This window comes from Protopterus annectens, chromosome 13.part0 (genome assembly GCF_019279795.1).
Source record: "Protopterus annectens isolate FY-2018-M chromosome 13.part0, PAN1.0, whole genome shotgun sequence".
Taxonomy (NCBI): Eukaryota; Metazoa; Chordata; order Ceratodontiformes; family Protopteridae; genus Protopterus; species Protopterus annectens.
In genome coordinates this window covers 278309250-278453428 of record NC_056747.1, presented here as the reverse complement: position 1 = coordinate 278453428, position 144179 = coordinate 278309250, and the positions used below count along the sequence as shown (strand labels likewise).

Below are 144179 nucleotides of genomic sequence, written 5' to 3'. Positions count from 1 at the left end.
CTAACAAGAGGTAAAACAATGCTCCTACTTAAGAGTGAGCCTGCAAACTACCCTAAAAATTATAGACCAATAACTTGCCTTCCAACTACATATAAACTATACACTGGAATTGATGCAGACAGAGTTTATAGTCATTTAGAAGAAAACACAATCATGGCAATAGAACAAAAGGGCAATAAAAGAAAGTCATATGGAACAAAGGATGATCCGTTGCTAAATAAAGTCTTAATGGAGAAGTGTAAAAAGGGGAAGAATCTAAGCATGTCATAGATTGACTGCAAAAAAGCATTTGATAGTATCCTACATTCATGGATAAAAGAGTGCTTAAAAATATATAAGATACATCCTACACTGATCAACTACATGACAGTGACCATGAAACAGTGGCAGACTGCTTTGCAGTTAAGCCATGCTATTCAGAAATAAAAATCCTAAGGGGGGGTATTCCAAGCTGACTCCCTATCACCTTTGCTATTCTGTCTTCTCCCTAAACCCATTAATCTGTCTACTTAACAGCTTACGCCATGGCTATAATTTGGCTCCTAGAAAACAACAAAGTGTAAAGCCTTCTCATCTTCTCTTGTCGATGATTTAAAACTGTATAGCTCATCAGATGAGGAACTGAAAGCACAACTGCAAGTTGTCAAAACGTTTTCACATGATATAAAAATGTCATTTGGTCTTGATAAGTGTGCAAAAGCAACCCTTAAAGCAGGAAAACTGCACCACTAAGAAAACATCAGTTTGGGACAAGAATGTGGCATAAAATAACTTGAGCAAGAGGGAGTGTATAAATACTTAGAAACTGATGAAGGATCAACAATAAAACATGAACAAATGTAAATAAAACTTAGTGAGGAATATTTTAGAAGACTTAAATTAATCCTGAAAACAACATTGACATCTAAGAACAAAATTCAACTATAAACCAATTTGCTCTTCCTGTCCTAACTTATAGTTTTGGAGTGATTGACTGGCCCCAATACATGTTGGATAGATTAGATAGGAAAATAAAAAGGATTCTTCATGCTCACCAAATGATTTATAAAAATCACTGCATACCAAGATTATATATTCCCCATTACGAAGGAGGTATGGCCCTCCTTGAAATTGATTACATTTAGATCTGCAATCGTGGGACTGCACACATATCTGCTGACCTCATAGGACCCAAATATAGTAAACATTTTGAAATATGAGGAGAATAAATCTAAGATGACTTCCCTGCTTAGTCTAGCAAAAGCATATTGATGAAAAGCAGGAATAGAAATCAAAATAGAAGTAGACAAAAAATCAGGTAGCAACTAAATGTGCCAAAAAACAAAAGAAAGAATATAAGGTGAAGGATAAGATGAGAAGGCAAGAAATGGCAAAAAGGAAAAATATACTTGCAGGTATACAAAACTTCTGGAAGAACCTCATGTTGATCAGGATTGAATGCGGGAATGGTTAAGGAGAGGCAAATTCAAGCCAGAAGATGAAAGGTTAAAATTGGTGGCCCAAGACAGTGGGCTACGCAGATGTCCATTGAACATGTGGGAGAAACAGACAAGTGTAGATTTTGTAAAACAGAACTAGAAACAGTTGTACACCTCATTGCTAGATGTGACATACTAAAGGCAGAAGGACTGTGTACTGAAAGGCATAATTATGTGGCAAGACTGTTGCACTGGGGATTGTGTAAACATTATGGTACCGAAGTAGCTGAAAAACACTGGAAACATGAGCCACAAAGCATTGCAGAAAATGGTGGTGTACATCAAATAACATCTTCCATTACCAACAGCTCAAAAGTCAAGGTGAGAAAACCAGATATAAATGGTGAAGTGTACATCAAATGACATCATCCATTACCAAAAGTTCAAAAGTCAAGGTGAGAAAACCAGATATAAATGGTGAAGTGTACATCACATGACATCATCCATTACCAACAGTTCAAAAGTCAAGGTGAGAAAACCAGATATAAATGGTGAAGTGTACATTACATGGGATCACCCATTACCAACAGTACAAAAGTCAAGGTGAGAAAACCAGATATAAATGGTGAAGTCTACATTACATGGAATCACCCATTACCAACAGTTCAAAAGACTGAGGTGAGAAAACCAGATATAAATGGTGAAGTGTACATTACATGGGATCACCCATTACCAACAGTTCAAAAGACTGAAGTGAGAAAAACAGATATAAATGGTGAAGTGTACATTACATGGAATCACCCATTACCAACAGTTCAAAAGACTGAGGTGAGAAAACCAGATATAAATGGTGAAGTGTACATTACATGGAATCACCCATTACCAACAGTTCAAAAGACTGAGGTGAGAAAAACAGATATAAATGGTGAAGTGTACATTACATGGGATCACCCATTACCAACAGTTCAAAAGACTGAGGTGAGAAAACCAGATATAAATGGTGAAGTGTACATTACATGGAATCACCCATTACCAACAGTTCAAAAGACTGAGGTGAGAAAACCAGATATAAATGGTGAAGTGTACATTACATGGAATCACCCATTGCCAACAGTTCAAAAGACTGAGGTGAGAAAACCAGATATAAATAGTGAAGTGTACATTACATGGAATCACCCATTACCAACAGTTCAAAAGACTGAGGTAAGAAAACCAGATATAAATGGTGAAGTGTATATTACACGGAATCACCCATTACCAACAGTTCAAAAGTCAAGGTGAGAAAACCAGATATAAATGGTGAAGTGTACATTACATGGGATCACCCATTTCCAACAGTTCAAAAGCCTGAGGTGAGAAAACCAGATATAAATGGTGAAGTGTACATTACATGGGATCACCCATTACCAACAGTTCAAACGCCTGAGGTGAGAAAACCAGATCTAAATGGTGAAGTGTACATTACATGGAATCACCCATTGCCAACAGTTCAAAAGACTGAGGTGAGAAAACCAGATATAAATGGTGAAGTCTACATTACATGGAATCACCCATTACCAACAGTTCAAAAGACTGAGGTGAGAAAACCAGATATAAATGGTGAAGTGTACATTACATGGAATCACCCATTACCAACAGTTCAAAAGACTGAGGTGAGAAAACCAGATATAAATGGTGAAGTGTACATTACATGGAATCACCCATTACCAACAGTTCAAAAGACTGAGGTGAGAAAACCAGATATAAATAGTGAAGTGTACATTACATGACATCACCCATTACCAACAGTTCAAAAGACTGAGGTGAGAAAACCAGATATAAATGGTGAAGTGTACATTACATGGAATCACCCATTACCAACAGTTCAAAAAACTGAGGTGAGAAAACCTGATATAAATGGTGAAGTGTACATTACATGGAATCACCCATTACCAACAGTTCAAAAGACTGAGGTGAGAAAACCAGATATAAATGGTGAAGTGTACATTACATGGAATCACCCATTACCAACAGTTCAAAAGACTGAGGTGAGAAAACCAGATATAAATAGTGAAGTGTACATTACATGGAATCACCCATTACCAACAGTTCAAAAGACTGAGGTAAGAAAACCAGATATAAATGGTGAAGTGTACATTACACGGAATGACCCATTACCAACATTTCAAAAGACTGAGGTGAGAAAACCAGATATAAATGGTGAAGTGTACATTACATGGGATCACCCATTACCAACAGTTCAAAAGTCAAGGTGAGAAAACCAGATATAAATGGTGAAGTGTACATCACATGGGATCACCCATTACCAACAGTTCAAAAGCCTGAGGTGAGAAAACTAGATATAAATGGTGAAGTGTACATTACATGGATTCACCCATTACCAACAGTTCAAAAGCCTGAGGTGAGAAAACCAGATATAAATGGTGAAGTGTACATTACATGGGATCACCCATTACCAACAGTTCAAACGCCTGAGGTGAGAAAACCAGATATAAATGGTGAAGTGTACATTAAATGGGATCACCCATTACCAACAGTTCAAAAGCCTGAGGTGAGAAAACCAGATATAAATGGTGAAGTGTACATTACATCCGATCACCCATTACCAACAGTTCAAAAGACTGAGGTGAGAAAACCAGATATAAATGGTGAAGTATACATTACATGGAATCACCCATTGCCAACAGTTCAAAAGACTGAGGTGAGAAAACCAGATATAAATGGTGAAGTCTACATTACATGGAATCACCCATTACCAACAGTTCAAAAGACTGAGGTGAGAAAACCAGATATAAATGGTGAGGTGTACATTACATGGAATAACCCGTTACCAACAGTTCAAAAGACTGATGTGAGAAAACCAGATATAAATGGTGAAGTGTACATTACATGGAATCACCCATTACCAACAGTTGAAAAGACTGAGGTGAGAAAACCAGATATAAATGGTGAAGTGTACATTACATGGAATCACCCATTACCAACAGTTCAAAAGACTGAGGTGAGAAAAACAGATATAAATGGTGAAGTGTACATTACATGGGATCACCCATTACCAACAGTTCAAAAGACTGAGGTGAGAAAACCAGATATAAATGGTGAAGTGTACATTACATGGAATCACCCATTGCCAACAGTTCAAAAGACTGAGGTGAGAAAACCAGATATAAATAGTGAAGTGTACATTACATGGAATCACCCATTACCAACAGTTCAAAAGACTGAGGTAAGAAAACCAGATATAAATGGTGAAATGTATATTACACGGAATCACCCATTACCAACAGTTCAAAAGTCAAGGTGAGAAAACCAGATATAAATGGTGAAGTGTACATTACATGGGATCACCCATTTCCAACAGTTCAAAAGCCTGAGGTGAGAAAACCAGATATAAATGGTGAAGTGTACATTACATGGGATCACCCATTACCAACAGTTCAAACGCCTGAGGTGAGAAAACCAGATCTAAATGGTGAAGTGTACATTACATGGAATCACCCATTGCCAACAGTTCAAAAGACTGAGGTGAGAAAACCAGATATAAATGGTGAAGTGTACATTACATGGAATCACCCATTACCAACAGTTCAAAAAACTGAGGTGAGAAAACCTGATATAAATGGTGAAGTGTACATTACATGGAATCACCCATTACCAACAGTTCAAAAGACTGAGGTGAGAAAACCAGATATAAATGGTGAAGTGTACATTACATGGAATCACCCATTACCAACAGTTCAAAAGACTGAGGTGAGAAAACCAGATATAAATAGTGAAGTGTACATTACATGGAATCACCCATTACCAACAGTTCAAAAGACTGAGGTAAGAAAACCAGATATAAATGGTGAAGTGTACATTACACGGAATCACCCATTACCAACATTTCAAAAGACTGAGGTGAGAAAACCAGATATAAATGGTGAAGTGTACATTACATGGGATCACCCATTACCAACAGTTCAAAAGTCAAGGTGAGAAAACCAGATATAAATGGTGAAGTGTACATCACATGGGATCACCCATTACCAACAGTTCAAAAGCCTGAGGTGAGAAAACTAGATATAAATGGTGAAGTGTACATTACATGGATTCACCCATTACCAACAGTTCAAAAGACTGAGGTGAGAAAACCAGATATAAATGGTGAAGTGTACATTACATGGGATCACCCATTACCAACAGTTCAAACGCCTGAGGTGAGAAAACCAGATATAAATGGTGAAGTGTACATTAAATGGGATCACCCATTACCAACAGTTCAAAAGCCTGAGGTGAGAAAACCAGATATAAATGGTGAAGTGTACATTACATCCGATCACCCATTACCAACAGTTCAAAAGACTGAGGTGAGAAAACCAGATATAAATGGTGAAGTGTACATTACATGGAATCACCCATTGCCAACAGTTCAAAAGACTGAGGTGAGAAAACCAGATATAAATGGTGAAGTGTACATTACATGGAATCACCCATTACCAACAGTTCAAAAGACTGAGGTGAGAAAACCAGATATAAATGGTGAAGTGTACATTACATGGAATCACCCATTACCAACAGTTCAAAAGACTGAGGTGAGAAAACCAGATATAAATGGTGAAGTGTACATTACATGGAATCACCCATTACCAACAGTTCAAAAGACTGAGGTGAGAAAACCAGATATAAATGGTGAAGTGTACATTACATGGGATCACCCATTACCAACAGTTCAAAAGACTGAGGTGAGAAAACCAGATATAAATGGTGAAGTGTACATTACATGGAATCACCCATTGCCAACAGTTCAAAAGACTGAGGTGAGAAAACCAGATATAAATGGTGAAGTGTACATTACATGGAATCACCCATTACCAACAGTTCAAAAGACTGAGGTGAGAAAACCAGATATAAATGGTGAAGTGTACATTACATGGAATCACCCATTACCAACAGTTCAAAAGACTGAGGTGAGAAAACCAGATATAAATGGTGAAGTGTACATTACATGGAATCACCCATTACCAACAGTTCAAAAGACTGAGGTGAGAAAACCAGATATAAATGGTGAAGTGTACATTACATGGAATCACCCATTACCAACAGTTCAAAAGACTGAGGTGAGAAAACCAGATATAAATGGTGAAGTGTACATTACATGGAATCACCCATTACCAACAGTTCAAAAGACTGAGGTGAGAAAACCAGATATAAATGGTGAAGTGTACATTACATGGAATCACCCATTACCAACAGTTCAAAAGACTGAGGTGAGAAAACCAGATATAAATGGTGAAGTGTACATTACATGGAATCACCCATTACCAACAGTTCAAAAGACTGAGGTGAGAAAACCAGATATAAATGGTGAAGTGTACATTACATGGAATCACCCATTACCAACAGTTCAAAAGACTGAGGTAAGAAAACCAGATATAAATGGTGAAGTGTACATTACATGGAATCACCCATTACCAACATTTCAAAAGACTGAGGTGAGAAAACCAGATATAAATGGTGAAGTGTACATTACATGGGATCACCCATTACCAACAGTTCAAAAGTCAAGGTGAGAAAACCAGATATAAATGGTGAAGTGTACATCACATGGGATCACCCATTACCAACAGTTCAAAAGCCTGAGGTGAGAAAACTAGATATAAATGGTGAAGTGTACATTACATGGATTCACCCATTACCAACAGTTCAAAAGCCTGAGGTGAGAAAACCAGATATAAATGGTGAAGTGTACATTACATGGGATCACCCATTACCAACAGTTCAAACGCCTGAGGTGAGAAAACCAGATATAAATGGTGAAGTGTACATTAAATGGGATCACCCATTACCAACAGTTCAAAAGACTGAGGTGAGAAAACCAGATATAAATGGTGAAGTGTACATTACATGGAATCACCCATTACCAACAGTTCAAAAGACTGAGGTGAGAAAACCAGATATAAATGGTGAAGTGTACATTACATGGAATCACCCATTACCAACAGTTCAAAAGACTGAGGTGAGAAAACCAGATATAAATGGTGAAGTGTACATCACATGGGATCACCCATTACCAACAGTTCAAAAGCCTGAGGTGAGAAAACTAGATATAAATGGTGAAGTGTACATTACATGGATTCACCCATTACCAACAGTTCAAAAGCCTGAGGTGAGAAAACCAGATATAAATGGTGAAGTGTACATTACATGGGATCACCCATTACCAACAGTTCAAACGCCTGAGGTGAGAAAACCAGATATAAATGGTGAAGTGTACATTAAATGGGATCACCCATTACCAACAGTTCAAAAGCCTGAGGTGAGAAAACCAGATATAAATGGTGAAGTGTACATTACATCCGATCACCCATTACCAACAGTTCAAAAGACTGAGGTGAGAAAACCAGATATAAATGGTGAAGTATACATTACATGGAATCACCCATTGCCAACAGTTCAAAAGACTGAGGTGAGAAAACCAGATATAAATGGTGAAGTGTACATTACATGGAATCACCCATTACCAACAGTTCAAAAGACTGAGGTGAGAAAACCAGATATAAATGGTGAAGTGTACATTACATGGAATCACCCATTACCAACAGTTCAAAAGACTGAGGTGAGAAAACCAGATATAAATGGTGAAGTGTACATTACATGGGATCACCCATTACCAACAGTTCAAAAGACTGAGGTGAGAAAACCAGATATAAATGGTGAAGTGTACATTACATGGAATCACCCATTACCAACAGTTCAAAAGACTGAGGTGAGAAAACCAGATATAAATGGTGAAGTGTACATTACATGGAATCACCCATTACCAACAGTTCAAAAGACTGAGGTGAGAAAACCAGATATAAATGGTGAAGTGTACATTACATGGAATCACCCATTACCAACAGTTCAAAAGCCTGAGGTGAGAAAACCAGATATAAATGGTGAAGTGTACATTACATGGGATCACCCATTACCAACAGTTCAAAAGCCTGAGGTGAGAAAACCAGATATAAATGGTGAAGTGTACATTACATGGGATCACCCATTACCAACAGTTCAAAAGACTGAGGTGAGAAAACCAGATATAAATGGTGAAGTGTACATTACATGGAATCACCCATTACCAACAGTTCAAAAGACTGAGGTGAGAAAACCAGATATAAATGGTGAAGTGTACATTACATGGAATCACCCATTACCAACAGTTCAAAAGACTGAGGTGAGAAAACCAGATATAAATGGTGAAGTGTACATTACATGGAATCACCCATTACCAACAGTTCAAAAGACTGAGGTGAGAAAACCAGATATAAATGGTGAAGTGTACATTACATGGAATCACCCATTACCAACAGTTCAAAAGACTGAGGTGAGAAAACCAGATATAAATGGTGAAGTGTACATTACATGGAATCACCCATTACCAACAGTTCAAAAGACTGAGGTGAGAAAACCAGATATAAATGGTAAAGTGTACATTACATGGACTCACCCATTACCAACAGTTCAAAAGACTGAGGTGAGAAAACCAGATATAAATGGTGAAGTGTACATTACATGGAATCACCCATTACCAACAGTTCAAAAGACTGAGGTGAGAAAACCAGATATAAATGGTGAAGTGTACATTACATGGAATCACCCATTACCAACAGTTCAAAAGACTGAGGTGAGAAAACCAGATATAAATGGTGAAGTGTACATTACATGGAATCACCCATTACCAACAGTTCAAAAGACCGAGGTGAGAAAACCAGATATAAATGGTGAAGTGTACATCACATGGAATCACCCATTACCAACAGTTCAAAAGACTGAGGTGAGAAAAACAGATATAAATGGTGAAGTGTACATTACATGGAATCACCAATTACCAACAGTTCAAAAGACAGATGCAAGAAAACCAGATATAGTGGTCAATGAAAAAAAGACAAAAGTAGCCTTCATCACTGAAATCTCTATACCCAGTGATGACTGTGTCTTGCATACAGAGACAGAGAGAGACAAAGTCATAAAATATCAGGATTTGCAGGCAGAAAAGAGAGCAATATGGAGGAAAGATACACAGACAGTTCCAATAGTAGTAGGAGCAACAACTCTTATAAAAAAGAATCTACAATCATATTTAGATATGTTACCAATCCATGTAACTCCATACGAATTGCAGACGGAGTCATTACTGGGCACATCACAGGTGCTGCAAAGAGCACTTCTGGCTGACATCAAAGATTGAAACAATACTAATTTCATTAAGTTTATCGTACTTTGATTTAGGAATGGGGTCCATTCCCATCATGGCTATGGAAACCCAAAATACTTGGAGAAATCAGAAAAGACTGAAGCATTATACTCATAAAGTAGCAGAAAGTACACTAAGAACTAAGCCAACATGGGGATGGAGAAAGGAGATTCTGTCAATAGGGATGACTGCAATTAGGGGTAGAGAGGATTGCAGATTTACTGCTGGAAGCTGGCAAAGGAACCAAAGTATTGAGAACAGATAATTAGAGAGGGAAAGGTAATGGGGGACAAGACCAAGAAGACCTTTGGATTGCAGGCTAGTGACTGCCTTATCTATCAGGGGTTGATATCAGAGTATAGACAAAGGGAAAAGAACAGGACAATCATAAATGAAAGATCTGCACTGCTTGAGTTTTTAGTTGAACCTACAAAAGAAGCTGCTATTAAAAAGGGATAATTAGTAGGGCATATAAAATATTGCACAATAACTATAGGAATCAATCAGAAGAGGTCAGAAACGATTGGGAAGAGAGATTAGATATGCATTTCATAAAGAAACACTGGGAGGACATATGTATAGCTCCCAAATATACAACAAAATCTATAATATTTAGGATTTTTTGCCTGGAAGTGTTTGATATACACCTTTATACTCCAAGCAGACTCCAAAGAATTTTTCATCAGGTAGATGGCAAATGTTGGTGGTGTGATAGAAAGAAAGATGCACCTTGGTGCATTTGTTCTCAGACTGTAATGAGTTGGCAGACTTTAAAAATTCCCTACAGTGTACTCTGTCAGGAATTGTGGGGGAGCAAATAAGTGCACCTGAGGAATTGATTTTTTGAGCTGGGATACAGGATCTGAATGGTCTAAACATAGTAAGGCCTTGTTAAGTTTAATTCTGGTGGCTGCTAAAAAAGCTATTACTAGAATATGGAAATCAAAATCTAAACCAACTATACTTGAAGTAATGAATACTGTAACAGAGATAAAAGAACAGGAAGTAGGATCCTTAGAAAAGGGTAGGAGTAAATTGCATAGAAAAGAATGAAAACTGATGAAACAATATATGCAGACAATGTTTTGGAAGAGGAACACGGTTTAGAAGAAGGTTGGACTTGAACAGTTTATGTAACATGATGTAACACTGCTTTTATTATATGATATATAGCAATTTATGTTATTTATAATGTTGGTAAATGTGAACTTGTTGATATGGTTTGATTACTTTTATATAAATGTAAGTTTGCGTGTGTCACAAGTGATAATTCAATAAATATGTTAAAAAAGATAGGCTGAACAACAAAATATATGCCAAACAGATAGTTTAGTAATATAGAAGAAAAGGTCTAGTAGCACATTAGGAATAAAGCAAGGGTCACATGTAATCAGTACTGACCTCACAGTGCAGACTATGACAGCTCAGGAAGAAACAATCCCTTATCATGTTGCAGTTTACAATGCTAAAGCAAGGGTCACATGTAATCAGTACTGATCTCACAGTGCAGGCTATGACAGCTCAGGAAGAAACAATCCCTTATCATGTTGCAGTTTACAATGCTAAAGCAAGGGTCACATGTAATCAGTACTGACCTCACAGTGCAGACTATGACAGCTCAGGAAGAAACAATCCCTTATCATGTTGCAGTTTTGCAAGGGTCACATGTAATCAGTACTGACCTCACAGTGCAGACCATGACAGCTCAGGAAGAAACAATCCCTTATCATGTTGTAGTTTACAATGCTCAGTAATGGTCCCATTATCCTTGAGCACCTACACATCATGTGTCATGACATGGACATGTATACCTCTCCTGGATACCTAGTTCCACTAAAAGTAAAGTGGTCATAATCCTGGTTAGTGGGCCATTCCAGAGGCCTGCTAGAAGGAACACAGGATACTGCAGCACTTCCTGGATTGTATAATCCATCCGTATTATAACCTTTAGGACAAGGAATACATGCACATGCCACATAATGTTTTTTGAGAGGACCTCTGTGATGATAGGATCCCACAATATGACAGGCACCCCTAACATTATGGATGGCATGCAATGTCTTGTTGCAGCCCAAGCCTGCAACATATGAAATGCTGCTGCATCCTGTTACAACTGGCTTGGGTTTTACTCTGTTGTTTTTTTTTTTTATTATTGCAGTTGGTATGAAGGCATCACAGCTGAGTCACAAATGCACATGCCAATCTCCTGGCAGTATTCACAATATGCACATGCAGCTTGTGAGTGGTCTCCAGTAAGCATTTCAGACTGGCAGTATACCATATGTCTAGCTGTTGGGTGACATAAATACCTGCTTCAGCAATGCCTGCTCCAGAAGATCTCACCCAGGTGGAGGATGCATATCAAAAGACATACTAGCAGACATAGTATATTACTCTGCCACAACAGCTTGGATGCCTCTGTTGTGAAGCTGCATTACAGGTCAGCTAAAGTGCAGTGTATTGTTGTGCTATGCTTTATGCTGAATACCTTGATAATGGATGTGATTAATGAATGTTGAACTGTCAGCTGTACTTGGAACATCTTACACATAGGGACATTCTTTGAAGCTATAATGTCCCCACAACACCAACAAAAAGGAAACAGTCAGCATACCTATGTCAAACTTTGGCAAAACCCTTGACAAGCAATATTGGTTAATCAGATGATTGCATACAGCAGTACGTGTAGCATCTAGTTTTGTGTTGTGTGGTACTGTGCATCTGTTTGTGACTACTGTATGTCATTACAGTCAGTATTTTGTTCTGAGATGTAGCAGAAAGTAACAATACAGTAGTATGCATATGGTATGTACTATGATTCTGATGACATATGTTATTATCTCAATTTTAGCACTGAATGTAGGCTGGGGTACTGAGCATCACTTAGTGGAAAAGGTCCAGAGTCTCTGCAACATTTAATGGCATCTCCAATGGCTGCATGGATGGCATGCCCTTAGTGTCTGTATGCCATGAAATAATCATGTGTCTGCAACCACATGGTGGCTATGCACCTATGTGAGGCCACTCCTCTTACAGAGATGTTGTGTTACAGGATGGCCATTGACGTGGACATGGTTCGTCATTCATGGCAGTAATGAAAAAAGGGCTGGGGGAAGCATTCTTGCATATACCCTGCTAAGAGTCATGTGAATTAAGCCAGTTTTATACAGCTGGATATAGTGGAGAGTGCATTGTTGCTCTCAGAATTGTCTGGAGCACCCATAAAGTGGTACATCATCATGACCACAGTCATGAACAGCCCACAGAACCTGATGTAAGTGCTGTGTTATAGCTGTGTGTCTTCATAACAGGATTATCAGTATCTCATGCCTGCAGTCCTTGATGGCATTGTCTTTGAAAGTCATGCTTAGTGCCTACCAATGTGTAGTTAGTTGATTGTTGTGCCAGCACACTGCCCTAAGTATATACTATATACTGACCCAGTGCATTATGTGCCACCATATGATCCACAGCCTGTATATGCCTCACAGCAGAGGATGATTGCCAGGTATTTTCAGTGGCACAGGAGGAACTAATGTAGCCTGTATCAGGTCCCCCCTCCATACAATATGGAGCAGCCACAGAGATAGAAATGCTTTATATCAGAGACAACTGTCTATGACAGCCATCACACCCTGTTAATATGAGTTTCTCTCAGCTTCTGCAGTGTCCACCAATGATGACTTAGCAATGGTAGAGGCCACCATCTATAGGGCATTGTGTGCCTCTGCCATGAGTGCTCCCCATCTGTCCAAGGCTGAATCTCAGTTTCAGGGGCATCATCACATCCACTTAACATTGTGACAGTATCCACTGCTGTATGTCTGCCATGAATATCTGCAATGGAGCATGCTAAGATATGGTGCATTGTGGAGAGGCCTCCATGGTACACAGGAATAAAGCCCTTGCTGTGACCCAGCTGACTTGTAATTGACAAGTGATATGGGTGCAGGAGGGGTCCACATAAGGGGAGGTTTGGACTGATCAGCTAACATCAGCTCCCCCATCCTGGAGAGAGAGAAAGACAGCCTAGTCTCACTTTAGTGAACCAGCATTATGAGCCTGGTGGGCTTGATGTGGCAAGCAGTTGTGCTGCTTAGCTGGAGGTTGTGCATGAGTGGAAATGTGCACCTGGAGGCAGGTTATGACATACTGTCTGACAACAGTATGATGCTGCGCAGTTGATCTTGTTCTCCTTACTAGCCCCAGATGTGGGTGAGGTTGAGCCCAGGGGAGATTAATAAACGTCCTGTAGACCCAATGAATGAGGAGAAGAGTTGGTGGCAGTTGATGGTGTGATGCAGGGAGGGGGAGAAAATAAAGACACTGTGTCACCATCCATTCTAAATTCTGAGAACTCAAACCCATGCAATTACTCCTGCATGTGCTGTGTGCCACTATGTGTGGCCAAGAGCTGAGATCTGTGGAGCAGCAGTCACTATTGCAAAACTTCCCCAAAGTTATTCATAAATCATGAATTGCATATGGCAAAATAATTAATTTATTGTTATCTTCTGCATTTCTTTGTTTTGCGACACAAGTCATGCCTGAATGGACCAGAATGCTTACCGTGTTAACAAATGTATGAATAACTAAATAAATGGCTATATATGTGTTAGTTGAAGAAGGTATACTCAACTCTGTAGGTACTGTGGTGGTATATGATGTGTCCTGCATTCTGTAACAGATCCAAATTGATGTTTAAGGTACTGATGTAACTTGACCAGACAAAGAGAAAAATAAAGTACTACAGCATGCCCTTCCTTCAAGCCTCAAATGAACTGTCATGCTGGTAGTCAATGCCTAGGGTCCCAACACTAGATTTGCCGAGTCCTCCCTGGAACCATGCTCTAGCTGCCATGGATCTCCAGTATCTGGGCCACTGTTAATACCACTAATGGACACTTCAGGCATCAGTGTCCCCAGTATGGCCTCAGTGGTAGTCATGGTTACGGTGTTCCTGCTGCATGATATCCCATACTTTCGTGTTTGCATGGACTTCCAACAGTAATGTGTCAGGAGCATTCACATGTCAATCACTTATACTCAGTGACTGCATTAACATCAGCTGCTACCTTTGTATAATGATGCTTCTTATCCTCTCTTACGACCTTACTGCAGAAGGGGTATGTTGCCATTCTATACTGCTTTGAGGTGCACTCCATTCTCCTCTTCTATGAACTCTACTTTCTGCTTTCAGCTACCTGGCACTGAGTTTCATGAGCAGAACAGAGCCTTAAGTCTCTAAATCTATTCACCAGTAACACATCCCATCCACAGCTACGATCAGTGCTTCCACACATACATGATGCCACAAATGTTTTCCCACTGATAAAGTATTATTTTACGTTCAGTGTCTCCAACTTACTCTGTTGATCCGTCTCATCTACACAGAGCATAAATATGGCATAACAGACTGAGAATGATATTTAAATAGGTGGTGGTACACAGGCAAATGTCATGTGTTTCAGAATTATGTGCCTTATGACCATGACTGCTATCTGTAAGGGAATGCACAGCACAAAACAGTTAGGTGTACCTTAACATATGTGCTTGTTCACATACATACACAGTGCATTGTCAGAATGTCATTTATGTTGCAGTGATCACAGTATGTTACCACACAAGTGCGCATGGAGTTTGAATAAGCATCAAAATGTTACTATTTTCTCTTATATCGCAGTGTCCCAAAATAGTCAAAAACATCACTACTTCAATTTACTGTAGAAGTGCCAAACAGGGCTGACTATATGTGTCATAGAGATATACACATCATCCACATTTTATCCCCAGTGGGAACCTGAGATATGTGTTTTATATATGCAGACTGGTCAGACACAGTCAGAAATATGTCCTGCAACTATGCAGATGCATTGGCCTCCGCAGATAGTATGACTGTGAGTTTCTAAAATAATGAATTACCTCTTCCATGCATAGTTGAACATGCATGTGCCAAGACAATATGGTGCATATCATTGTTAACAGTATAAACCAAAATGTGCTTCAATGGTATTTGCACAGAATCTACATGTTGGGTCCATGCAAACTGTGCAATGTCAAGTTATTTTGTAACTTCTGTATTGCTGTGCTTTGCTGTGTCCTGGTCACTTCATGCTCCACAAAACCACATTGCACATGAACTGACCTGTATGTTTGTTTGATATCTGTTGATGTATGTGTTGCACCCAGGTGTGCATTGAGTGACTGGCATTTCACACAACCAGTGGTATTAATGCAGCAAACACATGTACTTGTTGATTTCCCATTTTGAAAAAAACAAATTACAGCATGACATACTACAAATATTTACCTTACATAACTTTTAAGTTTATGTGTGATACCCAAGAAAGTTGATGTTCTTTGTGATTTAGATTGGAGTTATAGAAATAAAAGACTGTGTAGGCCTCTGCTTCCCTACTTTGATGAATTCTTTGCAGGAAACAGCTTTAGTTCTTACCTAAAACAGATGTGTGGGCATTTATAGACGTCTACCTACTTCAGCCACTGATAGTTCCCATAATGAGGAACAATGCTGCCACAAGTGGTCTGACCTGTAAAGCCAAGACCCGGAGAGGCTTAAGACATTGTGGTGTGTATATATGTGTGTGTCTGTGTGTGTGTGTGTGTGTGTGTGTGTGTGTGTGTGTGTGTGTGTGTGTGTGTGTGTGTGTGTGTGTGTGTGTGTGTGTGTGTGTGTGTGTGTGTGTGTGTGTGTGTATATAATATATATATATATATGTATGCGTGTGTGTCTGCACTGTATGCATGTGTATGTGTATCTTTGTAGTGTATGATATATGTGTGTTTGTGCACACATGCATATATGCACACAACATAGATATATCTATATCTATATATATAGATATATCATATACTCAGATAATCAATATGAACAAGATCTTTTTTGCAGGGGTCAGTTTTCCCAAATAGGTTCATAGGTGTGCAAGTCAGGTTTGAAACTTGTGCCTCCTGCATGGAAGGCAAAGACCTTAAGCATTACGCCAACTGGTATTTCTAGATAGAATCCCCTGTTAATTATATATATCAATCCTGAGATCAATCCACAGTGGGGAAAAGGCAAAGTCTCCTATCCCCACTGCTTGTGATCTTGCAGCAAAACAAAGCTGGCAATGTTTGATCAGCTGATTTCCTACCAGCTGGGATGGCTTTTATTTGGTGCAATGATAGTACCATTCGATTAGCTCAATGACACTCATATATGTGTATATGTATATATATATATATATATATATATATACACATATATACAAACACACACATACACATTTATATATATACATACATATACATATATACGTATTTCTTTGTAAATAAAACCTAACCAGAGAATAAGGCCTAGCATGGTTTTCCAGGGTGGTCATGATATAAACCCTACCCCAAAAATAAGCCCCAGTTAAGATTGTCAACAACACATGATGGACGTGTTGAATTATAAAATATTATTGACACCCATTGACTGAGGTTATTATACTCTGCTCACGATTTTCAGATCATTCGGACACCCAACTTCTTCTCTTTGCAGAAAGTCATAAGATTGTTTCCCTGGGAGTCCTACACGATTCTTACTGTAATCCTAACCATCATTCACACTTGATGGTTGAGATCCTTGGCCCATAAACATTGACAGGCATATTTTGATCAAAGTACAGACAATGTGCGTAAAGCACATGCATGTGATAGTGCACTGTTGTGGTTGTGCCTTCTCTTTGTAAACAGCGCCATTTTGTGTTGCCACTCCAGTCTCGTAAGTCTTCAAATTAACCCCCCCCCAGACAAGATGAGTGCAAAAAGAAAGAGCTATTCCATCGAGTACAAGAAGGGAACCATGGCAGACTCCCAGGGAAAGAATCTGATGGCTTTTTGCAAAGAGAAGATGTTAAATCTCCGAATGGTCTGAAATGGCATTTAGCGTACGATAACCTCAGCCAACAGGCTGACGAGGGAAATGCTAAGAAGTGCAAGTGTGGATCAGGTTGGCAACCATTATTTCCTGAGCTGGAAAACATCATCTGTGAATGGATTGCTAACAGGAGAGCAAATTCTTTGGTTGTGCACAGGGCTGATATCCAAGTATTTGCCCTTGCAATGGCACCACAGTTAGAAATATCCCCAGAAGAATTCAGAGCATCACAACATTGGCTGGATGGCTTCCTTCAGTGATATGAACTGTCTCTAAGAAGATTGACAACACTGTTCAAGCTGGAAGATACTGAACTTATTAAACGTGCACTTGCGTTCAAGTCCTTTGTTGATGGCATTGACTTTTCTAAATACCAACTCTCCAACATGATTGCTATGAATGAAACTGCAGTGTTTATGGGTCAAGGACCTCAAACAACAATTGATCAGAGGGGTGTCTCATCAATCTACATTCCCTCCACTGGTTACGAGAGTGCACGTGTTACCTATATTTTGGCAATTCGTCTAGATGGAAAGAAAATCCCACCTCTAATCATTAGTAAGGGTAAGAAAGATAAGACTGAACATGTTTCAGGCATTTACATTCTTGAAACTGAAAAAGCCTGGTGCAGACAAGCAGCTATAAGGAAGTGGGTCGATGTAATGCTGCCACTTGTTTTGCGAGGTGGCAAAAGAGGTCTGCTAGTCTGGGATTCAGCCAGCACTCACCACGCTAAAGAAATGAAGAAATTCCTTGCACAGAAAAGAATAGATCAAATAATGATTCCTGCAGGAATGACTGCCTTTCTCCAGACTCTTCATATTGCAACAAACAAGCCATTCAAGGACCATTTGCGCATGGAACTCAATGACTACATTGAAAATAGAATGGAGATAAATCAGCATGGAAACTTTGTGAAGCCTAGCCTGCAAGAGGTCGTGACTTGGGTGAAAAATTCATGGGATAAAATCACTGACAGCTGTGTTGCCAATGCACTACGAGCAGGCTATTTGGACAAGCAGTGCTCATTTAAGGAGAGCTCTATTGCTAGGCATGACAGATTGGGGCCAATGGTTCTACAGGAAATGGAGTCACAAGAAATTCAGGTCGAAATTCGGGGGTTGGACACTTATGACAATGTTCCAGAAGAAGATGCCATGACTGTATTTGTATAACTGTGAAAGCCAAGGTGCAGATATTCTGAAGTTGAAATGTTTGTTGCACTGTTTATGTTGAATTCGCATACAACTGTTTACGCGTTACTTAGAACTGTTGTCCAATAACAGAAAAGTACTAAATAAATGTCAATTTGTGTACATGAATAAATGTCGATTTGTGTTCATTAATAAATGATTTTTGCACTTGAATAAATGAATAAAGGTTGATTGTTGGACAGTGTGGGTAAATAAGGCATCCCCTGATAATAAGCCCTAATGCGTATTTCGGCAGGGGAAAGAGTATAAGACCCAGTCTTATTTTCGGGGAAATACGGAATATATATATATATATATATATATATATATATATATATATATATATATATATATATATATATATATATATATAGATAAATATATATATATATATATATATATATATATATATATAGATATAGATATATGTATATATGTAAGTAGTGGGAAACATCAAATACACTAAATGTTGACTGCAAAACATTGTCGCCGGAATGTTGAAAATGCTTATGTTGACATTCCAATCCACATGTGCAGTGAAACAGCCATGGCAGATGCAGAACATCAAAAAAAATAAAATAAAGTTTTTTACAAAGGGGCAAGCCCCTCTGCACCCCCCCCTCCACCTCACCTGCTAATTATATATGTATATAAACATCGAAATGGCCGCAGTTCGAAACTTTTATTGTGGGGGCTGTGCCTCCCACACCCCCGCTAAATATATTCAACTCCGAGATCGCACTACAGTGAGGAAAGGGCAAATGTCCCAATCTTCACTGTACTGCGATCCGACAATTCAAACTTTGAAATGCGGCCGTTTCGATGTTTTGGCCATTCGATTACATTATCTTTCAATAATGTAATAGGAACCCTATATATATATATATATATATATATATATATATATATATATATATATATATATATATACTAAAAATGAGACTGTACAAACACAGAGTAAGGGCATATTTTCTGACATCTGTCAACCAGCTGCTTAGTTGATCATAAGTAGTTGATTTAGCAGCTGTTGACCAAACACAGAATTGACATTCTGCAGGGGACAAATATGCACACATACACACACACACACACACACACACACACACACACACACACACACACACACACACACACACACACACACACACACACACACACACACACACACACATATATGTGTGTGTGTGTGTGTGTGTGTGTGTGTGTGTGTGTGTATGTGTGTGTGTATATATATGTGTGTGTGTGTGTGTGTGTGTGTGTGTGTGTGTGTGTGTGTGTGTGAAGGGGGAGTGTCTGTAGTATGTATGTGCATATGTGTCTGCACAGACGTGTGCACATATGCACCCAGTTTAGATGGCTTCCTGTGCTTTCTCAATATTGTGTGGGCATGTGTGCATCTGGTTCAGCCATGCATGGCATACTTAGCATATTCTCTTCAAGTCTGTGCTGCCAGTACTTTGTGGTGCTGATGCACATGAATGGATCAGTCCTGAGTAATGTCCATAGGGTATTTCCTTTAGGATATGTTGGTAGAACACCATGTTCCTGTTGTATTCTATGGGCAAATCCCTGCATGATTTGTCTTGGCCATTCCCTGAATGTGTGCAGGTAGTCTGATGTTATTCTGCCAACCTGCTTGGACTTAGCCGTATACAATATACCCAGACTACTCTCTCTAGGTGGATGCTAGCAGAATAGTTACGTTGAGGTAACTTACTGGACTCAGCCTTGCAATGGTGTGTCTACAGTAATGTGGTATGGACCTGCAATGCCCACTATATTCAGCTTTAAATGGTGTACTGACTGTGAGTTTGTGATGGTAGTGTGCTATAGTAAAAGTATACCAACTGGTTGGACACCAACACTGACTATTTAGACTAGTAGCCCTATTTTCCTGGGCATGCATTACAGAGTCCTAGTCTGACATGCAGTACAAATGGTACATTACAGTGATCTGAGCATTGTACAACAGTTACATGGATCATGCCTACTCTACTGTGTACACATTAATGCAGGACTACATGTACTAGCCAGAAGGTACTGAAATATCATTGCTGCTTTCCCAAAGAAACATACAGCTATGCATGCCTGCATACATGGGACACTTCCATGTTTCTCAGGTAAAGTGTGTTCCTCTTGGAAGTCTTGTGTATTGCACACTGTGTAACAACTTAATATTTTGTCCCACAACAGTTATATGTGCCATTATGGCAATGACTGTATTTTGCCCTGTAATATGGCATACAATACTGTTGCTTCCAAGTATCAGTGACATACATGTTTCCAAGGTACAGCATCCTGCCCTCAGCCATGCACTAGTTGTGTGTCTATATGCAAATGCCATGGTTACACAGATTTAAGGCTTCTGTAAGATGCATTTCTACAGTACATGTATGTGAGTGGTTTATACACATGCAATAGATACAGACGAATGAGGCTTTTGTAATATGCATTTGTACAGTACACGTGTGTGGTTTATACATATCTAGGGGATACAAAGGACTGAGGCTTCTGTATGGTGCATTTGTGCAACACGTGTATGCATTTTATACATATGCAATGGTTTTATAGTGAACTGAGACTTCTGTAAGATGTATTTGTAGAACATGTATGTGTGGTTTATACACATGTAGTGGATACGGAGGACTGAGACTTCTCTAAGATGCATTTCTGTAGTACGTGTGTGTATTTGTCTCTGTGAAGAGTATGCCATTCAAATTCTTTCCACAACAGTTCAGCTTCAAAGTATCAGCATCTGCAGTGCAGTGTGATTATGGTATGTTTCACACAACAAAGAGCTGAAGCAGCAGAAGAACACAGATGAGCTGTAGTTCAGCAGTAGGTGATTTGAGCACTACCTTAGAAAGAAGATGAGGTGGTGAGGAGTTAGCAATAAGGTCGGAGCGGCCTATGGTCAACTGGTGCCCTAGGCAAAAGGGCTTCACTGTGCTCCCCACCACACTACCTGGTGCCCCCATCCTGGTCTACCTACACCAAATAAATACTGGAAAACCGCCCCTACCAGAGCGGCGCCCTAGGCTGCTGCCTAGTTGGCCTATGCCTAAGGCCGGCTATCCCTGTACTAGATCACTGAGGATCTGAGACAGAATGGTTAGCTTGTGAGAGACCTGGCTAGCCAGACTCACAAGGAAATGCTGAAGATCTACCAAGCTGCCCATCAGTATGAGCAGATTAAAATTTTACAAATATTCAGTAATATGACTGGCTTCCCCTCAGCCATGATGGACAGACAAAATGCCAAGGTGTGAGCAACAATGTACACATACATACAGGTTAGTACTAGGCTAACTGCTCTTGCGAGTCATTTTAAGCCTAGCCAGTTATCCCTTGTGAGACTCAAACCCTGCACCTTGTGTTTGTAAGGAAAACACCTTAACTATTAGGCCACCATCCCAGGTTGTCACCAGTGGCCTGATCAAAAGTGCACACTTGTGGAAAGATGTTGCAGAAGTCACTCCTTGGCTGGTCAGGGTCCAGCCTGGCCAGTCAGCAATCTTGTTGGCTGTTGCCCTACCAGTGGCAGGAAATCTAGTCCATATCTCTGAAGTGTGAAAGTCACCATGTCACTACTGTATAGTGCACAGCATACATTGGATAGTGTTTAGCAGTCTGGAACAACCCCTTCTGCTTTCATCTGACCCTATCCCTCCCACGTAGCCCTGGCCTGAACAGTATTCTGCTGAACCAATAATCCACAGACCATAGTGCTCACTCTCACACACACACACACACACACACACACACACACACACACACACACACGCACACACGCACACACGCACATATGCACACATGCACACACGCACACACGCACCATACATGTGCACACACACACACACGCACACACACACACACACACACACACACACACACACACACACACACACACACACACACACACACACACACACGCACACACACATACACACATGCACATACTAGACATGGCTATTCAAAAGTGCTTATATTACAAAAATCAGTAGAGAAGGAAGATATAGCTAACTGAGAGAGCATTCTGTGCAAGCCATCAAGCATTTTATTTGGTGAAGTTGTTAGTTTTATCTGTGTTTAATTGTTTTCAGAATGTTCACATTTGCATTTTGTATTTAAGATCTTTTTTTAAAACATACCTTGGTTCCATTTTTTCTTTCTATGATGTGCATTTGGCAGACACAAGGTACAAGGACATATACAGTAGTCTTAATCCTTGTGTGGCCTGATTGTGTCCTTGCCATTGCATTCCCTGGAATTTGCTCAACGATTGCATACTCTGCTTTCCACATAGGAAGCAAGTATGACATATCCACAGAATCAGCACACAGCTAATGCAGCTATCTGCCTTACTATGTTTCATTGCTTAGTTCATTCCATTATCCATTTTCTATGTCCCACAAATGTCTGTGATACTGTGCTGCATTCATGATGACTTTGATATGTGTCATAATGCTTGCCTGTACACATATTGATGGTCTGTATCTTATTTATTACTGCTAAATCTGCCATATCACATTTGCTTCCAGTAAACAAGGACAGAATGATTACATTTGTGATGATGCAATGTGTAGCACATGATAAATGGTACACTACTGGACAACACTGGTACAGTATTGTACAATGCCACAGCTGCACTGCATTCATATATCACATCTCATCACTTCTGTACATTTTACTGCATCTTACCATGCTTCTGGATTCATGCATGTTTTGCACTTGGTATCATTTGGGATTGTCTTAAAACATGCACATATTTTGGATTCCACTGCTGCATACATGAGGACTGTGGCCTCCCCTGATAAGTACCTTTGTGCCATGCAGCATTCTTCTACAACAATGAGGAACGTGGATTTGTGTATTGTGTCCAGTGTTTTGTGATACACCTAAGATGAAGCTGCAGTTTCATGCACACAGGCCTGTGCATTAAGAAGCCATAACTTATGTTTGAGAGTCTATGTACATGAACCTCTTCAAACAAGTAGTAAATATAAGAAAAAATACAAGTGAATGTTTGTATGCACTGAAGTAAAATGCCAAATTCCATGAAAATTAGTGTTTTGTCTAATAACTAAATAAAACAAATCTGGGATTTCCCAGTATTTTTCTTGGAAAAGAGGAGAATTGGTAACTCTGTTTTAACAGCTTTGTCTTAACAGTTGTCATGTGATCCTTGTTTTGCACTGTACTAGTGTATAACTATGCATATGCACTGCCATACTACTGTACTACCTTATAAGTGTGCATATAGGTTCATAGGTTCATAGGTAGGTACTAGGCTATTGGCCCAAGGGCCTATGTCAGCCTAGCCAACAAGGTTTCCTGGCTTTTGCCACCTAAGGAAGTTATTTTCCTGTGCCCTGTTGAGCAGAGCCACAGAAGTGATACCCTGGGGTGAATTTACTATTTCCCATCTAGATTTTTCTTGAATAATGCTAATGAGGAACTCTGCTTGACATACGTAGCTTGTTCCAGAGTATGGAAAGTCTCTGGGACAGGAACCTATCCCTCCAGCATGTTCTGTTTATTGTGGTGACAAGGTTTAGGTCCCTAGAGCATGTATCTTGGAGGGATTGGGATTTCTTTAGGTGTAGCATGTCCAACAGGTCTGGGTTTGACATAGCTTTGTATGTTAGGCAGAGATCACCTCGGAGTAGGCAATATGCTACAAAGTAAAGCTGGAATTTTTTGAGATGATCAGCATAGGGCATCTGTTTGAGTCCTGTAATCCTCTTTGTGAGGTACTTCTGTGGCCTTTCCAGCTGTTTCAGATGTCTTGTGAGGTACATTCCAAAAGGGGCATTGTACTCTATAATGGGTCTAATGAGATCTGAGTAGAAGGGAACAATGACCTCTTTTTTCCTGGATGAGAACCCTTTCGTGATGAGGTGTGCCATGTAGAAGAATTTCCTGATTACTGTGGCAATGTGATTATCAAGGGAGAGACTACTGTCCACCTGAGTCCCAAGGTCTCTTATCACACCTTCAGCATTACGTGGGCTGCCACCTATGTGGTAGTTCATGGGTACATAGTTTTTACCAAAGGGGATGAGAATGCACTTTTCTGGCATTGAGCTTGAGGCCATGGCTCTGACACCAGGCATCTGTCTCAATGAGGCCCTTCTGTAGGATGTCCACATCATTTGAGGACTCGACTATGGCACCTAATTTGCAGTCATCTACAAACTTCATCAGGCAGAGGCTCTATGTCTTAGCCTGTACTTCAGAGAAGTAGATACCAAACAGGAGAGGACCCAGGACATAACTCTGTTGTACTCCATTTGTCACTGGTTTGAAGTCAGATTTGGAGTTTGCAACTTTTACAGTGTGGGTTCTGTCAGTGAGCCAGTTGGCAACCCATCTTGTGATATATGGATTTATACCCAGTTTAGTGAGTTTATCTATAATTCCAGAATGGGGGATGGTGTTAAAAGCCTTGGTGAGGTCAAGATAGGCTGTGTAAACTGCCTTACCTTCATCTACGGCTTTGGCGACTGTTTCAAAGAAGTTGATCAGGTTCAGGAGGCATGATCTGGCTTTCACAAACCTGAACTGGGTGGGGGCCAGAGTTTGGAGGTTACCAGTGTCTTTGTTTATGAGTTCCATGATGATACATACCATGGCCTTGCAGACCAGGCTCATCAGGCTAATAGGGCAATAGTTCCCATTGTCCGTGGTGGCTCCCCCTTTGTGGAGTGGTATGACTGTTGCTGTGCACCATTCAGTGGGTACAAAGCCTGATGTGAGGCTATGATTGAACATGGTGCTTAAGTGGGGGGCCAGTTCATTCTGAAGTTCATGTAGAATGCAGCCTGGGATGTTGTCAGGTCCCATGGATGCTGTGTTCTTCACTTTGGGGAGTGCAGTTTTTACCTGCGCAGTTGTGATTGCAGGGGCTCTGCATTCTTCTGATATGCATATAGGCCCTTTAGGGGGTGAGAGGGAGGTAAGTTAGCACTGAACCTATCAGTCAGGATGTTGGCGATATCAGTTGGTTCTGTGATTTTCTTGCCATTGTGCTGTAACTCAGCAGATCTGCGTGTTGCCATTGAGATTCTTGACATAACTATCGGATGCTTTGTGGTTGCCCTTAGAATGTTAGTAATGACTAGGTCTAGGATATATTTGCCCTTGGTGGGGGTGTGGATAAGTTGATCCAGGGCATTGGAGTTTATGAATTCTAGAAAGCGTTGAGTGAAGGAGTTGGTACATGAGTAGTTTTCCCAGTTAATGGTGGGGTAGTTGAAATCGCTCATTATTAGGGTGTTTGGTTGAACCCTAATATTTTCCAGCATATCAAGAAAAGAGGAGTGGGAATCTTGGGGCATAGTGGGGGATCTGTAGCAAGCTACAATTTGGATTGCAGTTTTGCCCAGAGTTAGTTGCACCTGGATAATTTTGGATGCATTATGTTGGGCAACTAGCCTGGAGGTGTGGATATCCTTAATGAATATGGACACACCTCTGCCTTTGGTGTTCCAGTCCAGGTTAGATGACCAAAAGGTATGGTATGAGTTATAGCCTGGTAATGCAGGGGTGCTTTCTGGAGCCTTGAACCAGGTTTCAGTCACTGTATAGATATTGATGTTCTCCATTTTAAGGAGTGCCTCGAATGAGTGCATTTTGAGGTTTAGATTTCTAGCATTGAGTAGCATTACCCTCAGTTTTTGCTTTCCTGTACCTGTTACGGTGGTGGGTTTGTCATTTGACCTTGCCTAAAAAAGGCACTATAGGGGTGGCAAGAACCTTAGCCAGTGTCCAGAATCACAGGAGCGACAGGTGTAAGTCATCTCTGGCAAAGCATCGTGGCCTGTCGACTATGTTGTCCCAGGCAGACAGATACTGGATCCCCTTAGAATGACACCAGAACCTTAGCCAATTGTTGAAGTAAATATGTACTGCCATAGCATCTTATAACTGTGCACATGCTCTACCATACCAGTGTACTACTTTATAACTGTGCATATGCTCTGCAATAGCATTGTACTACCTTATAACTGTGCATATGTTCTGCCATAGCACTGTACTAAATTTAACCACACATATGCTCTGCCATAGCACTGTACTACCTTATAACCATGTATATGCGCTGCCATCACACTGTACTACCTTATAACTGTGCATATGCTCTGTCATAGCACTGTACTACCTTATAACAGTGCATATGCTCTGCCATAGCACTGTACTGCATTTAACCATGCATATACTCTGCCATAGCACTGTACTACCATATAACTTTGCAAACATTCTGCCACAGCACTGTACTACCATATAACTTTGTAAACATTCTGCCACAGCACTGTACTAACTTATAACTGTGCATATGCTCTACCATAGCACTGCGTTATCTTATAACTGTGCATATGCTCTACCATAGCACTGCGTTATCTTATAACTGTGCATATGCTCTGCAATAGCACTGTACTACCTTATAACTGTGCATATGTTCTGCTATAGCACTGTACTACCTTATAACTGTGCATATGTTCTGCTATAGCACTATACTACCTAATTACTGTGCATATGCACTGCCATAGCACTGTACTACCTTATAACTGTGCATATGTTCTGCTATAGCACTGTACTACCTTATAACTGTGCATATGTTCTGCTATAGCACTGTACTACCTAATTACTGTGCATATGCACTGCCATAGCACTGTACTACCTTATAACTGTGCATATGCTCTGGCATAGCACTGTACTACCTTATAACTGTGCATATGCTCTGCAATAACACTGTACTACCTTATAACTGTGCATATGTTCTGCCATAGCACTGTACTACATTTAACCATGCATATGCTCTGCCATAACACTGTCTTCTTCTTCTTTTGGCTTTTCCCGGTTAGGGGTCACCACAGCAGATCACCTTGTCTGCTCATGATTGGCAGTGGAGTTTTACAGTTTTGAGTTGCCATCCTGGTGCCCAACCTTCTACAGAAGGGATACACATACACGCACTCACACCTAGGGCCAATTTAGAGTGTCCTTTCCACCTACAGCATGTCTTTGGGATGTGGGAGGAAACCAGAGCACCAGGAGGAAACCCATGCAACCACAGGGAGGACATGCAGACTCTGCACAGAAGAAATGCCACCCAAGGATCAAACCGGAGAAGCTCTTGGTGTGAGGCGGCAATGCTAACCGCTGCACCACCACGGCCACCCTGCTCTGCCATAGCACTGTAGTACCTTATAACTATGCATATATTCTGCCATAGCACTGTACTACATTTAACCATGCATATGCTCTGCCATAGCACTGTCTTCTGCTTCTTCTTTTGACTTTTCCCGGTTAGGGGTCTCCACAGCAGATCACCTTGTCTGCTCATGATTGTCAGTGAAGTTTTACGGTTTTGAGTTGCCAGCCTGGTGCCCAACTTTCTACAGAAGGGATACACATACGCACACACACCTAGGGCCAATTTAGAGTGTCCAATCCACCTACAGCATGTCTTTGAGATGTGGGAGGAAACCGGAGCACCCGGAGGAAACCCATGCAACCACAGGGAGGACATGCAGACTCTGCACAGAAGGCATGCCAGCCAAGGATCAAACTGGAGAACCTCTTGCTGTGAGGCAGCAATGCTAACCACTGTACCACCGTGGCCGCCCTGCTCTGCCATAGCACTGTACTACCTTATAACTGTGCATATCCTCTGCCATAGCACTGTACTACCTTATAACTGTGCATATGCTCTGCCATAGCCATGTACTGCACTTAATCATGCATATGCTCTGCCAAAATATTGCACTACCTTATAACTGTGCATGTGCTCTGCCATAGCACTGCACTACCATATGCAGAGTTATAAGGTAGCACTGTACTACCTTATAACTGTGCATATGTTTTGCCATAGCACTGTACTACCATATAACTGTACATATGCTCTGACATAACATTGTACTACCTTATAACTGTGCATATGCTCTGCCATAGCACTGTACTACCTTATAACTGTGCATATACTCTGCCATAGCACTGTACTACCTTATAACTGTGCATATAATCTGCCATAGCACTGTACTGCATTTAACCATGCATATGCTCTGCCAGAGCACTGTACTACCTTATAACTGTGCATATGTTCTGCCATGGCACTGTACTACCTTATAACTGTGCATATGCTCTGCCATAGTACTGTACTACTTTATAACTGTGCATATGCTCTGCCATAGCACTGTACTATTGTTTAACAGTGCATATGCTCTGCCATAGCACTGTACAACCTTATAAATGTGCATATGTTCTTCCATAGCACTATACTACCTTACAACCATGCATATGCTCAACCATAGCACTGTACAACCTTATAAATGTGCATATGCTCTTCCATAGCACTATACTGCCTTACAACCATGCATATGCTCTGCCATAGCACTGTACTACCTTATAACTGTGCATATACTCTGCCATAGCACTGTACTACCTTATAATCGTGCATATGTTCTTCCATAGCACTATACTACCTTACACCCATGCATATGCTCAGCCATAGCACTGTACAACCTTATAACTGTGCATATGGTCTGCCATAGCAATGTACTACCTTATAACTATGCATATGCTCTGCCATAGTACTGTGCTACCTTATAACTATACATATGCTCTGCCATAGCTCTGTACTGCGTTTAACCATAGATATGTTCTGCCATAGCACTGTACTACCTGTGTCATAGTACTGTACAACCTTATAACTGTGCATATGTTCTGCCATAATACTGTACTACCTTATAACTGTGCACATACTCTGCCATAGCACTGTACTACCTTATAACTGTGCATATGCTCTGCCATAGCCCTGCACTACCTTATAACCATGCATATGCTCAGCCATAGCACTGTAGTACATTATAACCATGCATATGCTTTGCCATAGCACTGTACTGGCTTATAGCATTGTATATGCTCTGCCATGGCACTGTACTACCTTATAACTGTGCATATGCTCTGTGATAGCACTGTACTACCTTATAAGGTTGTACAGTGCTATGGCAGAGCATATGCATTGTTATAAGGTAGTACAGTACTGTGCATATGCTAAACCATAGCACTGTACTACCTTATAACCATGCATATACTCAGCCATAGCACTGTACTACCTTATAACTGTGCATATGCTCTGCCATAGCACTGTACTACCTTATAAGGTTGTACAGTGCTATGGCAGAGCATATGCATTGTTATAAGGTAGTACAGTACTGTGCATATGCTAAACCATAGCACTGTACTACCTTATAACCATGCATATACTCAGCCATAGCACTGTACTACCTTATAACTGTGCATATGCTCTGCCACAGCACTGTACTACCTTATAACCATGCATATACTCAGCCATAGCACTGTACTACCTTATAACTGTGCATATGCTAAACCATAGCACTGTACTACCTTATAACCATGCATATGCTCTGCCATAGCACTGCACTACTTTTTAACTGTGCATATGCTCTGCCATAACATTGTACTACTTGATAACTGTGCATATGCTCTGCCATACAATGAAATTTTGCTGATTTCTACAAGTACACACTGACAGCCATTATTTGTGAACCCCACTGAGAATTGTGGAGTCCTTTTTTATTTGAACCTGCAAAATAAAGAAATTATGAAAGCACAAAGAGAGAGAGCCTCTTACCCAACATGGAATAATTCAGCTTCACGGTGCAAAGTTATTTTCTTCTTGAGGCCAAAAGACTTGGGAATGAATTGCTGGAAGTCATCAGGAGCATAATGCCTGTACATGAGCAATAAAAGTAATGTTTTTCTGCTTCTCCCTTTAGAGTTCACCACAGTAGATCACCAGTCCCAGATTGATTGGCATTGGTGCTTTTACAAAGACAATCATTCATTAAATAAGCATGGAGCCAGGCAGTATTATGCCCTAATATTATTGTATCACCTTCCTAACCTCTGCGAATTCTCCTGATACTTTTGAGATAAGGGGACTTGTCACACATGATAACAGTTGGGTGGTATATTTAGCAGTATGTATATGTAGAAATGTCTATGTGCGTCAGGCCAATCATGGTCTAAATGAATGTAAAATCAGTACATTTACGTGATATAATATGTAAAAAGACATGCAGTGCTTTGTTTAGAAATGCATTGACCTATACCATAGCAAGTTTCACTTTTATTGGAATTGATTTTGTGATTCAATGACCCATGGCTTTTGAGCACTTTATGCAGGAATAGTTAAATGCAAAAGAGAAAAGATGGATTATACTAACAGGTGCTCTCTTTGCACCTAGTCTGAAGAGCAATATTGACATATGTAAGATTTCTCACTCTTTTTATTTCTCCACCCCCTCCTGTTAAGCACCCAAATAAATAATATTTTTGGAGAGAATTTATATATATATATATATATATATATATATATATATATATATATATATATATATACATACACACACACACACACACACACACACACACACACACACACACACACACACACACACACAGTGGATATAAAAAGTTTACACACCCCTGTTAAAATGCCAGGTTTTTGTGATATAAAAAAATTAGACCACAATAAATAATTTCAAAACTTTTCCCACCTTTAATGTAACCTATAACTTGTACAATTCAATTGAAAAACAAACAAATCTGTTAGGGGATAAAATATAAAAAATAAAAAATGTACAATAAGCTGGTTGCATAAGTGCACATACCCTTAGACTAACACTTTGTTAAAACACCTTTTGATTTAATTACAGCATTCAGTCTTCTTGGGTACATCAATTAAAGAGACTCTGTTTAACCCCAAATAAAGTTCAGCTGTCCTAGTAGGATTTTTCTGACATTTACTCAGTTGCCTTCTACAGCAAAAGCCATGATTCGCAGAAAGTGTACAAAGCATCAAAGTGATCTCATTGTTGAAAGGTATCAGTCAGGAGAAGGGTACAAAAAATGTCTACAGCATTGGATATACTGTGGAACACAGTGAAGACAGTCAGTAAAAAGTGGAAAAAATATGGGACAACAGTGATGTTGCAAAGAACCAGACGTCCCTCCAAAACTGATGAAAAGACAAGATGAAAACTGGTCAGGGAGGCTGCCAAGAGACCTACAGCAAGACTGAAGGAGCTGCAGGAATTTCTGGCAAGTGCTGGTTGTGCGCTACATGTGACAACAATCTCCCATATTCTAAATATGTCTGGGGTATGGGGTAGGGTTGCAAGATAGAAACCTTTTCTTACACAGAAAAACATCCAGGCCGAGATAAAATTTGCAAAACAATACATGAAGTCTCCAAAAAGCATGTGGGAAAATGTGTTATGGTCTGATGAGGCCAAGGTTGAACTTTTTGGCCACAATTCCAAAAGGTATGTTTGGTGCAAAAACAACACTTTGCATCACCAAAACAATACCATCCCCAAGGTGAAGCATGGTGGTGGCAGTATAACGCTTTGGGGTTGCTTTTCTTCAGCTGGAACTGGGGCTTTAGTCAAGGTGGAGGGAATTATGAACAGTTCCAAATACCAGTCACTTTTGGCCAAAAACCATCAGGTGTCTGTTAGAAAGCTGAAGACGAATTTCACCTTTCAACATGACAATGGCCCCAAACATACATCCAAATCAACAAAAGAATAGCTTCACCAGAAGAAAATTAAAGTTTTGGAATGGCCCAGCCAGAGCCCAGACCTAAATCCAATAGAAAATGTGTGGGGTGACCTGAAGAGGGCTGTGCACAACAGATGTCCTTGCAATCTGACAGATATGGAGGGCTTTTGCAAGGAAGAGTGGGCAAATATTGCCAAGTCAAGATGTACCATGCTAATAGACTCCTACCTAAGAAGAGTGAATGCTGTAATTAAATCAAAAGGTGTTTCAACCAAGTATTAGTTTAAGGGTGTGCACACTTATGCAACCAGCTTATTGTATGTTTTTTATATTTTATATTTTTCCCCTAACAGATTTGTTTGTTTTTCAATTGAATTGTACAGGTTACAGGTCACATTAAAGGTGGGAAAAGTTTTGAAATGATTTACTGTGATCTCCTTTTTTATATCACAAAAAATGGCATTTTAACAGGGGGATGTAAACTTTTTATACCCACTGTGTATATATTCAAGACTGTGTGTGTTTGCACATAGATTATATGTATACATACACACACACACACACACACACACACACACACACACACACACACACACACACACACACACACATACACACAGGATTTTCTTTGAGATTATACACACTTGGTTACTGATTATATTTGCAACAATATTTCTTTAAAAGGACTGCTTTGTGACATTATGATCATGTGATTGGGAGAAAGGTTATATAATCCTTTGTAAATGGCTGTTTCAGATATGTGTTAATGAAGCTGTGGTATACACAGTGAAACTGGTTTACACTTGTTTTTTTTGAATAAAATCTACTTTTTGGAATTCTATAGTGTGTTGGAATCTTTTGTGGATATTTTTATATATATTTATTTTACATGTGTGCACTTGATTTAAATGAAATCACCCAAAGCTGACTGCAAAAACATCAACCACATATGGTGAAAAATAGGGAAGTCAACACAGAAACAGCCTTGGTGCGGGCAAAACTTTAATTTAAAGATGACACACCAAAACATCATTTTTTGCAGGGGAACAAGCTCCCACACCACCTGCTAATTAGATATAATAACTCTGAGATAGCACAAACATGGGGTAAGGACAAATTTCCCAACCAATGGATTTGTCTGATCTCACACATCTGTCGATCAGCTATTTATTCAACCATATGTAATTGACAAGGCAGCTGTTGACCTTGTATTTAACCGTTTCACTAGCACATATTATATATATATATATATATATATATATATATATATATATATATATATATATATATATATATATATATATATATATATATATATATATATATATATATATATATATATATAAATATACACACACACACACACACACACACACACACACACACACACACACACACACAGACACACACACACGTACATATGGATTCCTGTTGTGATGATAGGAGATACTGCCTGCCATGCCTGGGAGAAGTAGGGCAGTGGATATAAGACTTGTGCCAGCACAGCTAGCTGGAGATTTGTAAATAATTGTATGTCATTAGTATATCAAACTGATCTGTACAGATGCTTGTCCTGAAAATGTATTTCTGAGCTTTGCTTGTGTTATTTGTGCTAAAATGTAACAACAGTGCACCCTGCTGAAATAAACAGAAATGTGCACGTATTATGGTATCTAAATTAAATGCATGTGTTTTAATAGAGGACACTGGCACAGCGACAGTTAACCAGCTGGCCTATTTTAAAGAAAAATAATGGAAATGGAAATGAGCTGTTAAAGCATTAAATGTTACCCCACACTGCTGAGTAGGACCAGAGATGCTAAGTCTGGGAGCAGCCATTATTTGTTAGCTTTTGTAAAAAAGGGGGGATGTGTTGTAAATGTCTCTTGTTCCTAGGCATTGCCATAAAAGCTATGTGTGTGTACTGTAGCAGTCTGCTAAAGTCCTGTCTCAAACTTCAAAAGGAGATATTTTGGGAAACTAGATTCAGGTGACCAGATGAGGTCATTCTGCATGTCATCTTGGATATTATATTTTACAGGGAGTAATCTCAAAATATAGAGTATTCTGTTTGGGAGCTTGACTAGAAAGACTGCTCACCTATTTCATCTCACCTTGCCCAAGTAAGTTATTAGAGAACAGCAAATGTTCTTAGATTTAGTCAGGAATATAATGAAGCTTAGTTTAGAGTATGTTTTCATTTGTATGAGTCCATCCTTCAATGTTAATTTCAATATTTTCTGTGATTTGAACTCTGTGGTTTACTGTGAATATATATTCAATATTTTCATGTTCTTTTTTTAATTATTGTTAAATATATTTAATTTTTTCATTGTGGCTGGTCCCTTTTAGAAAGCATTAACCTTTGAGAGTGCTTATATTTATTTGGTGACACTGTGTGGGCCACTCCAGAAGGCCTAGCCATCTTGGGGAACTACTACCATTTGTATCGGTATTAATACTGCACAGTATAATTTGAGACCCTTTGTTAAGGACCTTAGAGTAGCTGACTGTGAAGTGTCTAGTGGCAATGATAACTACCTTATACTCTGGGCAGAGGTGGCCATAGCAGGTAAACCTGTGCCAGCCTTTCCCAAGTGTGTGTGTGGTGTGTGTGTGTGTGTGTGTGTGTGTGTGTGTGTGTGTGTGTGTGTGTGTGTGTGTGTGTGTGTGCAAATCAAATCTGTCAAAGTCTATGTGTGTCAGCTACTTGCGGCAAGGACACAAAGCACTAGGTTTACAGAGAGGGTGCTGGAGGTCTTGGCTTGGACACTCGGCTGAGGACCTAATCCTACAGCTGTACCAGTGGAGAATCTTATTGAAGACATGCAGAACCCAGGCTGAGTGTGTTCCCTGTGTGCTCCTAGGGGAAATCGTACTTGATGCCAAGAGGTTTGCATCTGGAACTGCATCTGGAAATACTTAGTGTATCTATTTGTATTCAAAGTGCATGTCCCTCTCCAGTGTCAGTGATGAGGAGTCAGGCTCCTTGATTACTGTCCCTGCATGGGGACGACACATACTGGTGTCCATCACACATTGGCAGCAGTGGTGGGCATCACACCTGTCACTAAATTGAACATAATGTAGCAAAAGTTAAGTTCCACGTACACAGTCTTGCAAATCAGAATTTTGAGTATTAAGATCAGGGTTAGAGATAAGGATAGTTTAAGGTGTATGTGCCTTGTTTAGTGTTAGGATTAGGGAAAAGATAAGGGATAGCATTATGGTTAGGGTTGGAGCTATAGAAAGTGTTAAGCTAGGGTTAGGGTTAGCACATAAGTAAAGTGATGATAGAGAGGGATATCAGGTTCTATCCAAAGCTTTAAAATGTGCTTTAAATTGATCATCTGTATATTTTCCTGTTTATTCACATTAAAATTCCAGTTATGAAATGTATTGCTTGTAATTCAGGAGTTATACCATCTATGACCAAAGTTTCTTTTTTAAAGTTTATCATAGGCAATTTAATGAGTTTCTTTCATGTTTTCAATGCCTCCCCTTACAGCTGGGATGGTCACATTCACCTCCAGTTCTTTGTAGTAACATAGTCTTCAAATTGCACCAGATGAGACTCTAATTTATCCCTCTGGTTTAGTTTCTTTATAAGTAGTACGGTCCTGGGATTGGCAGTTACACTGGCCAGCCCAGTTATCTGTTGCTATAGTTGCTCCAGCCCTCTGGTCGATACCCACCTGTGATTCAACATATTTATTTTCAGTAATTCATCCATGTGTGTGGTCATCAGTTAACCATGCCAGGAGCAGGCAGTCACAGTGCAAAGCATGGTTTGTACCTGGCAGCAGAAGTAGTGTGAGAAGCAAACAACTGGCAAGTGTCTGACCAAATGCCCATGCACACAACCCCCTCCAAGTCCAACTAGACAGCAGAGGCATGACTATACAGAAGAATACATTTGTTTTCACAAATTAAAACATAACCCACTTGGCTTTGCAGAGCCAAACAAAACTGCACAGCAGTTTAGAATATATTCACTCAAATTTCATAGGCCACTAAGTCCTTACATGATATAGACCATAAAAAAGAAAGTACAAGTCGGCTGCAGGCTTCTCTCAGGCCCAGGTTCCCAAGTTCCACTTCTGTAAATGCGTCCTGTCACTGGTGCAGTCCTTAGGTTTAGGTGATTATCTGAGTGAGAATGAATTAACAACTCATTTAGTGCTTTTGGACATTGACCTTATACATAACCCCGATTATGAATTAAGGTCTCGTTCTCTAGGTAACTACTGTGAGAATATTCCTATATTCCATACTACAGCACAAATTCTGAGTATAAATTTAAAAGCACATATACAAACTGTTGAATCCTCATTCTGAAAATGTCAAACCAATAAAAATTCAAGCAGCCAAATTTACATATAACTTGATGTGTTTCTAAGATTTTAGCTAAATTCCATTTTACTATTCTTTAGCTGAAACTGTAAAAGGTTACTACTTGTCACTTTTAATTCACCCATATCTAGTTTAGCAGTCAATGTTTATACAGAAAATCATTACTGTTGCAGTTTCTATATGTGCTCCTGCAGTAAGTTAGCTTCTCTGTTTTTGTTTTGTCTCCCTGCAGTTGTGCAGTCATTGAGTTTGGAAGACTAAAGAGCATGAGAGACTTCTGAGTTCTTGCCCCTGCTAGAAATGCTTTTTAAAGTTTTTTTTCAGCTAGTTCAAGTTTTGACTTTTTTGTCCAGATGAAATGTTAGCCAATTATAACTGAAGAAAATGGATGAGGTGTGTATGAGTGTGTGTGTGCATTGTGTGTGTTTTTATATATATTACAATAATGGTAATATAGTGCATGCAGAGCAAGCAAGCTATGCATACAAGGGTTAATGTATTGATTTATGCTAGAAAGTGTATTGTACATGAAAAATACAAACCTTTCAGATAGCCAGGCCAGAGATAGGCAAGTATCCACAGTGAAGAATAATAACCAAGAAGTCTGGTGAAGGAATTGCCCAAGAAAGTTATGAGGGAAGACAGAAGGCAGCCTGTATTGTCTTGAAAAGAAACAAAGCTGTGCTTGGCAAACTGCCTGCCTGTATTCGAAAGTCAGTTGAATAGACTCAGACTTGTATACCTTAAAGTGCTAAGGAAACCAGTATGACAGCTGATGAATAAGAATCTGACATTGTTATATGAAATGACTGGTTTGCAATGAAACTGCAGCTTTGGGAGTGTTCATAGAATATGTGACTGAGTTTTTTCTTCTGCACCCCAAGCTGAACAAAAAACTTTGCTTTAGTTATTCTTGTAAATAAACCTGCATTTATTTAACAACTGCAGCCCTGTTTCTTATGCACACCCTTAAACCAATACTTTGTTGAAGCACCTTTTGATTTAATTACAGCATTTAGTCTTCTTAGGTAGGAGTCTATCAGCATGGCTCATCTTGACTTAACAATATTTGCCCACTCTGCCTTGCAAAAGTGCTCCAAATCTGTCATATTGCGAGTGCATCTCTTCTGCACAACCCACTTCAGGTCACCCCACAGATTTTCTATTGGATTTAGGTCTGGGCTGTGGCTGGGCCATTCCAAAACTTTAATTTTCATCTGGTGAAGCCATTCTTTTGTTGACTTAGATGTATGCTTAGGGTCATTGTCATGTTGAAAGGTGAAATTCAGCTTCAGCTTCAGCTTTCTAGCAGACGCCTGAAGGTTTTTTGTCAAAAGTGACTGGTATTTGAAACTGTTCATAATTCCCTCCACCTTGACTTAAGCCCCAGTTCCAGCTGAAGAAAAGCAACCCCAAAGCATGATACTGCCACCACCATGCTTCACCCTGGGGATGATGTTCTTTTGTTGATACAAAGTGCTGTTTTTGTGCCAAATCTACCTTTTGGAATTCTGGCCAAAAAGTTCAGCCTTAATCTCATCAGACCATAATACATTTTCCCATATGCTTTTAGTAGACTTGGTGTATTGTTTTGCAAATTTTAGCTGGGCCTGGATGTTTTTCTGTGTAAGAAAAGGCTTCCATCTTGCAACCATACCCCATAGTACAGACATATGGAGACTACGTGAGATTGTTGTCACATGTAGTACACAACCAGTACTTGACAGAAATTCCTGCAGCTCCTTCAGTGTTGCTGTAGGTCTCTTGGCAGCCTCCCTGACCAGTTTTCATCTTGTCTTTTCATCAATTTGGGAGGGACATCCAGATCTTTGCAACGTCACTGTTGTCCCATATTTTCTCCACTTTTTGATGACTGTCTTCACTGTGGTCCATGGTACATGCAATGCTGTGGAAATTTTTTTGTACCCTTCTCCTAACTGATACCTTTCAACAATGAGATCCTTTTGATGCTCTGTAAGCTCTCGTGAACCATGGCTTTTGCTGTAGCAGGCAACTGAGTAAATATCAGGAAAATCTTACTAGGACAGCTGAACTTTATTTGGGGTTAATCAGAGTCTCTTTAATTAATGGCAGGTATGTACCCAAGAAGACTGAATGCTGTAATTAAATCAAAAGGAGCTTCAACAAAGTATTAGTTTAAAGGTGTGCTCACACAACAAAGTGTTAGTTTAAGAGTGTGCACACTTATGCAACCAATGTATTGTACATTTTTTATTTTTTTATATTTTTCCCCTAACAGATTTGTTTGTTTTTCATTTGAATTGTACAGGTTGTAGGTCATGTTAACGGTGGGAAAACTTTTGAAATGATTTATTGTGGTCTCATTTTTTTATATAAAAAAATGGCATTTTAACAGGGGTGTGTAAATGTTTTATATCCACTATGTGTGTATGTATATATATATATATATATACACACACACACATATATATATATATATATATATATATATATATATATATGTATATATACACAGAGAGAGAGAGAGAGAGAGAGTACACAGATATACTGTCAGGCTTCTGGTAAACTTTAGCTGGATATGACAAGGTAGATTATGATGAATTGTATTCTTGATGCACAAAGTATTTAATACTTATTTTTAGATTTATTTTATTTATTTTACATTTGTTAACCAGGAAAGTCTGACTTGGAACAAGCCAATTTTCAGCAGAGGTCCAGGGAGAAATGCTCCAGATGCATGTCTTTGTAACATGGGAGGAAACCAGTGCACCCAGAGGAAACCCACACAAACACAGGGAGAACATGCAGACTCTACACACAGCCGAGAATCAAACTGGAGAACCTCTTGCTGTGAGGCGACAGCGCTACCGCTGCAGAGAGAGAGAGAGAGAGAGAGAGAGAGTATATCATAAAATTAAACCACTTTGTTAAGCTAGATTACTATGGGCCTGATTCCAAAAGACTTGCTTTCAGTGTAAGTGACTTATTCTGTTGGAGGTCTGCCCTGATTCCAAAAAACTTGTTCTCGGTTGTCGGTGGTGTAAGGCCTGTCTATTAACAGGCTTACAATGGCGGGGGGGGGTCCAGGATTCTAAAAGACTTGCTCTCTGAATAAGTCAACAAGTCTTTTGGAATCTAGCCCTATATACAGACTAGGGTTACTTTCCAACAAAATACTAGTCTTTATGCATCACAATAAGATGCATTCCTCTGAGTTGTAAAATTCTAATTATATTTAATCATATTTTAAAACTTTTATTTTGGATGTTCTTGTGTTGATTTTGGAAACAATGAAAAGTTGTTGAGTAATATATATTTTTTTTAAGTCATCCTAACCTTACGACTTTCTAAGTCACTTTTCTGATTAAAGTGTCCCTGCTTTGGACCTTTGTCCCTGGATACCTGATTGTAGATAAAACAGGAAGACCAATACTCTCTCACCTAGTTGCTACAACCTTGCCTAGTTACCCAAAATAAACAAACGTGTTTCTGTGAACCCATTCATATAGATAAAGTGCTAACAGATGGACTTATAGTATCCAAGGGCTTGTCAGTGGAATTACCATTACCACCCAAGCCCCCCCCCCACAGATGATAAGAAGGGTCTGGATACAAATCAAAGATGCAAAGATGTGATCAGGTGACTGATTCAGGGTTTAAAAACAAGTCTTGGTTTTCCAGCTCATGACTGCCATCTACTACAGATTATAATGTGCTATATGCTTGAAAGAATATATTTCTAAAAACCTAGAAACTGTGTTAGGGAGTACAGACAGTAGAAAAAATGGCTTTTAGACTGTTGAATAGCTTACACGTTTGGAGTATCATTATAGTCAGTAAATTCTTCAAACATTTAATTGGCAGAACAAGAATAAAATGCCCCCTCTAAAACCACCTGTAGTGACATGAGTGTCATTGAGGTGGGTGACATCAATGGTGATGTTTGTAATAATACCCGTATCGAGGGAGTGGTGGTATAACTGACAAAATAGTGGCAAACTGTAACAGCAAATCATTCTATGATTTCAGAAAACATTGTGTTAGTGTAAATCACTTCAAATTTATTAAGAAAATAGCATTTGTGAGTGACGTTGGCATGGCTTTGGATGACTGTTTCACACATGACATTCTGTGATACATTTTATCGACTTCATTTTCAGCTTTATTTAACACTTCCTTGGTTTCAAAATCCTGTGTGTATTCTGCAGAGAATAAGAAAAAAGAGAAGTGCTCTGTATAGGGGAACAGCATCATTTCCTTTTTTCATAACCCAGCACATCTGTCCTGAGATCTTGGTTCACTTTTAGAAGCTTCATTAGCCTAACTGTATGGTTGAATTTAACAAGCTACTGTGAAAAATGGACAGGTAAGCGCAATAAAGAAAAACTTATGATTTATTGATGTTCAGTGTAACTGACTCTATTTCTAACAGATGTTTTTGATATATATATATATATATATATATATATATATATATATATATATATATATATATATATATATATATATATATATATATATATATATATATATATAATATATATATATATATATATATATATATGTCTGTGTGTGTGTGTGTGTGTGTGTGTGTGTGTGTGTGTGTGCGTGTTTGTTTTTTTAATTTGGCTCATAGATTTGAAGAGTGAGAGAATCTTCACTAATATTCTTACATGAAAATAATTGTTTAAAGAAATTATTTGTAGAGTTCCTGTGCACCAAGGGAGTCTCTGTAAGGCTGTGATAATACTTACGTACTATTTAATGCATGTGTACTAAGACAATGTACAGTGTCAAGAACAATAAATGAAAAATGTTTGACAGGAAACAAGATACAAATATATAAGGTTTTTGCATGATATATGCAGAAAGGATCCTGATCCTTTCACACTGAAGATGTAAATGTAGTGAAAAGCATAGCATAGAACATCCTCTGGCTGTTTTATCACATTTGCAGTTTGCTGTAAATGTAATTATTTGTTATGTGGGGATAGATTCTGAGTTTCAATACTGCTGCAACTCAGAAAAGATGCCAGGCTTCTTAAAATATCATTTTTATCTAGTGTTACTGTTTTGACTCCAAACGTTTGTAGAAATATGGAGTCTGGCAAGTCAAACTTCAGTAAATTTGTCTGTTTCTGATCATCCAAGTAACCATCTTCTTGTCCTGCATACGAACTCAGATGAAATAAAAATGAATAATTTAATTTTCAACAATGAAGGGGATTGCAGGAAAAGTAATGAGGGGGGTATTCAGTTATGTAGCTCCTACGTTTGTGTGGTTCTATAGCATGTTTGCTTAATGTTATCATTGCATTTTCTAACTCATCCCATTTTCAAGTGTGAGTTGGACAACTGTTTACAGAGAATAGATTAACAGAAGGTTCTCTTTCAGAAGATCACACTGTGCAGCAAGTTCTGGCCAAAGGAACCCTCCCTGCATCTTTATACCTGAAGTCATGAGTCTCTTTTACCCTAAGGTGTAGTAACCTCTGAAATTAATATATCAGGAGAGGGTGAGAGCACGGATCCATGTGAACCCACCAGCACTTTCTTTAAATCTATACTTTTTCAAAAGCGATATTTTCAGTTTCACTTTTTTAAAATAAGTAGTTGTTCTTCAGCATTTTGCTGCGAAAACTGTTACAACACAATATCTTCTTTATATTATTTAGAAATGTATGACTTTATTATATTTTCCTTGCCTTCTCCTGTCTCTCCAGACTGTATGTGCTTTATACTACGCAGCACATATTCCAAATACTATATATTGCTCATTAAATATTATATATTACATCCCCCTGGCATCTCAAGTCAGAACTTAGTGTTTTATTCCTTTTCGAACTGCACAAAACCAAAAAAACAAGCAAACATATAAACAATAAAAAATAAAAAAAAAAACGGTACCACTCTAGAAGCCACTTTATTTCATGCATTAAGCGCTTGCATCAGTAACATGCTGACTTCATCAGAACAAACAATATGCATACAACCCACCCTTTTTATACAGTTCCATAGTCGCACGATAAATCCAGTTCTTCAATCAACAACTGCTTAGAACCACAAGGTTAAAAATCTGATAAACAACCAACATAGAAGCCATGAGCCAGTAAAAAGCACTTCACCTTGGCATAATGTATAAAATACATCAAACACTTTTCTCATTTAAACATAATAAAGTTCTTGAAAAACACCTTTTTAGTATAAATATATATAAATATAAACATATAATAATATGTATTTTTTTTTAAAGTTTGTTGAGAAAAATTTTATATGGCTAACTCAGCTTTAAATTTTAGTAGAAAACTGATAGTTAAAGTTTTATTCAGGCCTGAGGGGCAGTAGCATGGAATACTAACTGTCATTTTAACTCCTTATACTCCAGATATACGTCCAAAGGTCCACCCTCTGTCCTAACTCTACCTTATCAACAGCTATGTATTTAAATCTGTGTGTAGTAAATTATCTGATGTGTTTTTCCAATGCATTATTTTCCTCACTTTTTGAAATATCATATTGATGTTGGTAGATTCTTTTCCTAAATTTTGCTTTTGTCTTGCCAATGTAGAACCTCTCACATTCCTGACACTTGGCAAGATACACTACTCCCTTACTTTGACAATTAAAGTTATGCCTAAGAACTATATTTTTCCTTTTACTATCACCTATGGTCCCTCTAAAATGAACTCACATTTCCTACATTGGCCACATTTTTTCATCCGTCCTTCCTGACTAAATCTAAATGGCCTTTCGATAATAGTTTTTAAACACCTGTCCTTCTCGTAAACTATGACAGGTTCTTGTCCAACATTTATGAAACAGTCCTCCTCTACTCTAAACACATTCCAATATTGTTTAATAATATTTCTGAGTCCCTGAAATGTATGTTATAAGGCAAAATGAAGTGCTTGTTGCTGTTTCTTTCCTTCATTATTAATATGCACATTTTCCTCCTGCGCACGGTTCGCAGCATTTTAGACACTTGCTTCAGTGCTTTGCCAGTCTGCATAAATCCCAGGACATAGTTATTATAGACCATTTTCCTTATTTATTTTTGTTAAACAATTGGCTCAGTTCCTGTCACCACGCATATTTAGCTACATTATTACTTCAGTCAATGACTCATACAGATATGTTTGCATGCCAGGATGATACATTAAGTCATATGATGAAGGCATTAGATGGAAGTTCCATGTGCAAAATGAATGGCTTGAGCTTGGCACAGGTTATGTTGCAGCATTGCTGCAAATCTCAGCTTATGACAGACTCCTGGATCACTCCTTCTGTCCATAAACACAGAACCTGAGTTTGTCAAATGTAAAGAACTAACATAGATGAAGTATTGTATGTTTGATTTTATTCTGTTGAGATAATGATTGGCATATTCTTTCTCTTACCACCATGGTAGCTTCTAACTTAATGTCCGAGCATGTTTTTGTGTGTGTTTGTGTGTGTGTGTGTGTGTGTGTGTGTGTGTGTGTGTGTGTGTGTGTGTGTGTGTGTGTGTGTGTGTGTGTGTGTGTGTGTGTGTGTTTTAGGCAGTAGAGGGCCATCGGTGAGGACTAGTTTAGCTACATGTGGGAATATGGATTTTTTTGGGTAGGTATACTACCACAGTGGCAGTTAAAATGTAGTTGGTAAGAAGTAACCACCAACTTCAGATGAGTGGAATGTTCCAAAAAGGATTTGGCAGTATCACTTAGATGGACTGACACATATCTTGTGTATCAGTAACTAAATGATAGAGAACTGACTAAATAAAAAGTGGTAGTCAAGTGCCTTGAACTTTTATGGGCTGTTTGCCGAAGACATCTTATTTGCTTTGCTTGTTTGTGCTTTGGACATGGAGACCAGTGCAGCCCCTGAGTTTGTGCTTTGGAAATGGGGACCACTACAGCCCCTGAGTTTGTGCTTTGGAGATGGAAACCAGTACACCCCCTGAGTTTGCGCTTTGATAATGGGGATCAGTACAGCCCCTGAGTTTGTGTTTCAGAGATGTAGACCAGTATAGCCCCTGAGTTTGTGCTTTGGAGCTGGAGACCAGTACAACCCCTGAGTTTGTGCTTTGTAAATGGGGACCAGTACATCCCCTGAGTTTGTGCTTTTGAGATGGAAACCAGTACAGCCCCTTTTGTCTGCCATTGCCTACCTCTGAGTGAGTTAGTGTGAATGAGCCTATGATTGAGTCATTGTGAACGATTATGTGTTAGAAATCAGAAGAAAACACATTCATGTCTGCTAATAACTATCTTGTTAATAGGAAATATCTTGGAACTATAGAATTTCTTTGGAACACACTACAGATAGTAGGAATATGTCCCAGAAAGGAGAGTGCAGTTTATTTTGACCTCTGTTGGCATATGTAACATTAATGAACATTTGGTTAATAAGTGTTATGTCAGCCAGATGTTTCTCAACCTTCATATAGAACAAGAAGATATGTGGATTGGAGCAAAATATGTGCATGCTGGATTATTATAGGGCAACAATTATATGTTTATTATTTACAGAAATACATAAACATGTCTCTTCCAACTCAGAATTTAACATAAACAGTATAATACATGTTCTGATGTATATATTAATAATTACTGTACTGAAGCTTTTTATTATAAAATGCATTTTATGTATGCACTTGTTGGATTAGTTTATTTTATTTTGGGATAGACACTCTAAATTGGCCATAGGTGTGAGTGTGAGTGTCATTGTATGGTGTGGAAGAACTACCAAGGCAGGGCTGGCCACCCAGTGATGTGAACTTTGGCTCTATATGATTGTCATTGATGAAGTGACACCCCGACCCCATGTGCAAAAATGGGAAAGAGGTGTTGTAGATGGATGGATGGATGGATGGATAGATGGATGGATGGATAGCCACTTGAAAATCAGTCTGTCAACCAAGCAGTTTTTGACATTTATTTTCTTCTGTTTTCTAAATGTTGATGATGAGATGTCACTAAACTTGAAGTTATGGTTTCTTTAAATAATGATTACTAGCTAATGAAGTGCAAGTTGTCAGTACTATCATTTCACCAAATTAGAAGTTGTATAATTTGCCTCATTTTAAGCTGTTGGGGTTGCAAAGACAGTCACACAGTAAAACTCAAAAAAAGTTAATAAATCCTTATCTCTGTGCTTTCAGTTGCCACCATAGAGGGGATGGCAAATTTCACAGGGTTTGATTACACTCACTACATGCAATTTAATATAGCTAGCTTCTGGATCTCAATGCAACACATACTTAGAAAGGTAAATGGTTCTATCTGGGCTAATGATTATTTTTGGGTTACCATTGATGCCAATTCATCATGAAACAGAATTAAAAATAACACTGAATTAGAGGCTTTATTTAGTTATTTATGTATTTAATTATTTATTTTTGAAAGGGGTGACCATACTGCTTCTTTTCTTTGTGAGCTAGTCTTAACTGTTTTATATGTGTGTGTGTGTGTGTGTGTGTGTGTGTGTGCGTGCGTGCGTGCGTGCATGCGTGTGTGTGTGTGTGTGTGTGTGTGTGTGTGTGTGTGTGTGAGATGATCAGCTATATCACCAGAAATCTAGAACAGCAGTTTAAAAAGCATTTATCACAAAATGTAATGTCCACTGGAAGCAGACCAAAAAAATGACATCTGAAATTATTAGCACATTGCAATAGCTGGAAGGTTGTGTGCACCTAATTAAATTCAACATAATGATTTTAATAGTTTCTAGGAGGTTTACTCTTAAACTTTAGTACAGAATTGCTGCAAAGCGTCTTCATGTAGTCAGTTCTGTTTTTTTACATTTTTGTATTCAATAACTTATTTCAATAATTTAAATTATTTATTATTTTACCATGTTTATACTGTTTAAATCTACTTTAGTCATATTATTTGATTTAATATCCATACATATGTACACACACACACACATATATGTACATAACTAAACAAATAAATATATAACAATGGAAAATTATTTTAAAAAAGTGAGACAAAAGCCTCACTTTGGGTTGCCAAAACACATTTTGACTTGTGTTTGATAAGAAGCAGGTGTGATATTTATGAAGAGATGTGAAAATGTTTATATGGCGTGTTATGTACTGCATTAAACATCCGGTAAATAAAATAATCTGGTGGCATGATTGATTATATGATTATGCAGTTGCAGTTGTGCTTCCCTTATCCACTCCAAACTGTTTACCACATTATATCTTGCTGAGCAGATACAAAGCAATTGAACTGAAAATGCATTCATTTAATTTATTCAATCCAGTCTCATGCAGACATGATAGTGCAAGCCTGATCTAGTGAATGAGGTTCAAAAGTTAACTAAGGGTGATCAATAAAATGATGGAAATCTCATTTCTGTTGAGTTGCAGAAACTGTAGAGTTGATTATAATAAGAACATTGCAGGGAGCATAGCACCCCACGCGGTGAGAAGTATGGGAATTTTTGCTGACCATAAAAAAATCTTTGAATATCATTTAGAGAGCTTTTTTGTCATTACAAATGACATTCAACTGAATTTGTATTTAAATGATTTACAGCCTTTCTGCTTTGTTATTAAACCAAAATAATTTAGGGAAAATGTTGAAAATCACCCAAGTTCTCCAAATGTTCATTCCAGAATTAGCATAATGTCACATCTCTAATGTTAGCAAAAAATGGGGGTCATAAGTGGTGAAAAAGTGAAATTTACAAAGTGAAACAAAAACATTGGTTATGATATCCTGTGCATTGCACTCTAAAAATATGGCTCACAGGATATAGATAATCAAAACTGGGGGGTGGGGGGTTACATCCACATAGAGACCAGTCACTGGTGGAGTCCCCCCCAGGATTCTGTGCTGGGACCTGTCCTGTTTGGCATCTAATTTTCAGAAGAAAAAGCCAATGCCAACATGCTCAGGCTGACTAAGTTTGCTAATGACTGCAAGATAAGAGCAGTCATTGAATCTCCAAATGACTTCATGCCATCTGTGAAGGCTGCCAGCCTAGCCAGATAGAATTTTATACATAATTCTGTCCTTTGTAAATATGAATGTTGAAATACAGGCTTGTTTTCTTAAATGAAAGAATATGCTGTGAAAGGTTGAACTTAAAACAATGTAGCAACATTGCCTTCTGCTGTAAAGAAAGCTAAGTCAAACATTTCTTGTCTGTCCTTTGAAATTAAAATGATTTCATGACTTTCTTTGATGTTTACAATTCGGCTCCGGCCGAGCTAGAAGAAGGCTTCCTGCCTATTGTTTTAAGGCTAAAGTTAATGACCAGAATTTACATGTGGAATGTCCTTTATTGCTCTGGTATCTGCATAGGTGTAAAAGAATGTAAATGCAGTTTCTGTCAGCCTGGGAACATCAGGAAAGTGTAAAAAATGATGTAATGGGAATCAGGACTGCAATAGCAATTTAAACAGAGAGAATCAGAAGGCATTAAGCATTTTTGTCTTGATCATCCAACTCACATCACTGTCTTGCTCATATGTAAGTTATCTTAGACTTGTGTTTTCTTTTAGAAATAGCAAGGAGCTTCAAAGATTAGACTAAGTGTTTTTCTGTGATGTCAGGACTGTACTACTGAATTATTTTAAGTATTTCTGTGTGATCTCTGAACTCTTGACTAGCACTGTGTAGTAAGAAGTATTATCTTGTGTTTTTATTATTTATTATTAAATATTTTAAAACCTTTAAACTGTGGCTGCTTTGTGTAGAGATAATTTAAACTCTTAAGAGTACTTGCATGCCTTTGGTAAAATTGTACAAAGCCACTCTAATAGCTTTAGCCCTCGGCTATACTACCAATTGGATAATAATATTGCACAGTAATAATTGAACACCCTTTTAAGGGCTTTTGCATAGCTGATAAATATTAGTGGGTGGTGGCAAGTGGAACTACCATATAGTCTGGGAGAAAGGGGCACAGCGGAAGAAACTGTGCCAGCCTTCCCCAGGAGTGTCTGTGTGGTTGTATAAACTCTTATCTCAAAGTGCATGTGTGTGTGTGTGTGTGTGTGTGTGTGTGTGTGTGTGTGTGTGTGTGTGGGTGTGTGTGTGCGTGAGTGTCAGCTACTTGGGCAGAGACACGAAGCACTGGTTGGACAGAGAGGGTGCTAGAAGATTTAGCTTGCCCACTAGACTGAGATCTGGACCCTATAGCTGTACCAGTGGGGAGTCTTATTGGGGGACCTGGAGAGCAAGGGAGAAACCAGCCCCAGACTGACTGTGATCTCTGTGTGCTCTTAAGGGAAATTGCACTTTACTGTGTGTATTTGTTATCCTTTCCTCATATATGAGACACCCTCTCTGGTGTTAGTGATGAGGACTGAAGCTCCTTAATTGCTGGGCCAGAACACAGGCATCACATATTAATTGTTTGGCAGCGGTGGGATATCCACATCACATATTAATTAGTTGGCAAATACTAATTGGCTTGTAGTGATGTGGGTAGAGTGAATCCTGTAGCTTGTGTGCAGTGAGCTTTGAATGTGTTTTGTACTCTAAAACAGCCATGCAGTGAATACTCAGAGTTCAGATCACAATTGTTTTATTTATTTTGTTAGCTTAGTTAGACAGGCTGAGCAGGCAGCATGTCAGCAGACGAGTATGGAAAGCTGACAAGGAGCCAGCTGGCGGAGATGGGCCAGGCTAGGGGACTGGTGCATGGAAACCTGACTAAGGCAGACCTGATTGCAGCCTTGGTTACAGCTGCTTCAGAAAACAGCAACCAGGAGGACAATCAGACTGGCAGGGGAGATAGAATACCCTTGGAGAATAGACAGCTCAACCTTTCTGCAATGGACTTAAACATACAACTGGAGTTAAAGAGACTTGAGTTGGAGGCGAGGCATGTGGAATTAGAAGCAGCTGAGAGTCTGAGGTGTCTAGAGAGTGAGGAGAATGAGAAACTGCTATGCCTAGAAGCTGAGGAAAAAGAGAAGCAGAGGCAGCATGAGAAGGAGAGGCTGACTCTTCACCAGAGTCATGGAGGTAATGGTGAAGGGAGTAACTGGGCCCCAGAAGCACAAAAGGTCAGTATATTTCTTCCACAGTTTAAAGAGGGGGATAATTCTGATAGTTTCATTCATATGTTTGAGAGGGTATGTAAACAGTATGAAGTTGACCAAGGGCTCTGGGTATGGTTCCTGGACCCCTTACTCCATGGTAAAGCCTTAACTGTATTATCTAAAATGTCTGACGTTGCATGTTTTGATTATACTGCTGTAAAAAAATTGTCTATTACAATTTTTTAAGCTAACACCTGAAACATATAGGAAAAAGTTTCATAAGCAGAGATGCAAGGCAGATGAAAGTGTGTGTGAATATGTTGCTGGATTTTGCACTTATTTCCATAGGTGGGTGAGTGGATGTCAGGTCACCCCTTTTGGTGACGGACCAAGCCCTTAGCACTTTGCCTGATGACACAAGGACCTGGTTAGCTGATAGACAATGTGCTACTTCAGATGAGTTGGGGAAGAAAGGAGACCTATACCTGGCAAGCAGGGCAGCCCTGCACAGGAAGGTGATCACCAGTACTGCTCATGGGTCTAAAGGAACCCATGGTGGGCAGTACAGACTGCCCCAACAGAATCTGCCAGTATCAGGGGAAGCCACTACTCCAGGTACATGTCCAAGAGCTAGGGTTAAATGTTTTGAATGCAACCAGTGGGGCCATGTGGCATACAGGTGTCCACAGAGGTAAGGTGGGGAACAAAAGGTGAGGGAGCCAGTAAGTGGGAAAGACAAAATGCCAGTAGTAGGTTGTCTTGAGACAACAGGGGTACCAAACTACCATCCTGCAGATGTCCTGATAAGGAAGGATTTGGATGAGGTAGTACCATGTGGTTATGCAGTTACACGCAGTCAGGCTAGGAGACAAGCATGTAGGTCTGGTAGCATGGGGGAGACCCAGACAGACTGCATACTTGCAGCCAGGACTGCTGAGGTGGTTACTTCAGGGAGGGAGCTACTTGGTAGCAGTGAGACTGAATGTGAGTAACAGCCGTTTGTGGGTACAGATGGTCCCTTGGACAGAGTGACTGCAAAGGTAGAGGTGAGTAGCAGTACCCAGGCTGACAGTGAGACACCACTGTGGAAGGGGAGCTGGGAAGGGTTACAAGGAGAGAGTTGAGACAGGCTCAGCTCTCAGACCCTACATTGCAAGGCCTGAGGCAGGTAGCTAGGGAGGCACCTGATTCTCAAGGAAAAGGGGGAATCTGTATACTGGGACAAAGGGTTACTATAGAGAGAGTGGACCCCTGAGGGAGGGCTATAAGGTGAGAGAGTACAGCAGTTGGTCGTGCCTAGAGCCTACCATCTGATGCTTCTAGCCATAGCCCATGATATTCCCTTTGCAGGTCATATGGGCATAAAACATGCAAAGAGCATATTATGCAGAACTTCTATTATCCTTGAATTTCTAGAGATGTAACAGGGTACTGCAGGACCTGTGAGCAGTGCCAAAAGGTAGGCAAGGCCTTTGCCTGTGATTGAGGAGCCATTTCAGAGGGTAACTATGAATATTGTGGGTCCTCTGAGTACCCCAAGTTCCACAGGGAAAAAGTATATCCTAGGAGTAGTAGATTATGCTACACGATACCCTGAGGCAGTGGCTTTGTCCTCCATTGAGGCAGAGAAGGTGGCAAATGCTTTGTTAGAGATTTTCAGCAGGGTAGGTTTCCCCCAAAAGAAATACTGACTGACATAGGTGCCGATTTCATGTCAGACCTGCTGGCTTGTCTGTGGAGGTCCTGTGGGGTGAAGCACATGAAGACAACCCCCTACCATCCCCAGACTAATGGTCTTGTTGAGAGGTTAAACTCTACAATCAAGTACATGATACTGGCATTTGCAGATCAATTTAAGATGGAGTGAGACAAATATTTGCCCCATCTGTTGTTTGCTTACAGAGTCCCCAGGAATCCACAGGTTTTTCACCCTTTGAGTTGCTGTATGGGCATAGGATGAGGGGACCTCAAGATTTAATACGAGATGAGTGGGTAGGTGAGTGCGAGTCTCACAAAGAGTCTGTTGTGGCATACATCCTAAACCTCAGGACAAGGCTCAGGGAACTCATGGGCTTGGCTCAGGAGAACCTGGCAGAAGTCCAACAACAGAAAAAGGTGTGGTATGACAGGAATGCTCGAGCTAGAGAGTATGCTGTGGGGCAGCAGGTAATGGTTCTCATTCCTGTCAGACACAACAAGCTGCAAGCAGCTTGGGAGGGTCCCTACAAGGTGGTAAGAAAGGTAAGTGATGTTAACTACATGGTGGAACTGCTAGGCAGAAGGTAGGGGCACAAATTGTACCATGTTTACATGATGAAACCTTACCATGATAGGGAGGCCCTTGTGCTGAGCATTTGCAGTGGATTTCAAGAGGAGTCTGATGGAGATCTGGTGACTGATCTCCTCAGTGTGGCTCAGGCTGACACCTCAGTGGAAGGGGTAGGAATGTCCCAGCACCTATCTCCTACCCAAGTTCAAAAAATCCGAGCAGTGTTGCAGGAATTTGAGGACATGTTCACTGGGAAACCAGGGTGCATCCACCTGGTGCAGCACCAGGTGGATACAGGACCCCAAAGGCTTATTAGGCAGGCCCCTTATAGAGTGCATGAGAGAGTCAAACAGACTCTGAGGGAGGAGGTACAGGAGATGTTGGAACTAGGGTTGATTCAAGAATCCAACTGTCCCTGGGCCTCCCCAGTGGTGCTAGTGCCAAAGAAGGATGGCAACACCAGGTTCTGTGTGGACTACAGGAAATTAAATAGTCACACAGAGTCAGATTCTTACCCCATGCCTAGGACAGATGAGGCCCTAGAGCAGTTGGGTGGGGCTAAGTATATTACAACCATTTATCTTACCAAGGGTAACTGGCAGGTGCCCTTGACTCCCAGTGCTAGAGAGGTCAGCCTTTGTGACTCCTTTTGGCTTGTATGCATTCACAAAGACGCCCTTTGGGATGAAGAATGCCCCAGCAAATTTCCAGAGGCTGGTAGATTATATCCCAGCAGGAGCAGGAGGGTTTGCCCTTGCTTAACTAGATCATATTGCCATCTACAGCCACTCCTGGCCAGAACACCTTCAGCGTGTCAGGGAGGTGCTGGGCAGACTACAGAGGGAAGGGTTGACCATTAAGCCAAGAAAATGTCAGGTGGGTATGGCAGAGGTCTCCTACCTAGGACATAGAGAGAGGAGTAGTAAGATAAGGCCAGAACCTGCCAAGCGGAAGCCATTCAGGCATGGCCTGCACCTGTTACTAAAAAGTAGGTGAGGGCATTTTTAGGGACAGCAGGGTACTATAGAAAGTTCATCCCCAGTTATAGTACCATAGCTGCTCCCTCACAGACCTGGCAAGGAAGAACAGGCCAGATAAGGTAACGTGGACCCCAGCATGTGTGAGCATGTGTTAGCCAGTCCAGCTTACAGCAAAGAATTTGTTGGGCAGGTGTATGCTTCGAACCATGGGGTGGGCTGAACTTAGCCAGATTTCTTTAGAGGGAGGAGAGCACCCAGTGGTTTATCTCAGTCATAGGCTCCAACCCAGGGAGGAATGCTATGCAGCTGTAGAAAAGGAATGTCTAGCCATAGTGTAGGCACTGCAGAAACTTCAGCCTTATCTGTATGGAAGGAAAATCACTGTTATGACAGATCACAACCCCATAACATGGTTAAACAGAGCTACCCAGCAAAATGCCAAGTTGCTAAGATGGAGCCTAGTGTTGCAAGCATATGATATGTCAGCGCAGCACCACAGTGGGAGTAGCAATGCCAATGCAGATTGGCTCTCAAGACAGGGAATGGGGTAGGTATACTAAGATAGACCTAAGCCTCTCAAACAGCGTTTCTCAAGGGTCACTTGAAAAACTAACTTGAGTTCTCCGGGGGGGGGGGGGTGAAGGCTGCCAGCCTAGCCAGATAGAATTTTATACATAATTCTGTCTTTTGTAAATATGAATGTTGAAATACAGGATTGTTTTCTTAAATTAAAGAATATGCCGTGAAAGGTTGAACTTAAAACAATGTAGCAACATTGCCCTCTGCTGTAAAGAAAGCTAAGTCAAGCATTTCTTGTCTGTCCTTTGAAATTAAAATTATTTCATGACTGTCTTTGATGTTTACAATTCGGCTCTGGTCGGGCTAGATGAAGGCTTCCTCCCTGGCTAGATGAAGGCTTCCTGCCTATTGTTTTAAGGCTAAAGTTAATGACCAGAATTTGCATGTGGAATGTCCTTTATTGCTCTGGTTTCTGTCTAGGTGTAAAAGAATGTAAATACAGTTTCTGTCAACCTGGGAACACCAGGAAAGTGTTAAAAATGATGTAATGGGAATCAGGACTGCAATAGCAATTTAAACAGAGAGAATCAGAAGGCATTAAGCATTTTTGTCTTGATCATCCAACTTACAGCACTGTCTTGCTCATATGTAAATTATCTTAGACTTGTGTTTTCTTTTAGAGATAGCTAGGAACTAGAAAGATTAGACTAAGTGTTTTTCTGTGATGTCAGAACTGTACTACTGAATTATTTTAAGTATTTCTGTGTGATCTCTGAACTCTTGACTAGCACTGTATAGTAAGTAGTATTATCTTGTGTTTTTATTATTTATTATTAAATATTTTAAAATATTTCAACTGTGGCTGTTTTGTGTAGAGATAATTTAAGCTCTTAAGAGTACTTGCATGCCTTTGGTAAAAATTGTACAAAGCCACTCTAATAGCTTTAGCCCTGGGCTATACTACCAATGGGATAATAATATTGCACAGTAATAATTGAACACCCTTTTAAGGGCCTTTGAGTAGCTGATAAGTATTAGTGGGTGGTGGCAAGTGGAACTACCATATAGTCTGGGTGAAAGGGGCACAGCGGGAGAAACTGTGCCAGCCTTCCCCAGGAATGTCTGTGTGGTTGTATAAACTCTTATCTATCTCAAAGTGCATATGTGTGTGTGTGTGTGTGTGTGTGTGTGTGTGTGTGTGTGTGTGTGTGTGTGTGTGTGTGTGTGTGTGTGTGTGTGTGTGCATGTGTGTGCGTGTGTGCGTGTGTGCGTGTGTGCGTGTGTGTGTGTGTGTGTGTGTGTATGTGTGAGCTACTTGGGCAGGGACATGAAGCACTGGTTGGACAGAGAGGGTGCTAGAGGTTTTAGCTTTCCCACTAGGCTGAGATCTGGAACCTATTGCTGTGCCAGTGGGGAGTCTTATTGGGGTATCTAGAGAGCAAGGGAGTGACCAGCTCCAGACTGACTGTGATCTCTGTGTGCTCTTAAGGAAAATTGCACTTTACTGTGTGTATTTGTTATCCTTTCATCATATATGAGACACGCTCTCTGGTGTTACTGGTGAGGATTGAGGCTCCTTAATTGCTGGGCCAGGGCTCGGGTGTCACACCATCCTGCCAGAGGATTTGTCCCAAATAAATAACTGGTGTAAAAACTTTGGACTGAAAACTAAATGCCAAAAAATACATAATTGTATCCTTTGGGAAGTTATCTACCTCATGCAACTCCAGATTGACATTATGCTCCTAAGAGTTGACCCAGTTTGGGATTTAGAAATTATGTGAAAAGTGACCTAACTTTTGACCAACATGTGCCCATTGTTCTAAGAAAGTCCCTCAATATCGCGCAGTTTATAAACAAAGGGATTGTGTCCAGATCTAGGGATGTCATTGTCTCCCTTTGCTCAGCCCTCATTAGGCCAGTCATTGAATATAATTCCCTCTCTGGCATGTATCTGTTCAGACATATGAAGCGACTGGAGCTTCCACACAGATGCCTTACTAAAATGATAGTTTCTGGGAGTGCAGTGAGTTGGCAGATTTTAAGGATTCCCTGCGGGATACACTGTCGGAGATGCTGGGTAGACAGATTGGTCTGACGAAGGAGATGATTTTTTTGAGCTATGAAACAGAATCAGAATTGCCTAGACATGGTAAGTCCTTGCTGTGTCTAATAATGGTGGCTGCCAAAAAAGCAATTACTAGAAAATGGAAATCAAAATCTAAATATAAAATAACTGGGACTGAGGTCTTTAGAAAAGGGTAAGAGCAAACTACATGGGAAAAAAATGGGAATTATGGGAACAATACATACAAAGGAGGAATGAGGTCTAAAAGACAGCAGGACTTAGAAGAGCTGTGTAATGTCTGAGTGAGAAAGATTGGGCAGATTATAAATGACATATACAGTTTGCAACTGGGAGTGTGTCAGTATGGTTTGTGATTTAAAATGCTTGCAACTAGGATCATGTCAGTGTGGTTTGTTTTCATTTATATAAATGTATGATTGCCTATGTAGTAAGTTATGGTTTAATAACATTTTTACTTGTTAAAAAAAGACAGGAATTGAATAATGTATGTAATATTGCTTAGGTTATATGATGTATAGCAATATATGTGAAGTATAATGTTTATGTTAATAAAGTTTGATTACTTTTATATGAATGTAAATTTGCCTATGTCACAAGTGATAATTCAATAAAGGTGTAAGAAAAAAAAAGGCCTAAGCAACATGTCCTGAATGGACCACACAAAACTCTGTCACTCTCCTCTATATCCTAGAGACTGCTAAGAGGTTATCCATGTCTGACATACAAGGCATTTCCCACCCATGAATCAGAAATACTCAGTCTAGAGATCTAAACTTCTGCAACATCAAAAGAACAGTTTGGAGGGACAGGTATGTCTCTGCTGTTTTCAAGCTCAACTTAGCTATATGGATGGAAAACAGAAAATTAACCCCAGGACTGCCCCTTGTACTGTTAATGGACAGAAGCAGATCCTAAATGCTTTATCCCATGCATGGGTCCCCTCAAATTATCTATCTTATGATTCCAGTTATTCTTATTAAGGATAATATATAATTATTGACCACAGGAAGGTAAGACCAGTCTATAACCAAATGGGATAGGTTATTTTAAGCACAAAAAGGGGGAACTTGTCTAGCCTTAAAATGTCCCGCAACGCCATCTAGCCTAGTACTTATCTATAAATGTATAAAAAGTAGCTGATACAAAGTAACTCTTCCAAAGTAGTACTATGTAGGTTGCCTATACAGGCCATAGTCTCTTCTAACTGTAACAAGGATTCTTATTTTTGAAACTATCCTTACTGAGTTGACTATAATGCAAGATGGATTCTAGGAGTCTCCAGTGAATTAGTCAAGTTTCTGGACTAGTGGTAGGTTTCTTAACCTTTAACATTTTTGTCTCCACCTTTAGTTGTAACTGGATTATAATAATTGTTCAGTCCACTAAGTTTATCACTCTCAAATGGATTCATGTTATTAGGAATGCAATCCTTACTAGAGGTGCTGAGGAATTATTTTCCACTATGTTGTATTTATTGAAGGTAAAATATTATTGCCAGTCCCTTTCAAAATCAGGTTTGTCTTTAAATCCATGCTAGTGACATTTAATTTATAATCACTGGTTCTGGAATTTTCCTTACATGTGGAAGACTGTGTATTTTGGAGAAAAAACACACTAAGTCAAGGAAATAAAGTAAGCACTTTTGTTTACTTATGATCAGCAAACTTCTTCAAACAAATAGTAAAACATAAAACAAAGCTTATATAGATAAATTCAATGACATCACCGTCCATTTACAAAAAGGCAAACCTCCATTTAAAGAGCTATAACAGCATACAGGAAAATAACATCAAACACATACCAATAAATAAACCATTTACATTAAATTTTTCAAAAAAAGCTATGTATGAAAAGATAAAATGGATCTATATATACATATATATATATATATATATATATATAGACCCAAGTAGACCCAAGTAACAATGAAAATGGACAAGTATGTGCATTTAAAATAACACACACATTATGGTGCTGCGGTAATGTTGTCACCTCACAGTTAGACTTGCCCATTCGATTCTCAGTTAGAGCGTCTTCTGTGTGGCGACATGCGTGAATGGGTGTTCCTTCGTTGAAGGATGTGCATTAGGCCCCGGCACACCAGCACGTAAAAATCTACTGCCAATCATTAGCGGATCAGAGTTCCGCTGTGGTGACCCCTAACCGGGAAAAGCCGAAAGACACAACAACATTATTTACCTATTAAGAGCCCTCATTTTCAGAATACTTCTAATGGAAACAGAGTCATTCAAACCCACGGGGACCAAGGCATTCAGTTTCAATTGCCATATTAATTATTTCTCATCAGATTTCAAAGTTATTGGTCCACCCCTAACATTGTCATAATTTTTATCAATGACATGAAACAGAAGCCCATGTGTAGGAAAATCCTTTATATGCCTAGCTAAGGCATTATTCTGGTTCATTTTCTCAATGGTGTACACATGTTCATAAATTCTGTTTTTAAGGGGTCTTTCTGTTCTTCCCATGTAAAATGCAGAACAATCTGGACAGGAACTTAAATACACAACCCCTCTTGTATTACAATTAAATCTACCCTTTATGTAGTATTTAATGTCATGTATGACAAAAGAGTTCCTAACATTAATATATTTACACCAATGGCAAGCTCCGCATTTTACCATGCCGCAGTGTGGTAAATATTGTTTAGGGGTCTCACTTTTCAAAATTCCTTTCAAATGTCTTCCCTTCCTAAAAACTACACAAAGTAACATGTTTTAACAACATTGTCCTCCAAAAGGAAACACCAGTTCTTAAGAAGGATAGATTTTAATAAGGGGGCATCAAGTGAGAAAGTGGTAATAAAACTCAGTTTATCCAACCCTCGATTAGATGAGGCACTAGGGTACTCAGAATCAAAAATTATATTGACATAACCAGCCATGGATTCACCTCCCTCATTCGTCAAGGGACTAGTATCGACAATACCACCATCATCCCCTAAATTCGTCACATCCATAGCTTCATCTTTATTTAACAAAGGTTTAAAGATGCCACTCAACCTTTTCAAGTGAACTTCACCAATCAAATCGATAAAGGAGTTAGCCGAAATTTTATCCCTCTTCCAAAGAATAAAAACATCGTCCAAGTAACAGGTGTACCATGCTACCCTTTCCTGGAAAACACTATCCTTAAATAAGAAATGTTTTTCCCAATAGGCCATCACAGTGTTAGCAAAAGTAGCCCCACAAGGAGAGCCCATGGCAACACCCATTTTCTGTAAATAAAATTCTTTATCAAAAATGAAAACTTATTATTAAGTACCAACTCCAATAAATAAATAACCAGATCAATACATGAACCATCCACATGTTTTTCCAAAAGAAACTCCCTTATCCATTCACAGCCGATGTCCTGAGGTATAACTGTATATAAATCACGGACACTGATCGTGAGAAAATTAAAGTCCTTGGAAAAAGGAAGATTATTAATAGCTTCCGAGGCCTTACAGATCTGGGTTTCATTTAATAAAGCCCCTTTCAATTCAATGTCAATGAACTTTACACACCCATATGTAATGGAATGCCTACCGTCCACAATAGGATGGAAAGGAGGATTTACCTAGTCCTTATGGATTTTTGGCAACCTAAACATAATGGGTGTGAGAGGATGGGTGATAGAAAGATAATTAAATAAATCAACATCAGTACGCCCAACAATGAAGAGATCATTAACGAACCCCCTAATTCGTTGATAGGCGCCATTGATTTCATTCAGAGAAACCTTAGTATAAGCTTTTTTCACTAAAAGATTTTGCATTCTAATGTTGTAATCATCCTTGTTCATAAAAATCAATCCACCTCCCTTATCAGGTTTTATGACACGTATGTTAGCAAAGTTCAATTCCTTAAGGGCATCCCTCTCCAAGGTGGACAAATTAAACATCTGAGGTTTATGCAAGGCCCTATTGTTCAAACATGTCCTGATGTCATTTTCACAAATTCTCTCAAAAAGTAAAATGGAAGTATGCAAAACAGGATTAAAAACACTAGCTACTCTAAACTCATTAACTAAACTTGAGTTAGTACCAAAAAGGACATTTAAATTTAATTTCCTAGTATAAGTCCTGAGGTGAATAAGAGTTTTTGCTAACACTGTGATGGCCTATTGGGATAAACATTTCTTATTTAAGGATAGTGTTTTCCAGGAAAGGGTAGCATGGTACACCCGTTACTTGGACGATATTTTTATTCTTTGGAAGGGGGTTAAAATTTTGGCTAACTCCTTTATCGAACATATCACTGATTATACTGATTTTTTGAAATTTACCTGGGGTTTCCAGGTGGATGTAATTTCTTTTTTAGATGTTGAACTAATTAAGGATCTCCCTAATGGAAGGTATATTTCAAAAATGTTTAGAAAGTCAACTTATTCAAATGCCTTCCTTCATTATTCTAGTTGCCATCCATATTTCCAGAAGAGAGCGGTCGTAAAAGGTCAACTTGTTCAGGCCACAAGGATGGTGTCCTTGGAGGGTGACTTTATGGATGAATGTACCCTGCTGAGAGAGATGTTTGTTAAGCATGGGTACCCTAGTCGTTTACTGGAGGATTTGATTGGTGAAGTTCACTTGAAAAGTTTGAGTGGCATCTTTAAACCTTTGTTAGTTAAAGATGAAGCTATGGATGTGACGAATTTAGGGGATGATGGTGGTATTGTTGATACTAGTCCCCTGACAAATGAGGGAGGCAAATCCATGGCTGGTTATGTCAATATAATTTTTGATTCAGAGTACCCTAGTGCCTCTTCTAATTGAGGGTTGGATAAATTGAGTTTTATTACCACTTTCTCACTTGATGCTCTCCTTCTTAAGAACTGGTGTTTACTTTTTGGAGGACAATGTTGTTAAAAACAGTGTGGGCGAGTTACCTTGTGTAGTTTTTAGGAAGGGAAGAAATTTGAAAGGTATTTTGGAAAGTGGGACCCCTAAACAATATTTACCACACTGTGGCATGGTAAAATGCAGAGCTTGCCGTTAGTGTAAATATATTAATGTTAGGAACTCTTTTGTCATACATGACATTAAATACTGCATAAAGGGTAGATTTAATTGTAATACAAGAGGGGTTGTGTATTTAAGTTCCTGTACAGATTGTTCTGTGTTTTACGTGGGCAGAACAGAAAGACTCCTTAAAAATAGAATTTATGAACATGCGTACGCCATTGAGAAAATGAACCTGAATAATGCCTTAGCTAGGCATATGAAGGATGTTCCTAAACATGGGTTTGTTTTTCATGTCATTGATAAAATTGATGACAGTGTTAGGGGTGGACCAATAGCTTTGAAATTAGATGAGAAAGATTTAATATGGCAATTGAAACTGAATGCCTTGGTCCCCCCCGGTTTTGAATGACTCTGTTTCCATTAGAAGTATTCTGAAAATGAGGGCCCTTAATAGGTAATTAATAACGTGTGTATTATTTTAAATGCACATACTTGTTCATTTTCATTGTTACTTGGGTCTATATATATATATATATATATATATATATATATATATATATATATATATATATAGATCCATTTTATCTTTTCATACATAGCTTTTTTGAAAAATTTAATGTAAATGGTTTATTTATTGGTATGTATTTGATGTTATTTTCCTATATGCTGTTATAGCTCTTTAAATGAAGGTTTGCCTTTTTGTAAATGGACGATGATGTCAGTGAATTTATCTATATAAGCTTTGTTTTATGTTTTACTATTTGTCTGAAGAAGTTTGCTGATTATAAGTAAACAAAAGTGCTTACTTTATTATTTCCTTGACTCAGTGTGGTTTTTCTCCTTTTTCAAGTTATCCAGTTTGTTTTTATTTGGTTTTCAGTTGAAGACTGAGTATTGCCGCAGGTTATCTCACTTTTATTGTTTCTTCTGTGCAAAAAATACAATCTCCATTGTACAATGAGATACTCTATTCTAACTGTCTGCAGTACAGCTAAATTAAACCTGGAAAAAATGTGATATTGTATTAGTAACAGCTTTGGATGATAAGAATTTGCTGAAAATACTGTCATATGAAGAACAAAACAGAGGAGCCTTGCAAAATTGGTACAAGAAGCTAACCAAGAGAAGTTGGGGACGATCTGGTGCTGCAGAAATGAACAATAGTGAAGGAGTATCCCTTTCCAGCAAACAATAAATAAAAGTTCAGATAAGACTCCTATATTTAATAAAAAGGACAGCTGTTATCTTGTAAAGGATGTAACACCCTTATAAGAATGCAGGGTCAGGCAACTTATAATGGTGGCTGATAGGCAATGACCCAAGAGTAACAGGCTAGTGGACATGTCACTTTTTTATTTTAAAATAATGACAGGTTTATAAACCGAGTACCAAGAACATATCTGTCAAGTTAATTTGATATTTACAGTAGTTTCTTACTAGAGACAAATAATGTTAGGAAAGGTATATTTAGGTGTTTAAAACAAGAAGCCACAGAGGAAAGAACTCCCATTGGACACTGACTGTACTATCAAGTTCTAAGGGACAAACAGACTACTGGAGTATATAATACAAAACATAATGGTAAACATGCAGACTCAAATGAAATAATCCCATCTAGTTCTATTTTTAAAGAAAGCTACAAATAGTACATAAGAGTCTTTCCATGCAAATGGAGAAGAACCATTGAATGAGCTGGGAATCGTGGAACTGTGATTAAAACTGATCCGTACTTAATTATTTAGTGGAATTTTAGAAGTATTTTCCACAAAGGCTTGTTTTTCTGATGCAACTCCAATAAAATGTTCAGGACAGTGTGCAAAGTGATTAGCAGAGGTTGCAGGTTTGAAGAATAACTTTGTTTAACAGAAGGTAGAGTAAAACTACAGGCTAAATACCCACTGAAATCAATCCGTAGTACGACAATACCCATTTAAAAATGTTTCTCTTTGGTATCTGTCTCACAAAGGCCACATCTGTTCTTGACATTTTTACAGGGCTCAATTACACGTCTTGATAGTAAACATATATTTTCCCCAAATGTTCCTCAAGAGAAAACTGAAAGTATCACTTCTGCAATTTGCTTTCCTGTACCTCTGTTTGTAACATTTTTGCTTATGAAAATGATACAGTATTGTTGTGAGTAATTTCTATCTACCATTGTTTGATGGGTTTACATGGACTTGTTTTGTTGCTGGTAAAAGTCCACTATATTATACATGAGTTCTCTTAATCCTTAGCATTGGTTGCCAGACAACATTTTATTTCAGCAGTGGCAGGTACTGCTTTTACCTCATAATGTAGGGTAACATCTTTAAAACACCCCTGTCCCCCTACATACACATATACAAACACATACTCTTATTCTTTTTCTTTTGGCTGCTGCCATTAGGGGTCGCCACAACAGATCATCTGTTTCCATTTCTTCCTATCCTCTGCATCTTGCTCTGTCACACCAACCACCTGCATAACCTCTATCACAACATCCATAAACCTTATCTAAGGCCTTCCTTTTTTCCTATTACCTGGCAGCTCCATCCTTAACATCCTTCTCTCAATATACTCAGCATCCCTCCTCAGCACATTTCCAAACCAATGCAATCTTGCCTCCCTGGCTTTTTTTCCAAACCGTCCAACCTGAGCTGACCCTCTAATATATGCTCATTTCTAATACAGACCATTCTCATCACACCCAATGCGAATCTTAACATCTTTAACTCTGCCACCTCCAGCTCTGATGCCTCTCTTTTCATCAGTGCCACTGTCTCCACCCCGTATAGCATAGCTGGTCTCACTACCATCTTGTAGACCTTCCCTTTAACTCTTACTGGTACCCATCTGTCACAAATCACTACTGACACTGCTCTCCACCCACTCCACCCTGCCTGCAGTCTCTTCTTCACCTCTCTTTCACACTCACCATTACTCTGAGCTGTTGATTCCAAGCATTTAAACTCATCCACCTTTGCCAACTCTATGGCCTGCATCTTCACCATTCCTCTGTCCTCCCTCTTATTCACACACATATATTCTGTCTTAGTCCTGCTGACCTTCATTCCTTTCCTCTCTTGAGCATATCTCCACCTCTCCAAGGTCTCATCCACCTGTTCCCTACTCTCACTACAATTAACAATGTCATCTGCAAACATCATAGTCCACAGGGACTCCTGTCTCATCTTGTCTGTCAACCTGTCCATCACCATTGCAAATAATAAAGGGCTCAGAGCTGATCCTTGATATAATCCCACCTCCGTCTCTCCTAACGCAGACCTCACCACTGTCACACCATTCTCATACATATCCTGTACCACTCTTACATACTTCTCTGCCACTCCCAACTTCGTCATACAGTACAACTTCTGTCTAGGCACCCTGACATATGCTTTCTCTAAGTCCACAATGGCACTATACAACTCCTTCTGACCTTCTCTATAATTCTTTATCAACACCCTCAGAGCAAATATCACATCTGTAGTGCTCTTTCCTGGCATGAAACCATACTTGCTGATCACTAATCAGCACCTCCCTTCTTAACCTAGTTTCTACTACTCTTTCTCATAACTTCATGCTGTGGCTGATCAGTTTTATCCCTCTGTAGTTACTACAGCTCTGCACATTACCCTTATTCTTAAAAATTGGAACCAATACACTTTTTCTCCACTCCTCAGGCATCCTCTCACTTTCCAAGATTGCTTTAAGCAATCTGCTTAAAAACCCCACTGTCATCTCGCCTAAACACCTCCATGCTTCCATAGGTATGTCATATTGTCCAACAGCCTTTCCATTCTTTATCTTCTTCATAGCTTTCCTTACTTCCTCCTTGCTAATCCATTGCACTTCCTGATTTACTATCCCCACATCATCCAACCTTCTCTCTCTCTCTCTCTCATTCTCTTCATTTATCAGCCCCTCAAAGTACTCTTTCCATCTGCTCAACACACTCTCTTCACTTGTGAGTACGTTTCCATCACTGTCCTTTATCACCCTAACCTGCTACACATCTTTCCAAGCTTGGTCCCTCTGTCTCACCAATTGGTAAAGGTCCTTTTCTCCCTCCTTCGTGTCCAACCTTTCATACAACTCACCATGTGCCTTATCCTTAGCCTTCACCACCTCTCTCGTCATCGTATGCCTCATCTCCTTGTGCTCCTGTCTACTTTCTTCATCTCTCTGACAATCCCTCTTTTTCTTCACCAACCTCTTCCTCTATATACTCTCCTGTACTTCCTCATTCCACCACCAGGTCTTCTTGTCCTCCTTCCTCTGTCCACGTCACACCAAGCACCTTTCTAGCTATCTCCCTTACCACCTCTGCTCTGGCTGCCCAGCTATCTGGTAACTCTTCACTGCAACTAAGTGCTTGTCTTAACTCTTCCCTGAACTCTACCATACAGTTATCCTTTTTCAGCTTCCACCATTTGATCCTAAATTAATTAAGCCAGCCACTGGGGGATGCACAAGCCATAGTATTTCTTTGTGATGGTCCCAAACCCTGATAAATGGGGAGGGTTACAACAGGAAGGGCATCTGGTGTAAAATTTTTTCCAGATCAAATATGCAGACAACAATGCACAAACACATACTGCTCAGGTGAAATAGGAGATACTAAGACGTGACTGGTACACTGCAAAGTGTATGAAGCAAGGAGTTTCACAGGTGCTGTGTAAGAGACTGTGTGCTGTAAGGACATTGTTCAGTTTAAGGAACTTTTCCGGCTATTCAGAAATATGCTTGGAACTTTTGAAGAGGATGTGAGTTGGGTTGGTATTGACTGAGTCATTGTGGCCAGCAGGCAATGGACATCTGCAGTGCTAAGTTGGAGTGCACAGACTCCTCTTCCTTACCAGAAAACATGCAATTAGGACCGAGAGAAAAGGAGAGAGAGAGATCAATACTTCTGAAAGGATTATGAAAGATGAAAAGATAGGGCATGTTAGGGAACGACTCTTTTGTTACAGATGATATTATTTAAAACAAATAAATAAATAATACACTGTTCTCACACCCAGGAATTAGACTGTCAGAGAGTATAAGATAAAATCACTTTATTAGCAGATTAAGTGCTTTTGTTCTAAAGAGAACTTCATCAGAATCTGGTTACATAAAGATAGAGAAAGATTTAAATAGTAAATTAAAAGTGGCATCACCAGTCATCGACCATTCCCCTCCAAATATGAATTAATAACCATAGGGACAATTTATATTAAACAATTATTCTAAAAAATGTAGACTCATTCAAACAGATATAATCGCATATAAAACAATATATTCAACCTTACATGTCCAACACATAAACCTTGTTAAAACAGTCCTAAATGAATGGTACCAGGACTCATAGCTGGCTTCCTTTTAAAACTAAGATACCATTAATTGGAAGTTTATCAGTAAGTTCTGGCCTAACTATAGCATTCAAGTTGATTTGCCAAAATTGTTCCCTTGTCTCTAACCTAGCTTCCCATAGGCCCTCTCTCATCTTTTTGTACCTTTTCCGGGATAAAAAATATTTTTTTTAAATTCTGGCAAGAAAAAATGTGTTTAAACAAGGCATTCCTTTCATTTTCTTCTTAACAGCACAACTATGTTCACAGATCTTAAATTTCAGTTGCCTTTCAGTCTTTCCTGTGTAGAATGCAGAACAGTTGAGGCATTTGGCTAAATATAGTACTTTGGCTATATTACAACTAAATCTGCCATTGTTAGTTAAAACTGACAGGTAAGAATCAATTGTAATATTAGGTCCATCATGTATATATCTGCACTGATCACATGAGCTACATTTGGTCAGGCAATATCTATTGCTTTGGGCCTTAGTTCTCTCAAAGATTTCTTTCAAATTCCTCCCCCTCTTATAAATAATGGCTGGAATTTCTCCTTATTTGACCTTAAGATTAAACAGATCCATCACTAACTTTCAATTATTATAAACCATATCCTTCAGTTTTCCACTTTCTGCCCCATATTATAAAATCAAGACGTTTTGTAAATCATGATGCTGTTTATTACCAGGGCTGGGATTTTAAGCATCTACTAGGTAAAACAGGTTTAAATGTTATCCACCTATAAGAATTCACCTCATCCAGCACTTCATGAATACATACATGCACATGATTGTCTCATCACCCAGAAAACTGTTAAATGAGTGAATACAAAAAGAGGGACCATTTTACATCAAATATAAAAAGATTGAAAAGGAAAGAAAAAAAGGTAAAAAAACAATATTTTTTGCAGGGAGCAATGCTAAGCAACCCCCTACTCCACCCACTACACCATATAAATACAAACTCCAAGATCTACAACAGAGGGGCAAGGGCAAATTTCTAGACCCTGCTGTACCCCTTTTTTATATGCAAAGCAGATGAAAGACAGAAAAACAAGCCCGAAATAGCATTCACTCTCATGAGCATTTCCTCTTGCAGACTGTACCCATATATGGTTCCACTTCACAATGTCGAATTACTGAAAACTCAAACTTCATATGGTTGAGACCATATGATCGAGTTTTCAGTAACTCAAAATTACGAAGTATAATAAAAAAAAAAAAAAAAAAAAAACACATCATTTCTGCAGAAGGGGGCAAGCCCCCCTGCACCCCCACACCCCCTTACTTAAATATACCAACTCTGAGATCGCACTACAGTGGGGAAAAGGGAAATCTCCTGTTCCATGCTGTATGCAGAAGCACAGAATGGGAGATCTCCCATTTTCTTGCTATAGTGCGATCACGGAAATGGTGTATTTAAGTAGGGAGGGTGACCCCCTGTAGAAACGATGTGTTTGTTTTTTTTTTTTGTTTTTTTTATTTCACTTCCTAATTTCGTGTTACTGAAAACTCGATCATATGGTCTTGACCATATGAAGTTTGAGTTTTCAGTAATTCGATATTGTGAAGTGGAACCCCATATATACATATAAGGTACATTTGTTTGTTTGTAGTTCATATGGTCAATTTTCACTTGATTCTGCATTACATCAACTTTATTTGGTTGATGTATATAGAACCAAATGAAAATGGATCAGCTGCGTGTGCTTGTATGTGAAAATATATGTGTGTGTGTGTGTGTGTGTGTGTGTGTGTGTGTGTGTGTGTGTGTGTGTGTAGGATTTGGGTTCTGGGTGTGTTGCTGTCTATCTGTGCAAGATTCCTAATGGGGGGGGGCTTTTCCTTATTCTCCACTGTTGTGCAATCTCAATAGTCAGTATATTTAATTAGCTAGTGGGGGCCTGGCCCCCTGCACAATCATTTTTTTTTTGTTTTTCAGTGTGATTTTGACATTTCTGTCAGTGATTAAAAGTGTTTGATATACTGAAATGTCAAATTTTGTTTTTCAATGTGAATTCAACATTTCTGTGGAATTGATGTACTGTGTTTGATATACTGAAATGTCAAATTAGTGCTATTCGATGTTTAAGTATAGGCCCTACACTTGTACATATAAATTACTTCTTCTGTATCATTTGGCTCTGTCTCTCATGTCTATTATTCTTTTACCTTTTCTTTAACTTCTGTTTTATTTTATTTTACCCTAATCCATTTTGTCATTTTTTTTTAAATTTCTCATACATTTTCTTAATTAAATTCTTTTATCCATGTATTTATAATTACATTCACTTTGCAAACATCCACAGTTTTTGATGACATCACATGTCCTTTTCTTAATACCTTGCTATTTATTTTGCCATCTTATATCTCAATCTTATCTCTCATGAATAAGCAAGGAGATACAATCAGTCAGAGAATCCATATTTTTCTATTGTTCCCTGCAGATAGCTGCCCAGCTATAATGATGAACCTTATGTCATATCTGTTGTATCGTATGGCATTTTATGATTACGTTATATGATTAAAGTTGTATATGATGTACCTTATGTCATACATGATGAAACTTACATCATACATGATGTACCATATGTCACTTTATGAGGTACCTTATGCCGTACATAATGAACCTTCTGTCGTGTTATAATGTACCTTATTCCATTCGTGATGAACATAATTGATGTACGTTATGTCATTTAATGGTGTACCTTAAATAGTGTACCCTATGCTATACATGATGTCCCTTATGCCATACATGATGAACATTATGTCATACATGACATAACTTTTGCCATACATGACGTACCTTAGGAGAAATGGGGTGGCATCCTCAGTCTAAATGAGACCGCACTACTGTCCTCTCATTGATATGTCATGTGCTACTCATAGCTTTATCTTCATGTATAAAGCCTGGCGAGACATAATGATGAGAAAGATGACAACTGGAGGAAATAGTGCAAACCTCAGTCTCACTTTCGCTGAGAGGATGCGTACATGGAGAGTTTTATTCAGAAACAAAGGTTTGGACGGCTATTTCCTACTCTGCCAGAATGAGTGAGTGAATAATGATATGAAACTGAATTTAATAGGAATTTGAGGAGCCCTGCCATTTGCACCCAAATGTGGATTGCTGTTCCTTACATCAATACCTTTGATATATTCTCTCTTCAAAGTCATTACCCAGGTGATCATTCTGCATGACGAGAGATAGGCTAGTTCAGCAATTATGTCAGACACAGGGTAGATTTTCTTTCTCACTTAATGGCTTATATCAGTTAATCTGCTTTCCAAGCTATCTTTTCATCCCGCCACTGATAATTTGTAAAGTTATATACAGCTGCATGCAAAATACTTCAAAGATTAAGTAAGGTCCTGACCACAGCAAAAGTGATCCATGTTTTCACAGTGACTTGAACAGTTAATAGAGCTGGGAAGAGGAGATTGGCATGTTCATTCTGGAAGGAAGGAAGACTGTAGGAGGCCAACTGCCTGGGATAGGTGTTTGGGTCACTAGGCTACTGTTTAATGGTAGCCCACATGTGCAGAAGCATACAATTGCATGATGAAGGTGTTGTGGGCTGCCAGAGTGACATACATCACATGTCCCCACCGGCTGGTGGAGTTAAAGGAAATACCATCATGCCAGCATGACAGTGAGGACACACACAGCTATCAGAGCTGCTTGAATGGTGGACCCTCTAAGTGCTTGTCACCACCATGAGTCTGAGAAACTCATCTCCATGACGAAATGAGTGAGCTCAGTTCCAAGGAGGGAAGGTTCAATGGTCTGCAGGCAACCTAATGAAAAATAAAAAAATGCAATTCTCAGAGAGCATCTCCGCATCCTTTACTTCATACAGCATTGTTTTATAGGAAAAACTTTGTTATTTACTTAGTAACCAGATAGGTATGTTGATCAGATGGACACATTACAGATTTATCCAAGATCATGTTAATGGCACAGAGGTAAGGTCAGTAGTCACATGGCAGTTCCTATAGTACTACTGATGGAACTAGATGCTAGATAATATATTAACTCTAGCAAAGAAGACTTTTACTACAGTATGATACTTTGTAACATAATCCTGCATATAATAATAAAATGTATCACATAGTAACAAAAGCAGCCACTGATGCTCACTTCAAACCTTTTCATGGATTGAACTTTGAAGTAATGAAAATACATTTAAAGTTCAGCCTTCATAACACTTCTGTCAATGGGCCAAGAAATGGAAGAGCAATCAGCCTTACGTATGCACTTCTCTAAGAAGAACCATCTTTAAGTGGGTCAGTTGCTCCATCAAAAAAGTTATGCTGTCATTCAAAACAGAGGTATGGATAGGGGGGATCATGCTGTGTATATAACACCAACCAATAATCTATGTTTTGCAGAAAGCATGCTTGGGGAGGTATGAAAACTAAACTATTGCCAGAAAGTGGACTGATTGTTGACATAGTCTCCATCTTGGATGCATTGCAGGCTGTGCCACTCAGAACCACAAGTAAGGACAAGGTTATGGTCAAATAGAACAAATTGACATTCTTGCTGGGTGCAGAACTTGTTGGTCACTATCTCAGATTATACCTGTAAAAAGTGAAAAACTCAGTGAGTGGGATGCAGACTAACACTAATTCATTATTTATATCTTTATTTTATTTCAGGCTGCTAAGAATGAAGCTACTGTTGATTCCAGTGTTTCTTTGTCATGCCATGCTAAGCAGTTCTCAGCTGTGTTATAACTTGACTCATGAACATAATGTAAATGAACTGAATTTGTCTAGCAAGACCATAAGCTGCTTCACCAATCAAAATCTTAGTGTACCCACAAACTACATAAAATTGGACCTTTCCAATAACATGCTGGATTTACTGCCAGAATACATAATTTCACCAAGTCTTACAGAGGTTTATTTACAGAAAAACAACTTCAAAAATCTGTCAGATAAGTTTTGGAACCATAAATGTCTTCAAGAACTGCATCTTGAAGGAAATGAGTTATCTTCTGTCCAAGGGTCTGTAATCTGTAATACGACTATACTTAGCATAGACTGCCAGTGCGACATAATCAAAAGTGTCATCAAACATCACTGTCAAAATTCAAAATGTCCAGGGAACTTCACGTGCAGTTTGGAAAGCAAACCGAATGAAGCTATAATGTATTTCTATGAACAAACTTGCAAGGACTTGAACCTCCTGCCACTGTACATTGTTCTTTCACTTCTAGTAGTAGTGGCTCTTCTTGTCTTAGCCGTACGTGGTATAAAAGGAAATTCTGAAACCACCAGCACTAAGCAAGATGCAGAATCAACATCCCCCCATCAGCAGCCACGGTACATTTCATCAGCGAGACCAGCATGTGCAGCTACAAACCCTTCCAGAGAATCTCCCTATGAACCTGCTCCTCAGCATAAGGACTATGAAAATGTGTTGATTGGTCCACTGCATTCCGCACAAAGACCGAATTATGCTAGTACGGTGCAGCCAACTCCCAGGTAAGTAGAGCTGTGCTGCTGGCATAGCAGCATGTTTTGTTACCATAAATCCTACAGCATTTTAAGGTATTTGCTTGTTAAATGGGTAAGTGATGTACCTACTATGACACAAGAACAAGGATAAATGTATTTTCTATTATCTATTATGTCTTGGCAGCATTGTGGCTTAGTGATAAAATCCATGCTTCACAACTGCAGAGGTTTGATTCAGACCTCTGCTCAATGCCTGCGGAGATTTTGCATGTCGTCTCCATGTCTGCATAGGTTTACTCTGAGTCTACAGTTTCCTACCACCTTCAAAAAGCATGTTGTTTGACTGACTGCACTAAATTGTCCATGTGTACATAATATTTCCATTTGCTCTAGGCTGTGTCTACTTACCTGACTAGCATGCATTCATATATGAATAATGTTATGAACAATTTAGACTTTTTGGGAAGTAAAAGAACATTTAAGTAACCAGAAAAAAACACACACAGATACAAAAAAAAGCATGAACCAGGCATAGAAGGGTTATGAGAATAAGAAATCTAAAATAAAATGCATTTGACTCACACTGTAGTACTAAACACAATCCTGAGGCTGTGAGACAGAAAGTTAACCTCTGATACCATGTGCTCTCAAAATAGGGGTACTGGGAAAATTATTACCCTATAATGAAATCTATGTACCTTAAACTGCAGAATTTCTTCCTTCCATAAGCACAGATCCCAGATAGTATTAAGTAGAAATCATTGCACTGTATTTTTTCCATGTAGTTTCTGGTACAACCTAATATTGTTTAGCATTTTTTGCAGTGAGACTTATACACATAATGGATAAAGAAGGTTTCCTGATAACGTTTCACTGACAGTAAGCAAGAAAATGTGAGACTCTATGGCAGTATATTTGAAAATTGTTGCAGACATAGGCGAATACTAGATTAACTGCCCTGAAGGACATTTTTAGGCCTAGCAAATAACACAAAGTCAGAATAAAACCCTGTAGCTTGTGTCTATGAGGTAATGAAATGATTATAGATTTGCCATCAAACTGATGCAGTTCTGGAACGTCATGTCAGCCCATTATGATCCCACGGTATACACAACCTAGGCACAGACTGATACAATTGCATGGATATCAAAATAGACAGAGGTCAATGAAACTGGGCAGACAGTGTCTCACTGAATGAATTGGAACAATGTGGAATTTTAAGCTTCTCTACTGATCATCAAGAATAACTTCCACAAGAAATCAACTTGTCGAGTACAACTTGGTGAAGCTGAACTCACTGATAGCTGTTATGTTCAGGAAATCACTCCCAGTTTAGTTTCTAAGTGTACATGAGTGGTGATTCATTGCATTTTGGGAGATGTCTCCCCTCTTCATGTTTTTTTTTGCAATCATGAATTTGGCCCCCTATAAAAAATGTTTACAGTTAATTTTTTATGTTGGGTGGATTTCAGCAGCAGTTATGTTCAGTAAGTTAGTTCCTAACCAACTTGTATCTCGATAAGTCAACGTGGAAGCAGATGTTAAGCTGATCAGCAGCAATGTTACATACTTAAACAATCTTTCACAGTATATTGAAGCAAAGGCTTGTTAGATATATAGCAGAAAGAAGAAAGGGAGGGAGAGAACTCACCAAGTTGAGCAAAGATGGGAGAGAGATCATAGCATAAAAACATGGAAAAAGCACTGGTACTAAATAAATGTTTTGTTTCAGTATTCACTTCTCTCATGTACTGCATTGTATTGTGGAGCTTTTCTCCCTGGGCCTCCACTGAAAATGGACCTGTGCCCAGTCAGACTTTCCCGGTAAACAAATGGAAAATAAATAAATAAAAATAAAATAAATAGCAAGGGGAGCACCAGGCTGAGCAAAGATGGGAGAAAGATCATAGGATAAAAAAATGAAAAAGCACTGATACTAAGTAAATGTTTTGTTTCAGTATTCACTTCTCTCATGTACTGTATTGTATTGTAGAGCTTTTCTCCCCGGGCTTCCGCTGAAAATGGACCTGTGTCCAGTTGGACTTTCCCGTAAACAAATGGAAAATAAATAAATAAAAATAAAATAAATAGCAAGGGGAGGGTGCCATACTGGGAAGGAAGCAGGGAAGAAGGGGTAGAACAGTGAATCGACACCAAGGGAGAGACAAGTGAGGTTCATGGGGAACTGGCTGTCTGTGGGAAGATAAAGTGGAAGGACTAGATTCATTAACTTCTAAAGTCCTTTAATATCAAATGTGTTGGTAGATTCCCTGACAAAGGTCTTCAACCAAGCACTGGCTAGGACAGAATTGCCTACAGACTGAGAGAACAGAGTGTGGCACCCTTTGACAAAAGAGGGAGCAGGAAAAAGCAGTAGAACTGTACAGCTGTCAGCTTACTAACATGGCAGGGAAGGTCAAGAAGATAATTTAAAGAAGAAGTCTGTTAGCATTTATAGATAGAAACATTCTTCAGGGCAACAACCACTGTGGGTTCATGACCGGAAGATGCAGTCAATCATTCTTGATCCAGTTTTAAGACAGGATTAGAGGTTAACCTGGAGCATCAGTAAGTGTGATCCGCCACGACTTCAGCATGGCCTTTGATTCAATCCCATGTAGGAGGCTAATATGATAACATGACACTTTTTTGTGTTCTGGAGCATCACTAAGTGTGATCTGCCATGACTTCAGTGTGGACTTTGATTCAATCCCACATAGGAGGCTAATATGATAACAGGACAGGTTGAAGTGTTCTGGAACATCAGTAAGTATGGATCTGCCATGACTTCAGTGTGGCCTTTGATTCAATCCCATGTAGGCGGCTAATATGATAACAGGACAGGTTGGAGTGTTTTGCAGATCTGGACTGGACCATGTGTAGCATTATGAGAGGACAATTATATCAGCAAACAGAACTTTGTGGTATATCCACAGGAGGATATATTTCACAAGCAAAGAGTTAATGCTCACACTGTACATGTCCTTAGATAGAACACACCTTGAGACCTGCATGCCTTTCTGAGGTTACCAGAAAGTTCTGTAGGATGACGAGGAATTGTTATGGTCAGATGATTGAGGAGGCCGGAGACTAGAAGAGACAAAGTTCATGTCAGGAAGACATGAACGAGTCATTCTGAAAAGAAAGCTCAGATGGGAAGGAGGTGCATAGGCAAATGATTGCAAGGACAAACTACTTCCTGGATTTCTGAAAGTACTTTTTCAGAAAGAGGCTGTAAAGCCATGGAATGAAGTGCTTGAATGTGTGGTGGAGATGAAGTCCACAAAGGCATTCAGGAAGGTATCACATATTTAGAAAGAGAGAAGATAAGCACAGAAAACAGGAAGACTGTTAAACATACTTAAACGGATAGACGGATAGGCTTAATATCTCCCTCTGCCATCAGGAAAATGTAATGTAGTATAATATAATATAAAGTAATGTTGATAAAACAGATGTTTAGGTATTATACTGTCAGAACACAAATGACATTAGCAAAAGAAATTATAAGAATGTGTATCGTAAACACCATTGTGAAGATAATCAAAAAGTGAGTGGATGCATGTTATCAATGTCCTTGTGATTCACTCTGGATCATCTGTGCACAAAACAGGTCAGAGAACAAGGCATTATGTCAAATAAATAATCCTGGATTACGGCATTATGCATTATGTCAACAAAATAATTCATGGACTATGGCATTATGTATTGTCTCAAGAAAATAATCCTTCAGTTATGGTATTTTACATGAAAGAAACTCCTCTTTATCATACACACTCTCAGGAACTCTGCTGTCTTTATCAAATATTTCCATTGTGATTTTCTGTTAGGAAATGAATAATAAGATTTAGAAAGACCACTCATTATGACTCATGCCATACTGCTGAAATAAAATACAGATATTTAAGAATTTACCATACTAGTAGTTGTCCTACTGATCACTGTTGCAGTATTCCAAAACTGGGGTTATCTCATCAAGGTAACATGATGTCTGGCTAGGGTACTAAAGCCAAAAAAAACTTCCTTATGGTCATACATCTGATGCATGACATAAGCCTGTGGGCATAAGAGTAGAAAAGTGGATGTATGCACAGGAGATCTTCAGAATGTCTCTAAGCCAGAATACTTGAGACACCCAAGTAAAAGAACTAATAAAAGGCCATCTAAGAGGAGGGAAGCATGGAGATGGTCCCCCCTTAGACCAAGAGAATCCAGAAGTCAAACATAAGAAAAAAGGGGGGCAGAGGAGGGTGGGACTTGTAAAAGAAAACAGATGGGATGACATGCTCGACAAGCCACGTTGCTTCGCTAGGGATGGCTTGCACCTGTCACCCCTGGGCTTTGAATATTGGCTAAGGCTCTTGCCACCCCCATAGTGCCTTTTTTAGGCAAGGCTCAAAAGACAAACCCACCTCCATAGACAACACAAGGAAAAAGAAACTAAGGGTAATGCTGCTCAAGGCCAGAAGTCTAAACCTCAAGATGCATGCACACGAGGCTGTCCTCAGTATGGAGAATATCGATATCTGTGCAGTAACAGAAACCTGGTTCAAGGCTCCCGAGAGCACCCCCAGCACTACCAGGTTATACGTCATACCAAGCTTTTCGGCACCAAAATTTGGACCGAACCACAGAAGGAGGGGGAGTATCCATATTCATCAAAGATACCCACTCCTCCAGGTTAGTGGCACTGCATGAAGCATCAGAGACCATCCATGTGTAACAGTGGGCAAAACTGCGTTTCAGTTTGTAGCCTGCTACAGACCACCCTCCCAAACTCAGGAACCCCACTCAGCTTTCCTGAGAACACCGGAGAATATGAAGGTCTCTCCAAACACCATCATATTGGGTGACTTCAACTACCCAAACATAGACTGGGAGCACTACTCAAGCCCCAACACCCTCGCCCAATGGTTCTTAGAATTTATAAACTCAAATGCTATGGAACAACTGGTCACCACTCCCACAAGAGGGGAAAACATATTGGAACCAATCATCACCAACATGGGGACTCTATGTTCCATACCAGAGGTATACCCCTCATTGGTAAGATCTGACCATAAATTAATCTCACTGGACATCCATATCCCGTCCCCACCCCCAGCCAAGGAAACCACAGTGAAGAACTTCTCAAAGGCAAACTTCACACTTCTCAAAACCGAGGTGGAATCCTTCAAAGCCCCCGGGCCAGGAGAAAATACGGCCCAAACCACAGAATCCTTTACAAACGCATTCTATGGACGCCTACAGGAATGCATGGATCGTGCTATCCCAAATAAAACCAAGACTCACTCCTCCAAAGGCAGGAGACCTGTCTGGTGGATCCCAGCCATAAACAAGCTATACAACAGAAGGAGAAAGCTACTACATGATAGAGCAAAATCCCAAAAAGGGAAGGCATCTCTGATCAGTACTAGCAAGAAACTACGATCCCTCATAAAATTATCTAAAGCCAGCTTCAAAAGAAAAATTGCACAAGACACTAAAGATAATTAGAAGGCCTTCTTTAGTATGTCAGGAACCTGGGTGGCAACTCCCAGATATGCTCTGAGTTAGTGCAAAATGACAAAAAATACACTGAACACACAGACATTGCCAACATTCTGGCAGACAGGTTCAGTGCAAACGTCCCCCCCCTTCCCCCCCAAAAGAGCAAATGTCTATCCCAACAGAGTGTAGCCTCCCTGACATCACAGATGCACAGGTGAGAGCTGCCCTCTCCAAAGCAAAAAACACAGCATCAATGGGACCGGACGGTGTCCTGGGCTGCGTCTTACACGAGCTCCAAGAAGAACTGAACCCTCACATAAAGTCACAGTTCAATCTCAGCCTTACTACAGGATATGTACTCAAGGAATGGCGTACAGCAACAGTGGTCCCACTCCACAAAGGTGGTGCCACAACAGACCCCGGAAACTATCGCCCTATAAGCCTGACTAGCCTGGTCTGCAAAGCTATGGAGCGTATCATCATGGAACTCATAAACAAAGACATTGGGAACCTCCAAACACTGGATCCTACCCAATTCGGCTTTGTTAAGGGCAGATCTTGCTTCTTGAACCTGGTTGACTTCTTTGAAACAGTCACCAAGGCCATAGATGAAGGGAAGGTAGTCCACACAGCCTACCTGGACCTCGCAAAAGCCTTCGACACAATACCCCACTCGGGTATCATAAATAAGCTCACCAGCTTAAATATTAACTCCTATGTCACAAGATGGGTTGCAAACTGGCTCAGGGATAGAACCCACATGGTCAGAATGGCAGGTGGCATGTCAGACTCTAAACCAGTTACAAGTGGCGTCCCACAAGGCTCAGTCCTGGGACCTCTCTTGTTCAGTATATATTTCTCTGAGGTACAGGCTAACACGGGAGGACTATGGCTGACCAAGTTCGCAGATGACTGCAAACTGGGTACCATAATCGACTCACCGACTGACATAAGCATCCTCCAAAAGGGTCTCACAGAGATGGATAACTGGTGCCAGAGCCATGGCCTAAAGCTAAATGCCAAAAAGTGCATAGTCATCCCCTTTGGGAAAAACAAAGTGCCCACAAATTACCACATAGGTGGTAATCCATTAAGTACGGAAGAAGTAATTAGGGATTTTGGGACCCAAGTAGATAGCAATCTCTCCTTTGACAATCACGTTGCCAAAGTGGTTAGAAAGACCTTTTATATAGTCCACCTTATCATGAAAGGGTTCACATCTAGATCAAGAGAGGTCATTGTACCCCTCTACTCATCACTCATCAGGCCCATAATTGAATACAATGCCCCATTTGGAATGTACCTTACCCGACATCTGCAGCAACTGGAAAGACCCCAAAAGTACCTCACCAAGAGGATCAAGGGACTCAAACAGATGCCCTACGCAGTTAGGCTAAAGAAACTCCAGCTCTACTCAGTTGCCTACCGTCTACTCAGAGACGATCTGTGCCTGAGGTATAAAGCCATGTCCAAACCAGAATTAATGGACATGCTCCACCTCAGGAAATCCAAATCCCTTAGAGCTACACACTGCAGGGACTTAAACCTCAGCACAGAAATAAATAGGACATGCTGGAGGGACAGATTCATATCACAGAGGCTCCCCTCACTCTGGAACAAAATCCCAATCCATGTTAGGCAGAGCCCCTCAATGACCCTCTTCAAGAGAAATCTTGAGTGGATGGGAGATCATAGGTTTACCCCTGGGATCCCTTCTGTGTCCCTACTAGACAGAGGCACAGTAAGCTAACCTTAAAATGGCTATCTTCTGTGATCTACTATACAGAGGCACAGTCAACTAATCTAAAAGGGTGGCAAAAGCCAAACACACTCTGGCTAGGCTTATAAATGCCCTAGGGCAGATAGCCTAGTATCAACCTATGAACCTAAACTTCTCTAGTAGAATGGGCCTTAACTGCAGAGGATAAGGACTTACATGATGGGAATAACAAAAGCATATGGACTTGGAAGTCCAGCTGTTCATTGTTTGCTTGGATATAGGGTTACATAGCTTGGTTTCTTGAAAACAAACAAACAGCTGGTCCATCGTTCTAATGTATGTTGTCTTTTCCAAATAGAATCTATGTTGCTTGTAGACATCCAAAGAGTGCAGCATTCTTCACCCTTATTTTGAGGTTAAGGAAAGAAGGTAGGTAGATTAAAGGCCTGGTTGAGAGACATCTCATTGACCACTTTAGTCATGAAGGAAGGACTGACCCTAAGAGCTACTCAATGCCAGAGGTCTATACCTCAAAATGCATGCACTCGAGGCACTCCTCAGTATGGAGAAAATTGATATATGTGCAGTAATAGATACTTGGTTGAAGGCTCCAGAGAGCACCCCAGCACTACCAGGCTACAACTCATATCATACATTTCGGCCACAGAACCCAAACCGAAATACAAAAGGCTGGGGCGTATCCATATTCATCAAGGATACCCACACCTCCAGGTTAGTGGCACAGCACGATGCTTCAGAGATCATCCACGTGCAACTAACAATAAGCAAAACTGCAATTCAAATTGTAGCTTGCTACAGATCACCCACCATGTCCCAGGACCCCCATTCCGCATTTCTGGAAACACTGGGAAACATAAAGGTTCTACCAAACACCCTAATATTGGGAGATTTCAATTACCCAAACATTAACTGGGAGAACTACTCAAGAAGTAACTCCCTTGCCCAACTTTTCCTAGAATTTATAAACTCAAATGTCCTGGTTCAACTGGTCAACACTCTCACCAGAGGTGACAACATATTGGACCTGGTCATCACCAACATGGGCAACCGGTGATCCACACCAGAGGTCAACCCCTTGCTGGTTAGATCTGACCATAAACAAATCACCTTGGCTATCCATATTCCGCCCCCACCCCCAGACAAGAAAGCCACCATGAAAAACTTTTCAAAAGCAAACTTCACGTTACTTAAGACCGAGGTGGAAAGTTTCAAAGCACCCAAGCTGAAGGATAACACTGTCCAAGCTGCAAAATCCTTTACTAATGCATTCTACAGGCAGCTACAAGAATGCATGGATCGTGCCATCCCAAGCAAAACCTAGACTCACTCCTCCAAGAAAAGGAAACCAGTCTGGTGGGCTCTTGCCATAAACAAGCTATACAATAGCAGGAGGAAACTAGTACAGAAAAGAGTAAAATCCCAAGAAGGGAAGATGTCCCTGATCAGTATCAGCAAGAAACTATGATCCCTCATAAAATCATCCAAGGTGAGCTTTGAAAGAAAAATTGCCAGAAACTCCAAAGATAACCACCAGGCATTCTTTAGCTATGTCAAGAATCTAAGTGGCAATGCTCAGATCTGCTCGGAGTTAGTGCAGAATGGCACAAAATACACTGAACCGACCAATATCGCCAACATCCTGGCAGACAGGTTCTGCGCAAACTTCACCCCCCTCCCCTCACTCCCAAAAAGGCCCATAACCATACCAGAAGAATGAAGAGTCCCTGAAATCACAGACACTCAGGTTAAAACAGCCCTCTCCAAAGCCAAAAACACAGCATCAATGGGACCGGATGGTGTCCCAGGCTGCATCCTACATGAGCTCAACACACTGTTCAAATTCAGCCTCTCCACAAGCTACATACCCATAGAGTGGCGCACAGCAATGGTTATTCTGCTCCACAAAGGTGGAGCCACAACAGACCCCGGGAACTATCGCCCTATAAGCCTGACTAGCTTGGTCTGCAAGGCTGTGGAGCACATCATCATGGAACTCATTAACAGATACACTGGGAACCTCCAAACACTGGACCCTACCCAGTTTGGCTTTGTTAAGGGCGGATCATGTCTCTTAAACCTGGTGGACTTTTTTGAGACAGTTACCAAGGCTATAGATGAGGGAAAGGTGGTACACACAGCCTACCTAGACCTCGCTAAGGCCTTTGACACCATTCCCCATTCTGGTATTATAGACAAGCTCACCAGCCTGAACATAAACCCCCACGTCAAAAGATGGGTTGCCAACTGGCTCATGGACAGAACTCACATGGTGAAAGTTGCGGGAGCTAGGTCCGTCTTTAAACCGGTTACCAGTGGTGTTCCCCAAGGCTCAGTCCTAGGTCCCCTCCTGTTCAGCATATACTTCTCAGAGGTACAGGCAACCACAGGAGGATTATGGCTGACAAAGTTCACAGATGACTGAAAACTAGGGGCTATAATTGACTCTCCGACTGACACAGACATCCTCCAAAAGGGTCTCACTGAGACGGATACCTGGTGTCAAAATCATGGCCTCAAGCTAAATGCCAAAAAGTGCATAGTCACCCCCTTTGGAAAAAACAAAGTACCCACAAACTACCACATAGGTGGTAGTCCTCTAAATACGGAAGACATAATAATGGATATGGGGACCCAAATAGATAGTAATCTCACCTTTGATAATCACATTGCCAAAGTGGTTAGAAAATCCTTCTATATGGCCCACCTAATCACAAAAGGGTTTACATCCAGATCAAAAGAGGTCATTGTACCCCTCTACTCATCACTCATCAGACCCATCTTAGAGTACAACGCCCCATTTGGGATGTACCTTACAAGACACGTGCAACAGCTGGAAAGACCACAGAAGTACCTCACTAAGAGGATCAATGGCCTCAAACAGATGCCCTATGCAGCTCGACTGAAGGAACCCCAGTTGTACTCGGTTGCATACCGCCTACTCAGAGGTGATCTCTGCCTGACATACAAGGCCATGTCCAACCCAGAATTGATGGACATGCTCCACCTAAAGAAAACCTTATCCCCTCAAGCCACATGCTCTAGGGATCTAAACCTCATCACAACAATAAATAGGACATGCTGGAGGGATAGATTCCTGTCCCAGAGACTTCCATGCTCTGGAACAAGATTCCAATCTACATTAGGCAGAGCTCCTCGCTAACACTCTTCAAAAGAAACCTTGACAAGTGGATGGGAATCAGAAGTTTTACCTCGGGGATCACTTCAGTGGCTCTGCTGGACAGAGACACAGGGAACTAATCTAAAGGGATGGCGAAAGCCAACACATTCTGGCTAGGCTTATAAATGCCTTCGGGCAGATAGCCTAGTACCCACCTATGAACCTATGAACCTATGAGTTACTCTATCCTTATGCAAAATAATTAAGGGAGGAGAGGTCATTAGAGCTTGTAGTCCAGAAGCTCTTGTGGCAGAAGTAAGGGCTACAAGTAGAATGGTTTTCCAATTACAAAACATTACAGAAGCAGAAGCATCTAGTTCTTAAGGTGGCTGAGTATGTTTTTCCAAGACAAACTTAAAGTCCCAAGGAGGGGGGATAGCACTCCTGGGTGGGTTCAGATGAAGGACACTCTTAAGAAACTGCTTCACCTCAGTTCTAGAATGCAGGGGTAGATCAAGGGACATGCATGCATGCAGAAGTTGCAAATAAGTGTAGCTTGACAGAGGAAACAGGCTAGACCAGCTCTTAAGAGCTCACACAAATATGAAGGTATAGTCAGGATCCCAGTTTAAATGATATTCTCTTTGTTTTTGTGACACCAGATAGAAAATCTTTTCCATTTAGCTATGTAAGATTTTCTAGTAGCATGTTTCCTCCCCTTCTAGAGAAACTGGAGCACATTCACAGAAAATGGAGCCCGAGTGGGATTAAAATTCTATCATCCGCAATGTCAGACTGAGTGCTAGCAAGTTGGGATGAAGCAGAAAACATTTTTCCTGTGTGAGCAAGTCCACTCTGTGGGGTAACCTGTGATACTGACCCCCTGGCCAGATGAAGGGAACCAATGCTGCATGGACCAAAAGGAAGTCAAAGCAAAGATTTTCAGTCTGTTCCTATGGATCTTTAACAGAAGTTCCAAAATAAGGTGAAGTGGAAAAAAGGCATAAAGAAACTTCCCATCCCATGAAGAAAGACATGGTGTCCATCCCCCAGGCCTGGGGGACAATGAATCCTGGAACAAAACAGCCTGAGCTGTTTGTCGAGATTGGAGGCAAATAGGGCTAATTGAGAAATGCACCTGTGTACTATGTCCAGGAAGACCTCCCTGTTCAATATCCATTCATGAGGGTCTTCGAGGGACCTGCTTAAATAATCCACTAGTGCATTGCCCTGGGAAGAAATGTAAACTGCTTTTGGGGACCGATTTGCTTTTATAGCTGATCCCATACCAGAAGAGTTACTCTAAATAGCTGGTAACCCCCCCCCCCCCAATTTGTTTATATACCACATGACTTGTGTTCTGTTGTTTGTGAAAATCCTGAGGTGACATGGATTCTGAGAATGAGAACATATCTGCAGAGCCTGAAAGAGTACCCTAATTTCTTTCCAACTGATATATTCCTTCCTTTATTTGGGGATCCATTGCACCCCAAGGAAGATCTTAGACATCTGTGTGCAGTTCCTGAGTGGGAACAGCTGGTTTGAATGGCAGTCCTGGACATACCTCTCAAATTCTAATCACAAGAAATCTGGACAAAGCCAAAAATAATAGGGGGATAAAGACCCAAAAATAGGGACAGATTTTAAATGCTACTCCTGTAAATTTAGAAAGTTGTAACAGGCTTTGTGTTAATATTTGTTTTCTGAAGGATATAAAGTCTGAAACTCAAATGTCTTTATTAATTTAGTGACTTCAATCATCAGTGATTTACCAGAAAAACACTATTTTATGAGGAACAGACCACAAATATGAGGTAAAAATCTGTACAATTAAAAGGTATGGTCTTAGATTCAGCTGTACCTGAGAGATCCACCAATTTTACTCTCTTTTTTAAGTAAAGGAAGTAGTGGAACCTGAGTATCCAGTATCTGCAGGACAAGATTGAAGAGGAAAGAGAGACTAAAAATGCATGGATAGGGTCTGTACTTTCTCTTGTGGGTAAAAAGTTAGCATAAGATGTGTGTCCAGCCTGCAGCTCCGAAAAAAAACTAGATCCTGGGTATGGAAATCAAAGTATAATTCAACTGTATTCAAAGTAGTGAATATTGTAACAGAGATAAAAGAACTGAAAATACATGAAGAGCGTAGACCTTTTTAGATTGTGTTGTAAATCCTCTGCAGAAGGATGATAGTGTAGTTCAGATGCCTTCTGGTCAGTGAGGTAAGGGACTATTTGAAATCCCTGAGTCCTGCAAAAATCAATAGCTGGCACTAGACATTTTGGGAAGAGTTTAAGAGTTTAAAGAGAACATTTTAAATGAAAGGACCTTCAGAAAGGTACTGAGGTGAGACAAGTCCAGAATGGGTCTCTAGTCTCCTTCTTTTCTGGGTAAAAGGAAATGTCTGGAATAAAAGTCTTTTCCTAGATGTTTGTGGTGGTACATATTCTATGGTACCTTGGTCTAGAAGACTGCAAAATAAAAGGGAGAAGATGTGCCTGGTTTGGAGGCGTAGGTGGACAGTCTCCAAAGAATAGAATTTTCTTCCAAGTCATTTTGTAATCTTGTTGAATGATAGAGAGGACCCACTTCTCTGAAGAGATAAGCTGCCAGGCTGGAAGGGAGGAGGTTAGCCTTTTCTGACAATGCAAGGGATGGGTGGAGGGGAAGGAGGCAGCAGGAAGAAGTCAGGCTGATTTGTCTGGAAAGGGAGGATTTACACTTGGAATCTCCTTTAGGTTTGTCCTGAAATCTTTTCCTAGGGATCTTCCTGCATTTCTGAGCAGATTTTGGGTCTCTGCTAAAAAAGGAAGTGGGCTTCACTGGCTAGTCCCTTTGATACCTAGGAAATGTGGTGAGAAAGACTTGCTTGAGATCTTGCATTATTTCATTTTTCTCCTGTAAAGATTTGAACAGTTCTGCAACAGCAGGGCCGAACATTAAATCACTGTTAAGGGGGGGTCTAATATCTTATCTTTTACATCCTCAGGTAGTTACTGGGAATAAAGCCATGCAAATCTTCTGATAACAGATCCAGTAGCAGCTGCCCTGTAAGAAGCTTCTGCTGTATCATAGCCACATTTAATGGTATGTCTGGTCACCTGAATAGCCTGACCCACCATATACACATCCTGTTGCTTAGGTTCAGAAATCTCAAGTTTAGTCAAAGCTTTGCTCCATTCACCAAGAATAAACAACGGATATTTTGTCATTTGGGTTTAATAAATCAGTGCCCTCAATACCAAAGTGGCAGAAGTTCACCCTTATTTCCATATCTGTCCATGGCCCTGCTGTCTCTGTCTGAAGGTAGAACATATTAACAGTAGGTAAAAGGTTGTAAGGCTTGTCAGTGGAGACAGAAATCACAGAAGGATCTGCCAAGGGAATTTTGTGTAGGAACTTTAGATCCTCTGGCATTTTATAAAACCTATCAGGCATTTTAGGGGCAAGTCAAGTGAGTTGGAAATGGATGTAAATGCATCAAGAAAGACCTCCAAAGCTGGGGGAAATATTGGCTGGAGTGGGACCTCCTACCTCAAATAAATTGTAATATTTCTTCTGTATACATTGCTAGATTCCTATTCAAAATGCTGCATCATTTTTGTGTTGGCTTCCACAAAGAAGATTTCCTCAACATGAGAGTCATGGGGATAATCTGTCTTCATCATCTGAAGCCATTTCTCCAACAGAATGAAATTTGAGATGAATAGGCTCCAGAGAGCACACTGGAATTAAAATATTCATCTTCCTCAGAATAAGACTCATGCCATCTTTTCTGTATGAAGAGGGGAAGTTAAAAAAAGGAAGGCGGCTTGAGATACAAAATGGTCCCATATAGGCCTGTGAAAATTCCATCCATTCCTTTTCTTGAGATGTCTGAGAAGGAGAAACATTCTTTGTATTTTGTTGTTTCTTCTTAGGGTTTATATCTGCTTTAATAAACTGTGACAGATCCAAACCCTGGCATACTTCAATAAAGGATCCAGGGACCTACTCCCTAAACAGGATTTGAGGTATGACGACCAGTCCCTTGGAAACAATGTGGTTTGGTTCCCCTTTCTCAACCATATTGGTATGATCAATTGAGTCGGATGTACAATAATCAGATATCATACTGTCTTTGGACGGGGTCTCTATAACAGGAGCCTGAGACATAATCTATTGTACTGTGGGCTCCTGCAAAACCTCAAGAGGTACAGCCATGTATAATTGGGTAGATAATGTTTCAGGCCAAGGCCTTTTGAATTTCTTTTTGGAGTGAGTGGGATGTTGGATGCTATGAGTTCTGCCATTTTGGAGATGCTTCAAGCCCTGGACTTCTAAACAAGTATTTAATGAGGGAAGACACATATATAGGGTTTTTGAAACAAACGACTGAAAAATCTGACAGTTCTTGTAGTCATGTTCAGCCCCCATACAAAACAAGCGTAGGAAGTGGAGGTCCTTATAAGGAATCTGCCTACCACTATCACATTTCCCTCTTTTATCTGACATCTAACAGATTTAAACACTGAAATTCAAAGAAAGAGGAAAGGCTCCCCAATGGGGCACTTATCTGAATAAATGAAGGCACAGGTAACACAAATGACCACACAAACAGATCGATGGGTACAAGACCTCATGTTGGACTGGTGGTAAGAGAGTCTGAGGATCTCATGCTAATATATACCTGCTTTTGTAACCTTATGCCCATGGTCTCAGGTCATACATATGAATTTGGCTTTGGTACCCTGGCCTGACAAGAGTTTACCTTGGTGCGATAACCCCATTAGTACTGGAATACTGCAACAGTGATCTAAGGAAGACATTTCAGTTTTCTGGGAACAGTTTGACCGTTTGTAATTCCTGTTTTTTGTTGCACCTTTTAAAATTAAAGATTAATGAGTTATCTAAGTGCAGTGCAAAGTGACCATTTTAAATTCTTGATTCATGCGTTCCTTCTCTGATTACCCACTTTATCCAGTTCAGGGTTGTGCCAAAGCCAGACCTTAGCTCAGCATTCAGTGAATGCAATGCATAGAAACTAATTCTGAAAACAGTGACACTCCCTATGTCATTGCATGTACAACTACAGAGCAACTATAGGATCACAAGTAAGTCATTTGGTAATCATTGTACATGAATAATCCTTTTCCCCACCTAAGGAGAAGGTAGCAGAGAAGACAAAGTATTTGGTCTTTGGAAATCTAAAACATTAATTCTGCCATTTTCTCTCTCAGCTACCTTGTTGCTAAGCAAGTTAGACAACAGTAAGGGACATAGTCTGACATATGGATGAACTAAGGTGGTAGTGCAGAAATGAATCAGTATTTCTTGTTCACTGCATGCACTGTCATGAGTCTGCACCTGGAGTGCATTCCATTTTCACAGGAAATAAATGTGTCTTGCATCTGTTTGTTAAAGTTGAAATGCTATACAGAAGTTAATATACTTTATTAGTAGTGCCGTATTAGTTCATTTTGGGAAGATCTGGCTACCGCTTTTCTTGGTTTTGTTTTAAATTGGTGGCCAGCAACTTCCTCCCCATCTGTTCAGAAGATTCACTTTATTTTTCAGTTTGAGAATTCTAAACTGAAATTGTCCACTTTTCAGGTGTGGTTGCATGAAAGTTATTCATTACATAATAACGCCGTATATATTGCATTTAGTCTAGTCAAAGGAGATCTAATTTTTTTTTCATACCTGAAAATCACAGCTGTTACAACTTCTGCTAGCAGACACTTTTTTCATAGCCATGTTAAGAAATTATGTGTATAGCATGATAGCAATCTGTATTCCACCTAAATTTAAAAAGAAGTAAGCTATAACCTTAGCCCCCAAACACAGCTGTTCACGGTTCGCTTCAAAATACTTCCCTTAAGCAACTGTTTGTTGTAATACTTGTTGACTACTTTTGTACATGCAGTAGTTATTTTGACGTAAAATATTTTTTGACTATACTGACCTTTGTAGTTAGTATCATATCTGTATTTCAATACTGGGACTGTTAGTTAAAATGAGGCAAAGCGCCAATTGTCAAAATATGCATGTATGTATATACATATATTAATAGCATGCACACACAAACATATATGCACATGCATGTGCAACAAACCTTTGACCTGTTTCACAAACACTTCCCAGTCCCTACCCCATCTTATCCCTTGAAGATGACCTTCCTCCTACCCATAGCACCGACAGACATTCTCTTCTGTCCCACATAAACCTTTCAACTTTCCCTATTTTAGAGGAACATATCTATTTTCAGATCTGATTTACCACTGCTCATAATGTACTAATTTATAAAGGTATGTCCCTATTTTCAGGCTTGATTTACCTCTTCAGACAATTGTATAAAGCCCCCCTCATCACATAATTTTTGAAGGTGTCTAGTTAATGGAAAGCCACACTCTGTGACCAATATGCTAGTGGCAGAATAATTTAAAGAAAGAGGACATACATCTTATACCTCCTTTTTTCAGAATAAATGATCTTGCACAATGCAATTTTGCAAGATAGTGAATTTAAGTCTACCTATTTTATACTGTCTCTTTAATAATGTGCTTATATTTTTCCCATGCTTTGTTTTTTTTAATCGCGTTTCTGAATACTATCCCACATTCCTACTGAAAGTGGGAACAGTTATTTGCTATTTGGTCTTCAAAATTTATTCTAATTAGATGTCCAGATTTTTGACTGGATGTACCTGCTTTTAAAGACCTTTTGTATCCATTTTCAGTGTTTGCAGGTTGAAAGGTATGGACTTCCACACCATCATGCTAACCTTGATTTACCAGTTGCTGCAAGGCAGTAAGGATCCAAAGTAAGTGCAGAGGGTTGTACTCATAACCAGGGGATTAACCAGGATTTTGAATTGTGCACCAGCTCCCAGAATGTAGTTTCCCAACATGTAGCCCTCTGCCATGGACAGTGCATACACCTGGGCAGCATATTTTTTCAGTATTACAAAAAGAAAAACATTTGAAAATGACATACTTTGATGAGGGGGCATTTTTGTCGGGTCTATATTACGTGATCGAACAGTGAAATGTTCGAACACATAATAATCGACCCCTAAATATTGAACCATCAGAATGTTGAACGGTTCAATGGAGATCTCTGTACAGTGCGGACATGGAAGTTTTCCATTGTCTGCACTGTGGTGCGATCTTGGAGTTGGTATATTTAAATAGCGGGGGGGGCACAGCCCCCCATGTAGGGGGTGCAGGGGGTCTTGCCCCCCTGTTTAGAGTGTTTTAATGGTTTGTTTGGGTGGGTTTTTTTTTTGCTGTTCGACATTACGGTGGTTCCATATTTTGGGGTCGATTATTACGTGTTCGTACATTTCACTGTTTGATCACATAATATAAACGCTTTTTGTCAACTAAGCAATGTGAATAATAACAAAATATATAACTTAATGGAATGAAAATCATGTTTGGCAGGAAGTTTTAAATATTTGAGTTCTGGCAGATCAATTGCACAAAATAAATACATTACATTAAAAACAATGTTCATCTTGCCTTACATAGCACAGGACTGGATACTCCCTCTTGTATAACATTTGTTAACAAGAATCTGTTTCAAGTCATAAGCTTTGATAAGTGATTTCAGGTCATTGCTTGTGGGGAGCAGCAGAGTTTGGGAAGGGAATTACAGGCATCAAGGAATGAGAATTACAGCATTGGGAAAGAATGCCAGGAGGAATCCTTTGTTATTAACAAAGGATAACTCAGGCATTTAGTAAATGTACAAATGAAAAAGAACTGTATATTCATTGATTTTTTGGAATCAGGACAGAAATAGCAAAATTAATCCTGATGTCAACACATGTCGTCATGATTATTTGTTGAAGCATTATAAAACATTGTACAAAAATAAATGGACAGCATGGTGGCATGGCTGTTAGCACTGCAACGTGACAGATGCAGAAAGTGGGGTTTAATTTAACATTTCCTCATTGTCTGAGTTTGCATGCTCTCTCAGTCACTGTGTTGGTTTGCTCTTGGTGGTTCCATCTCCCAAGGTCATGCTGGTTTAGTAGCTACTGCACACTATTGATATGTATTGTACTCACCCTTCTGGTCCAGTCTCTGTCTACCTGTCTGTCAATGCATGTATGCAGATAGGGTATCACATGGATGGATATAGATATGTTATATAGTTACAGACACACACACACACACCACATGGATAGATAATAGATGTATTATATAGTTACACACACACATATATCACATAGATAGATATAGATATATTATATACTTACACACACAGACACACACACACACAGACACACACACACACACACACACACACACACACACACACACACACACACCACATGGATAGATAATAGATGTATTATATAGTTACACACACACACATATATATATATATATATATATATATATATATATATATATATATATATCACATGGATAGATAAAGATATATAGTTACACACATATACACATGCACACACACACACACACACACACACACGCACACGCACACACACAGACACGGATAGATATATTATGTCATATACTTAAGGGTTAAGTATTGTAGCATCTAATGAACTTCATCATAAAATCCTAGATTATAGTAAACTCTCCAGTTACATTTGTGTGACTCTTAAATGTGCAATTTAACCAGAGTTCCCTAGTTACCCTAGAAAGGCTCACCCAGTAAGATGAACAGAGCATTATATTATATTATATTATATTATATATATTATATTATATTGCACAGGGAAGAATCTTGTGTGCAATATCATCAGATCTACTCTTGGATCTGTCTAAAATGTCCAACACTGTCTTCCAGTTTGAAATAGGCAAGATAGCAGCTCTTGATCAATATAATTGTCTGATTGAAGACTGCTGGAACAGTGCTCAGTTTTGAGCTTTTTACTGGTTAATTGGGTAATTTATTTAAATCAGTTTGCTTGTTTTCTATTGTTATATAAAAAAAATTGCACTTTATTCATCTGCTTTTACTGTATTTGTGTTTCTTCCTACTTTATTGCATTTATTCTGCTGCATTTATTATTGCTTGTTAGTAGCCTGATTAAATTGTAACTGTTATTCTAAGCCTTTGGTTGAAGCAACTGGGCTTCAGACCAGTTGTTTTATATTATACAACTGCGGTGGTGGTGCTGCAGTAGCATTGTCACCTCACAGTAAGACGTTGTCCTGTTCGATTCTCAGCTAGAGTGTCTTCTGTGTGGAGATGTGTGAATGGGCGTACCTTCGTTGAAGGTTGTGCTTCAGGGACGGCAACTTGGCATGTAAAAATCTATTCCCAATCATTAGCGGACCGGAGTTCCGCTGTGGCTACCCCTAACCGGGAAAAGCCAAAAGACACAACAACAACAACCAGTTGTTTTATATTAAGAAGGTTTGTGGTCAACAGGACAGGTAGCTTACATTCTTCTAAGCTGGGAGTTGCTGATTGAAGGCTTAGTGTCTGTTATTCTAAAAGTGTATTAATTCTGGTTTAAGCACTTGGGCTTCGGGCCAGTTATTTTACATTGAGAAGGTGTGGTCTGCATTCTTGTGGGAGGAGAGGGTAGATTCTGCCCTTCTGAGCTGCTAGTTTCTGGTTAAAGGCTTATTGTGCCTGCTTATTTGAACTGTTTCTTTCTGAAATTGGTATGCCTTGTTTTCTATAGCATAGACTAAATTCAGACCTGATGAATCTAGCTTTGTTTATATAACTTGAGCACTAATCCAGACCATCTTTTTTTGGAGAAGGTTCCCCTGCACCCTTGTGGCAGGAGTGTGCAGTTAGAACTAGTCTGATCAAAGACTGCTGGAACGGGGCTCACTTTTTAGCTTTTTATTGGTTAATTGGTTAATTTGTTTAAATCAGTTTGCCCATTTGCTACTTTTATATTAAAAAAAAAATACACTTTATGCATCGCCACTTAGCTAGGATTAAACTATTCCCGGCGCCAGAAAGGCTGTTCTTTAAATTTTCCTTTAGAACTAGCCAGTTTTTTTAGTTTTAGCACTCAAATCTGTTTCTTTGAGATCAGCACTTGTTCAGAACTCATTGTAAGCACAAAATAAGCTACAAATTACTACAGCACTCAACTTTTCTCACTTGTCTAGAGGAAAATAGTTTTTAGTACTTAATAAATAAGCAACTATCCAGGCATGTCTAAGGGTCAGCTCCCGGTGTTTTCTCCTGTCTACCTGATGAATCTGGGCATCTTGGGGCAATGCAGCAATTGCCTCATGTACACAGACAGCCCTCTCCTCCTACCACCCAACACTACAACCTGTGAGAGATGTACTTATATAGCCAAACTGGAAGCAAAGCTCTCTTCACCTAAGACTGGACTAGACAGTCAAGAGGAGAAGGTAAACACTTGCAACACACCACACTCATCGCATAGTCCCTCAAAACCTACACCACCAAAACACACACATAGCAACAAAAACACACACCTATGATAATAAGCTCAGACAGATTAAAACTAAGAAGTTGGTGTGTGATTATAAAGATTTAAAAAATGGTCACATCTTTGAATGGCCTAGAGAAATCAATGAAGGAGTGTCAAGAGGTAATAGGGGTCGGAGTAGATCTCGGAGAGAAATATACACACACAGGGATCATACCATTAAATGTACTGAAGGACAGGATCAAGATGAAATACAGAATCATATCCCTGAAATGCAGAACCACACTTCTGCAACAAGTCTGCATACTTCAGCTGGTTCAACAAATGTTACTATTGATAGTACAGCCTCTACTGATACTAGTGAAGCTGGGACTAGTCGTATGATCATAGGGCTTGACCCGCAGCAATCTGAATCTAGTGTTCATTTGGATATGGGAACTAGACTGAAAGAAGGAACTGTATTCACTACTGCTAATTGGCCTCTACCGGTTTTTGTAAAACACTCCTTTCACAGAAACCTTTGAACACAGAGTCAAGAACGCAAGTGCAAAAAGGTGACAGCTTGAAAGTATCTAATGTGGGTCTAGTTGTTAATCTATCAAATTTCACTCTGAGTGCAGAACAGATATCAGTATTAGGATGTGGTTTGAGTTTTATTCCTGCCTTATCTTCAGACCTTAATGAATTCATGACGGACATTAGACTCTTTTGCAGGAATATCTCACTGAAATGTATCTATGGAGACAATAGCAGACAAGCACTAAATTTTCCTAAGAAACTCTGTAAATTTGTACCAGCAAATTCTCCAGCAGCTGAACTTTTCTTGAAACTATGTGAGGATGAGGTCAGTAAATTGAGAATACACTCTAACCATGGAAGTTTTCATAACATTACATACAAAGAAAGAGAGGCACTTCAGCAACTAAGAACTATGGATAATTTAGTCATCAAACCAGTGGACAAAGGTGGCTGTATAGTGGTCATGGATTCATGGATGCTGATTGGTATAAAGCCAAAATGACGGCAATGCTAGAGGATGGATGCCCTTACACCAAATTCAACAAATAGCAAGTGGACATGAAGATTAAAACTGCACATCAAGAGCTATATGATTTATTCATGGAGAAATGTTTAAGTAAAGAACTATATGATTTTTTTGTTTGCCCTAATCCTATGATTTCTAGCATAGGTGGCTTGCCTAAGATTCACAAAGACCAGATGGAGCCCCCCACTACGCCCGATTGTATCAGGGAGAGATTGGATTACTGAGTCGGTATCTATTTATATTGAAAGTGAATTAAACAATGTTCTTTGCTATGTTGATACTGTTCTAAAAGGCACTTCCTAAGGGATCTATATTCCAAAATCAGTGGCATGACCAACTTCGAAAATGTTATCTTGGTAACCATGGACATAACTAGTCTTTTCACCGTAATACCAATGACTATGGTGTACATGCTGTGAAGACCATCTTGTCAGAGAAATAACATCAATTCCAACTTGATATGTACTTTACTGGAATTAGTCTTAGAAAACAACATCTTTGTATATTATGAAGACTTTTATTTACAGACATAGGGAGTAGCCATGGGCACCCCATGTGCGAATAGTTATTCGAATTTGGTTCTGGCACAGTGGGAAAGTACTGAAGTTCTAAGTGGAATTAATCCATGGAATGGTCATCTTCTTTACTATGGCCATTTTGTAGATGACATTTTTATTCTATGGAAGGGGAACACTGATGAACTGACTTCTTTTGTTGAATATATTAATCAAAATACTGACTTCTTGGAATTTAAAGTAAAATCCTCAACTACAGAAATATATTTCCTAGATGTGAAGATCTGCCTGCATCCAACACGAGGATTAAGCACTAATATTTTTAGGAAACCAACCTGGAATAATCACTACCTACACAGGCAAAGGATGCACCCTAAGCATATTTTCAATAGTATTTATGAAAATCAAGTACTACATGCTTCCAGACTTTGTACCGAGGGAGAAGATTTTGAAGTCGAACAGGCTAACTTTTTGAGAACCTGAGAGAAAGAGGTTACAAGGATGGCCATTTAATCTTGAAATATAACCCAGAAGAACTCAGGAGAAACAAAGGTAGACCCTACTTTTCTTCTCAAGCAACTCTCCCTTCAACAGCTGCTTTCACGAATAGAGCTAATGAGATGCAACTCAAGTGTATATTGACCTACAGCAATGACAACTCACAAATTTGTGATGTCATTAGGAGATTCTGGCCAGTATTAACTACTGACAGCAAGATTAAGAAAGTAATTGGTGACATCCCCTGTTTTCTCTTTAAAAATAAGAAAAATATCAAAAGACTTTTATGCAGCAAGGATGGTTTTGTTCATAAAAAATGTTCTGAAAGGAAAGGCATGTTTAAGTGCCTTAGATGCAAAGCCTGTCCATATATAGACAATGTCAATTCCTTCATCCATCCCACTACAGGAAAGGTGTATTCACTCAACTGCTATGCTGACTGTAACACCAAACACCTAATCTATTTAGCAACATGTTGTCAATGTGAGGTGATTTATACTGGCAAAAACCGAAAAGGAGATGAAAAGCGAACAAAAATAAAACTAAAACCAAAACAAAATGTTCACTGGAGAACCAAATAAGAGCATTGAGACCGCAGTGTAAAATCCAATAGTTTATTACAAAGGCAACAAAATGTTAAAATTTTAACATTTTGCTGCCTTTGTAATAAACTATTGGATTTTACACTACGGTCTCGACGCTCTTATTTGGTTTTATACTGGCAAGACAAACCAATGATTTAAAGATCGAATCCTGAGATATCTCAGGGATATTCTACATAAAGATATGAATAATGTACTGGCAGCGCATCATTTTGGTAATCCATCACACCAATTTAAGTTTAAAGTCCTGGAAGTTATGGCTGTAACAAATAGAGCAGGTGACATTAACAACCGTATTGAGCTACGTGAGATCAGTTGGATAGTTAATTTACAAGCCCACCATCGACCCAGCTTAAATTCTGTTGTTCCATTAAAACCAATATTAAAAGCTAGAAGGAACATTATTGGTCATTAATAAAAGCCAGTTTCTTCTCTGAAGGTTTGTTTGAAGAATGAATTGTACTCTATCCAATGAAGAACCACCTTACGCAGTGCCTTCACTAACCTACACCGTAAAGGTGAATGGGAGAACAGTGACTGCTGTGCACCTTTAATTTCAGATTTTTTATGAAAAGAGAAATTCCTTGTTGATTGGAGTGCACGTCGACCATACACTTAGCCGCTGGCTAAGTGTATCAACCAATAAGGAACCAGCGCTATTACTACAGCTATTGGTTAGTTGCCCTATTTATTGGCCATTTTGGGCCAATAGTGGAGGAGGTGTGTTGAAGGAATGAGCGACGATTGGTATGTGGTTTTGCCATTCGATTGGATGTGAGCCCTCTTGGGGAACTGATGCAATTGGAGTGTTTCTACATTGTGCAGACGCCTCTGTGGATCTATGCTTATTCGCCTGTATTTAACAAGCAAAGAACCAGCTTTACTTGTGCTTTGTCCGTTGATTGGTTGAAAGTTTTCATACCAACTAAGAGTTACCATATACAACTATCCATGGGACATATTATATACATATATGCTATGCTATGCATATCTCATAGTAAGGAGCCAGCGCCAGTATTACAGCCATTGGTTAGTTGCTTCATCTAATGGCCGTTTTGGGCCAATAATGGAAAAGGTTTGTTGGAGAAATGAGCGGCGATTGGCACGAGACTCTGCCATTTGATTGGATGTGAGCTCTATCTAATGGCCATTTTGGGCCAATAGTGGAGAAGATGTGTTAGAGGAATGAGCGGCGATTGGCACGAACTTCTGCCGTTCGATTGGATGTGAGCCCTTTTGGGGAACTGGTACCAGTGGAGCATTTCCTCATTGTATAGACGCCTCTGTGGATCTACGGTGAATGAAGCGTCTTTTGATCAATCATCTGATTTCAATTAGTAAAGAATCAGCTTTATTTGCGTTTTGTCCTTTGACAAGTTTTCTTGCCGATTAGGAGTTACTATATACAACTATCCATGGGACAAATTATATACATATTTTATATTTTTCTCTCTGTATTTTGACCTGAGAAGAGTTATGGCTATAATTATCTGCAGTATCGCTACCCCAGCGGTCATCATAAACTTTAGATGAAGAGATGTGTATGTAATGGCTGATATGCGATCATGTCACTTGACTGCTTGGGACTGTCTATAGGGAGTTGGCGATATTGGTTTGTCACTCCTTATAGCAGGTCCTGTGGACCTCTGACAGTATCTTTGTTTAGGGGCTTGGAGAGTGGTTCTTTAGTGATCGCTACAAGCTCTTATCTGAGGGGGTGTGCACACAGTGATTGATATGCAATATTGCCATTTGATTGGCCATGCTTACTATGAAGAGCTAGCGCTTTTGGTTAGTTATTTTGCATAATAGCTCTTATGAACCAATGATATATATATATATATATATATACTATTCTGCTGATTTTCTGGCTATGAAAATTGTTAAACAGAGCATTATCTGACATTTTGTTTGGTTGATAGCTCCATTTTTCTTCTTATAGGAAATCAGTATTATAGTTGCAACCGTTGGTTATTAGTTTACCAGGATGTCAGAAATGAAAAAATGATTGGTTAAGCTACTCTTTTTAAACGCAAAGCAGTAATAAGTTCTATGATCTGATGAAGGCTGAATAGCCATTATTTAATAAATATTTTTATCCTACTGGATTGCCTGATTGGGATATTAGGAAGTTCAAGAACTGCATTGCCGTGGTGGTGTTTCAAAGTCTTTTTCTCCTGTTGCTGTTTTTTTGTCTTTGACACCTTCAGCGGAGTTTGGAAGTATTTTCTTATCATATGTCACAAGATGGGTTGCCAACTGGCTCACTGACAGAACCCACACTGTGAAAGTAGCAGACTCCAAATCCGACTTCAGACCAGTGACAAGTGAAGTACAACAGGGTTCAGTCCTGGGTCCTCTCCTGTATGGTATCTACTTTTCTGAAGTACATGCTAACACAGAAGGTCTTTGGCTAATGAAGTTCACAGATGACTGCAAACTAGGAGCCATAATCGAAACTTCTAACGATGTGGACATCCTACAAAAGGGCCTCACTGAGACAGATGCCTGGTGTCAAAGCCATGGCCGCAAGCTCAATGCCAAACAGTGCATTGTCATCCCCATTGGTAAGAACTCTTTACCCATGAGCTGTCACATAGGTGGTAGTCAACTTAACACCAAAAGTGTGATAAGAGACCCTGGGACACAGGTGGACAGTAGTCTCACCTTTGATAATCACATCACCACAGTAGTCAGGAAATCCTTCTACATGGCACACCTCATCACAAAAGGTTTCTCATCCAGGAAAAAAGAAGTCATTGTTCCCCTCTACTTGTCACTCATTAAACCCAATATAGAGTACAACTCCCCTTTGGGTATGTACCTCACATGACAGCCTCAAACAGATGCCCTATGCAGACCATCTAAAAGAACTCCATCTTTACTCCATCGCATATCGCCTACTCAGAGGTGATCTCTGCCTAACATATAAAGCAATGTCAAACCTAGAGCTGTTGGACATGCTCCACTTAAAGAAATTCCAATCCGTTTGAGCCACATGCTTTAGGGACCTAAACCTTGTCACCACAATAAACAGAACATGCTGGAGGGATAGATTCTTGTTCCAGAGACTTCCCATACTCTGGAACAAACTACCTATCAATATCAAACAATATCAAACAAAGCTCCTCATTAGCACTCTTCAAGAAAAATCTTGATGATTAGATGGGAGGTAGGAAATTCACCCTGGAGATCACCTCTGTTGCTCTGCTTGACAGGGGCACAGGAAAATAATTTTCTTGGGTGGCGAAAGCCAGGGTACCTTTTTGGCTAGGCTTATATAGGCCTTAGGGCCAATAGCCTAGTACCTACCTATGAACCTATGAGAGTGACACTGGGTATTTTAAAAGATATCTTGCTGGAAAAATACTCAAGGTTAATGGGGTTATGAGCTGTCCTCTCTGTATAAAAGTGATAAAAGAACTTCCCATGGTACTACCTATGAGTTTTTGCTCTTTAGCATTTCCTTCAATTCCTTATCAAATAACTTTGTTAATCTCACTGTTAACTCAACACACAAATGCAAAACACTCATCGGATCAAAGAAAACATCTGATTCAACTACAAATACTAGAGAATGGATGCACACTTCATAACTTACTTGGGGAAAAAAAGTAATAGCAGTTCTGTTTTGGAGCAACTGTTACTCAATGACCTTATCCCCATCAATATACATTAAGATAAGTAACAGTGATGGCATTTCTTGCACTTCAGCAATTAAATTACTTATGGGTAATATTGGACCAGAGCTTCTCTGTTAAAAAACAAATTTATACTTTAACAGTAAATAAATAAATAAATAAACAAAAATATAATGCAATTGACTTCCAGGCACTTCCTTACCTCCTACTCTAGAGCCACAATTAATAATATTTCTCCTATTTTCTAGGCTTTTCTTTGGTTATATTCTTTATAAAATGCTGTATATGACTTAGTAATTACATCAAAATAAATTTGTAAGAGAAGCCCATCATTTATGTTGTTATAGATTTTGTCTGCTGCCATGTACAGAGGTGTTAGGGTTTCCTAATGTTTACAAACACCATGTCCTGTATCACTTAATAGGTTACATATGTTCACATGGTCAAACAACTTATTATAAATTAACTTCTCAAATATAAGTGGTAATGGGCGTAGATTGTCAATTCACCTATAACCCCCTGGGGATCCAGAGAGGCTGCAATCTGCTTTCCCACTACAGTCAGACCCACCAACTGTACAATTACATTTCAGGGCAGAAGGAAAGGGGATGCTTATCCCCTGAGGTTAATGAGTGTCTCCATTCAGCTTGACATTTATGTATGCAGCTGACCTCAACGTTGCATAGCCCCCACCCAAAATATAAACTGTAAGTAGGTGTTTAAAGAACACAGTAGAATGTTAATGTGTATTTGTTATGCTATGTTTTACTTTATAGTGCATATTACCGTACGTCTAGGGGATAGCATCACTGTTGGGCCATTTATGAATAGCAATATCATATCACCAAATCTAGTTTTGCTCTAAAATATTATGAATTCCCACTCATTATAAGGAGATTAAATGCTCTGCAGTAAACAGAGAGAATGTAAAGAGACTGGAGTATTTTATCCAAGGATTGGCAAACAAATTTTAGTATAGGATCATAGCCTAGGTCAGCAAAAAGGTGATTTTATACAAGTAGTGATTTCAGAAAGGGAGCATTTGGAGGTTGAGGGAAGGGATTCATTGCTGTTAACTTGACAGCTTAAGGATTTGACCAGCTATTATACAGAGCTCTTACTATATTTTATTGTATTTATTCACTTCACTTTGGTAACCAGGTTACTGTACCTGACTTACAGAGAAAATTGAGAAGAAATATTATAAATCTCCAAACTCTAGACTTGAGGGTTTTTTAAATGTCCTGATGAAGAATATGTCTTTGGATGGCCACAGTGCTGCAGCTGTTAGCATTGCTGTCTCACAGCAAGAGTTTCTCCGGTTCAATCCTTGGCTGGGGTACCTTCTGTGCATAGTCTGCATGTCCTCCCTGTGGTCACGTGGGTTTCCTCCAGGTGCGCCGGTTTCCTCCCACATTCCAAAGACATGCAGTAGGTGGATTGGACACTCTAAATTGTCATTAGGTGCGAGAGTGTGTGCGAGTGAGTGGTACGAATGAATTACCTTGGCAGAGCTATCCACCCAGTGGTGTAAACCATGGCTCAAGATGATTGTCACTGCTGAAGTGACACCCTGACCCCATGTACAAAATGGGAAAAGGGGTTGAGGGTGGATGGATGAGCAGTATGTCTTTGCATTTTGAGGTTGGAGAAAACAGCAGTATGCAGAGAAAAGCACTCTTACGTAAAGAAAACATGCAAGCTGTACACCGTTAGTAGTCAGAAACAGAGAAAGAAGCTGGCAGGCAACATCGGTAACCACCACAGCATTCTTAAAAACAAGAGAGAAGGAGTAAGATATTAACCATGAATTATCACAAATGGCACTCAGGAGCGTAGTGTTTAACTGATAAAAGACTCAGAAAAATTTTTGAAAAAATAATTTACACCCAACTTTGTAGCTCTCACCAAACCTATAGAATCCTTTTCCCCATTCAGCCCAGGTTTTGGACAAACAGAAGCACCCAGACTGCTATGTTCTCACTTACCAATGATATTCTCTTAAACTTCAACAAATGTAACCTTACACGTTTATCTCACTAAAGCATTTGAGCATGTAAGTCTTTCCCTCCTATTTGACTCACTTAAGTTGATATAGGCAACCAGGTCTTACAGTGGTTCAAAAATTGTTTCCATAAAAACAAGGAGCTTTGTATCACCATCAGCCCCTGTCTTATTTCTGGAGTTGCACAAGGATCAGTCCTCTTACCCCTATTTTCCTCCTTATTTATCAACTGTCTGCCATTTCACCTTTCCAACTTACCCTTTATTCTTTATGCAGATGATATTGTGAACTACAGATTCTACGTCTCCCATACTGCAGTCAAGAACCAACTACATGAACACATTGCTAGCTTTTAAACTGGATTTCTCAAAACTAATTCTAAATGCTGAAAAAAAAACTATGACTTTCAGGACTCAGTGCAAATTCTTCAATAAACTCAGTTACTGGAAACTAACCTTAAATAACCTAACCACTCTAATAATTACCCAGTACCTCAGATCCCTTAGAATTTGTCTCAATCAGTGGCTTACTTGCATCACTGAATTGAGACAACCAAAACAAAATCAACTCAAAATCTTGTTGGGAAAAAAAGAATCACACTTTCTTTCCCTTCAGGGAAGGATGACTGTTGATAAAAGGATACTAATTTGCACAACTCTTTACTGTCCCTCATTGCCTCAGCCTTCAAGCTGAATGCCTGTATATTTCAAACCTCTGCCAACAACATATGTAAATCTAATAACAAATTAGTCAAAAGACTAAAAAACTGAAAAAAGAAAATAAATAAAATACTTTTCGCAACCAAACTGATGAACTGAAATCTCGTTTATTGCACAAAACTAACACAACTAAGCACTTTCACCTGTATTATATATAGGCTTCTTCAGAGTTATCTTAGCATAATTAAACACTGTTTAAATACCATCAATTAAAACTACCCCAACCAATCACAGTAAGGGCATAGTCTGCACAGCAACAGAATACATACTTGCTCATGTCAATTCTAAAATTGACAAACTACGTAAGCTACTACATAAAATTCATTACATTATTTCCTTTTTCCTATTAAGGAATCAATTCATGTCTTAATTTTAAAAAAGGTTTTAAGGAAATAAAATCATTCAAGCCAGGAGCTACTAAATAATTTAAGTGCAATTGCCAGTTAGATTCTTTTGCTTCATGGAGAGTTTTACCATCCCCCTCCCTCATTGTAAATCACCTTGTCTATTATCAAGAAAATACATTTCTTAAAATTGGGACACTTGGTGGTATGCAGGTACAAAGCATTGTGAACGTCCTTGTTTTTAATAGCCCTCACATGCTCTTGTATCATCTCCCTTAATCTTCTGATTGTTTTTCCCACGTAAAACCCAGGACGAGATAGGCAGTTACCAACATAAACCACCATCAAGGAGTTACAATTGCATCTCCCAGGACTCTTCAATGTGTAATTTGTGTTTGTTACAGAAACATAGGGTCTGTTTTTAATAAATTTACAGGAACTACAAGCACCACACGTGGTCATAATAGATCTATATAATCCTGCTTCATTGCTGTGTTTTATTTCTAGCATGTTTTTAATATTCCTACCTATACTGAACACCACGGTAGGTTTTGAACCTAACCTCTGTTGTGTGTCTGGTTCAAGGCAAAATTCCCACCATTTATTAACAATGTCAACTAATTTGAAAGATAATTTGTTGAAGTGAACTGCCATTGCCTGATTCATGTTCTTCTCTTTTTTTACCATTTCTTTTTCCATGTTATTTGTTAAAATAGGGGCAAAAGCATTTGTCCTTTTTTTGTTTCACTTCTTTTCTAATTTTTAATAATAGTTTGAGGGGGTATCCCCTTTCAATGAATAAACCTATCAGGTTGTACATTTCCATTTTAAAAATGTACTACCCACTGGTCAACCTAGAGATCCTAACCATCTGATCTTTTATTACACTCTTCTTCTGATGTTTAGGATAATTACTCTCATAGTGTAATAAAGTGTTCGCGAAGGTAGGTTTTCTGTACACAGAACTCTCAAGGGTCCCTTCAGTAGTTGTTAAATGAATATCCAAAAAATCAATTTCCCCCACACTCCAACAACTAGTAAATTTCAAGAAATTCGTTGTTCTGTTCAAACAATGGACAAAATCATGTGCTCCTTCCTCCGTACCCTTCCACAGAATGAGGATGTCATCCAAATATCTGTTGTATGAGGCAATTTTCCCACTAAAATGTGAATTCAAAACTTTCTTGGTTTCCCGGTCAGACTAAATTTGCATATGTGGGAACACATTTAGCTCCCATAGCCACCCCTGCCTTTTGGTGGAACAGTTCTCCTTCAAACATCATGAAATTGTTGTTCAAAATAATTTCCATAAACTGTGTCAACAAGTGTACACTATTACAATCTAATTGACCTATATTAATCAAACTATCTTTGAACATTTCTAATCCTGCTTCGTGAGGAATAACAGTAAATAAATTGACCACATCTATGGTCAAAAATGTGTACTGATGTCCTTCTCTAAAGTTCCTTAACCTTTCAAGACAGTTCCAAGAGTCCTTGATAATATGTTCTATTCTTCTTACCAAAGGACCAGCTTTGTTGTCCACCCATGCAGCCAAAGGTTCCGTTTTTGACCCCTTTGCTGCAACTATGGGTCTAAATGGGGGATTAGAAACACTCTTGTTTGTTTTGGGAATACCAAAAATACTTGGTATTTTAGGGTTACTTACTATTAAGAATTCATGTTCGTTTTCACTTATTTCCGCATGCAACAATGCCTCAGCAAATATAATATCAATCCAGGCATATGCTCTATTTATTTCATGCCTTGATGCTCTCTCGTATGTGTTGGAATCATTCAGTATTTCTTCCAACTTAGTTACATAATCAGTTTGTCTCATTATTACCACCCCTCCCCCTTTATCCGGGGTCATGAGGCATAGATTTTTATCACTAATCAGTCCTTTCAAAACTTGTACCTCTTCTATTGTTAAATTATTGGAACTTCTACCTTTTTGATTTTTTATAGTATTTCTAATTTCTTTTTCGCAGATTTTCTCAAACATAGCTACTTCTGCATTATGGGGGGGGAATGAACACACTTTTTCTCCTGAGGTGTCCATTGGAATAATCACTCGTTTCTCTGAAAAAACATCTTTAAATTCAATTGTCTGGTGAACAATTTCATATTCAATAAGATGTCAGCTACATCAGTCCTGAAGGATGGAACAAATGACATTCCTTTTTTCAATAGGTCAAAGTGTGTTGTTGTAACTTGTATATCACTGTAGTTATAAATGGTGAAACCTTGTTTTGTTAACACCTGACATTCAAACATATAGTCTTCACTCATTTATTCTACCAAACCTGACCCATCGTTAGAAAAAAATGACTGTCTGTTAATATCAATTAATTCCAATTCCTGTAATTCCTCCCCCTCCATGTGTTCCCATTGCATGTATTCTGTTGTTTCTGTTTGTAGTACCCCTGATAAGCAGTCCTGTTGTTCCTGTTCATTTAATTTCTTAAACGTTCTGATCTCTTTGTGCATGTAGTTCCTGTAAATTTATTAACAACGGACCCTATGTTTCTGTAACAAATTACACATTGAAGTGTCCTGGGAGATGCAATCGTAACTCCTCGATGGTGGTTTATGTTGCTACCTGCCCATCTTTTCCTGGGTTTTATGTGGGAAAAACCATCAGAAGATTAAGGGAGAGGATACAAGAGCATGTGAGAGCTATTAAAAACAAGGACGTTCACAATGCTCTGTTCCTGCATACCATCAAGTGTCCCAATTATAAGAAATTTATTTTCTTTATAATAGACAATGTGACTTACAATGAGAAGGGGGGGATGGTAAAACTCTCCTTGAAGCAAAAGAATCTAACTGGCAATTGCACTTAAATTCTTTAGTAGCTCCTGGCTTGAATGATTTTATTTCCTTAAAACCTTTTTTAAAATTAAGACATGAATTGATTCCTTAATAGGAAAATGGAAATAATGTAATGAATTTTATGTAGCAGCTTACGTAGTTTGTCAATTTTAGAATTGACATGAACAAGTATGTATTCTGTTGCTGTTGCAGACTACGCCCTTATTGTGATTGGTTGGGGTAGTTTTAATTGATGGTATCTGAACAGTGTTTAATTATGCTAAGACAACTCTAAAGAAGCCTGTATATAATACATATGAAAGCACTTAGTTGTGTTAGTTTTGTGCAATAAACGGGATTTCGGTTCATCAGTTTGGTTGCAAAAAGTATTTTAACATATGTAAATCTATCACTGCTAGCCTAAAACAGAGTACTTGCCAAGGCCTACTGGCTACATGTCACACATATAAAAAGCTACTGTTAGGCTCCCCACTTTTCAAACTTATAATCCTTGAATACTTCCCCTTCTTTACCAACTGTTTGTTTCCCCAGAACCCATGCTACGACCTTAATGCCCCTCCCTGCTGCCACAACATCTCTTTAGAAAACAGGAATGAAACTGCACTATATTGACCACAGTTTCTTCATTCATGGACCACAGACCTAGAAATGTTTGCCTTGTTTCATAAAAGAAAACACCTTCTGTAACTCATTTAGGCATGATGGTAAGCAATTCGTATTCATGGATGCAGCGTGTTCCAGCTACAAAGCAGGTATCATCACCTAGACCCTATAACCACCCACCTCCATCTCCTCCACCCACCTACTTATTTATGTAAGACTTTGCTAAAAAAATAATCACATCCACCTGCTCTTCATGTGCACCATGGACTCTCTGCTCATCAGTAAAACCATAGTCCCTATATATTCTGTCCACAAAAATATAATCACGTCCACTTACTTTTCATGTGCACCATGGATGCCAAGGGTTATCAGTGAAACTGTGGTCCCTATATATTCTGTACACAAAAATATAATCACATCCACTTACTCTTTATATGCACCATGGATGCTAGGCTCATCAGTGAAACCGTGGTCCCCATATATTCTGTACACAAAAATATAATCATGTCCACTTACTCTTCATGTGCACCATGGATGCTAGGCTCATCAGTGAAACCATGGTCCCCATATATTCTGTACACAAAAATATAATCACGTCCACCTGCTCTTCATGTGCACAATGGACTCTCTGCTCATCAGTGAAACCATACTCCCCATATATTCTGTACACAAAAATATAATCACGTCCACCTACTCTTCATGTACACCATGGATGCTAGGCTCATCAGTGAAACCGTGGTCCCCATATATTCTGTACACAAAAATATAATCATGTCCACTTACTCTTCATATGCACCACGGACTCTGTGCTCATCAGTGAAACCACAGTCCCCATATATTCTGTACACAACATCGTCTTTCTCTACAAACATTAACATATTCCCTACAGATGGAAGTTATTCTTTTCTCTTGTTGGAATTTTGTGAACTTTCTGTGTTTCTCCTTTGGATTTGACTATATATTATTTCTTTCTTTCTTTGTAAGTAACTGTTTTCATGGTTTCATAGGTTCATAGGTGTTTACTAGGCTAATGACCACAAGGGCCTTTTTAAGCCTAGCCATGCATCCCAAATCTCTGACAAGTTCTGATACCCTTGATAAGTGTAAGCATGGGCCTGGGAGATGAACCATTTACAGTTTTCCTGTGTCCATTAGAGGCATAGGAGCCAAACAAGGGATGAATGTCCGGTTTCCCATCCAATTGTCCAAGTTGCACTTGAATTGGGTTAGGGAGGAACTCTGCTTCTCATGGATGGGGATCCTGTTCCATAGACAGAGTAGTCTCTGGGATACATATCTTTCTCTCCAGCAGGTTCTATTTATATCACAGGCAAGGTTTATGTCTTTAGAATGGGTAATCCTGGTGCTGTTTGTTTTGTGGATATGCAGGAAGTCCAAAAGAGTGGTGTCTAACAATGCTATATATGCCAGGCATAGATATCTCCTCAAAAGTCTGTATGAGACAGAATACAGGGATAGGGCCTTGAGGTGGTCTACATAGAACATATTACTTATGCCCTGTATTATTTTAGTGAGGAACCTCTGTGGATATTCCAGTTGTTGGATATCCCTGGTTAGGTACATACCAAAGGGGGCATTGTACTCAATGATAGGCCTGATGAATGCAGAATACAGTGGAACAATGACTTCCTTGGACTTAGATGCCATACCTTTGTTTATAAGTTGCACAACATAGAATAATTTCCTCACCACTGTAGACATGTGATGATAAAAGGCTAGATTACTATCTATGTGTGTCCCTAAGTCCTTGATTACTGGGTCAGCTCTAAGGGGTGTGTTATCAGTATGATAGTTCTCAGGGATAGATGACTTCCCAAAGGATACCATTATGCATTTCTTGGCATTTAGTTTTAGTCCATGGCTCTGACACCAGTTGTTTGTCTGTGTCAGCCCCTCCTGGAGAACATTTCTGCCAGTGTGAAATTCAGTGATAGCTCCTAATTTGCAATCATCTGAAAATTTAGTAAGCCAGACACCACTGACATTGGCCTTGACTTCTGAGAAATAAATACCAAAAAGGAGCGTTCCAAGGACTGATCCCTGAAGGACTCCACTTGTGATTGGCCTCTTTGTAGAGATGGGCTTCCAATTTCTAACTTCCTGGGTCGTGTATGTGAGCCAGTTGGCTATCCACCGGGTGACATATGGGTTTGTACCTAACCTCTTGAGTTTGTCAACAATGCCCGAGTGGGGTATTGTGTCAAATGCCTGGGACAGGTCAAGGTAGGCAGTGCAAATGATTTTGCCCTCATCCATTGCTTTGGTGACCTTCTCAGGAGAAGTCTACCAGGTTGAGTAGACATGATCTGCCCTTGACGAAACCAAACTGGGTTGGGTCCGGTGTCTGGAGGTTTACTATATCTTTATTGATCATCTCCATGATAATTCTTTCCATGGCTTTACATATAAGACTAGTGAGACTTATGGGTCTGTAGTTTCCAGGGTCTGTAGATGGCTCACCTTTGTGCAGAGGGATGACTGTTGCCTTTCTCCATTCATGAGGTATAAAGCCTGTTTGGAGGCTACAGTTAAATAGTAATTCCTGAGGCCCTGATAGGTCATGTTTCATGCTATTTATAAGGCATCCTGGGATATTGCCTGGGCCCATTGATGCAGTGTTATTCGTCTTAGAGAGAGCATTAAGGACCTGTTCCGTAGTGATAGTAGGGGGAGTTATATTTGATGACATTTCCTGAGGGAAGGTTGAGGGGGAGAGTGAAGTAAAGTTTGAGCTGAATTTATAAGCCAGGAGGTTTGCTATATCTTCTGGCTCAGTATAGATGCCTCCATTTACAATGAGCTCTGCACACAACTAAGTATTGCCTTTGAGGATGTGGATATGGCTAAAGAATGCTTTATGTTTGTCCTTGGCCTGGGACACCAAACTTGCCTTAAATTTGGCTTTGGTAGACTTAATTTGTTCTCTGAGTTGTTTGTTTAGCTTGATAAGAGTGCTTTTATCCTGCTGCACCTCCTAATGTTTGCCATGACTTTCTTCCTCCTGTTATATAACCAGTTGATTTTGTGATTCCACCAGGGTGGCTTGTTTTTTGAGTTAGTTCTGTACTTCTTCCTGGTGGGTACAGCTGCCTCTATGCAGCTATTACCATGCTTGTACAGGGTTTCTGTGAATAGTTCTGCATAGACAGAACTGTTCACAGGGTTTATGGGGTCTTGAAATTTTGCCAGATTGTCACTTAATAGCAGGAGGTTACCCTTAGAATAGTTCCTGAATATTCCAGATTTAGCTGTAGGTCCAGGTTTTATTTTTACTTCAAAGGAGATCATTTTGTGGTCTGACCTTACCAGGAGAGCATTACACAAGGGTGTGTGCAGCAGTCTCTTATATTAGTGAGGACCAGATCCACTATGGTTGCACCCCTTGTTGGTGTATTGACTATCTGGTCCAGGGAGTTTGTGTTTACAAAATTCAGGAATCTCTGTGCCCGTGTATTTGGTGTCATATAGGATTTCCAGTTAATAGTGGGGTAATTAAAGTCATCCATGCATATGGTATTGGGTTGGATAGTTAGTGTTTCTAATAAGTTTAAATACATGGTATGGGTTCCCTGGGTCATAGAGGGGGACCTATAGCTTGCAAGGAAGTGGTATTGGATTTTACCTATGCTGATTTGAACATAGAGCAACTCAAGTACATTGTCCTGTTTGACCAGCCTTGAAGTATATTTATTTTTGATGTAAATAGAGACACCTCTAACTTTAGTGTCAATTACTTTACATAGAATGTGACATAGGGATTATTTTCTGCACTCTTGTAAACTTTGAGACATTATATTTTTATGTGCACTCAGGCAAAACCTGGATTCTACCTCAGTTAACAAATTCAAAATTAAAATTAAAAATATATATGGATTTGTATCACTTCACTGAAAGACCATTTCACTGACACCCATTTCACTGAGACCAAATCACCTAAACTTAATTTCACCTAAAACTCATTTCACCTAAAACTCATTTCACTGACAAGTAGTACTCTAAGGCAAGTCAAAGGTATATGTCCTTTTCCCCACTGTAGTGCGATCCTGGTGTTAGTATATATAGTTAGGGGGGGTGGGGGTATAGCCCCCCACCTAGTTCGCTTTTACCAAATAATGTAAAACAAAACCAGACAACAGAAAACCAAATTAAGTGGGGGGCTATGCCCCTACACCCCCCTAACTATATATACTAACACCAGGACTGCACTACAGTGGGGAACATGACATATACCTTTGACTTGCCTTAGAGTCTGACTGAATCTTTTGTCTCAAATTTTATTTTCTGAATGGATAACAGAAGGTGATGCAAATACATGCAATAATTAGGTGACTGGTTGAGGACCAGATGCCTAAAGACAAGGAGAGAAGAAGCCAAGAATAAATAAGTAATATTAAAATACACATAGTGTCATCACTGGACAGTAAGTAGATTGCAGCTAAAACTCAAATTTGAAAAGTCCTAATGGGCTGAAGAACATGGCAGTAAAGGGGAGTTTATCAAGACAGAAAACTAATACATGTTAAGAATAACTAGTATCAGGAAACCAAATTAACCAAACATGCTGAGCAAATGCTTCACCGAACTCAAGAGAAAGCCAACAAATAGTAAAATGGCAAAGCAAGACCAGGCTTTCATTCATAAAATCAATGAATTTTTGTTAAACAAGTCGACCATTAGCGCTTTCGCAGTAACAAAACTGCTTCTTCAGATGTATAAAATCAACCGTTCTCTCTCATTTAAATAGAAGGAAATTAGTCACATGCTCTATTCAATTAATTACTTCTTAAAAAGACACAGCTCTAAAAAACATCTATAATTACATATATAATTTGCATGCTCCTATCCTTCTTAACAAAAGCTCTAAATCACATCTTTAGTTATACATATATATATATATATATATATATATATATATATATATATATATAGGATGTCGGGTTAGGCTGTGGGAAAGGTGAAGACCCATATATATATATATATATATATATATATATATATATATATATATAAAACCACCATACATATATTATTACATGTCATTATCCTACTTAAGAAGTGGGCATGCTTTCAGCTTAGGCTTTATGTGTGCCTTATCATTAAGACCTGAGCCAATATCTGCTCTTAGCCTAATTATCCATTTACTTTCCAAACATTCTGTCTCAGTCTGTATATCACCCCTAGACAGGGTCTCCTTTTGCTGTAGCTTCAGATAGTGGTTAAGTTACATGCATTATTTACTTCTCAAAACAGTCATTTATTTTAGCTGCAGCAACTCCTCTGCCTGTCATTCACTTTATCAGCAACGTGACAAGCTTCCTGTTTTTTATGCAGTAGATGTCCACTCAGCTGTAGCTTCAAAATCACTGTAACAGAGTCAGCACAACAGTATTCTGGGAAACATCCTTCCTCTTCACAGCTGTAGTTTTCATGGAGTTTCATGTAGCAAAGATTTGAATAAGCCTGCATTTCCAAACATTCACTCTCTGTCAAAGGCTCCAAAGAACTTGCTTTGTGGGCTTTTAATGTACCACTAGTGAGATAAATTACATAGGAAAGTATCAAAATAAAACTACCAAAGAAGGCATCAAAAGATAACAAGCTAGCCTGCTGAAACCACTTCTGGTAAAGCAGAAGCTGCCAACGTAAGCACATCAACTTCTTCCAAAAGCAGAAGTTGCTTGAGTCTTCTGCAAACTTCCTGGTTCTCACAGTCAAGGCGATGCAGTTCTTTCTCAACACTGTTATATTATAGCTTTTATATCAACTGGTATGGAATGTAGGGGTTATTCGCCCATATAAAATAAAATTGTGGAGTACATTTTTTCTCTAGCACTGTTTACTTTGAAAAAGCAGTACCTGCAGAATTGTCTTTCATGGGTTCTGCTGCTTTTGGTTGTGATTACAATTATGACTCATTATAGGCATTTAATACAAACCTAAAATTATGTTTATGGAGGAGGCTAAATGCTACAAAAATGAAAGGAGCTCTGATAATTTGAGGATTCACATGTTCAATAGGAATCTTACTTAAACAGTACATTAAATTTTCACTTCAATCTGATTAAATCTCTGTTATGGAACAAATGCACTAACTTAACTGAGTGAAATCATAAAATTGTTTTTGTTTGTTTTTATTTATTTATTTATTTTTATGAATTATTTTGGATTTGAACAACTTTACACTGCATTAGGATAGCTTCTGTGTTGATACTATAAAAATGACACAGAAAAGGAGGTACCATGCTCTACTTATAGCAGTATAAGGATCTTTTGTAGGGAAGAAAATGTACTCTAGGATGAGGAAAAGTTGTACTCAGCATTTGTTTGCCTTTTAATTAGGTTAAAGTTACAATAAAGAACAGCAACATTTCTTCTGTAAAAGGTGTTTGTAGCAATTGTTTCTCTATTTTGCTAAATCTTACTTTGCCCCCTGTGAACAGGCATTAAGTAATCAGTATGTATAATATTTTGTGCTAGATCATAATAAGATTATTTGTTTTTACTAAAGTTATGATGGAACAGTGACCACATGACCAATAGTATGCAGTTTAGCAAAATGCACATTGAGTGAAGGCTGCTGCAGGAGAAATACTCCTTTCCCAAAGGTACACTTACATCTGGTACTTATATTAAGTAAAGGTGTAGAGGGAACAAAGTGTCCTGCTTGGAACTGTGAAGAGATTTGCCTCCCCACACACATGCCCACAAACAAGGTATGTTAAATGTTAGATAATTGTATTAATTTCACAAAAGTTTCTTTTTGCATTTCACTACATACTATAAGTAACATGCTCATAATTCTCTCTTGTATTGCCTAAATAGCCCAGGTCATGACTGAAACGAGTCCAAGGGCCAGCCCTCTTACCTGGTTAATAGAAAAACAAATGAATACATTCAAACAGTGAAAATGTTTCACATTTTGTTTTTCCTTTCAAGTAAAACTTCTTCTTCTTTCGGCTTTTTCCCGGTTAGGGGTTGCCACAGCAGATCACCTGTCCGCTCATGATTGGCAGTGGAGTTTTACAGTGTTGAATTGCCAGCCCAGCGCCTAACCTTTCACAGAAGGCACACACACACTCACACCTAGGGCCAATCCACCTGCAGCATGTCTTTGGGAGGAAATCAGAGCACCTGGAGGAAACCCATGCAACCATATGGAGGACATGCAGACTCTGCACAGAAGGCACCCCAGCCGAGGATCGAACCGGAGACCCTCTTGCTGTGAGGTGACAATGCTAACCACTGCACCACCGTGGTTGCCTGTTCCTTTCGAGTAAAACTAAGTTAAAGTATTTGACAGATGTCCTTAGATCCATTGGTAATCACACTTTTGTTTTCTTGCATTTTTGCACCAGCTTCTGAAGTACAGTATAAAATTGCTCAGTAAACAAAAGAAAAAATATGAACATTGATGTCAGCAAAGTAACAATAAGACATAATATCGGCATAAGCAAAACAAAGTCATTTGTTACAATGTGTAATGAATGAACTGAAAACTGATATTTGCTAACCAAAGAAAAACACAAATACTAAATACATGTTGTAGATTTCATCTGTCTGCCAAGCTATGTCATAAAAACTATTGATATTAAAGGGTATGATCATAGCTGAAGCTTTTCAGGAATCCATTCTTGTTTTGCATCTTTTTTCTTGTTCTTTGATTTCACTTTCTGTTTCTGACACAAATGGGTGTGTAAGTAATCTCATTGTTCAGCATTTTAAATTGTACTGAATGAGAGACAGAAGGGTTCTACAAAGAGGATCTGCATCATAACTACCATTAAAAATATTTTTCTCTTTCCATTTTTAGGTACATAGCCACCATGAATGAAGACTTTTACCTGCAGTGTGATGTTGATGTAAATGACCAACCAGTTTATTCTAACACAGATGCTGTGTACTATGATTATTCTGCTGAAGCTGTCCCTTCTCCACGAGATGACGATATCTACATTCTGCCAGATCAATGAGAGGTGTATATGTGTTCAGATCTCTTTCTGTTTTTTCAGTAATGTTTCTGTCGTGCTGATGAAGGCTAGAGAACTGACTTTTAAAATGCAAATGTTGTTGACTGAATGTCTCACTGAAGTAAAAGAAGGGCATACACGTTAATACACTTGGAGTTTGTTTAACCATGGTCATTACTGTGGCATGGACCATATTTTCTTTTGGCCAGGAGAACCTAGCCTTTGCTGGATGTTTCTTGTTTTAAAAAACAACCACACCATCTAACTTGTTATCATTCATTTATCAAACATTTAAGATTTGCTTGCGTACAAGCTGCTCCTTTCCTATTTCACATCTGAAACCCATTTGAACTTCAGAATGATATGCTTGGGCATTTCTTGGAAAAGACAGTCATTTCCCGTGCACCATTCACAGTATCATGTTCAGCACAACAAACTACATAGCAGCTACACCAGCCAGTCCAAGTACAAGATCAGTACTTGTCCATGTGCCCTGTTCATTTATTTCTACTTACTGGAGCAGTCCAGGTGGTGGACAGCCTAGTTAGAACTTATGATCTGCTGAGGCCTAGATATGAAATAACATGCAGGTTTTACATAAGCACATTGTGAGTTTTCAGCTATACCATTCTGTTTAAAAAATGTCACCAGCTTCAAAGAGGCTTGGAAATATATAAAACCATCATCTCAACTTACAGTTCATATGTTTTTACTCTTGCATCAAGATAATTTGTTAACTGGTATCAAGATAATTTAAAAGAAATTATAATCTCAATGTCTTAGAGTTCAGTAAGCACTATGTACTTAATCATTGTTAGTATGCATCATCGTGTAACATTGCAGTCCTTCCTTTCTGCAAACATGTTGATTGTATACTAGAGTATTATTAGTAAATGAGGGATCTGCTAAAATATGATGATGTAGCTGTGGTACTGCTGCTTCAGAGTGCTTGGTCCACTGGTTCTCTTCTTGGATGGAGTGCCTTCTTTGTGGAATTTACATTTTTCCTTTGTGCATTTGGCTTTTTTTCTGGGTTGTCCACATTTATCCTTTAATCCAAAACTATACAGGTAGGTGAACTTGTGATGCTAAATGGGCCTTAATATTGCATGTGATTGCCCTAAACTGTACATTCTGAAAAGACTAACATCCCATGGCATTAGTTCCTGTCTTGTGCCAATGGTTTGTGAGGAAAGCCTCTGCTCCCCATGATCTTAAACAGGATAAAAACTGTACACAAGGGATGGATTGTTAGATGAACTAGAAAGATTATATACAAGAAGTGTCATCAATTCCTATTCATAGTGCTATTGTTTATTTATTAATTTGTTTATTTAAATTTTGTGACCAGGTATAATAAAAGAAAAAAGGTGTGAGAAGAAATTTACAGAAAAATAAAAGCAGGGAGAAAGGAGGAGAGGAGAAATGTGTAAAAAAATATTTAGCTTAAAACCCAACAGTTGAAAGTTGCATCAAGTGATTCACTTTTTTTATTTTACTGTGCACTCATAATTAAAAAAAAGTAAATTATAACAATCATAATAATTTTTATTAATGACAATTCCTCTTGAAGTATTTAAATTGTTCTACTGTGAAATGTTGAAAATGTACATAAAGTATATCCCAGAGATGGGATGAAAATATCCGCCCGTGCTGTGGCCCAGGGATATAATGTATGTGTTGCTGGCAGCCTCTGCTTGGTTAAGAATCCTGTCATCAGGAAGCTGAATGGGGTTGAGAGACTAAGCAACCTATTAACATTTATACGAGAGAGGGCAGAGGGGAGAGTCACCACTTTATGGTTGTTCTCTAGCAGTGGCTGGAGGGATAAACTCAGCATACATTAACTACTGAAGAGAAAAAATTTGCATACAAAATGTTTGATGCTATGTGCAAGAATGCATATGCATTCTGTGAAGGTCATAAGAGGAAACTATGACATAAGAAAATGCTTCCAGCCTTAGAACTCTCTTGCCAAGTATTTTTCTGCCAGTCCTGAGAGGAGAGCCAAGCAAGGAGAAATTATTTGGCAGATAATAAGCAGTCGGAGGAGACTAGAGAATCTGAAGTCAGGAAATGGGGAAGAATAATTAAACAGAGTCATAAAAATGCATCTACATTAAATATATTTTATGTGCAGAAGAGAGAAAAGGGAAAGAAAAGTGACAGATTAATAGAACAAATGGCAAATATGAGGTAGATGTATCTGGTTTTGATCAAAGAAATCTCAAAATAAAGGGCATGCCTAAATTTGAATGGTTCCAAATCATTGCTGAAAAAGAAAACATACAAGTAACATTCATACAGATCATCATTGGAAGTCATGGGTAATACTGCACACAGGACTATAGAGCGGCTCATTTAGAAAGCAAAATCCCATAGTATCAAAGAACATGGTCCAATCAGCAAAGACCAGACTAAATGCTGGGCCTGTGCCAACCATTTCCGATCTAGCTCTATCCAAACTTTTTATTTGCTAATTTATTTTTGTATAATTTGTTAAGGTGCATCTTTTCTGTACTCTGCATAGACTTTAGCCTGTTACCTCACAAGACAGGGACAGAGTCAAATATAATCAGACAAACGTTTTAAAATATTGGTTCTGTTAGCTTTTACCATTGTCCAGTTGAGGATTTCCTTTGAGATTCATATATTATTTTGTATTTAACACTGAGCAATGCAAATTAGCTGTAATACTCCTTCTTCTGTCAAAAGGTCAGATGAGAGACAGAAAACCAATGACAGATAATATGGTCTCTGAACATTAACAACAGGTGAGAAATATGGTATAATCATTTAAAACAGGAACCAAGATATATTGTCTTCATAATCCAGTATAGATCAAATCAAAAATTTTAGAAACCGAGAAAAAAAAACTGTTGCTGCCTTTTTAAAAAAAAAAGCACATCATATGCAACTACAAGTTTATTGTACAGTATACCTTGCACAATGATTGTTGTACTGTAGCTGTTGCTTGAAGAATGCATGCTCAACTCACTTCTTTAACCATTACTATAATGCAGACTAGACAGTCTCTGATGAAAGGCCAAAGTGTTGCTTACCTGAAATAACAATAAATAGATAAATAAATATTTTGCAGAAGAGATTAAAAGAAAGACTGGATACGCACATGGTTAGCCAAGTCTGATTTGAAGTCAAGCAGGACAATGCTTTACCATTTTCATTTGAGAGTAACCATGTCTCTTATTGGTTGGTGGTTGGCTTGCCGGCAGGGCTTACTGTCACATGACTGCAGCTGTATGCATCCTCTCAAGTTTTTGTAAAGATAAGACATGATCAAGAAACATTGTTCAGTGTGTGAGAATAAAATAAGAAACTAAAATCTTGTATTTTTTTAATGCAGCTAACTAATAAGAATCCTGCAAAATCAGGTTAACAAAATGTAGATTTATATGGTGGCATTTTCAGCTTGTATCATATTAATATTAACAACTGTCAGTTATAATTGTTTCTGAAATTCCATGCTGTGCAGCAGTAGTTATGTATTAATGTAACCCTCTGTAGTTTACAATGATGCTTCTAAGATGAAGCAGTCTGTTTTTGTTTTTGAATTAAAACAGAATGTACTCAGATAATGGTACAAATGGAAAATGCAACTCATTAGTACCATACTTCTCAACCTCTTAGTGCAATAATTCTGGACAAAGCAAAAAATAATGGTGGCACAACGGACCCTAAATCAGGGCCGCATTTTAAATATTGCTCTTATAAACAGAAAGTTGCTAGAATAACAGGTTTTGCATTAGCATTTTCTCAAGGATATGATGCCTGGAACTCAAATGGCTGTGATTATTTAGTGATGTTAGTATTCAATGATTTGCCAGACCAGCAGACCAAAAACGTGAGGCAAAGGTCTATACTGTAAAACTATGGATAGTTGAGAGGTATGATTATAACTGTAATTGTATTTTTCTTCCCCAAAGGTAAGGAGTTGTGTATTTGTTGGTTCATTTCACTGCTGCACCAGTACAAAAAATATATTGTCATATCAGTATGCAAGTAAACAGGTACACTTAGTGATAAAAGACAGGGCAGGTGCGATCTGCCAAATATGTTTTGCTATTAGTAGTATTGCTGTCCATTTTTCAAGGAGATAAGGGTTGCGACTGTAACCTCATACGTTAGCTTTCTTCCATGCATACATCAAGAAGTGCACTGATACCTTCTATACAGTGGTCACCAAGGTCAAGATGCAAACATGCAAGTATAAGTTACAGAAGTCTTGAAGACTGCATGATTTCTGCAAAAAGCATAAAAATGTGACTGTCTAGAGCAACTAAGCAACTCTCACCATTTCTCGACCTTCTAAATAAGTTACAAACTATTTTTCTGCAACAGTTTTCCCAATACCTTGTGCCACAGACTCAGTAGTCATCTCTGTATTAAGTTATGCTGCTGTATTCATACAATTCATTTATACTGAAAGATGGTATCTGTAATGTGCTAACTATGACAAACTATGTGAAAGCTCTTTCCTCACTGCCCCACCCTACCTAATGATCCTTATTTTAAAAGATACAATGCTATGTGTGCAGAAGTGACAGACAGTTTGGGGGTCTGTGTAAATCAAACTCTGTACAAAGTTTGACCCATGTCTATATGTTTCAGCACAAAATATCATATAAAATAAAATATATCATTTTATAAGGGAACTTTGCATATCAAATCCCAGATCTCTAAATATATTGCCATAGAACTGACATAAACGTACATGAAATGCAAAATTTTAAAAAAATCCTGTTTTTTCTAGATATATAATCTTAGTAACCCCATTAATGTACATGCAACAGATGAAGGTTAAATATGCCAAGCCATCAGTAGCATAATCAGACATGTTTCATAGGCATAACAACATAAGTGTTGACAATGCAGCTATCGGCAAATCAAAGTGCTCCAGCAGGAGAGAGATGAAGCCCTGGTAATGACCCAGATGATCTAGATTCGATTATGGGTGTGGGGGTGTCAGCTGGGGAGAAGGGAATGATGAGCTACAGCTTGCTCACTTCTTCCAGTGGGGAGGGTTGGAGTCCTGTGTCTTAGGATGGGTACCTCATTTACAGTACTCAGTGGAGGCTGCACACGGACAAGTTGGTAAGGACTGCATATGCTTGGAGGCATCTGCTTATAAGTGGATGGGGTCATTAGGGGTAACATCACAGCAAGAAGCAGGTAGGTCTCATAATGCCAAGTCTATGACCAACCCTTGGAACCTTGTGGGTATGCACAGGAATGGTAGAACTTAAGTAAAAACTCCTCCAATAGCTGGATCATAACCACACCTGAGCACTGCACTTATTGCATAAAGGAGAACAAATAAGTGTTAATGACTGGTTGGTGTATGAGAACGGCTAACAGGCATGGAGGAGAAAAAGCTCAGAAATGGTAGACCGAAATTCATAATCTGTGTCTCTACAGATTTTCCACTGAATGCTTGGTTAGATATATTGTGAAATCTCAATATTAAAGATGTTTCTTGTTTTAAAAAAGGCAGGAATTGAATAATTTATGTAATGTTGCTTAGGTTATATGAGATATAGCAATATATGTGAAGTATAATGTTTATGTTAACATAGTTTGATTACTTTTATATGAATTTAAATCTGCCTATGTCACAAGTGATAATTCAATAAAGGTGTCTAAAAAATACTCTGAGTAAATAATCAATAAATTAAATACAGATTGGTGATGTGTGGGAGAATGTAACAATAGGAGATGGATGTTTTAATTCTCAGACTATATTTGTAACTGTTTCAAAGACTTGACAGTGGTGCACTAGGCACTTTCAATACTGTTGTGCATTGGTAGTGAGTTAGGAATATTTTCTTTAATATTCTAAGAAATAAAGAGAACCTTATTTGAAAATTGCAATTTTCTTTGTGTCATGAATTCCCTAACTGACTGGATTCATCAGAAATGGAATGAATTTAGTTATTAATTAATTTATTTTTTATTTATCTTTAACTGTGTAAACGAGCTGATTCAAGGACCCCTTTCAATTACAACCCAAGCCAGAGCCAAATACAGACATGAATATATAGTCTTAAACAAGCGAAGCTATGCAAATATGAAATATATATATATATATATATATATATATATATATATATATATATATATATGTACATAAGCAAGATAAACACATATAAGAGAAAACACAAAAACATGAATAATATATATGTTCCAGAACAGATGACATCCAAACACAAAACAACACTAGCGCTTTCATAGGGTAGATATTTTTACTTAAAGCCACATAAAAACAAGTAAAAGTAAAAATATCATGTGACCAGTCACTGGCTGTTTTGCAGCACTTCTAGAGTATAAAATGATGCTTAAATGAAATATTGTTACACCTATGAAAGCGCTAGTGTTGTTTTGTGTTTGGATGTCTGTTCTGGAATAAACTACTTTGAAACTGGAATCTTCAGCCTGCTCCTGGTCCCTCTTTGGTTTGTTTACATTTGAACTATATTTGTTTTTTGGGCCTGGAGACTTGCATTTGGTGGTAGCTATTTTTCTGATGAATAGTATATATAACTACATAAAGAGAAAGAAATATTCATTCTGCACTAATGAATGAATCTATACAGTGTAGGAATTTACTTGCCTGAAAACAAAATAAACATGCTTAGGAGAGTAACAGTAGTTTGGAAGTGCTATGGCACAGAAGCAAGGCAAATGAGAACAGTAAACTATGCACTGAAAAAGACTTGAGGTTAGTTTCTAGTGATTTCAACAACTGAAAAAGGAATAGCAATGAGATATTAAAGTTTAGGTGGTAATGGGTCATTTCTGGTCAGTCAAAGGAATTCCCCATCTGTATTAGCACATGATATCGCTACAACATTCCATTGATGTAGGAAGAGTCATTAATAAGGGCTGGATGATGTGCTCATGGCCTTAGTGTTGGTCAGTACATTTGAGCCCTGTACTGAACCAGCTACTAATTAATTGCAGGTTTAGTTTAAGGCAGGGTCTTGAAAAACAACTGCTACACAGACATAGAAAAAATCACTGCATGCTTAAATGTAAACTCACTCAGATGTCGTTTTAGATAAATGTGAAATGCATTGCCCTTGCATTTAAAAGCAAATTAAATCAGTAATATTGTATCCTTAGAAATTATTAGTAAGAACAGTTGGACATTCAGTTGTGTGAAAAATTCAAACTTTACTAGATGCCATGTTTATCTGATCTATTCAAAACTGCCAAAAGCTGTTTACATGACTTCACATGTTGTTACATTGCTACATTTCTAAGAAGAGAAGGGGAAGGATGTGTTTTGTATATTGCCTATCAGCAACGGAAAGAAAAAGCAGAACTGGAAAATACTCTGTTTTATAAAATGCAAACAATGCCTTTTAGTTTTGTTTCCAGTGAATAGTGTTTCTTAAACTTAAGTGAATGGTTTCCCTCATGCTCTTTTTAGCCACGAATGACATTTTTGCTGCGTATTACTATCTTTAATATTAAAGGTCACTTTTTTTAAACGGTTTCTCACATTCATAAAGTTCCCTTGTTTTCTCTATGGCAAATAGCTCCCTGCTTGGAGAATTGTGGGTGACTTTGCCCCCATGGGAAGTAGTTAAAGTTTGTAGTCCTGTGTCTTTTGCATTGTGATGCTTGTGAATAATTGTACTAAATGACTCTTCATACCTCTCAACATCTTAGGGGAAGAAATCTGGACAAAGCCTAAAATAATGGAGGGACAGGGGCGAAAAAGTAGGGACATATTTTAAATATTGGTTTTATAAATTTAGAAAGTTGATAAAAGAACAGGATTTGTGTTAGCATGTATTTTCTGAAGAATGTGAAATCTGAAACTCAAATCTATGTCATTACTTAGTGACTTCAATCCTCATTTATTTGCCACAAAGCCACAAACTGTATGAGGAAAAGACCAAAAATATGAGGCAAAATCTGGGCATACTGTGAAAATCTGGACATTTGAGAGTTATGTGACTCTTGTTTCTCTGTCTTTGTTCTTAATTGATAGTAATATATCTTTGGAATCTTGCAGTGTTTTAAACTCTAACTCTTTCTGTAGCTTTATTAAATATTATTTCTATTTCTCTGAGAAGGTGGTGCCTCCATGTAATCTGAGGCAGTTCCTTAGTGGCCTCTCTTCTTATTGCATCTGTTGCCTTATATAAATGATCATGGTTAATGTGCTGCATCCAGTATACTGGCAAGTCACCAGTCCTAGAGAATGCTCTTTGGCAGTCACTTGGACTATGCTAGTCAGCTGGAGCTGTATGTCAGCTTTAGAGAGCCACACTGCTGAGGTGTGCTCTAGTGAGATCATTTTGGCCTTTTGGTCTATTGTGGAGTTTGTCACTTACTGTCTCTTCCCTAAGATACAGTATGCAGCTGTGACCACAAAACTTGTAAGTTACTGTGCTCAATTATCAGTTCATTAGTTGTGAAATCATCTTTTTCTGGAAGCGTGGCACAATGCCTTACCTCTCCCCTCTGCCACATGAGCTGATCTTGTCTGAGCCCTCCCATGAGGACAAGAGATCTGTTCTCTGGATACTTGAGACATTCCTTTCTCTCTGTTCAACTTCTAAGGACTTTTACCCCCTAACTTGGGTCACAAATAATATAAACCAATTTCTTGCCATTACATCAGTGGCAACTGCCATGTAATTATTTTATGTTAATTAATCATGTAATATTCTCCATTATGTCATAACTTTTGCAGTATAGCTAAACATGTTGTCATTTTTGGGCAGAACAGAAAGCAGCAGTTTCATTTATTGTTAAAATCACAGTAAAATTAATGGGGTGAAAAAATGGCTGAATTCGTTCTAGGCTGCAAATTACACAATTCTACAGATAAAAAAAGAATAAGTCACTATGGTAACATAACTCCTCCTGTAAGCAAATCCATCCCTGCTCATCCTGAGTAGAGTAATAAACTCTTTTTTCATTAATATTTTCCTTCAGATTTGGAGCTGCTGATTCTCACTGGAGATGCTTCAGATGGAGCACTGGACTGCTGGAGTGCTGGTGGAGATTACAGTCTAATGAGGCCAAAAGAGCAATAGTATCTCTGAATAAAAGAGAGAGCACAGCTAGGTTTCCAGATCAAATACCATACCATTCCCAGATGCACCTTGGTTTCTTGTCCATGAAATTCATAACTATGAATGGTGATTGGGGTTGGGGGTTGGCATAATATTTAAGGTGTTTTTGCCTCACAGACACAAGGTACAAGGTTTGATTCTCAGCTTTAAAAGGAAATTAGCTAGGCTTAAAATGGCTTGCAAGGACAGCTAGCTAATTACTTATCTCTAAATCTATAAGGTGTACTGCAAGTAGATAGTAATACCCATCATGAACAAAGTCAACTTAATACCATGAAAACATACACAAGTGTCACTATATTCATACAGGCACTGATAGCATGCAGCAGTCATCCTAGTGAGCAGTACTTCTGCAAGATCTCCTTATTCATTCAGCAACTGATAGCACTCAGTAGGCATCCCAGTGAGCAGTACCGCTGCAGGACCTCCTTATTCATACAGGCACTAATAGCATGCAGCAGTTGTCTCAATGAGCAGTACCGCTGCAGGACCTCCTTATTCGTACAGGCACTAATAGTGTGCAGCAGTTGTCCAAGTGAGCAGTACCCCTGCAGGATCTCCTTATTCATGCATTCACTAACAGCAAGCAGCACTCATCCCAGTGAGCAGTACTTTTGCAGGACCTCCTTATTCATACAGGCACTGTAGCATGCAGCAGTCGTTCCAGTGAGCAGTACTCCTGCAGGACCTCCTTAATCATACAGGCACTGATAGCGTGCAGCAGTCGTCCCAGTAAGCAGTACCCCTGCAGGACCTCTTATTCATACAGACAGTAATAGTGTGCAGCAGTCATCGCAGTGACCATACTCCTGCAGAACCTCCTTATTCATATAGGCACTGATAGCATGCAGCAGTCATCCCAGTGACCAGTACCCCTGCAGGACCTCCTTATTCATACAGGCACTGATAATATGCAGTAGTCATCCCCCTACAGCACATGACATAGTACATGATTGGAATCCTTCTCCAGATCCCCAAAATAACTGTAGCCTACATTAGCAAAGCTTCATAAACCCTTACAAAACTGTTCTGTGGCCTACAAATTATGTGTAATCTTCCTACTGAAGCTGAGATGTGCCTGCCAGCTGCAGTTTACCCATGAGAATTCAGCCATAGGCTTTTCCATGGACACTGAAGAGTGCAATCTTCCTATAGTCCATTGGTAGCACTATTGTTGAATGTCCTATCATCAAAGCATTCTGAATGAATACTGGTGCTATGGCAAGTGTTTCCTTATATATTAAGTATACTAAGTTCTAGGTCATGCAGGAAGACAATGCAGTATATTTAGAGCTGCAAGGTTTGAGGGAGGTACATGGACATTGCTTTGTGTTGCTTCAGAAATTTAGTTTTGTTGAAGCATTTGTCTTGACACAACACTTACTGGCACTGCTATTATGAACTGCAGTCTACCCATCCATAACAGCATCTCAAGCTTCCTTTCTGAAACATGAGCCCAGCACATTTACCAGCACAGAGAAGCTGTTACCATCTTCCATGCAACATAGAAGTGAAACATTAACAGCATTAACCCAACACTTTCCCATACATTATAAATCTTCAGTCAGATCTCATCCACACCCATATGCATTACCTCTAGAGATGCCTCTGACCACCACATGTGAATGTTAACGGACCCAGCCTACCAGAGATTTCAGGCACTGCCTCTTGATAGGAGGGCATTTCTACCAGATTAAGACATCACTGAAAATCTTCCTTCCATCTACTGGCAATCTCTCCAGTACTATTCAGCACTTCTCCATACTCACTTAACCTGAGGTCCTAATTGTATCTCCTAGGATGCAGAACGGCATAAAAGAACCTATCAAAGACCACCTTATGATCCTCCTGCCTGACCTCCCCTAACTTCTGCCATATTCCAGCTTTCACTTCAGGAGCTGATGTTGGTCCAGCCGTCTTGGTTTGCTGGCATACGCCGCTGAATTAGCAGAGTCTTCCATGACAATTGTTGAGAAGGTCAGCTTCATCTTGAAAACTTCCCTTACACTGGTATCCTTCAGCAGGTCCTGAGGTTGTCAGCATGACAGGCACTGACAACGGTCTTGTTAAAGTTTACACTGCCACCTCATCATTTGACATCTTGAACATTGTCCATTCAGACTCCGTGTCCTGAGCTCCCTTTGAGCACAGTGTAAATTTTCTTGGAGAAAGAAGAAGAACTTTCCTCAAACAAGATTCCCTTGAGGGGCTTTTGAACAATTTGATTGGGTTTTATTAGCCTAAGCAGAAATATTGAAAGTTCTGTTTTCTCATTTCTGTTTGCTTGCTTCATGCTGTGGGGATGTTTGTGGGATTACATTTTAGTATATTAGTATTATCCTGAGATCAAGGCAGTTCAGCAAAAAGACCGAATCATTTCTTTATATTGCCCTACTTAATACTCTTTCTTCAAGTTGTAATGTTTTCAGTCTTATAATAAAACATTAAGGGAATGTGATAAGATGAAGTCCCCCCCACCAACAAAACTTTTAATGGTGAGCCATTTCTATTTCCTTCTATTCTCTTATGAGCTGTTGGCTTGATGGGTTGTGCATTCCAGAACAAAGATTTGTGCTGTGAGGTGAATGAGATGCAATGCAGGGGCTTAAAGAGATCTAGGGGATGCCATGTAGTTGCCTCTGCCAAATGTTTCCGAGAAACCCTCACTGCTCATTTGGGTGTCCCAGTGCTGTAAGGCCAGTGTCCCTGCTGGAAACTCCAAATCACCATCAAGATGTGATACGTTGGCAGCATTGTACCTCTTTTCATCTGTCTGTCCAGAGTATACAGCCTTAAAAAGGATGATATGATGGCAAAGCCAGCCACTAACCTCTGATTCTGGGCATCTTGATATATAGTACGAGTGGCCTTGTGTTCATGCATTTTGTATGTTAGAGATAACCTCTACCTTGTGAAAAATTCCATGAACAACACACCACTTGGGTTCATATCAGGGAGGGGGGTGAATTCCTCCAAGTACTGTCATTATTCCATACATAAGCAATGAAGTGTCTCAATAAAACTAGACTCAAAAAGCGACAACACCCAGACAACTCTCCTTCCTTCTCCAAGAAAGCTAACTGCTCTGTACAGTTGTCTGGTATGAACTGCCAAACAAATGTTAGTTACACAAATCTCTCATCAAACATTAAAATTCCAACTCTGTGACCATCAGGGACTTGTGAGTATTCTTACACTTGTCAGGAGTATCTCATTTTAAGCAACTACACAAAATGAAAGAGAGTAGTGCTTTATCAAGAAGTCAAATTCTAAATTCTGCTAGTCTCCAGTAAGATGATAATGAAAACGTTGAAATCCACGGATAACACTATCGTGGCTGAAACAATGTCCATAATTAATGATGTAAAAGACACGGAAACAAGAAAAAGAAAAACGAGTAAATGCAGTCACTGTGCGACCGTGGTGCAATGAAGCAAACATCACTTAATCATGAGAGGTGCTGATAAGGGATCTGTATTTAGTAATCAAAGCTTAGGTTCATAGGTTCATAGGTTTATACTAGGCTATCTGCCCGAGGGGCATTTAGCCCTAGCCATAGTAGTTTTGTGGCTTATGCCACCCTTTTATGGGGACTATACCCCCACATTATGCTATGTTCTGTCGAGCAGTGACACTGAGAGGGGTATGGGGTAATAGGTGCATCCTCCCATCCATTGGTCAAGATTTCTTGAACAAGGCTTGAACAAGGCCAGCGCCCTGCATCACATGATTTTGTACCGATTTTGTTGGACAGCATATCCAGGATCTAGATTTATTGAGGTGAAGCATATTCATTAAATCTGGGGAATAGAGCTGAAGTTCTTTTCAGTCGGGCAGCATAGGACAGATTTTTGACCTTTATCCTTTTGGTGAGGAACTTTGTGGGCATTGTACTCAATCATTGGTCTGATGAGTGATGAGTATAGGGAAAACTATCTTCTCCCTTGATCTAGATGTGAATCCCTTCATGATAAGGTGGGGGCAAAATGTAGTCTTTACCCTAGCTACTTTGCTTACATGGGTGTCTGATGACAGGCTCCTGTCAACCTGGGTCCCAGGTCCCCTAATACTTCTTCTGTGCTCAGTGGCCACCACCTATATGGTAGATCGAGGTAGGCTGTATGGACTGCCTTTCCCTCATCAAATGGCTTGGTGACTGTTTTCAAAAGTCAACCAAAAAAGCAAGATCTGTGATCTGCCTTTTGAAACTGGGTTTCTGGATCCAAAAGTCTGCAAATTCCCTATGTCTCTTTATATATGATTATCATCCTGATCCTCTCTCCAGATGCTTCCTCCATTTGTTGTAGAGTTTGTTTATGGCTGGGGTTCACACCAGACTGGAGCCTGCTTGGTACAAAAGAGTCTTTTTTTTGTTTGGATTGGCCTTATCCATGCAGTCTGTAAGCTGGTAGAAGTAGCAGAAGGCATTTGTGATTCAGCAGTCTTGCTTACTCTTTCCGCCCCCTTAAAGGGGCTTAGACCACACTAGTCTCGTAGTTGTGAGAAGTTGAAGTAGTTCTTCTTTGTGGTTACTTTTTTTAGGTGGGGTGTATTCGGTGTTGAACATTGTGCTCCCATGTTCATGATGATGAGATCAAGTATGTTTTCTCCTTGTGGGATGGTGACCAATGTTCTCCATACTGAGAAGGGCCTCGAAAGGCATGCATTTGAGATGAGACTTGCATTGAGCAGCATTAGCAGCCTTACTTTTTTTTTTTTTTGTGTCTAGGTGGGTGGTTTTTAATTTTTGCCTTGCCTCAGCATGTCATCCCAGGCAGACAGACATTGGATCCCTTTGAATGACACAGAGTTTAAAGCCAATTGTATTGTATCTCTTGATCATCTTATCTCTGTATTGCATCATTCTTCTTGGTAGGATACTTGTGTGTTTATGTGTATGATTTGAGGTTGTGATGGTACTGTGGAGAGTGAGAGTATATGTGTGTGTGTGTTTCTTCTCCCTGTCTGGTCTTGCCAGTCCTATGTTGAGAGAGCTCAGCCCAGTTTGGCCAGTTTGTAGCATCTCTTCTTGTTTTTTTTGTTTTGTGGGAGGAGGAGGGGAGGGTTGAGGTTGTGTAACATTGCATAGGCAATTGTAATATTGCCAGTTCACCAGCTGAGCAGGAGAGGGACACTAAAGAGTGATGTATTAAGGTGATAAGCACAGGAACAACAAGTGCTAGGTTTAACAGAGAAGAATAGTACTACCTGAGTCAGGTAGAGATGATCTTTTTAGTTATAGGATATGCTGATTAGATCAGTAGTATAGTTCATAGACATAGCTTGATGTATTAAGCTGGCCAGGGGCATTCAAAGTTATTATATAACATGTTTCTATCGGCTATTATTTAATTTGAAATGTATCTTTGCATTTTTCTTTCTTCCTTCTCTTCACATTGATACAAATAGCTGTACCATCCATGTGGACTGCACTCAGTAGCTGTTGTGATTGTTGGAAATTATTCAATAAAGCTCTCTTGTAATAAAAAAGAAGTCAAATTCTAGAGCCATTGCAGTACATAGATGTCAATCCAAATGACCCTCTAATAAACAGTGAAACACACCTGGAGAAATGACATATATAAAAATACATCTGTATGAAGTTAAATGAAAGCAGACAAAAAGGAAATAAATGCCCCAGTTCCTGAAACAAGACTGATTCCTATTCATTTTGCTTATTTAGAATAAGTATATACCATTTTTACATGGCTTACATCTAAACCAGATAATGACATCAGGACAATGTCCCACTGCATAACATTAGGCTAAACTGGGATAATGAGTTACCTTACATCAATGTAATGAAAACGAGGGAGAGAATATATAACATAGTTACTTATTTAACAAAAAATATTTCTTAGATAAGTTTTGGTTTAGTGTGATATGTGTGTGCGTGTGCGCGCGCACGCGCATATGTGTGTGTGTGTGTGTGTGTGTGTGTGTGTGTGTGTGTGTGTGTGTGTGTGTGTGTGCATCTGGTGTGTGTGTGCATCTGGTGTGTGTGTGTGTGTGTGTGTGTGTGTGTGTGTGTGTGTGTGTGTGTGTGTGTGTGTGTGTGTGTGTGTGTGTGTGTGTGTGTGTGTGTGTGTGTGTGTGTGTGTGTGTAAAACATCCTGGCTCATTAAATAAAACACTGAAACAGCATTTCAAAGGCAAAGTGAATTCAGTGGTGCTGAATTACTATGTTTTTGAGGATGGAAGCCACTGTACTACCATAATACGGAGCTGTACCTTCACCTCTTGCATGTAAATATTCATGCTTTGATATCACACCACCTCAGAGATAGAGCAAAATAAGTCTTTATCTGAGGTGGTATGATTTTGGTATTAGAATAATTAAGTTTCTGCATCTCAGGTGCAGGGAAGCGGTCACTCTGTAATAGTGTAACACTTAAGTATTGCTGAATGCATTATTCCAACTATCAACAATATAGCCACTCATATGGTCTTAATGAATATAGTGCTACTGTGCACTGTTCAGTCTCCTTTATAGATAACATGAAATAAAACATAAAGTAGCTTTCTTAGCAGTTTTCAAAAACTTATAATCTGATTATTGTCAGCTGACTGCCCAGTAACTATGTTTGTTTGTGTCTTTCGGCTTTTCCCGGTTAGGGGTCGCCACAGCGGAACTCTGGTCTGCTAATGATTAGTAGTGGATTTTTACGTAGCAGATTACCAGCCCTGATGCACAACCTTCAATGAAGGCATGCCCCATTCATGTATGCCTCCACACAGAAGACTCTCTAGCTGAGAATCGAACGGGACAACATCTTGCTATGAGGCGACAACGCTACCGCAGCACCACCACCACAGTAATGGTCACTCTAATTCTGCTTAGTGTAAATTAACCACCTATACTTTATAGTTTTATAGGGAAACTAGTCCAAAAGTACCTAGATGGTAAACATTTAATCAGTATTTTCCCACCTTGTGCACCATGGCATGCTTCTTCTCCACCAAGGAAATGATGTCCCATGTGTTTAAGGCTAGTTTCTATTATTGTCTAGGTTTGCTGAATCCATCCTGCTAATCCCTATCTCCTGGCAAGCACTACAATCAACCCTTACCTTTCAGCTTGCATGTGTTGATCCCATAGGATAGCACTGTTTAGCCATTTTGAACTGAGCCTGGCTGGGTTTCACCCAGTGGACAATAATCCATGGCTGGCTTCAACAGTAGTTTTTAATAATCCTAGTCCAGGCATAGTCCTCTTAGATTTGCTTTTGTACTGTCATGAGCACCTCTTGCAGGACATTCTTTACCTGACCCCACAGCCTAGACCTGTTTACACATGGAGTCCCTTCCAGGATCCCAGCAAATACATCTGAGATTCACTGAGGCACATAAGCCTCTCTACTACAACAGAATGATGAATCAAGATGGGATCTGAAGCTTACTGGGAACCACACGAGTGATGGCAAGAACTGTGTGTCTCCAGTGGGTGCTTAACAAGTCTGTGATGATGAAGTGCTATAGGAGTTCTCAGATGAAACTACCTGTTGACCAGTTACTCTATACTCCCGTATTCACTGATGGTCATCGGCTGTAGATAGTGACTGAAAGAACAAAATCATGAGTTCATGAGTACTTATGGCAGAGTTAAGGTTTCTCTATGTCTGTGTTGCTGGCCATACTTTTTGTGATAGGACGAGGAGATTGGTGATCTTGGAGAGCCTCAGTGTATGCCAATTGCCCCTTTGAATCCATAAGGGCCAAATAAAATAATCCAGGTGTCTTTTAAGGATGTTCTAGCACTGCATTGTAAAGAAGGCCCAGGACAAACCCAAAACATGCTGGACAGATTATATCTCTTCACTTGTCCAAGAACACTTTGAGATTCTGTATGATGAGTTGGAATCTATGGCTGGAGAAAGGGTAGTTTGGTCTGCCTTGCTCAGTTATCAGTCAGTGATTGTCACTAAAAGAAATAGAAGGAAATTGAATCAGTCATGATGGAAAGGCATGAACAAATGTTGCATATTACAACCTTTTTGATTGCAGGTGTACTTCTACATAATGGGATGCACAGCTAACTTATGTCAATTTATACGACTTTTGTTTTTAGCATACATACTCTTTGCCAGAAGAAGGAAACAATATTCTATGCAGTCTGTCTGTCACTGTAGACAGCAATCATCCACATTCTCTCCTCTACCTGTTCAAATCACTCTTGAATATTTTGTTTGATCTACCCTGAAGCAGCCCGTCTGAGCGCTCATTCTCCATGATGTAGCACTTCCTCATGTGCAGACTGCATGTTATCTCCCCCACAATCCATTGACCTATGTTTCATTTCTTAATAGTGCCTTCTAATTAATATGTGTAGCCATATTGTGTATCTCCCCTTAGTCAAGGTTTCAGAACAGTATATCCCCAACCTATCAAGTCTCTAGTAATATGTCACCCCACCAATTCCTTAAACACCCTTCCAACCTTCATCTGAAACCTCATGTTAACATGGTGTCCCTCTCTATGGGCACATGACTTCCGATGGGGTCTCACTAGTGACTTGTAGAAGGAGGTAATAATCACCTCCCAGGCAAATCCTCTTAAGTCCTGCCTAATATTTTGTTATTTGTAATGTTGGATGTTGTGATTCGAATGCACAGTTCTTTTTGATGTCAGATTCATTGCAGTTTTACACCCCCACAACTTGCACTGTATTGCTTAGATGCAACTTTTGCACTTGTATTGAGTAATCCTTAGCTCCCATTTGCAAATCCTTGCCACTAGCCTTTCCAAGACCCTCTTTAACCTTTTCTTGCCAGTTTCATGTCACCTAGAAAGAGAGTTATTTGGTTTTCTGCTTTTCCTCATTGTTAATGTTAAACCTGGTACATCAGTGTTAAATAAGGCATTACCCAGAACTGAACTTTCTGTCCTCTGGGCATATCTTCACATATTTATTTATTTAGTCATGAATGTCTGCATATATACATGTAAGGATTTACATATTTATTTTACTAATCCATTTAGTCATCCTGAGTAGTTCCCTTTTTCAAGGGGAACATGGAGAGAAAAAAAAAAAAACTCCTGAAATACATTGTATAGATTACATAGCAACAGCATCTGTCAGTAATTCTGTTATACAAGGACATGTCGGGTTATAGCATGATGATATAAGGTCTTTGACTGCAATAATATACATACGAGATTCAAAGATTCAGAAGATTCAAAGAAACTTTGTTGTCATTTAGGACAACACAAGTGCAGCCTAAACGAAATTACAAATGTCAGCTCACGAGAGAAATGCAGTGCAAATAACATCGATACAACGGTATCAGAGAATAACATAAGAAAGAAACTAACACGTATGACATGCAAGAAGTAGTTCACATTACAAAAACACACTCAATACCCATTATCCAATGAAAATAATAAATAAATACCCACCACCAAACCCATACACTGTTAAAACAGAGAATAAATAGAGACTAGTGAATAGCAGCTATTTAGTTACCTCCTTCCAGATGCAATAATAAGACGAGATGATTCTGAATTGCATTTCACACCTGTTAGGAATAATGCTTCAGTTTCTTTGCACCATATACTAATACCAATATTAATACTAATACTAATACTAATACTAATACTAATACTAATACTAATAATTATTATTATTATTGTTATTATTATTCATTTACCATTTGTGGGGACCATTGAAGAGTTCAGCAAACAGAGTTTAATAAATGTACTGCTTGACACATTTCTGAGTGCAGTTAATACCATAACTTTGTGAAAAAGCATTACCTATCCTTTTATAAGTAACTTTTATGTTTGTAATAACTATGGCAGGACATATTCTGTAGCTCAGTGTCAGACTTTGTGTCATGCTGAGGGAGGAACTGATTATGTTTTGTTGCTTTGTTCCATGTAGAAGTAAACCTGTCACCATGCAAATTCTGCCATATTTTTAATGTTCTCTGAGAGTGCAAAATGAACAGGAAAGAACTTTCCATATTTGTCACCAATTACATTTTCTCCGAAGTGCAACCACCTTAGAGTGAGAATAATAAAACGCATATCAGTATTTTGGTTTGTTATTCTTATCTATGGTGTATTTTGCCATTAACCATCTCAGCTTTAGTACATGTGTTACAAGTATCTATCTATATATATGTGTGTGTGTGTGTGTGTGTGTGTGTGTGTGTGTGTGTGTGTGTGTGTGTGTGTGTGTGTGTGTGTGTGTGTGTGTGTGTGTGTGTGTGTGTACTTATATATACTTCAGCTGCAGATGTGAGTTGCATTCACAGAACTGTGCATTGAGCTTACTAGTGTCCAATGGTTCTAATGGATCCAGTTAGGGTTAACCACATAAATACAATGACATTAAAATATGATATAAATGTCTTTATCTAACATGTCAATACACATGTCTGACTTCAACATTTAATTGATTTCTTCAACCATTCATACCCATTTTAGTGTCCTCAGCAGCATCCTATGTTGGACTGCCTTGAAGGTCTTACTCTAGTACAGGAGGACTGCATCTTGAAGGCCTTACTATAGTACATTAGGATTGTATCTTGAAGGCCTTACTATAGTACATTAGGATTGCATCTTGAAGACCTTACTATAGTAGAGAAGGATTACAACTTGAAGGCCTTACTATAGTACATTAGGATTACATCTTGAAGGCCTTACTATAGTACAGGGGGACTACATCTGATGACCTTACTATAGTACAGGGGGGCTACATCTACTGATTGACCCTTGCTCCATGATACCTCCTAATGACCCTTGCCCCATGCTACCTCCTAAGTCACTTTTGGGAAATACTAGTAAATCTTGAAAGTCAAAAGATCAAATAAAAAAAAATTAATTGGTCCAGAATATAAAAAAAGTATTTCTCTGTTTTTTTTGTGTGTGTGTTGGGGGGGGGGGGTGGCTTCACACTTTAAATAAGTTACCCTGAGGTTATTGTACCTATGAACTGATTTTGCTTTGTTAAGTAGATTTCATTCAAATGTAGTTTTACTACTGAAATAGTATTTCAAAATCTGGCCTTTCCAAAGTCCAGATTTACTTGCACTCTCCTTTTTGACAATTCTGCAGTGCTGGCTAACATTCTGCTGGTTATTGTCCTCTCTTGCCACAAGATCTTGCTTATAACTTATTTCCCTATTCACATAGCTGGCCTTAGGCATAGGCCAACTAGGCAGCCGCCTAGGGTGCTGCTCTAGCAGGGGTGCTTTTCCAGTATTTATTTGGTATAGGTAGACCAGGTGGTATGGTGGGGGGGTGCCGTGGAGCCCTTTTGACTAGGGCACCAGTTGACCTAAGGCCGCTCCTGCCTATTCAGTGGCAACACTGTGGCACACCACCAGTCTTTTACAGCCAGCATGTTTTCAGTGATTTTTTTGAACAAATTTGTAAGGAGAATATACCACAATTCTGATTTGTCACTTGAGTACCCTGGATGTTAGACTGACCTGTGTGCCTTGCCATTCCTTAGAACCAGCAGGTACCAAGCTATCTATTTCATCTGTCTACTTTGTCACTTTCCCCATATATTCCACATTCTCCTATGTTGACAGCCTGTCTCTTTTTTCTTTATAAAGACAAAAGCAAAAATCATCCATTCAGAATTCCAGCCCACTTTGCATTTTCAAATCCCCTAATATCTTTCATAAATGTATTCTCATTCATTCATTCATAAATCACCGAATACCTACATTACTCATTTCCAAGCCACAGGGGAGCTGGAGCCATCTCAGTATTCAATGAATACACGGCAGAGAAACTAATCCTGAATAGGATGCCATTCTAAAGTATGGATGCACACCTCACTCATAAATTGCAAATATACCTGCAGACAATTTGGAAGATTGGTAATTCACCTACAGCATGTTTTTGAGGTGTGAGAGAAAACTGGAGCACCCAGCAAGAACCCATATTGACATTGGTGGGATATGCAGACACAACAAACAAGGCACTCCAGCCAAGAACTAAAATAACAAGCCAAAAACTGTAAGGTGGCAATGCTATTTTATGCAGCTAACTCATTTCTTTCCTATCTTTTTCCACCCCCCCCAGAACCTGAAGAGTTTTCCTTTTCCTCTTTAACATCATTAGCTATTTCTCAGTGCAAGTCTGTTTTCTCCTCCTGAGTCGTCTGACCACATTCTTTGTAGCTTTCTCATAAACCTCTCTTTGACTGGTTTTGTTTGGTCTTCCATACATTGTAGGTGATTTCTTTAGATGTCAAAATTACAACTTCAAGCCCCCTCATCCACATTTGTTTTATCTTCCTTCTGAACTTTCTTATACTGCCCAGCCCTTCATCATTCATTACATTCAGTGCTGCTGTCTTAATGGTTTCCCACAAATTATTAAGCCCCTTGGCCTTACACCTACATTATGGTTGCTATGATTATTATCCAGGTTTGGACAGTAAACCAGGCAGTGGTATGGTTGCTATTTCCTAGACAAGCCTTCAGCACAACATCCTCTTCTTCCCCCTCCTTCAGTAGTATGATACATAGTATCCTCCTTGTCCTGTATAGCCTTCCTGGTCATTCACTACAACTGCTTTGTTTTCCCTTCCTTCCATTGACAGTTAGATGCTCTGATCACTTCATCTAGATTAATACATCCCATTGCCAACGTCCTTTTCCTGCTGCTGTTATTGCTTTTTCAATAACTCATCCCTCCTGGTTCGTTGCATTTGGAGAGTTATACACTCTGCACATTTACAAGCTCACTGCTAATTCTCCTCTCCTTTGTTTGCCTAAAAGCTGATATTTCATAGATTCATAGATTAGTACTAAGCTAACTGCCCCTACAAGCCAATTTAAGCCTAGCAAATCCCCCCTTGAGAAGAAAACCCCTGCACCTGTGTGTATAAATAAAACAAACTACTTTATTGTTATCTGAGCCTCTTCATTTCCTACTGCATCTTGACCCACGTTTCTGTAAAGTCAGATCCCTTCTCTAATAAAAACTGCTACACATCCTTTAGTTGCATTTCTGTTCTTTCTAAGGATGTTATATTCCCATTACCATGGCACAGTATGTTTGATGTAAACCCAGGCCTTAGTTATTTCCAATAGGTCTGCCTCAGCTATTGCTACAAGTGTTGTAACTCACAGATTTTTTTATATAGGCCACTTGTGTAACTTAGTATCAGGTTCTACTTTATTTTCCAAAAGCTTGTTATTTATTTCTGCCTCATAGATGATGATGAAGCTGGTAGCATGCAGCCTTTTGTCTTGTCTGACATGTAAAGAAAGAGCTTGTGATGTGCTGTAATAGCCAGGAATGTCAGTGTAGCAAGACCAAGAAAGTATAAACTATTCCGTATACAGTACTTTTCCCAACCATAATCCAAGAGAAGGGGTGAATTCTTATCTATTTCCAGTGGAGTAAATTGGGAAGAGATCAGTTACAGTGTCAAGAATCTGTATATTTCATATAAGTTCCTATATGAAGTTCTTCAATTTCATGAAGTTAAGATACTTAACAAATACTACAACTAGAGGGGGAACTAATGCTCTGAAAGCCGTACGTTCAAGGAATGAAATTCTAAGTGGGATAAGTGAGTGACGATCCTGACAAGGTTTTAATTAAAAGCAAATCCCAAAGTCAGAATAGAGGGTTACACCTCCCTGAAAAATATATTACATTTTTATAATGTCCACCATGGAGGGACATATTTTCTTTAAAAAAATTAATTCATTAACTCAGTTATTCGTTCAATTTTAGCTAACCGGTTTTGTAATTTTACATAGTGTTTATGTGTATTTCTTGACATATGTGTCAGACACAAGTCAGAAGCTCATAAATGGGTTTTAAATTTCTTGTAAACCACTGCACGGTATGTGTAGTGACTAGTTTGTCTTTTTTTTCATTCTAAGCATGCTTGTTAAGTTGGTAGATAAAATGTACGATTACAGTTGTACCTCTGATTTATGTACCACTTGTCTGTGTGATACTTTATTATGGCAGAAAATAAACTTTAAAAACAGAGAATGGGATAACGACCGTGACCAGAAGAATGTTACTTTTCATGTCTTCACATAATTAGAGACTTCATTGGAATCAAAATTGTAATGTTACTGAAGTCCCATTTTAATATACGTCAGTCAATCACATGATCTTCAGAGAGGAGAGCTGGGTTCTGTCTTTACAATGGAAACAATCAAAGGAGAACCACTCCATGCACATTCAGGACCAGACTCACAGCACAGCGAGCTGACTCAGAGTCACAGTATGATTGGATGATTGTTCAGAAAGCCTGCTAGATATTCTCTCAGTTCAAAGAACTTAAAAGTATTAAAACAAAGACAGCTGAAGATTGTTTATCCATCATCCTTCTTCTGCTCATTTTTCTGGTTTTACATGGGGTTGGGAGTCGTCAAACATTGACAACTTTCTTTCTTCGGTGCTAATCTCCTGCCTTCATCAACAGTCCTAATTTCCCATGTCTCAGGTCTTCTCACAAACAATAAATCCATCTCTTGTCTGGACATCCTTGTCTTCTCCTGTCTTCTTACTCTTTTTTCCACAGCTGTTTTACCAAATCATCTTCTGCTTTCTTTCACGTGTGACAGAACCTCTGCTTTATGTTCTCCTTAACCTCATCTGCAATCACGGATACTTTGACTTCATTTCTTCATCTGTCCCACAGTGCTGTCCTACTACCCGTCTCAGGCATTTTCTCCACCACTTGAAGCTTCCTCAGTTGCTGTCCCTTCATTGCTCAGGTTTCTGTGCCATACAGAAGCAGTGATCAAACCTCTGTTTTATTTTTCAGCTTCTTTAGCATACCTTGTCACACGCTGCTCCTGACACCGTGGATCATGCGGCTGCAGCTCCTCTGCTTCTACTTTTGATCTCCTCATTCAGACTTCCGTGCTCTTTAATCACATCTCCCAGACACTTGACACAATTAAACTCTTCTACTATTTTCATTCTGTCTCAGATTCCAGCTTCTTCTGACCTCACCCATTTGCTACAATGATCACTATCATGTCTATAGTTGACTTCATTCCATATACATTCAGTTCATTCCAGTCCAATATCATTCTCTGAAATTCATGTTAAGGGTTGCTTTGCAGTGCCGCATCTTCTGCATAGAACAGCTTTTGTGATCTATTCCCTGACCTGTTTGCTAATGTAATTCATTACTAGTATGAACAGGAGTGGGCTCAGGTCTAACTGTTGATGCACATCCTTTCTCACTAGGAGCCCCTCTGAGAGTCCAAACACTCTTTGTACTTATGTCCCTGGACCGTCGATCTCTATATAACTAGCACTAATTATACCAGTGTTCTGGGAATGTGAACTATCACAGTACTGGTCAGATCATTTTTGGAACCTTGTCTTATACTTTTTCCAGGTATAGGAATGACCAGTTAGTCTTTTTCTTCATCTCCAGCTTCTTCTTCACCACTGGTCTCAATGCAAACATTAGGTTGGTTGTACTATGTCCTAATCTGAATATGAACTGCTCATACCTCATTTTACTTTCAAATACTGTATGCATGCATTTGTTAGCCACCCTCTCTAACACATTAATGCAACGTGGCAAGAGTCTTATACTTCTGTGCTAGCCACATTTGTGAATAGCACCTTTATTCTTGTGCACTGACACTAGAAAGCGTATTCTCCTGTTGGCTGGCATATACCTCTCCACCTCTATACTGTGATTAGTACTCTCAAGAGCCATTTCTGCCCAAACTCACCCAACATCTTGCTTATATCTGCTGTGACTTCATCTGAGCCCTTAAATTTCCCTGACTTCATTTTGGTTAGCGCACTTTGTGTGTCTTCTAGGGCTGGTTCATCTTCATGCTTCATCACAGATTCTGATGAAGTAGTATAGCTACTGCAGATTTTTTTTCATTCAGAAGCTCCTGGAAGTATACCTTCCACCCGCCTTTGGTGTCATCTGGACAGGTGAGCAGATTGTTGCTGGAGTCCCTTATGAATGGTTTCTGCAGACTACTTTTCTACTTCTGTTGCAGTCTTGCAATCTGATAGAAAAATCTGTGCTATCTGCTAAAGTCACTTTCCAGAAGCTGGATAAAGATTCTCTGATTCTTTGTTCTTTCACCACTGCAACTGCACTCTTAACCTCTTTGCTAGCCACCAACCAGCACTCCTCCTTAGCCTGGCTCATCTTTTCTATATACCAGTTAATCATGCACTCTTTCTTTCTTTCTTTTTTTCTTTGGGTAACATCTTAGACTTCTGTATCCTATCAAAATCTATCCTTATGTACCTTATTTCCACATGTGCCTTACCACAGATCTGTTCTGCCATCTTCTGACATACTGTTTTGAGGTGCTGCCATTCATCCTCTGCTCTGCCTATTTCCTCTCCTTCCTGAGGTGCTAGGGCCATGAGTATTTTCTAGAACTCCTGTGCTGCTGCTCCAGTCGAATTCCAGGTTATCAGTCTAGTCTATGTTTTACGTAATGTACCACAGTCTGCTTTAAATCTTAAGAAATATTTTTCTTGCTTCTGAAAAAGAAGCATGTAATACACACACACACACACACACACACACACACATGTTTTATCAAATGTTTTCATTATCTATCAAAATAAAAATGGGCTTCTGTGAATAGATATGTGTGCGTGTGTGTGTGTGTGTGTGTGTGTGTGTGTGTGTGTGTGTGTGTGTGTGTGTGTGTGTGTGTGTGTGTGTGTGTGTGTGTGTGTGTGTGTGTGTGTGTGTGTGTGTGTGTGTGTGTGTGTGTGCAAAAGCTAATGAAACCAGCAACAGGCAGTCTCTTGTCTTGAGTCTTTATTCATAATATGAATACAAAATTGTGCACCTCTACCTCTTTCCTAGTATGTCCTGCACCTTGTCCTGTCTTCCCACCCCATTCCTTTTAGCTGTGCTACCTCCGCTTTATTTCTTGGCTCTTCCTTTCCTCTATCTTCCTCCTGTCTACCTTCTACCTTTCATGGCCTTTTGCCACTCTCCTCTATTTTCCTCTCACTACTCATTCCATGACTTCCCTTGCTCCTGTCTATGTTGTCATCATCCCAAATCTTAGCTCCTCCCTCACAACACCTTCCTGCCCAAAGAACATTGTTCTCTCCCTTCCTCACTCCTTGTGCATGCCTTGGGTACTTTGGCCCTGCAGCACATCCCATTACTTTTCTTAGTTCCTAGTCCTGCCTCTGTAAATGCTGTAATGTTCAACTAACTATATCCCCTTCTCCCAAGGATCTCTAAGACATACTGTTGTCCCCCAGTCCATGTGCTTATCACACCTCTTTCATTCTCTCTTCTTTATACTTGCTCCTTCCTGTATCCTCCTTCCACTTTTTCTCTTTTCCTCTCTTTTTATCTCCTCTCTCACCTTTGACCTTTACTCTGCCTGTATTTATTCCTTTATATTCCTGTCTTGCATACTTAGCCTATTAGTTTACATGTGTTATACTAGTCCTGCATCTTATTTCTTGCCTTGTCACTGGACCCACCTTCAACCAGTTCATACAAGTGATTGCTACTGTGTCTTTCTTAAGACTTAAGATGCTTTGCTTGGCATAAGAGGAAACGGTAATGTGTGTTGTTCTATTATGATTCCCTGAGTTACATCCAGACAAAGCTACAGCTGGAAGAACAAAACCAGTCATGCTTCGTCTGAATGAAAAACACAATAAAACAAAACATTTTAGGCAGACAGCCAATTAATTATTTATTTTCTGTGCCCTTTTATTACACACTCTTAACTCTACACATTCTCATCACACATAATACCCAAAACAACTAATTTTCATAGCTTTGTACCAGTACATGTAATCGCTTTGACTTAAAGTTCACTTCTTTCATTTTACATACTTGAGCAAAGTGATTTCTTTTTTCCATAGCTTCTACACACTTGATTAATCACAGGTCATTTCTCTTATCATTCTTACAGCTACACTTTAAATAGAACGTATTCCCAATTTTTTACATATTTCATGCATCCCAAGAATTCACTTCTCATTTTAAAGCTAGGAATGTTCGTAGATTAGTACTAGGCTAACTGCCCTTGCAAACCATTTTAAGCCTAGGTAATTATCCCTTGTGTTTTTCTTTTTATATTTGTTTAAAATTGCTCTGAGTAATTCAATTTGCTCTGTCAGTATCAGTCATTTTACTCAATATTATAGTTAGTTCTCTCAACAATCTGCTCCTGACCTGATATTTATGATACCATACATGACAATACATTTGGTAGAACCTTGTGTTTTTGTGAAGAACAAATAATAGATATATGACTGATTTCTTTTCAGTTTACAGTTACTTTGAGACTTCCGCCTCCTCATTGTAATACCCTCTCTCTTTTCTCTCAGAACAGAGACGAATTGTAAACTTTCAAAGCTTCTCTCCTCTCTTTGCCTTACAGAAACATAGCAAGATGTGCTTTCTCAGACTTCTGAGAGAGTCATGGATCCATAATGTTTGGTGTTCAGATAAATTAACCTGCAAAGATAGGTATCTTGGTCGTTGTTGTTGTTGTTGCCACAGTATTTCTTAAATAAAAGAAGAATTGATTTGCTTTTGATTATTTCTATCACCATGTAATAATTTTTGTTCAAAAATACAATAATGGAGGCAAGACAGGATTGCACTACCTATATTAGTATGTTTATTTTTAGAATGCGCCATACATACAGGATGTTAGACAATATGATGTATATTAAGGAACTCTGACAAAGGCTAAAGGTGCCAATTACTTAAAGATATAAAAATGTAGAGCAGGCACAATAACTTAAAGTTCTCCAGTATTTAAAATTATAGGGGGGAAATTGCTGCTACATTGCATCCAAGACCACACAAATGTTATTCCCTGACCATCCTAAACTGGATGGGGCTTCATTCAAAACTTTCTTCCAAGCAACTCACTACCACTAGCAAGTTGCTTTAGTATACTTGTAGACACCTGGCAGGTCTTCTGTCCACCTATAACAAGCCAAAACAACTGAAGTATGCAAGAGGCATGAGTCCCTATGTCACATGAAGCTGCAAGTTACAGAGCATTCAACATCTCTCCCCTCCATGTGAACATCACAATCCATTATTATTCGCACATCATAGAGTTTTGCAAACCTCTTTTAGTGTCTGCCATTTGCCCTGAAGATTTTACTGTCCCAGATATCATAGTCCATCCTCCTTCCTCGGCTTCAATCACACCTTACAGCACTTTCTTAATCCAATTTTAGTTCAGCCTCAAGAGTGAATAAATTACTTTGTAATGAAAATGCGTATCTATCCATCTCTCAGCCTATCTGTCAACCTCTCTGACAGCTGTCGGTATATCTATCTATTTATCTATCTATCTACAGATAATCAGCATATCTTACACCCATTACGTTTCATCTATCTACTTAGTAGAAATGCCTACTACTTAATCTTCAATGTTACTGCTGTCTGTTCTGTCTATAGATGTTTCTTTAATAAGCAGGTGCAGAAATATGCAATATATTGCAACTCTTCTGAAACTTTGTAAGCATTTCCTCTAGCCACATCTACTAAATGTAGTGACCTGATGGCATTACTAACCAGCAGTGAATTCTTAATGTTCACTGGCCTGTTTGTATAAACACTGAAAACTTACACACAATACATAAACTATATATTCTGTTCATATTTGACTTTTCACAACAGATTGTGGACTAGCTTTGATGACCACTGAAAATCAATGCAATACCAACTGGCTTCTAATTCTTCTCTCTAATTTTTTGTAATGTTTACCGTTACTAATGAGTCTACCTCCAAGTTTCATCTGTAACTTTGTGAGCGTCAGATTCCTTTCTCAAAGTCAAATAAATAACGAATCCAGGTCAATGTTTAACAAGAGAAAAATAAGCGTGGAGGTAAATATCAATGAATTCAGGATATGATATAGCACAACTAGCTTCCATAATTGGCTATTACAGTCCTTATACACTTGTTGGCACTAAGCCATGGTCTCTTATGGGATTAGTAGATTTGCAGGTAAGTAGGGACCCGTGTTCAGGCATATAGGCTGCTGCTCAACACAGACTCCAATGCTCATAAATCATACACCTAAAACAACCCAGAACCCAGGGGTATTATTCCCTTTTAAAGACTGTTAATGTAGATGACTTCCAAATGCAAAGTGGAAGACAGTTCCAAGGAGATGAGTTGGGATGGATTGTGGTATAAATCCTTTGTGCAAATATGTTCTACATAGTGGAATACCAAATAGGGACACATTATTTCTAGTAGCTTTTGAAAAAGTACACTTCTAATACTTTCATAGTTCCATAGGTCCTTACTAAGCTTCAGACCATGGAGACTATGCAGCTACATCACCCAGTACCGATGGGAAATTAAAAATGTTTCCCATTAAGTAGATTTTCCTCAAATATCCCGGCTTAAAATTTATAATCACCCATCCAGTCATCAAGACTGATTTTAAAGGTAACTAGGGAAGAACTCTGCTTTATGTGTGAAGGCCGCTTATTTAATAAATGGGGTATATACCTGGTTAAAGGAACCTTCCTCTTATACAACAATAACGTACACTGTACAATTTCAAATAACAAAGCTTTGATATAAATATATATACACTATGAACTTAGGCTAGATGGAACATCACAGGGTTTGTAACTATAGCATCAAGACTGGATCCCTTTAAAGACTGTTTGCCTATGGTTCAGGTATACCTTTAGTTAGGTGCCTGTTTAAGCTAGGATCACTGATAACATGGCAAAAGTCAGTGGACATCAGTAAAAATCAATAGATTTCTAGTGTTTCTTGTTCCAGAAGAGTCTGAAAGGTTTTCTGAGGAAACAGATGCAGCCAAGGCTGGAACCTATGGACACAAGATGGAGAGTATTCACTTCTGTGCTATATGACTGCAGATTGGACTCCTGCTACTTGGAGAGCCAGGCCATGCATTCCTATAAGGAAAGCTGAGCTATAGATGTGGTTTTATTCATCCAGTTGCTGAGCTCTATGTTCTGTGAAAGACTGGTGAACCAGAGACGTTACTTGTTTGTTTACTAAGGTTTTGTATAAGAGACTTTGTTTCATTGGGACTACTGGGTTGCATAGAACAGTATTCACTAGATATTTATTCATGGTTCTTTAAGAGTTTTTATTTGTTTGAGGCTAAGTTTTATACCTGCCTTAAAAGTAAAACCTAGTTTACTTGAATGATACACTTGTGACACTGACTTTTAAGAACTGATTAAAAGAGACACAATAAGGAAACCAACACTGCATGCCAGGGAGGCCTGGCATCAAAGACTATATATGTCAATATAAATTTATTTGAGTTCAGCATCATCATTACTCACCAGCAGGAAGTCTTGTGATAGAGACTACATGTTAATTTATTTACCTTCTGTATATTTTTATTGTTATTGCTTACTGGGTCAAGACCTGAAGAGAGAGAGAGAGAGAGAGAGAGAGACTTGTGCTGATTTGTTTTATTTTACATTTCATTCGGCTCATTAGGGCAAGATCTGGCGGAGATCCTGCGTATTTATGTGACTGTGGCAAAGAACTGCAACTCTGTGACTTTTCAAGTGTGTTGATTCCCAAAAATAGATTTACAGAGAGAAAGAAGGAGACTCTATGTTTGAATGTTTATAGGTTCATAGGTAGGTACTAGGCTATTGGCCCTAGGGTCTATATAAGCCTAGCTAAAAAGGTACCCTGGCTTTCGCCACCCAAGAAAATCATTTTCCAGTGCCACTGTCGAGCAGAGCCACAGAAGTGATCCCCAGGGTGAATTTCCTATCTCACATCCAATCATCAAGATTTTTCTTGAAGAGTGCTAATGAGAAGCTTTATATGATATAGATCGGTAGTTTGTTCCAGAGTATGAAAAGTCTCTGGGGCAGGACTCTATCCCTCCAGCATGTTCTGTTTATTGTGGTGACGAGGTTTAGGTCCCTAGAACATGTAGCTCAGAGGGATTGGGATTTCTTTAAGTGGAGCATGTCCACCAACTCTGGGTTTGACATAGCTTTGTATGTTAGGCAGAGATCGCCCCTGAGTAGGCGATATGCGACGGAGTAAAGCTGGGGTTTTTTGAGATGGTCTGCATAGGGCATCTGAGGCTGGTAATCCTCTTTGTGAGGTATTTCTGTGGCCTTTCCAGTTGTTGTAGATGTCTTGTGAGGTACATACCAAATGAGGCACTGCATTCTATAATGGGTATAATGAATAATGAGTAGAGGGGAACAACAACCTCTTTTTTCCTGGATGAGAAACCTTTTGTGGTGAGGTGTGCCACATCGAAGGATTTCCTGACTACTGTGGTGATGTGATTATCAAAGGAGAGACT

General features: G+C 39.1%; 1 protein-coding gene across 1 annotated transcript; it reads left to right on the top strand.

The window, feature by feature from the left end:
- Positions 1–40938: 40938 nt before the first annotated feature.
- LOC122787238 lies at positions 40939–116141 on the top strand. Its single transcript, XM_044053839.1, has 3 exons — positions 40939–41041; positions 70463–71293; positions 112642–116141. The coding sequence occupies exons 1-3, from the start codon at positions 41034–41036 to the stop codon at positions 112799–112801; spliced, it is 999 nt and encodes a 332-aa protein (XP_043909774.1). The 5' UTR covers positions 40939–41033; the 3' UTR covers positions 112802–116141.
- Positions 116142–144179: the final 28038 nt, after the last annotated feature.

Coding starts and splice junctions, on each gene's coding strand:
- LOC122787238 (XM_044053839.1), top strand. Junction 71,294..112,641: donor ACGGTGCAGCCAACTCCCAG/GTAAGTAGAGCT, acceptor TTCCATTTTTAG/GTACATAGCCACCATGAATG.